Consider the following 144,179-nt stretch of genomic DNA (forward strand, 5'->3'; position numbering starts at 1 on the left):
TTATTTATTTCTTTGTTAATGTCTGCCTCCCCTTCTGGAATACAAGCTTTTAGAAAGCACGGGTTTTTGTGTTGGGTTCCCTATGGTATTCTTGGTGCCTAAAGTGGGATCCGTCGTGTCATGACTGTTCATGGAAGAATGAATGACCACTACCACTCTGGTTTTGTACATGAGGTGATTAAGAATCAGAGAATCTTGCCTAAGGTCACACAGAACTTTAAGAGAAGAAGTTGCCCTTTGAACCAAGTCTGAGGATTGTCTGGTCTTCTTTGCACCGAGCCACATTGCTTTCAAAACAGAGGTTATGTGTTCATTTAAGAACTGACAAATACTGGCTACCAGCTTTAACAGTTTGGGGGCAGATCAAAATCAGGAAAGAAAAACGTGGTGATATTTCCTGGTTTCAGGAAAGTGGCTTTAATATTCTAGGTTTTTTTTTTTTTTTTTTTTTTGTTTTTTAAAGTCACCAAAGGGGTAGGAAGTGAAATTGCTTAGTTTTATCCCAAACAATTATGAAAAACCATGTTGAGGTTTCAGAAATAATTTAATGACCAGTATGATGTGATTGAATACAAATTTTAAATACTGTAGGGGTGGGAGCGAGGTGGGGACTACTTTCTATGATATTAAAAATAAAAATATTAATTCCCTACTTCCCACTCCAACGAGCACCATATCATTTTTCACTTCTTCCTAAACATTGGATGGCAGCTTGTTTAGCTAAAGCAAGGTAGAACTATGTTTATTTAAATCATGAAGTGTTTTGGGTGGAAATTAGTGAGGCATATCTCAAAGTATTTGGACACTTAACATAAGAGTCAAGGATTTGGGCTTTACTTTGGATATATCTGAAAATCATTAACAATTTCATGGACAAAGGAGGTTTTTCCAGGAAGAAAAAAAGGGAGTTTAAAATGTCTGCCAAGGACCTGAAACAGAAAAGAAATAGTGGAAGAGGTCCACCATTTACCACTTTCTATGACTATTAGGAAGTATGCCCAGCTATCCCATGAAGGGATCATCATATCCATTTTACAGATCTTATAACAGCTAAAAACCTTGCCGGGGATCACATAGTTCATAAGACGTAGAGCCAGGACTTAAATCCAGGTATGTTGGTTGCAAATTTAAAGCTGCTAAGAGACAATTATTGGCCAAGGAAGTCTTGAAAAGCTACTTTCTTTAGAGCCCATAGCCTGGGAGACTGCACTAAAATGAGACATGGTATGAAGAGATCCAAATTCTGCAGTTAATTAGCTCTAATAAATATAAAAACCATGATCCTCAGTTTCCTTTTATGCAATGAGGGGATAATACCACTGACCTTATAAGTTTGGCATGAAGATGAAAAGAAACAAGAGGACAGATTTGTACAAACCATACAGGCCCTTGATGCACAACACACTTCAGGACCATCAGAATTCTCTCTTATGCTTTCATCTGTAACAGTCTTTCAACGTCTCTGGTATAAGCTGAGAGGGAGAGGGATAGCACTTGCCAAATATATCTAACCATGAATCTCCAACAAAGATTGATACATATTGACAAGGATTTTAACTGAAAGGTAGAAAGAATTTCCCATTTCCCAACTTTCTAAAGTGAGTAAAACTGGCAGAGAGATCTGCCCTTGATGTCATGGGAAGAGAACACAATGAATTTGGGAAAATGAAACCCCCAAAGGTTGACAAACATGCTCTCTGTCAACTGTTACAGTCTTGGGAAATGTCAGCTTTGATAATACTGGAAAAAAAAAAAAAAGAAAAAGAAAAAGACACCCTAAAGAAGGACCTGAAATCTGGAAGCTTTTCCACATGTAACTGGACTAACCCATTTGTTGAACAATACCTACGTAAGTGACATTGTACTAAGTGTTTACACACATTTTCTCTTCACAACGGCTCTTTGAGTTCTGTGTCACACCCATTTTACAGAGAGGAAAACTGAGCCCTGTGGAAGTTAAGGAATTTGTCCATGTTTGCTCAACAAAAATAGACCCCAAATCTGGACTCTGTCTTTAAAGTTGCTGCATGTAACCACTAAGCCATGAGATGAAACTAAACTCTTCAGGTATAAGATGTGATTTGATTGCTTGCTACCATCGCAGACAAGGAGATTACTATAATTCGTGGAAGGAAACTACGTATCTTACCCTCCCGCCCCCCAGGAACAGGGTGGAACAGGGGCAGAGAGGATGACGAACTATGTTTCTGGAGCAGTCTGGCCCGTGGTGTTCACGGGTGATGCATACAACACAGAGGGGGCGTCTCCTGAGTCCCCCATGTCCATGTCGGAAAGACGAGGGCCAGCCTGAGCTAGGCAATTGCTTATGTAACAAAAGGCCTGGCATACAGAGAAAGGTTAAGGATGTAAACTGGAAAGAGGGCTTACTAAGCAACAATTAATGGGGATGTGTTGACAATTTACAAACACTGGCAATCTGCAAATATCAAGGAGAGAGATTTGCTAAAGCAGAGTACAAAAAGGTGTAACAAAACTAAGGCATGATGGTATAATAATTGCTCTTCAAATTGCATTGAATAAAATTAAGCAAAGAAAAAAATTAGGCCAAATGTCAAGAAAAACTGCCACCCTGACAGAATTAGTATCAGCTGCAGTGTGGAGGGTGTCCGCCCAACGCTAGCTTCACAGCCCCCTGGTAGCAAGGCTGTGGACGCACTACCGCCCTTGGAGACTAACCCCACTAGGTCCCTAAGTGGGGGACACACAGGGTCTTGGGGCACAGTATCAAGTCCCCTGCTGGTGCTCCAAGTCACTCTGTAATGTAGGCCTCTGTTTCTTAAAACTGGCTTTTGGTCTATTTCTAGACCCGGTTTCCTCCTTTTACCCCTGTACTGGTTACTGGTTAACTGTCTTGTTTCCTGAACTTGAACCCCATTTTATGAGGCTATTCAGCTATCCCTAAGCATAGGGATTGTAGTTCTGCTCTTTCTGATAAAATTCCTACATATCGACACCTGCCTGCTCAGGTTAATCAACTGCTACTGGATTTCCTTCATCAAACTTGAAGGAAACCTATTAGGAAACCTATGACTTTCACTGACTCTTTAGATCTGTACTATCTTCAACAGCATATGGATCTATCCCAAGGACTCCATGCTTAATGTACTGGGCCAGACTTCTTCCTGGCCTCTTCAGCTAGGCACGGCCTCACTCCCATATTGTGGGCATTCGACGGCCTGGATCTACTCACAAGCCCTGGTCATGGTGACAATAGTGTGGGTATGTAGCCATGACTATAGAGATTGAATGGAAGAGGCCCCTGGAAGGCCTTCTTGATTGGGTGATATTGAGCCGAGTCTTGAAAAATAAGATACTCATCAGCTTGCCAGTGGAAGGATGAGAGAAAGACATTTCAAATAGAGGGAATAGCAAAGGTATGGAAGCATGACATGGCTTTAAGGTGCAAGCAGTGCAGTGCTGCAGGAGGGTGACGTATGAGATGAGGAATGGCAAAAATGATGTTGAAGAAGAGGACAAGCTGAGAAGGAATTGACACTCCACGTTAAAGAGTTTGGGCTTTGTCTTGACAACAATGGGAAGACACTAAAAGATTTTAATTGGATTAATTAATTTGATATACTTGTATAGATATTTCAGAACCATAATTTAAGTAAATGGAGTGGGAGGTGGAGATTGAGAGTATAGACAGCCAACCGGTGGGAGACTATTACAATGTTCTAGTCAAGCATTGGTGAAATAATGAATTCAAGTCAATGGCGGGGGGCGGGGGGAGAGTGATATAACGGACCAGAAGAAATATTTTTGATGTAGAATTGATTAGACCTGGTGGCTTATCAGCCAGAGGAAGTAATGAGGAAGGAGGAATCTAGAACAAGTCCTGATTTCTAGTTTAGAACAAGGGATGCGTTCCTCTCCTAGAAGAGCAGAAAGCCAGATAGTGGATTTCTCCAGGGATGTGGTCTTGGTGAGACCCAGGGATGACCCGCAGGACCAGAGAGCATAGCCCCAAGGGGAATTGAGAGCCAGGTAGGCCCTACAACAGAATCATCAATCTGAAGTAGCTAAGCAGAGAGAGAAGCTAAATAAAAGACTACAGACCCAGAACCAGAAGATTCTAAGTGGAGGGTACAAGTCAGAGAGATTCTCTGAGCCACTCTGACACCTAAGTTCTGGGCCAGGGAGGAGAGATGATGAATTCAGTGTGGCACATGCGAGTATGAAGTGTCTATCAGCCAGCCCAGGAGAGAGTTCAGTGCAGAGAGTTCAGTGCATAGTTGGATTTAAGTCTGGTGCAAGGAAAGGAATTATCGGCATGAAGGCTGGATCCAGTCCATGGGATGGGTGAGGTTGCCCAGCATGAATGTACTGTTCTGGGGATAGTTAGCCCATACTTGTGTCCTCTTTCTTGTCCCCTAAGACATTCTAATTTTCTCTCATCATTCCTCTGCCATTAGGAGCTCCTTTGACTTATGCTTGTTACACTGATCCACTCGCAGCTTCTTTGGAGCCCCTACAATCCTCCTTGAGCCTCCCTTTGCTGTTCTGATCCCTTCTATGCCTCCCCTGTGAGTCTTCAATTATCTCTCAGCTTTTCTGAGTCCCTCAAATCCCTTAAATCTCAGCTGTGAAAAGCATACTATTCTTAGTAGGCATGCCCCTTTTGAAGTCAATGGGAATTTACAAACAACAACAATAAAAAATAAACACGATCCATCTGCCATAAAACATTGATGCAATTTAAGAGAAAACTAGAAGTGGTAGTTTTTAACTACAGTATCTAATCTTTCCTTCTTTTGAAAGAATAATATCTGGTAACGATTTGAGATCATAGTTTTCCCGATAATTTCTACATTTAAATCTTAATCTAAACTGTTCTCCCTGAAAAAAGAGGTCTCAAGTCAACCACTCAATGTAATGTCCAGATTTGTACATGCCCACATGCCCCAAATCAGATTCTATAACTAGTAACTGGGGGTAAAGGGAGATCCATTTCTGCATGAGTTTTGAGCAACAGAATTTCATCTAATATTACAAACGGTTGTAAAAGTCACACAAAAGCCAGGTTTGGAGTCATGAGGTTGACAGCCCTTTTAATGCACTTTCATTAAAGATACTCATCAAGTCATGTGCCACATTTGAAGACTCAGATATCCATCAATTATCATTTAAACTTGCTTTGTGTGCTGTGAGACAGTGAGTTACTCTAACTTATGTTTACAAAAGACAGAATGGTATATTGGAAAGGTCTCGAGATTTGGAGGCAGGGATATCTGTCTTCCAATTCCACTTTTGAATTCTTTAGAAACAGTGTGTGTGTGTGTGTGTGTGTGTGTGTGTGTGTGTCTTTTTTGAAGAAAGAACTACCATTTCTGATCATTTAATGTCCTCGAGTCATCTCCCAAACTGAATTACAGGTATGATTTCTAATTCGTAACCACTATGAAGTATTATTATCCCATTTGAGAGGTAAGAAAACTGAGGCCAGAAAGTGTTTAAGTGTCTCACATACTTGCAAATAAATAGTAGCTCATGGATCCAGACTCTTGTTTCATGTGCTCAGTGAGACTGCAGTCTTTTCTTTGTACGCACAGCCTTTCCTATGAATGGCCTCTTTTACTAATAAGCTATGTTAAAGCCTTAACGTTGCTAAGCCTCAGTAACTTAAGCTTTAAAATGAGGACAATTATTTGTACGTAGAACTGTTATGGGGATCCAAGGAGGAAATGTATAATTAAGTGTGTGGCACATAGTAAGTGCTCACAAAATTATGCGTTTTTTGTTGTTTTTGTTTTTGTTTTTTTGGTAGCTGAGAATCTTAGAAGCGAATTGTCCTAGTTTTTGTTAGTGAGATATAGCAGAAGCAGATAAATTGCAGAAACCCTCTCATACTTCTCCATGTGAGAAGGGGTCTCTACTTCTTCGAAGAGACACTTTTTGTCTGTCTAGAGTTTTCTAGCTGACCCTAGAAGGATGCCATCAAGTGTTCCTTCACAGTATAGTAAATAATGGTACTAAAGTTCTTTGTGGGCTTTTATTTTACTAGTAGTTCAAGAATATGTTTAGTTAACTTGTGCCCCCGTTTATCGTGATGCTGCATCAGCAAAAAATCAGTAAGGAACATTAATTATCAAATGTGCCAGTTTTGTGACCATTAAGTACCTCATTAGATTCTGTTTTGGAAATTGCATTTATGAGCATCTTTATAGAAAAGAGCACAATATGATTGGCACTGCTTAACCGTAGCACAAGTCCAAAGCAAAATCACTTATTCAATGCACCTCTTTTATTATGATGATGATGCCACAAAACAACAAAATGATCATTTTTTTTTTGCAAGCATAACTAAAAATAATTTACAACCTCAGCCTCCAAACACATACCTTGTTTAAGGATACAATCTTCATATAAAAAAAACCCCAACTTTGTAGATTAAAAAAAATATATATCTCGAAGATCAACCTGTAATTTTTGTTTTGTATTTAAGCTCCTTGTTTGAATGGTGAAGCTTGTCTACACCTATAATCATCCTTCCTCATTGTGCTTGCTGGAATGTGGGCAAAACTGGTCTCTGTTGACAGGTTTTATATCATATTGTCCTTATAGGCACTGATTTTTTTTTTTGTAGTGGTTAGCATTAAAATCTGATATGCTTCAACTGGGAAGGGAAAAAATAGAAAAGAGAAAAAATAAATTAAAACTATGTTTAAAATATATGATATTGCCTAACCTTTTCTCCATTAGGGAAACTATAGCTGCAAAAAAGATTAAATACAAATTTGCTTTGCTTTTAAACCTACTTAAGAAGCACCTATCCTATCTGTCCATATAAATTCCAATGGAAAACATGATGACATGCAATTATTAATCTCAATGTACACAGCTATGCCTCGGGGACTCGGTGGTTCATATTTTACTGTTCTGTAATCAAATACAAAACTAATGAGTAAAAATATGCTTCCCCCAATAAATTTCCAGCACCTGGACAAGTGTCTGACAGGGAAATGGAGGATGCGCACACAAAATTCATTCTGCAAAGCTATTAAAGTGTTATACTTGCCAACAAGTGTTCATTAAACAAGAATGAAGGATCTTTATGCCAGTTTCTTACCAAAGGCTTTTTAATATTTTAATGGAGAGTAAAGACTATTTATCTGAACTCTGATCAGTTAACGTTCAGATCTGTTATGAAGAAACAAGGAGTCCTTTATAATACCTTTCATAAAAATCCACTTTGCAATGCTTCAAATAAAGACTAAGGACTGTAAAAGATTATGCTGCATATAAACAAAATCAGTATCGTTTTGAAATTATACGGTTATCCGTGGAACTCCTTAGTACATTAGAATCATGCTGTATTTTTATTTAAAAAGTGGTTAACAAAATCCAGTATACAGATGGAAAATGGGATTAGAGGTGGCATCTCAGCCATGTGACTTTATCCCGGCCCCAGAAAGCAAGTAGCACAGTTAATGGGGCAGATGATGGGAGTGGAAGGCTCTTTTGCCATCTATGACCTGAGAAAGGAAGGGAAGGGGAAGGAAGAGAAGATAAGGGAGTGGATGGAGGAGGAAGGGAAGGGAAGGGTTGGGGAGGGAGAAGAGAAGCCAAAACATCAATGTGTGGTGATGGAATCTCCTTTTCACAACAGGATTCAAGTAGATAAACTCTCCCACCTAGGAGTCAAAATATATGAACATATGCAAACCAAAGAAGTTGTGAAATAAAAGCAGTATTTTAGGAGTTATAATACAGTACCTCTGAATTAATATTTTATTTTATTTTTATAAAGATTTTATTTATTCCTGAGAGACACACACACACACACACACAGAGAGAGAGAGAGAGAGAGAGAGAGGTAGAGATGCAGGCAGAGGGAGAAGCAAGCTTCATGCAGGGAACCCAATGCGGGACTCGATCCCGGGTCTCCAGGATCACACCCTGGGCTGAAGGCGGCGCTAAACCGCTGAGCCACCCGGGGATCCCTGAAGTAATATTTTAATGTCAGGTTGCTATTCACATGAATTTTTATCACCTAATTCTACCATAATAAATGTATTCATATATCCATTTATGCACACATGTAGGTACACAGACATGTATCTCTCTCACGTACACACACACACACACACACAAATCTGAGTGTTGGAGTAAATGTTGAGTATGGAGGCAGGGATCTAGATCTTGGATATGAGACACAGCGACAATTTTCAGGACTTCATCCCCAACACCTGTGTTTGCTACATGCTAAGCTCACCCTTGGGCACGCCTAGAAGGCAGCCAGACTGACAAGACAGAGCAGGAGCAAGGTCTCATCTAACTTAATTTTTTCCTTATTCCAAAAATAGAGATTAATACTAGTAATAGTAATAATGGTAGTAATAATGCTTTAGCTAACACTTATTAGACACTATGTGCCAAGTGCTCTCCTAAGAACTTTACATTTATTTTCCTACACGATTTCAAAATAACCCAGTGAGAGACATACTATTATTAACCTTTATTTCCAGGGGAGGCAAGCGAGCCTCAGAGAGAGCCTGCCACTGGTTTGTGCAGGAGGCCAGATACAGATCCAGGCAGTTTGCCCTTGGTAACCAGACATTTGACGGAAACATCAAGAACCAGAGTTAGACCAGGTGATACCTACTTTGTATTCCTTGCACCTGGATTACCAAAGAGGGTGAGAGCCCACAGGGAGGGGCATTTGTCATGGAAATGAACCACAAAAAAGGCAGAAGTTGGGGTGGCTGGGGCCACTGATTTCCTTGTGATCTTGCCCAAGTTGTTTAGCTGCTGGGTTTACGCTTGGATAAACTAAGGTAATAATGTATGGCTAGAAAGGGGCTGGGAGAAATAGGGAAGGCTTGTTGGGATGGTTTGAGCTCCTAAGATAAAGTATGAAAGTGCTGGAGAAAGATACAATAGCACCCCTGTTAAATCCTCACCTAGATGCAAAGTGTCTGTAGGAACACTCACGGGAAACCAAAGACACACTCCAGAATGTACCTCTCAGTATGTTCGAATCTGCTCATTATATGACCTCTGCTAATGATATGTAGGCAATAGGAGCCTATTTTTCTAAATGTGAGAACTTCCCATCTCAGGTTTGAGTTTCAAGTCTTTGGAGTGGGGCTATATAAAGTCAGCTTTAGATATAGCTTCTTGATATACCTATGTATACGTACATATAGATACCTACACATTTTTAATGAGAAAAGAGGGAGGGGTCAGGATTTGGATGGATGATGAATTTGACATTCAGGCCAATGACCGATCGAGGTAGCAGGGAAAGCACATTTGCAGGCCAAAGACTTGTTCTCCCAGTCACAAGGGACTGTCCCTCTTCGCCAGGGTCTGTGTTCATGAAATCATTCAGCTATTAATAGTGAGGTACAGTGAGACCCAAACTTCACATCCTCACCAGAACCATCTGAAGCCAATACCATCTCCCATAACTCACAGGCAGACTGCTTTCAGTTTGAAAACCCGGCAGGGATGCTAGCACCGATGACCGTGAATAAATAGAAGGTTCTGATCTTCCACCTCATAAGGAGAGATATCTGAATCTTAAAAACCATGGGGAGAAAAAATGACTAACAATTTAGAAAACCCCACTAGCGAGAAAAAATGCTGGTAAAGAGGGAAAGAGTGGCTAAATGTGATTTTTTTTTTTTTTTTTTTTTTTTGCAAACACATGCATATACACTTCGGGGTGAGAACAAGGATTTCAATTTTATTTATTTAACTTATTTAACACGTGGAGAGTGTGCCTTGTTATGTGCCAGGCACTATTCTAAGTGCTTAACAAATATGAACTCATCGAACTTTCTTTTTTGATGCAGTGTTAAGCCTAAAAGATTGTTTTATTCTGAAACCTGGAACTGCGATTAGGTTGTCTCTGTACATTAAAATGTCTTGCCTTATAAGGAAGCGTTTGACTGCACTAGATTAAACTCATAAAAGCTAATGAAGAGTCCTCCTTAATACACATTTCTTTTTTCCTGTTTGGACTTGAAGTGACAACATTACAGAAACACCCTGCAGGTCTTTATCTAAATAGCATCCTATAAAACAATGTCCTCCTGTCAGTCACCACTAATTCAGCCCAGTCAAGCTATAAATCTGTCCAAAGGCCAGCAAAGTGCTTAACTTGGCACATCACTAATAAAATTAGGAATGCGGGTTTATTACATGAACCTTAAGTAGGTTTGGCCAAGATATTAAGATTTTTGCTTATGGCAACCATAGCTAATGTGGATTGGTATTTTCATTATAACACACCCCACAGCATTTCCCAGTACATCTCAGGTTTCCAAATTAGAGACTAATCTTCCATGCTCTCACACTCACTGGTAGGGGCTGCAGCCGGAGCCCCATCGCTAAAGCCTCATGCACTTTAGGGTACTCAAGAATGGTAAAGACTTTTCAATAATGCTAATTCTGCTGAATAAAATTAGAGCAAATTAATTAATACTTCTATTAACGTAACCTGATTTCACTTTGTTCAAGAACAGAAGCACTTACAGGCTTTTAACATGCGCTCAGAAATATCATTTCAGCTCAGGGCAATTTTGAGAAGTGATTTATAAGCAGTTGCAAATGCTTCTAAAATGGTAAGATTTGAGAAAGCTGAAGGTACGTTAACCAAGTTGTCCTGCGGTCTTGGGTGTTTTATTTTATTCTTTAAATTATGGAGGAACAACAAATATATCCTCGCTCCTGAGCCAACACTTATTGTGATGGCCTATATATGCATAGTGATTTAGTTCGCAGAGTGGGCTCTGGTGCTTCCCGTGAACGACTCGACAAGGTGGATGTTGCAGGCATTCTCCTCATTTTCCAGATGAGGACACATGCAAGGACCAGGGTGGAGAGTGCAAAGTGGCTCTCTACCTCATGTCAAGAATGTCTCTCCAGAGAATGCCTCATATTTGTGAATATTTATAGTCTTACCAGATGTTATTACCTCCAATGGGTCTGTAGAGCACCTAGAAGGGTGGTTGGCACATGGGGCAGTGTGCATCCTCATGCATGCTTCATCTTTTTGGCTCATCTTAGTATATCTACTTTCTCTGACCTATAGGCTCTTTGAATCCTCCCTTCCCAATGACACTAGCTTCCTCACACTTTCCTTTCTTACCCACCCTGTTGAGATTGTCTGTGTTGGCAGCCTGCTTTATGGTGGCTGCATTATGAGGTTGGGAACGCAACCGAGGGATGAGAAGCTCTCCTTTGTGTGCCACAATCTCAAAAACCTGTGGATGGGCAAAGTCGCTAAAGTTCACTTCATGAAAAATACAACACACCACAGAAAGCAGGTGTGATTGATGCTGGCAGAGCAAACTGTTTATCAGACAAACACATTTTGCAAACTTTGACATAAATTGTTAAGTTGCCTTATCACTCAGACAATGTAAGACTAGCATCTTTGCAGGGACTTCCCCCAAACTCTTTAATGACCTCTAAAAAGCTCTATCTTATCATGATCTGATTTGCTACTACAATAAATCATTTACACATAGTTTAAAAGAAAAGCTAGTATTGGAAATATGGAGTCATTTTCCAACTATAAGAAGGCTTTGGCACTCTTCTGGCTCTTGTGAGTTCCAAAGGCATGAGAAAGCACTCAATATGCTCAAGACAAGAATGTTCAACAGGAGTCAGAGGGCTGCAGCCTCTTTGGGTCTAACTGGACGCTGATTACACATTTAGTAAATCTTACAGACCCTTCTGTTTTCTCCCTTCCTGCTTTCTGACTTGTATTACTTATGATAGGGGAGGAAATTTAAAAAAAAAAGGAAATTAAACTATTTTTTTGTTTTTTGTTTTTTTTAATAAGTTTATTTTTTATTGGTGTTCCATTTGCCAACATACAGAATAACACCCAGTGCTCATCCTGTCAAGTGCCCCCCTCAGTGCCCATCACCCAGTCACCCCCACCCCCCGCCCTCCTCCCCTTCCACCACCCCTAGTTCGTTTCCCAGAGTTAGGAGTCTTTATGTTCTGTCTCCCTTTCTGATATTTCCCACACATTTCTTCTCCCTTCCCTTCTATTCCCTTTCACTATTATTTATATTCCCCAAATGAATGAGAACATATAATGTTTGTCCTTCTCCGATTGACTCATTTTACTCAGCATAATACCCTCCAGTTCCATCCACGTTGAAGCAAATGGTGGGTATTTGTCATTTCTAATGGCTGAGTAATATTCCATTGTATAGATAAACCACATGGAAGTTAAACTATTTAATTTCTAGTGTTTCTGATGTTCAAAAATCAAAATGCTATCTGGTGGTGGTATACAATTGACATTTAGGATGTTAGTGTTTAAATTGTGGCTCTGTCTTACATAATCTAATTTAATTCAATCAAATCGGTAAATAAACATTTATTGAGCACCTGCTATGAGCCAGACACTGTGCTAGGCATGAGGGATATGACATGAGCATGATAACACTGATATCAAGTGATCCTAGGTTCTGATAAATCACAACTACCCAACACATGCCCTTCTTCACCTCTAAAATGACTCAGATGATTAAGTAATTTTTAGGTCTAATTTTTGTGTGGATGATGATGATGATGACTGTTGTGCCAAATCTTGTCTATTTGTTTCTTAGATATTTTCCATTCTTTTTTACCCAACTCTGTCCTGGGAGAGTGATAATGGGCTATTTTGCCCTTTGGCTTTAGTTGTGTCTAGTCAATGGAAAGTCCCTGTGGTAGAACAGAAGGAAGGAGAGAGAGGTCAAAATATTTGTTCTTCTGCCTTGTCAATTTGCAAGGATGACTTGAATTGGCTGTACCAGTCTGTGGAAGGTCCCTGTTTTTTTCAAGGTAATGTTTTTTATCTGCCTCTCTCTAACTGGGTCCTGGTAACTGGCCTGCCCCATCCATTTGGACAAGAATATGGCAAGAGTTCACTGTTGCTAGCCCCAGGGCACTGCACGACCCTGGTGGCTTCCTCACACCCTGCCTACTAATTTTTAATTAGTAAATTATCTTCAGGTCTACCTAATTTGAAGGTACCATCTGTTTTCTGCCAGGGCCCTGGTTGATATACTACAGGATTTTTTTGTCAATTGAAATTCATTTTTGAAATCTTGCGAAGTCAATGTAAGACAGAAATTCTGAGGAAGGGTTGGAGGATATACTAATTCCAAGAATAGTTAAGACATTCTCTTTGGCATAGGAAAAGCATTCTAGCATTTAATTTAATAAGACTGACAGGTGGACTATGATGAGAGAATCAGGAGCCACAGTATGAACTGCATTTCCCAGAATTCCCTTCCTGTATGTTATGGACAATGGTGGGCCACAGTTGGAGGATGGAAGTGAAGCAGTGGTCACACTGTTTTATATTTCCAAAAGGTCAGGGCAGGGTTGCCAGGCAATTTTGCAGCTCATGACCTTTGTCTACTTATGATTTGGCTTACTTCATTGATGTGGGATAACAGCTGGGCTTGCAATGTCTCTCTTTTCCTCTGGATTCTCCTTCAGCTCCTGGCACAGGTGTTAAGCTCAATAATGAGGGGAACTAACTTCTGTGAAATGTGATTATCATCCAGGTTGTAGGAGCTAAGAACTGGTAGGGGTTCCTATGCAGAGAACCCATGTGTGGTTTTCAACTTGTGTTGGCAGGTTCCAGCTTGTTCTTGCTCTCCTATATGTTATATCCATCTTCCTTCTCAATTCCCTGCTCCTACGACTTCAAACTCTAGCATAAAATATAAAGAGAGCAGTGTTACACGGACTGTTTAGCTTGCTTCCGTAATTGTATTAGAAGGAAATCCCTGTAATAAATTTCTTTCTTTCTCCGTCTATCCCACTGGTCTATGTGTGTATTATATATATATGATATATATATATATCATATATATATCATATATCATATATATCACATACATATCATATATAACATCATATACATGATATATATATAAAACCTTGCAATATATATACTCATTATATATCTATGTTTGTTATCTATCTATCATCTATCTATCTATCTATCTATCTATCTTGTTGGTTCTACTTCTCTGACTGCATCCTGACTTATACACTGACTAAGGCTTTTTAGTAGCCTAAGCTTCAGGCATGTCCCTCAAAGTTGGATCTGTTCTTTATATTGTCAGCCAGGAACACATTAGCCAAGACTGAACCTTGACTATCATGCCAAAAGCAAAGAAACACTTCTTCCTAAAATAGCTCATTTGGCAAAGGGCCGTAAAAATTGGTAAGATTTTTTAATTGGGAAATTGTATGAAAATAACTAAGTGAGGCGAATGAACATACCTATTGGCTTACCATGAACACTACCCTAGAGTTGCTACAAAAGGAAGATTGACGTTAATGGATCTAAGGAAAGAAAACTGTGTGAAATCCCCGGGGATAAAGAAAATGTTTGGATCAGGGTGTCTGTGTGTAGGGAAGGTAAAGACAAGCAGCCCAGAGTGGACAAATATTTGTAAAATAGTGAAGTAATAGGTTGGGAGTGAAATTCTTAGATGTACTCATTACCCATTCTACAACCACTATGAGGAGAAAAATTTTAGTACCATTCCAGCCTAGTGACAGCCAAAAAGACAGGGTGACATCAAGATGATACAGAGTTCTGGCTGGATTGGGGAGCGGAAGGCCATGGATATAGCCATTATTCTCCTTCTTAAAATACTAAACTGTTTGAGGTATGCAAGCCAAGAAAGATAAAAAAAAAAAAAAGGGATCCCTGGGTGGCGCAGTGGTTTGGCGCCTGCCTTTGGCCCAGGGCGCGATCCTGGAGACCCGGGATCGAATCCCACATCGGGCTCCCGGTGCATGGAGCCTGCTTCTCCCTCTGCCTGTGTCTCTGACTCTCTCTCTCTCTCTCTCTCTCTCTGTGACTATCATAAATAAATACAAAAAAAAAAAAAAAAACTAGGGCAGCCCAGGTGGCTCAGTGGTTTGGCATCGCCTGCAGCCCAGAGCCTGATCCTGGAGACCCCGGATCGAGTCCCACATCGGGCTCCCTGCATGGAGCCTGCTTCTCCCTCTGCCTGTGTCTCTGCTTCTCTCTCTCTCTCTGAATAAATAAATAAATAAATCTTTAAAAAAAACCTACATATTTTTTGCATATGAAGTGGAATTAATGGGTCAAAAACCTACATATTTTTTGCATATGAAGTGGAATTAATGGGTCAAAATGAACATGAATTTAAAATAATCATAATAAACATGGTGAGATAGGTAATTTGGTATATTGATAACATGAAACAATTACAAATTATAAAGAGAAATTAACTCAAGATCTAAATGAAATATGGCAGACCAAAGAACTTCATAGATATGTAAGAGAGCAGATACATCTCAAAGATAAACTAGTCAGTGGAGGATTAGGTCAAGAGGTTCTCTCAGAAGATAAAGAGAAGGCATAAAAAAAAAGTTTCAAGGTATGGAGGATAGAAGAGGTGATACCAAAATATGGCTAATAGAAGACCCAGAAGAAGAGGTACAAGTAAGTGAGAGAGAAAATATTTGATGGAATACCCAAGAGTTTATCAGCCATAGGGATGAAACACATCTGATTAAAAAGACACACATATTGCCAAACAAGAAAGGTAGCAGGGGGAGAAAATCCTACACCAGAACATATGATAGCTAAGTTTAAGAGCATCAAAGTCAAAACCTGAAGTCTAAAAGTTATTAGAAAGAAAGAGCAGACCAGTAGAAAGGAAAGTGCTTGATTAACATCAGACTTCACTGAGTGGAGAAAAAATGGTCAAGAAAATAGAGGACGTAAAAATTTGTGTTCTGTATCTAATGGAGTATTGTCAGGTGTAGAAGAGTCATGAAAGCTACATTTACCCTCTCTGTTGTAGCTCTATCAGAGCGGAGGCCCTGGCTCCAGCTGGAGTGAAGCCTGTAGCCAGCAGGCTTTCCCTCTACACTGCCTTCCTCACTCTGTACCCTTGATGGCCTGGGGTTTGTTCATCGGAGCCTCTTCATCTCCCCATACCTCGAGCTTGCCTAGAGGAGAAAGTGCTAATAGATGCATCTAATAGATGCTTCCTAGATTTGTTGTACTGGTCTCAAAGTCCATGATATTTCTTCTCTGCTGAGAATTGGACTAATTAAGCCAACTCAACAAATGTAACCAGTAAACTATGGAAATGGAATAAACCAAACGTATTCTATCAACAAATATTTATCATATATAACTTAAAGCACTGGATCCTATGAAAATGTCAGAATGGATGAAGCCCAACTCCTGAAAAAAAAAATGTAGGAGCTAATGGCTTACAAAATATCTTAAGTATCCTTCACATGCAGGGGAGGGAGAAGCCTGATTCAGGAATTCAGAGGAATGAGGCATCACTTTCATTCAAAATGATAAGGGAAGACTTCATGGAAAGAATGGCACTTAACTCTGGTTTCTGAAGAAATGATAAGATTTCAAGAGGCAACAAACTGGTACTCGGATTCCAGGTGGAGGAAATAGCAAAAGCACAAGAGAAAGGATTCTGAAACCTTCAAAAAGCCCAGTGTGGCTGGAAGAGGGTTCACAGGGGAATTGGAAGAGATAAGCCTGAAAAGACTGGGTAGGTCCAGAATGCCAGGAACTTCAAAGAAAACCCGGGAGCTGGAGTAAATGTGGTGAGTATGTAGACCACCAAAATTTTATGAGCCAGAGGAGAGCATGGTACAAACCAGATGAACTGAGTGAAGCTTAATTTTGCACCAATAAAACATATATATATCGGTTGGAGAAATCCTAGAGTCAGAAAGAAGACTGAACTAATTTGAGCAGAAATAATTAGATCATAAACTAGGAAGATAGTTATAGCCAAGAAAAGGAGAAACGAGACAGTCCCTACTTGGCTATTGGTCAGGTGTGGGTTCGAAGAAAAAGAAAGATAAGTGGCTGCTACGGGTTCCCGCAAAACATCTGCAGCCCTTGGAGTATAGAGGTGCCAATGTCTACTCTTGGTTTCATCGGATGAGAGGGATGAATATATATGTGTGTGCATTTTTTCTTTTTCCCATTCAAGAACCAAGTCACAGTTTTTCATGAAAACATGTCCTTTGCAACTTTTGGACCAAAAAGTGTTTTATCCAAAGGATCCAGATATTTTGAATTTCTTTCTTTTTTCTTTTTTTTTTTTGATATTTTGAATTTCTACCTCCCTTCTTTAGCTGCCAGACAATGACTAGAAAAGCCAATCCAGTTTGGTTATTTTGAGTTAATTACCTTTATTAAAGTTTAATTTAACATTTTGAAAGCATAAAAGCAGCCAAAACTTGCCTCGAGTTCCCAAATCTTCCCAGGCATTTGGATTCGTGAAAACTGTAAAGACCAAGGCTGGGGTGGAATCTTGTTTTGCCAGAGAAAACTCACAGTGAGCAATATAAAGTAAATTTACTTCAATTTAATATGGATAATCATATGCAGGTCTAGAGTCTTTATATTTTATAGCTCTCCTTAATTCCACATCTTCCTACTGCAGACAGTACAGGCATAAAACATTTCATCATAGTGTTTAGGGATTTTTTTCCTTAAAAAAAAAAAAAGGAAGGGAAAGGGGGAAAAAGTTCTTCCCTAATAGTGTATACTGTCCAAATTCCTGCTATATTATTTACAATGATATTTTCTATGTCAGGGTTACAAAACTTCAGCGACGTGTTTAATTGAGAATAAACAGAAATGCACAATGAAGGGAGCGGTATTAGAAACAGAGCTGCATTTTTTTTTCGTTGCTGTTTTGTTTTTGCTTTCAGGCCCCATTTTAGAGATAAGTGTTACTGATAAACTGAACATTCTTCTACTAAATATTTGCCACGCTGCATTTAAATCAATCAATCAGAGCTCTTTGCTCTGAAGGAACAAGCGTTACTACCTTCTTTAGTATCTACTGTGTGTCTTGCCTTCCTTTAAACATCACCATAGTTAATGCCCATGTGGAGTGGAGCCCGGGTGTGCTCATACACCTGCACACATATACACACAAAGAATCTACTGTAGATCACCAACCACCCTGGTTATCAAAAGTTAATGGACTCTGAAATTGATACAATTCCAATAATGCAGCTCATAAAAATCAGAGTGATATTTTATTTGTGACCTACATCATTCTCATTTAAGGTCCAGAGGGAATTAGGATACCCTTCTGCATTTCACCTAAATAGTTGCTTCATTCTTTTTTTGGACCGTGTTCTTTTTTAAATTGATGGCAATGTACAATCTGCCATCTTAGCCCATTTTTAAGTGGTTAGTGTTAAGAACATTCACATGGTTGTGGAACCAATCCCCAGAACTCTTTCTTCCTCGTGCAAAACTAAAACTCTATGTCCATTAAACAATACCTCACTTATCTCTCCCCTTAACCTGTGGCGACTGCCATTCTGTCTCTGTGAGTCTGACTACCCTAGGTACTGCGTGTAAGTGGAATCATACAACATTGTCTTTTTTGTGACTGGCTTATTTCACTTATCGTAACGTCCTCAAGGTTCATCCATGTTGTAGTATGTGTCAGTGTTTCCTTCATTTTTAAGGCTAAATACCGTTCCATTGTATGTATGTACCATATTTTGTGGATCCATTCATCCACTGATGGATACTTAAGTTCCTTCCACCTGTTGGCTATTGTGAATAGCTTGCTCTGAGTGTGAGTGTACAAACATCTGCTTGAGCTCCTGTTCTCACTTCTTTTGGGTCTATACCTGGAAGTGGAGTTGCTAGATCATATGGTGGTTCTATTTTTAATTTTTTTGAGGAACTGCTATACTGTTTTTCATAGAAATCGCACCACGTTCTATTCCACCAGCAGTTCACCAAGGTTCCAATTTCTCCACAGCCTTTCCAAGAGTTCTTCTCTTGTTTTTCTTTTTTCCTCTTCTTTGATAGTAGCCAGACAAATGGGTATGAAGTGGCATCTCACTGCAGTTTTAATCTGCATTTCCCTAATGACTGGTGATGGTGAGCAGCTTTTCAAGTTCTATTGACCTGACTTACTGACCAGAACAAGAACAAAGGCAAGGATGGGAAACACATTTCCTAAATTTCTCAGGACTTAGAGTGGTAATCAACAGACATTTATTGGGTACATTCTCAAGATGAGGATCTGGGCTAGAGCTAGAGATTTTGAAAACTAAATAAAATAGAGGAATTGGAGAGGCATCTGCCTGCAGGAACCTGGTGGGGAAGGCAACATGTGTATAGTAGTGCAATGACTCTCCTTGAGACCCCACATCACTTGAGGAATTTCTAGCACTGGGACATCATATGTCATGTCTTTTGCATTTTTTTAAGAAATGAATAAACTCATTCTTTATATATGTGATCTTCAAAAGAACACTCCAGAGCAAACTTTATGCTTTTTCCCAGCGATGAACTTCAATATAGATCAACATACACTACAGTCTTGTAAGTCTTCCGAAAACAGTTGCCTTTGAAGAGGTGTGAATTTCCTTTACTTTCCCTAAAAGGGTGTTAACTTCAAAAGGCGACCTGGTGAGTGTTAAAAAATTAACACATTTAAGTCACTAGCCAAAACATCACCCCCGGATCTGTGAACCTGAAATTGAACTGGTAGACTGAGCTGACTCTGATTTGGATGCCAAAAAAGTCATCACTCAGCACTAATCTGGACCAGTGGAAATTTGCTCTTCCCTTTGGTTGAGGAGAGGAAAGGATTTGGAGGAGGGTGATGTTAGCAGGGCATAAAAGTAGAAGGCAGCTAGTTATAAAATCTAGACCCTTCTAACCCCTTAAACTTGCTTTAAAAGCTGCTTTACTGCAGAGAATGTGCACTTTAGCTGGCAATCATAAAAGGAAACCTCTTTTTATTAACAGTGGAATTGTTTATTTGTGGAGAAAATTGACTGGAATATCTTCACTGGACCCCTATTCCTCCCTTCTCTCCCTATTTCTAATCCATTCAAGACACAAACATAGACATTTTTTTTTCTCCCATTCCCTGTCACTTTGTATGGCATCCACCAATATGTTGCTTGGCTCCCCTTTACTCTCTGTAGTTCTTGTTTGGAAGTGATCTTAACTACTGGATTCTGGTCAACAGAAGTATAGCAAATGCAGGAGTATCGCTGTCAGCCGGCACATCGGGGACTTTTCATGCTAAAAGGAACTCTCTGAGGGCACCTGGATCTACCCTTCTGCCTCTGGGCATGACTGCACTTAGCTGATGCCATTACAAAGGCTTTCATGTCCCATACAGGCAAGACATCACAGTATGGTTGTGAAATACTAGGAAACATCAGGAGCAGAAAAAGAAAGCTGGTGTGTAACAGAAGTACTGATTTTTTTTTTTTTTAATAAAGGTTTCTAAAAGAATTGGAGAGCAAGAGGCCATGACCCAGGCTATAGTTTTGCTAAAGCTCTAAAGCAGCAGATAGTGCATGAGTGTTTCTAAAAGGGAAAGAACTGGCTGTGGCGCGGTCTCCTTAGTCATTGCTCAGAACTCTGACAATCACACACACGGATCCAAGCCCGACAGCCCACTGCTTGCTTTACCTGGGAGATGTCCCTACTCATTCACGGGTCTTCATTCCTGCAATCAACAGAGATTTATTAAGTGCTAATGGCACGTCAGGCACTTTGCTAGGTGCTGAGAGTAGGGGGATGAATATGACCTATTAACTCCATGAAGGGCCTCCCGGGTTAGTAGAGGAAGGACCATCCAGATAGGAATCACAATGCAAGGTGGTGAGCACAGCAGCAGCACCTCATCAGGGACAGGAGCTTATGGAGGAAGAGCGACACTATGTCTCTTAGTGAGTCACTGAAGAAGCTTTTTGGAAGTTTTTCTTTGTCATTTTATTATCTGTCTCCTGATGTGTTTCTCCATTAGCATTTTCACTGGCCCATGAGCCTCTTCCCTTCCCCTCCTCCTCTACAGCTTTGGGTTTGGAGCCCAGGACAAGGACAACCTAGGGATATGAGGGATATATGTTTTGTTTTATTTAATTTGTTAGTATGTATTAGTATTTAGTGAGCTCTTACGAGCCAGCCGCTTTTCTAAGCACTGTACGTGAGTTATGCTATTGTAGCCCTTCCAGCCCCCTTATGAGGTAGGTCCGTTTTCCATCATCATTTTACAATTGAGGGATCTGATACATAAAGATGTAACATAACTCCCCAAGGCAGCAAACTAAGTGGTGGGGAGGCTGGGATTGGAAGCCAGGTGTTCGGCTGCAGAGTTCACGTTCTCACGGGTCGTGAACACAGTGGTTGACATAGAAAGAAGAGCTAGAAGAAACATGTGCAGTCCAGAAGAGAAGGAGGCCAAGCCAGGACTCCGAGGAGATGACATATGTAGTGTGTGGACCCAGGTGGAAAGAGCAGCAAAGGATGTTGCCAGAGAAGGTAGTAAGGATGACGGGGACCTAGAGGACGTGCTGTCCTGAAAGCCCAGGGAGAAGAGGGATTCAGGAGGACACAACCCCAGGCAGCTTGTGTTTTGAAGAGTTCTGAAGAGTGGGGATGAGAGGTGAAGACTTCCCCAAGTCCTAGTCTTTCCACTGACATTGTGAGGGCTTGGGAAAGTCACTTAACCCTCCAAGCTCGCTCTTGTTTTCTCATTGTAAAATAGTGATAATTTTTATGTACCACAGAGGCTTCTACGGAGCTCATGCTAGAATAGAGTTTTGGGGAGCCATCTTGAATATAGTATAAGACATTCACTATGTGAACAGTGTGTTTATTATTAGACCATTCTTCCTGAAACCAATTTAGTTCAAACACTAATGAAAATTTTCCTTAAGTTTCCCAATTTTTGCCTTAAGTATATACATAATTGTATGTTTTATCTCCCTTATAACTTTAGTGAAAAAAACTAATATGATATAATTAATCCATATGACTACTAATGGCATAAATTATTAGTTTATGCATGCATTGATTAAAATTTTGAGTGCTTTTATATTGTTTCGAGTAAAGTTTTGAATATTATATTTGAATCAAAAATATGTTCAACCTATGATTTCTTCATAAAGTACCTTACAGTCAAGAAGAGAAATCTACCTGTAAACAAATAAATATAGTGCAATTATTCTAAAATAGGGGTGGCTTTGTCCCTCAGAGGGACACTTGGTAACGGCTAGAGATATTTCTGGTTATTACAACTAGGTGAAGGTGGTGGTCCTAGTGGCATCTTGTCTGTAGAAGTCAGGGATGCTGCTAATCATCTTACAATGCACAAGACAATGTCCCCTCTCCCACCTCAACAAGAAATAATTCAGCCCCAAATGTCAATAAGGCCACAGCTGAGAATGCTGATCTACTAAAATGAAGTAGGGGTTGTAACAGAGGATTGGAATGATGACACAAAGGAAAAAGCACTAATATATTTACTGGGAAAATCAGCAAGTGACTCTTGGCCGTAATAAGTACATTTGGATCTTGTGCAATTCATGCCAGAGATAATTCCCATTTCACCGAAACTCCTTAAATGACACTTGCATGTTTAAGCAGCTACACAAACTATTCAAAGCTTTCAGCACAACTAACTTGAATGGGAAACTTTCATGAAAAGTTTTTGTGCCAGGGCTTAGATTATATTATATATTGGTTCACTAGTATCTAATTGCTTGTATATCATATTAGCTAGGGACTAAGTCAGGAAAATCAAAACCACTGTAGATATTTTGAAAAGAGAGAATTTGTAATTTAGATGATGGAAGAGCTGTGAAGCCAAAGAGGAAATAGCCAGGCAACCCAGAGATTAGTGGGAAGCCATGACCACCCTGAGGGGTGGAGGAAACAAGAAAAGCTGATGTTACTAGACCTTAAAACTGGTGAAAAACAGTTAGGGCTAGAACCACAAGGCACTGCCTAGCAGAAGCTGGAACTGGGGAGGGAGGTCTGTGAGGTAAGAGCTAGAGCAATGGAGAAAATACAAGACAGCCAGAGATGTCACCTTAGAAGGTATCAGAGAAAGAAATACCTCAACTTTTCCCTATTCTCTTCTTCTCACCCTCAGGATTCTTTTAGTCCCTCCCATTGGCTGAAACTACCCCATAACTAGTTGGCAAGGGATTCTGGGAAATGTAGTTCCCTGTGACACAGATCCAAGCAGCAGAAGGGTAGGGAAGGAGCCGTAGGCAAACATCTGGCACTCCCATCATTGCTAAGAAGATAAAGGAATACCTATCCCTTAAGAAGAAAAAAAGTGGCCATTAACCTCAATTATATTTTAAATAAATAATATTTACTCAAATATGGAATCAAAAAGGCTGAGATATTTTTAGGTTGGTGATGAATGGCAAAGAAGCTCTCTGAAGTTTATTTTGTATCATGTGACATCTAAGATTTAGTGTTTGTAGTTCCAATAAAAAGTGAATATATAAGGCATTAACCATTAAATAGAATCATTATTTACTTGGCTAAAGAGAACCCGGCCTTGTGACTATGTGTGAGAATATAGTTAAGTGTTTCAAGTAAAAGCAGATCAATGAGATGTGTGTGTGGAGGAGGACACCTGGGTGGCTCAGTGGTTCAGAGCATGGATGGCTCATCTGCCTTTGGTTCAGAGCATGATCCCGGGGTCCTGGGATCAAGTCCTGCATCAAGCTCCCTGCGGGGAGCCCACTTCTCCCTCTGCCTATGTCTATGCCTCTCTCTCTGTGTCTCTCATGAATAAATAAATAAAGTCTTTAAAAAAAAACTGAGATATGTGTGCCTGTAAATCTAATTAAATATAGTTGTCATAATTACTATATTATACTGGAGATTGTTGATATGGAAGTCATCTTGTTTGAATACTTATTTTATGAGGTTATAGGGAAGCAAAAATTGACATAATATGAAAATATTATTTAATGTAGTGAACATTGGCAATTAATTCTCACACAAACATGCTTACCAAAGTTGGCCCAGGATCTCTCCCTTCCAAAAAGTTAAAGTTTCTATTGGTCATCATTTCACTGACTGTCGAACATTGTACCACAAAAAGAAAGCAAAACAACTACATTATGGAATGAAATAAAATTTTTAAAAGATTAAGTTGATGACAGTGATGCTGGGTAACACTCTGGGGGCCAATGACAATGACCAAACCAATGACAAAGGAGAATCTTATTGAAATAAACCAGTTAACAAATCAAGAAGAGAAACAGACAAGAAGAGTAAATGGAATTTCAAATGAGAATGATTTTAGTATTTAAGGATTAATAGAAGCCTCAAGGAAAACTGAAGTTTCCTGAATATTACAAAAATTTTTATGATCACACAGTAGGTCAAATTTGAAATAAATATTATTCAATCAGGTTCTCATAACCTCATAATCAGGCTTTCAATTTCTTTGAAAAATATCACCCCAAAAGTAAATATATGATCCATTCTTTGCTCATTTTAAGAATTAAGGCTGGTTGGAAATATAATTGAGACAGTGTTATTTTAGATAAAATAGTACACTTATTTTCATAAACGCTAGATTCTATTTCAATATGAAATCACAGTAAAATGCTTTTTCACTCTTGCTTATGAAAATTTGGTCCCCATTTAACGTGGATTCCCTGCAAGTGGCCTCCTCTTGTACAAATCACCTTCAAATAGAAAGGCCGTGCTGGTCCTCTCATGGCACTTAGAGCATCATTTGTTTATGTTTGTCTCCCACTATAAACACTGAGTCCCTGGAAGTAACCAGGGACAGTGACACAGGCAGTCACTTCAATATCACTGCAAAGTACCATCTATAGCTTTTCTGGCGCACAGATTGGTTCAAAAGCCAATTGCTATAACTTTTAAAAAGCGATCGAAATAGGAACAGATAATAGAGGAAGCAGACTCATAAAATGTTATAGCTGAAAGGGACTTTAAAATCATCTAGTGTCCATCCCTCTCATTTTACCACTGAGGAAACTGAAGAGTCGAGAGCCATAACTTGTCCAGTGTCATGCTGCTAGCTTGTGGCAGAGCCGTTACTTGAAACCAGGTCTCTGGACTGCTGTCTAGAACTTCCTCCTAAATGGCACTTCAGCAATCATAGCAGGTGATGAACTCTGTAGAGCTGAAGCAGACACTGCGTATTTCAGGGACCTAGGAGGCCCTAGCTGCTGCATAATCTGCAGGGTGCTCTGTGACTTGAAGGCACAGTATTGCACAGCCATGACAAACCCAGGCTCCAGAGCTAGACTGCCTGGGTTTCAGGAGGCTCAGCCACTTCCTAGCTGAGTGACCTTGGGCAGCTACCTAATCTCTCTGTGCTTCAGTTTCCTCAATATTTTATGAGTGCCTACTATGTGCCCGAGGATAATAATACCCCCTACCACAGTGGGTCTACAGGTAGCTACTATTTGTGTAAGCTACTCAGAATATGGCCTGGCTCATAGCAATCTCTCAGGCCTTCCAGCGTGAAAGATTCGGGAATTAGCAAGTTGGCATCAGAGATCAGAGGCACAGAAGGAGGAGTTGTGTAGGAAAACCATCTACGTCAGCTGTCAGCTGACCACCTGGTAGCCTGAGGCTGCTTAGGTAATGTCAGAAGCACCTAGGTGCCATGGACTTCCTCTTCTATGGGATCTGCTCTATGTATTTACCTGTTTAAGTTGAAGATTCAATAAACCTGTAGTTCATGGTCTTTCTCAACTCTTAACTTTTTATTTCCCCTTCAAAGTCTTGAGTTAAAAATTATTTAAGATAGTGTTAAGACGCCAGAACAGATCACATTCATTAGTCTGGTTTTCTGATGGGGAGCAACTTATTGTTGATAGATCAGATCATCAAAGCCTTGAAGAATTGAAGGTCTGGACAGAAGCAGCCTTGTTTGGTTGACGCAGATAAACTACCACTTAAAATACAAGCTATGCATGCATGCTTGGATGTACACAGACCAACATAGCAGTTTGGATTCAACTTTCCTATCTGTGCGGCAGACAGATTTAAGCTCCTGCATGCTGAATTTCTTCACAAATTTTGCCAGTAAGATACTGGCCACAGAAAATATGTCTCTAAGGCCCGTAGAATTAAGACTTTCTTCTTAATAAAAACATCTGTTGAATAAATCTGGCCTAATTTCTCTGCAGGCCGGATCCCATGCTAATTTACATAACCTATCCATCCTATTCTTAAACTTTCTTGAGAAGTAAATTCCTCAACCTTGCCTAGAACCCCCTTCCAGTTTCTCACAAGAAGTGCTAGGCAACCAGCTAAACTAAAAAATGAGAATCTGAAGGAAACAGACAATCCTACAGGTATGTCTCTAATCCTTCTACCCTAGTTCATCAGACTAGATAGTGCTAATCCAATTTAAGTTTAAAGTTGCAGGGAAAAATACCCGAACTATTATAAGATCAGTCCTCCATGGTGGGACGAGGGGAATTCAGTCCAGCAGCCTCCTTTTAGAGAATCTTGAGACTTGTGAAAGGCTTCTTCTAAAAATTAGAGAAGAAAGGATACAAAAGACTACAAGTGAACATCCAATGCAAATGGAATTAAACTGTGAAAAGCTCAAGGGAACAAAGAAAACTCAGTTAAGCTTTTGTTTTTCTGTAAATATATCAATCATCCTTTCAATATTTATTGAAAGGCAATGAAGGGTGGGGTTAAGAGCTTGGGCTTTGGAGTCAGGTACATATGGAATCAAGTCCTGGTTCTGCCACTTACTAAGTGTGAGATCCTGGGTAAGTTGCAAGCTTCTCTGAACCTCTCTTTCATTGACTGTAAAATGAGGATACTATGGTACCTACCTCATAATGCAGATAATGCATTTAGTGTACCCAGCATTGTTTTGACACCCTAAAAGCATTAATTTTCTGTGTACCTACCGAGTGAGTATTATATGCAGGCAGTTAATGCAACCAAGTTCCTGTATCTTGGAGGTATGTTCTAGTCAAAAAAATAGGAAACTGACAACACACACACACACACACACACACACACACACAAATATCTCTATCTCTATCTACTGTCCAATCTTTTGGCGGATCAATAGAGATAGATGGATAGATGATAGATAGATAGATAGATAGATAGATAGATAGATAGCCCACCCCCCAAATTTAAAGGAGTATAAAGAGACAGAAAGGGATGGAGTTGGGTGATGTTGCTACTTTCTATAAGGAGTTTGAGAAAAGCCTCTATGACCTACAATTATTGACATCTAACCAGAGACCTAAAGGAAGTGGAGGAGTAAGAGCTGCAGATGTGTAGGAATCAGGTGTTTCAGGGAGAGGGAACACTGCAAAAGCCCCAGGGTGGGAGAGTGCAGTGGTATGCTGCAGGAACCACAAGGAGGCCAGCATGGGTGCAGCAGATCCAAAAGCAGCTGAGGCAAGAATAAGGAGGTCATTGTAGGTGGCTCATGAAGAGTTGAAATTTGATATTGAGTGAAGCGGACATCATGGGAGGGTTCTGAGCGAGAAATGACATGAGCTGACTTGGATTTTTAAAGGATCACTTCATCTCTGAGTAGAGAATGATCTCAGGGTGAAGGTAAGGATGAGGGGAGAGCAGTTAGGAGAGTTTTACAATAATGCAAGCAGGAGATGATAGAGACTTGGACTAAGGGGGGATGGAAGAGTGGTGTGTCATGGTCAGAGTCTGGATATATTTCAAAGGTAAATCTAAAAGGGTCTGCTGCTGAATTTGAGGAAGGGAGAATGAGAGGAAAGAGAAGTCAATAATGATGAAAAAGTTTTCGTCCTCATATGAAAAATACAGGGACTTCTGGGGCACCTGGGTGGCTCAGTCGGTTGACATCTGACTCTTGATTTCAGTTCAGGTCAGGATCTCAGGGTCATGAGCTCCGTGCTGGGGTGTAGGTAGATTTGCTTGGCTTAACTTCCTGAAAAAATATGAAATAAAACAGGGCCTAGCCTCATGTGGAGGCTTTTTCCTTCTGTACTTTTGGCCCTTCCACCTTCTTCCTGGAATGCAGAAAGGGGACTGGAGTTGTAGCAGTCATTGGTGATAAGAAGAACCAAATATGTACCATGAAGCTGGTAAAGCTGGGATATAGAAAGAGAGTGGGTTCTTGGTGTCACATAAAGCAGCAATGACTGCCCTAGACCGAGTGACATAAATAAGACTGTCATGTCAATCAAGTTTTCTGTTATTCATAGAAGAACACATTCTTCACTGGTGCAAATATATATTGATCATCTAAGTGGAGATGATGAGGAGGTAGTTTGGTTTATAATCTGGAGATCAGAGGAGAGAAAATATATGCCAGGACATTGGCAGCGTGCAGATGGTACTCAAAGATGTGGGGCCGACTGGATAAGCTATCAGGAAGAGTGAGTGTAGGGAGCGAAGAGCAAAGTGCCTACCCAGGCACTCTGGGTAGTGAGCCTGTGGCACTCTGGGATCAGAGTCAGAAAGAGGAGAATCAGAAAAGGAGATGGAAAAAAGATGGCCAGTGAGTGAGAAGTCAATCCATGTGGTGTCCAAGCAGCCTCTCGAAGAGTATCTTTCAGGGAAGGAGTGGTCAGTTGTGTCAGATGTTAATGAGAGATGATGTAAAATGCATCCATGGACGTGGAAATATGGAGGTCATTGGTGACCTTGACAAGAGCATTTCCAACTCAGTGTGCAGGAGCTAGACTTCTTACTGTGTATTTACTATGCCCAGACTTTGATGGGACCTATGCTTATCAGAAACTGGACGGTACACTATCTGCCTTTTCATTAAAATCAAAAAGCAACCGATCAACCATCTCAACAAACAAAAGGACAATTTTCATTGATTGAACTTCAGCAGACAAGGGAGAGGATGCCTTTCTTTTTCTGCTGATAATAATAACACTTCCACAGTCTTCGTCTCTAGTTATGGACTTCGTGAGAGAGACATAGGCAATGAGCATTTAGAGGAGGATAGGATGGAGCTCTGGCTTTTCCCCACTGCTTCTCACGGTGTCACAGCCTGAATGGATCATTTACCTAAGGTGGGTTCAGTTCCCTTATCCCTATGATAGATCAGACTAAGATTCCCTTCCAATTCTAGCCTGCTGCGTTTCTAGACCAATTAATGGCTATTTTCAGATTTATACTACCCAAAAGAGCACCTGGCATGTTATGGGCACTCAAGAAACATTTTTAAAAAGAAACATTTTAAAAATATACCTGGTAAGAGACTTCAACATGATACTAGGTGACTTGTCTAGTCAGAGCTGGCAAGTAGGGAAGCCCAGCATTTGGTCTTCCAACTCCAAGGTTAGTGATAGATTTTGCCTAGATTGCAAGATTTAAAATATATAATCTTTCTGTCCATAAAAACACCTCTCTCTTCTTGCACATTTACAATGATATGGATACTAGCCAAGTAAAATAGCCAAGTCTCCTTGACTAATCGGTCTGGACGTCAGAGGCCTTCAGGAGATAAATACACCTCACGAATACTAGGATAACTGATTCGGGTACTACAGTTATTGTTTAAAATAGCTCAGTGTTTCTTTAGTTAAAAGGCAGGAACAAAGTCATTCAAAGAGTAGAGAAAATATTTTTATTTTTATTTTTGGAAGGTTTATTTGTTTGATTCCTCAAAGTAAAAATGCCCCAAATTCCCACACAAGCAGAAACATAGTTAAGCTGCATGGTTCTGTCTTGAGTATGCAAATATCACAGCCCAGTCTTATGTCAGCTTGAAAGATAATGTCATGCAGAAAATTAAGACCATCTGATGAAATCATGTTATGAAATGTGGCTTGAGAGAGCAGCTTTTTGTGTGTTAAGATTTGATATATTTTCACACCAAAACTCAAATGAACAGGCAAAGGAGCCTCAATTAATGCAAAATTTGAAAATTTCAGACAAATTTATAAGGTGTTTACTGAGGAGAAAAGGGAGGGGGGGGATGTCTTAAATACTGTCTTCTGGTAACAGCCTTGATTTGATGTTCTGTGTCTAAGGAACCGAATGCCTCAGCTTTTCATTTAGAGTTTTGAATTTAATCTGATGGCAGTTTGGATATAATAATGATGCATTTATTGTTAATTTCCTTAAAGCCTTGCCATCTAACAATGTAGACCATTATCACCCCAAATACTTTCTGTGTTTGTAGGGATTTCCATATTCCACAGTGCACAGAAGCCGACTCCAAAGCAAGGCTGAAGAGGAATATATGAGAAGTAAGAATATATTTCCTTAGTAACTAGCTGGTCTTTTTTTCATCTCTGCAGACCTGTTTTCCAGAAGATGGGAAGGAGACTTGACAGGACTTTATTGGTTCATAAATTAACTTGGTAGATTTACAATCATTACTTGGAATGCCAGGAACTCTTTTTAGGAACTTATTTTTGAGAGAGAGAGAGAGAGAGAGAAGAAAAAAAAAAAAACATGTTTAACTCAGAATATGAAACTGGCACTGCAGTTGGCCTAGAAGAAGATGTGTTCATTTGTTTTAAACCTATGGTTCTGATCTCACCTGCCACTGACATGGTTATTTTTGGCTGAAGGGAATATTTAAACAGATATTCACAATTACGTTTTCTTTCCAGGGTAAATGCATAAACAATGAACCGTCATGAGCCATGTGATCACCGAGATGTAGTCAAATTTGTTGGCTTCTCTAAGAGACTATGATGAAGTAGAGAAAGGTCAAATGGACACCATGCCAGAGTCTAAACGTCCATTGTTTCCTGCTAACAAGAGAGTCCAGGCCAGGAGTGAAGAAAGATAGGTTAATATCTGGGTGACCTTCTCCTCCCAACTCCCTCCCAAAGCCAACTTGTGGAGATAAATGGCCCCATCCTGAGGGGACCTCTGGGCTCAGGGTTCATGGGAGAGTTATTCTCCTAAGTGCATAAATGAAGGAGATTCTACATTGACAAGAGGTGGGCAGAAATTCTGACCCATGTCTATTGGATCAAAACTCTCTCCTTATCTTATTTCATCCATGCCCAGAAGAAAACTACGTGGAGGTCTCCAGCCCTCTCAGAAGAATGGATACAGGAGGGCAACTATTTAAACTCAGTGCCCCACGCTCTGTGGAAAAACGTAGGCTGCTAATGAAGGAATTGTTCATTTGGCCAAAGCAAACTTGAGCCCTATATTTTGCTGTGATCCGGGCAAGCAAATCAAAAAAATAATTTTTTTTTCCAAATAAGATGGGCTAATTATAGAAGGCAGAAAGTAGGTAAAATAGCTCCTTGTTCAGAAGCATCCACATATTTTCCTGAGATGAAGAGCAAATATTTTGTTTAAATAGCAAGCAATTTTCTATAAAAGTGCTACTGCTTGGAAATGCTCTTTATGATTTATTGCTGCCTTTTAACCTGAAAAAAATATTAATAACTGAGGAGCCCTTGTTGGTATCTTTATTATGCTTAAACCCAAATAACCATAATATTATAACTGGTGTGGTCACATTGAATATTTTTCTTTCATGAATGCAGCATGGGCTTATTAAGAGGGACCAGAAAATGAAACCGGAGGCGACCTTCCAGGCCTTGGCTTTGTGGCACTACCGAAGCAGTAAAAAGGCAGCTAACTTTTAGAAGAAGGTGGGCTGAGGCCACGCAGAGACTCTCCCCACGTTTTCCCCATTTTCTACCAGATAGAGCACTTTCTCTGCGTATGGGTTCATGTCATCATTCAGCTGTTTCTTCTGGCAAAGCCAGAATCCAGAACAGAATCTCAGTGAAAGCGAAACCAATAAATTAGATCTCTTTGTGAGCAATTTGCCGTTAGTTCTATTCTCCTTGCCTATTAAGATTCTTTATTTACTTCACCAAGAGATTTCTGCTGACAAGTCCATCCATTTACCACCAGCCTAGATAACATGATAATAAACAAAATGTCAAAAAATGTATTCGGGAGACCTTCCCATTCCCACCCCCCTTTCCCTTCTCCTTTATTGTCAAGCTGGTATATTAAAAAAAAAAAAAAAATCACTGGAGCTGAAAAGTTTAAAACGGACACGGTGGCAAGGGCTTTTGGTTCAGCCGATTAATTGTATTTTACGGTGTTTATGTATTATATATTTATAATTATATATTTATGCACATGCACACATAAATATCACACCCAGAGCTGGGACGCTCAGAAGGGCAAGCATCTTTCAGCTCCTGCTGCTTCTGTTCCTGATCTGATTTGGCCAATAATCACGTCTCCAGAATGGGGAGGTGGAATGGAGGCGTACTGGGGGAAAGGAAATTTTCCATTTGATGCTTATGGATGATTCCCAGAGGAATCCTTTGTTTCCGAGGATCTTTCGAGTCCTTGGGGTGAAAGGCAAACGCTGAGCAGCTCCGTCTTGCACATAACTCCAAGGGAGACACCTATAATACGAACCAGAGATCCCCGAGGGCACCGTTATACATTTATTATAAAGCAAAGATTAAAACAATTTTATGGAAATTAAAGATAATATGGAACATTTGTCTCTCTCTCAGTCAAAGAGAAAGTTCAACAAACAGCTCCAGGCAGCTCCACGCGAGGTGATCGAGTGGCTGGGGCTAAGGGGCGCGCAGGGCAGGGGCAGGTGGGCCACGTGGGTTTCTCAGCAGGGCACCTTGCGGGGCCTTGGCACCTGGGCTGAGGGAGAACCGACTCGCCTGCAGCATCAGCACAACGGGCCAGCCGAGGGGTACTTAGGTGGCTTGCCCTTCTGAAGTCTGTCTCAGCAGGACAGGGTGCACACAGCCGGTGGGGACCAGGAGGGGTGCTCCGAGAGCTTTCTAGGTTTTGTCTGTGTTGGTGTGTGTGTGCGTGCATGCATGCACGTGCGTGTGTCTCTGCACACGCGTGGTTCTGTTCCTACTTGATTCACGTGCTCCCTAGGAAAAGAATGTACAAAAGCTGAAAATTTGCAAAAACTCCAAGCTGGTAGCATTTCCATTTTATATATAATAGAATCCTGTTACCAAAAATGTGGTTGTCAGAGGAGAGTAAAACATCTGTGTTAAGCAAGAGATACTCTACTTCATTTGCACACAGGGGTCTGATTTGACCTCCAGCACACCGAATTTATGGCAAAAGGAGTGCTTTTAAATTGAGTTTGTTTTATTTTGATCCTCTGTCTGGATATTTCTTTCATACCTCCCAGGCAGTAGCTCTCATGGGTAAGCTTATATTTTTGTTAAGAAAAAAAAAATGCAATTGGTGCTAATCTGGACTTCCATCATGGGCGTTCAAGCTTTCCAATGTTAATAACCACTCCCAAAGAAAGGATCATCAAAAGAGTTCAGACTACGTGGTTTTGCGGTCAAGGCAGTGAGCCATGTTCAGAAATGTCTGCTTTCCTCTCCTTGGTCCACTGCTGGATAACTATGTGACATTTATAAGTTAATTGTTTTCTTTCAGCCCGGATTTCTTCAGCTGTAGAAGGCTACTCTTTATTTACTTATTTAACATGGGTCTAGGGATGGCAATGATTTATGGAGTGAACTAGTTAAAGATATTGGGCTCTTGATCCCACTGACCTGGGCAGGAATCTTTCCTCATTACTCACTAGCTCTAAGACTTAGGACAGTTACCAAGTGTAACGTGTGTGTGCGTGTGCGCACGCGTGTGTGTATAATAGACGTAATGTCTATACATATACATTAGTTATTGCGAAGATTAACCGAGATAATGTATGTAAAGTATGTTAAGACAGTGACTGGCACATGGCACTCAATAAACATCCAGATTTTATAAATAATAATAATAGCTAAGTGTACTTAAGCCTCCACACAAATAATTAACTAAGGAGGAAGCATTATCATACAATTATTATTCATAAATAATAACAGCAACATTTATATACAGATTTTTATGAGCTCTCCCCAGCAATGAATTTTAATGCCAGATCACAAGCACCATACTTCACTTTTCATTTTAAACTATACGACTTTTTCATATAGTGGCATAATGTAGTACAGACGCTTGAAACACCTCCAATTTTAATTCTCCTCCTCCCCCACTGCCTCCCGCTTTGTGCTCTCTAATGAAAAGTAAAGGTTAAGGGCAATCTGTTGGAGGCTAAGGCTTACTAGACAGAGCAGGCCAGCTGATGGCGCAGGGCTCAGAGAGTGATGTGAACAGGAAAGGGGACACGGAGAAACTTATGAAACACACAGAAGGTGTCTGCACTTTCGTATTAAAAATACACTAGGGGAAAAAAACTCCGCACCAAAAATAGCAGAAAAAATATTTTCAAGCACTTCTCGTTTGCTTCCTTTCGTCCTTCCAATAGGAACTATTTTCCTCCAAATGGATGGATGTGTTAGTTCAATAAATACAAAAGCCTTCTTGTTAGAATTCATTAAAAAAAAATAAATGTAAAAGAGACCTCCTTTATAATCACAAAAAGACACGGAAGCCAGGGGTTCCTGGCTAATAACACACATCAAGGAGCATTAAAGGGACAAGGCCTTCGTTTTTACCTAATAACGTCCACCCTGGAGTGTCATTGCTTAATTATGGTTTCTCAAACTTTAGGCAATAAAGGAATCTGAATTTATTTTCAAGCACATATTGATGTACAGCCAAACAATATAGTTGTTTCTTATCTATTAATGAGGTTAAGACCTGTGCCTTTAAAGAGGTCACAAATAAATTCTTGGGTGTACTTTGCCTTTTAAATATTTTGAATATATGAATTCATCGGGATTTGAGGATTAGGTAACTGCTGTCTACACAAAAAATCTGCAAAATTTTTCATTACTTTTTTATTAGTTGGCAGCAAATACTCTAACTGAACTTTTATGAAGCTATAAACATAAAGGACCTTCTGATACTGGTATGATGATAATTCTAAATTTCCTCTTTGCAGCTGTGGTTGATCCCCTCTATTTGGTACAATCTATTTTTTTGTGACTTAACAGAAAAAAGTTGGCTCACTACCGTATTGCCTTCGAGCACTTTCTCGGGAAGTTCTTGAATTAAATCCACATGGAAACCCAATTCCCCTCTCCACCTTTCCCTTAAGGTAGTTATAAAATGTCAGTAGAAAGCAAAGCTGTTTATTTTACTTAGGGTTGGATTCTGTTAGTAAATGAGTTTCTGGTGGGGCTTATGTGCAAACCACATCTTTCAATCAGATTCTTTACATTACTAAATGTGTATTAAATTGTGCCATAAATATTAATTTAAAATTCAGAAGTTCAGATTTCACCTAAATCCAAGTGAATAACCAGAGAGACAAACTGTTTAACAAGTTCTAGATTCATATTCTAGCTCTACTAGCAAAACACTGCTTGACTTCGGGATGTAGTGAGACAGAGGGACAACTGTGCAGCCTTCCCAGTGGGCAGATTTCCCACCCGGCAGAGATCTATCTGTGAGCCGACTCCTCCATGGCAGCTTAGAGATCTCCGCAAAGACAGTGTGGCATCCTGGCAGGGGCGACGGCTCTCCTCCTGGCACCCTGGAGACGGTACGCACTAAGGCAGGCCCTGGCTGCCCAGCCATGTCTAATGCTTCACGGGTTGGAACAGTGTTCAAATATGATGGAACAAGCCAGTGGCCTGGGAGGTGCCAGGAAAAGAAGATGCTGGCAGGTTGATTCATCCAAGATAATATATTTTCTCTGCACTGGACGTTAGGGGGTATCTCTTAGGAAACGGAGCTCTGTTTTTCTGGGGCCTGATAGGCAAGAGGCCCTCACTGGACCCTTAGTGGCTCCATCCAGCTCTCCCCAGCTAGTATCTTTGAAAGAGTATTGCACGAAGCTCCATAGACAGCAAGGTGTTGCTAATAGTTCATGTGTAGGTAAAACATGAAGACAAAGACTTCTGTTGCCTTGTCCTCATCATGTGACTTGGCGTAACTCTGGAGGTGTTTGACCATTTCTCCTACTAAATTCAAGGTAGTTTAAGAAAGGAACAGTGACATCAGAAGAAACTGAGGATGGGTGGTAGAGACCACCTACTCCCCTTTCTTTTTTTTCCTCATTTTCCTGCAGGCCTGAGCCTGTTCTCCCTACATGGAGCTGTAAGTGGCTAGCTTTTGTTTCGGGACTTTGAGGCGTCAATGTATAAATTCCCTAATTAAAGAGATACAGGATAGTTTTTGCTACCTGTATTCCTGTCCTGCTTAAATTTAAAAATTCTCAAGGCCACAATATGGTACTCAGTGGTCCTCCATCTTTTCTTTTGGGAAAACCCATTTAATTTTGTTACAGAGTCTCATGATCCTCCATATATGTGCTTTAAAATCTGTATTATTAGTCACATCCACCTCTGTAGATCTTTGAAAATACATTGAAAGATAATAAATGTATCTGTATGAAATATAATACTATTTGAGATAATCCTTGGTTTTAGCCTCTCTGATATTAATTCTGCTGTCTCCCAGGAGCCTGGAGCCCACGTATTGGCAACCACTGAACTCCCTGAATGGAGGTGGCTGCGAGACGGCATTTGCTATGGTCTTAAGTGCAACAATATTAACTGAATGGATCTTTTGGTATTGTCTGGGATCTACTTGCTAGCATCATCCTGGTCCCTCACTACACAAAAAACGAGGCCTGCCTGGATTAGAAGATAAACCTCAGATGACAGCAAACGTGTAACGGATCAACATGCCTCCCGACTACATGGGTAACTCTATCTTCTTTGTGTCATTAGCTTGTAGGTTTGTGGTGTTTTTTACGCTAATTATATGACCACTCAAGGAAAAAAAAAAAAAAAAAAAAGAGGACTAAGAGGAGAAAGGTAAAAAATAGGCCATAGAGAAGTAGAACTCTCTTTAGTTTTCTTCCTATGTAGTGCTCCAAGGCTTAGGTTTGAATGATGCATTTGACTCAAACAGTAAAAATCTATAAAATGTAGCAGAAGAGAAGTAGAAGGTAGTGGTGGGAGAATGGGCTTTGGAGTCATATGTGGGCTTAAATAAATATTTCAATACTTACCCCAGCTATATGAGCTTGGGCAAGTAACTCAGACTCTCTCCAAGTCTAGGTTTTATCATCCCTAAAGGAGCAATAATATTTATACCTATAAGTTAGTGATTATTAAATAATAAAATTATGTAAAGGCTTAGCACAATTGCTGGTGCATAGTAGCACTCAAAAATTATAGGAACAGTTGTAAGTACCTTGTGACAGGCTGGAAGAAAGAGGTTCCAGGGAATAATATTTAGAGTTTAATTTCTTTTGGCCATTTCTCCTTAAAATCAGTTGGCTCTGTCTTCACCGCGCAGGGTTCTCAGTGGCGGTCAGGTTTAAGCGCTCAGGGGTGCTGGTCAGAACACGGGGACAAAGAGGAAGACGGCAGGGCTCTGAGCAGCCTGGCCCATGAGTCTGTAGCTCAGGGAACACAGTGAGTGGTAGGGGACGGTGGCCACACTGCGAGGACAGGGGGAAGCAAAGCAAAACACAAGAGAAGGAAGAAAACAGGTATTGACAAACCAACTGAAGGACATTTAGGAAGCCGACGAAAAGCCTGGAATCACTGTAGCAGGGCATTAAGTTGAAAAGGCCCAGAAGCCTGTGGACCTGCAGCTGAGTTGACATCAGCCAAGTGTCTAGTACCTGAACTGTCCCTGGGAGCTGGGGCAGAGACAGCGTGCCTTCCCGTCAGGCCTTCTGTTTTCATGGAGCTCTGGCATCACCACTGAATGAAAGAGAAACCCCTACTACTGGTAATAATAATGATAACTAATATTAGTTGGGTTCTTGCCATGTGACAGGCTTGCGGACATGCGTTAGTTCATTAAACCTTCATGACACTTCTACGAAACAGGTAATATTTATTATTGCCACCTACACACAAGAGGTCTGCGGCTCACGGAGATTGTATGATTAGTTCATTGTAATGCAGGGAGTAAAGGGCAATGCTTAGACAAGCCCCAATCCTTCTCACCCCTCAACCTGAGTCCCTAATGGGGTTGCTATGTATGGCTGCACAGGTTGTGCACTGCACAGTTCCTGGTGTTGGCTTTCATTCAGAATATCCCGTGAGTAGGGCAGCTCTGGAGCTGCGTCTCTGGACAGAGGTCTCAGTTCTTAATCACTACTCTGTAACTCAAATTGAATGCCTCTAAGCTCTCCCTTGAAATGACCAAGTAAAGCTTTATGTCCTGACTTAATGTCTTCAATTAGAAGGGGGCTCCTTGGCCTTATCTTCTCTTCCGTACTTTTCACAAAAACGGCAATTCATGTCTATAAATGCGTTTCAAATGTAGGCAATAGTTAAAAGAGTCAAGATCGCTACCAACGATCCTGCTCAAGATAAATTCATGTCAATCAAATAAAGAAATTCTAGACTCTGCTAGTCTAAGCCAGAATCACTTCTAAAGTTTGAACTCCTGCATTACCTTAAGGTGGAAGGAAGAGATTTTTTTTTTCACTGAATCCTTTCTGTTGAGGACCACCATCACCAAATTGACAGACAGGCTGCATGATCACCGTCCAAACTGCTGTGATCGGTGAACACGAAGAGTGTCCAATGTTGGCTGTCCATCCAGGTAAATGAAATGTGGCATCAGAGTAAAACAAGATTAGTCTTTTCTAAATCCTGAAGACAGAAGGGTTGGTTGCACGTGGAAGGCCAGGTTCAGATTTCAAGGATCTAGCTGAAGTCTAGAAACATTAAAAAAGTCAAAACTGTATTATACAGCCAAAACTCAAGGCAGGTAGAAGCGAGACGGTGCTGTGGCAGAGTCACGGATGGAAAAATCAAACCAGGGAACAGAAGCACTAGCTATTTCCCTATGAGACAAGAGGAATCTAGAAGAGAACCAATTTCTTAGTTGGCCAGCTCCCCTCTCATCATTGCCATTATTGTGTTTAGGATTACTGCTGCTCCTTGATTCATCGACATTCACTGGCAGAAATGACTCAGGCTTTTTTGGACTTATTAAATATGGGGAGCAGTGAGCTTTCTGCCAGCATCTTTCCTGAATTTTTTTTTCTTTCCCGTAATGGCTTCCTCTTCTATCAGCCTATCCTGCATTTGCTTTGCCCCTTTCCCTGTTACAGCTCACATGGCCTTTCTTTACACATGTGTGTCACCAGCTTCTCAAACTCCACTGTATTCCTTTCCTCCCCAAATTGTAGAGACCATTATTTTCCCATTAGAGCAGAACACCAGGAACTGAGAACGGTTTAGTATTCCAAGATTCCATAAACAGCCCAAGTGATTGCTCAGTTTTACACGACCTCCACACATCATTTTAGCAAATGGAGATGCATTAAGTTGTTCCAACAGGTGTATGATTATAAAAAGAATGTCAAATTTTTGTGGAAATTAATATTGGAGTATGGGTTCTATTATTACTGCTTAGCAGCAAATGGTTTAAGTAGTATAATAATATAGCAGGCTCTGGGAGCCAATTAATCCATTAGAGAAAAATTCCATTTATTTTAAAAAAAAAGTGATTTTAGCTTGAAAGAGGAATTGGAGACAACAATTCTAAGTGGAATTCATCTTAGCAAATCGCACACTGTTTTGTGGATAATGCGAAATCCAGGTGTGGAAGGCAAAGAAAGGGCATCAAGGAGGCACAATTGCTATTTTTAATACAACGTGCTTTTGAGGGGTATACTAAAACTTTTTATCACGGACACAAATTATTTTGGCATCTTATTGGCAGCCACAATTGGACAAAACATGGAAGTATGTACATGCAACACGAGCTCTTGGCTTCGTTTCTTCATCCCTACATATTTCAGGGTTTTATTTATGGCTAACTTGAAGCTGGATGTCAAATCTGGGCCCCTCGGAACAAAATCTTAATAATTAACTGGCAAAACTGAACATGATCACTTCTGACACACCTACACTGGTAATTACTGCTTTGAGGCCATTTACTAATGAAATTAATGTATTCATTGCCCTAACAAATTAGCATAACTCATACATAATACCCCACATTTCAAGACCTCACTAGAAAAACAACACTTAATACTGCAGAATGAGGTGGCAAGGGCATTACATGGAGACAGTATTCACTGAATTACTACATGGAAAAAACCACAATAGCTAAGTGTTCGTCGCAATGCAAAATGTAAACACAATGTGGGTATTAAAGCCATTAATAGTGTAGTCAAGAGTGTACAATTGATGATTATCTTTGCACTTCAAATAAGCAGATATCACAATAGCAGTAACCATGGAATCTAATTAACTGGCTACTTTTAGAGCTACAAAGTAGGAAAAGAATGCTCCGCAGACAGACTCTTCTTCCCCACCGCTCTGAGAAAGAATATTGTTCAGCTGTTGCCACTTCTCTGCATTTCTTACTAAATGAACTCAATCGCACGCTAATTAAATCCTGCCTCCTACCCCAGCAGCAAGAGGGTTAAAAAACAGAATGTAAACATTTTCACTATGTACGTGTTATTCTTAAAGGGTGAAATGTGAAAATGATCCTTGTATAGGCCTAATGCTTTAGTGTAAGAGGTGATTTTGCTTTTATTCTCTACATGCTTTTCACTTTAAATGACAGAGATAATTATAAGTCCAATAGGATAGTAAGAAAACAAACCAAGAAAAAAAAAAAAGGATACAAGTCTCTAAACTATATATATATATATTTTTTTTTTTTTTTTGACAAATTACAACCTGAAGACATCTTCCCCAGCATACAAGTGCCATGAAAGGTGGTGGTGTTTTCATTACCCCTGTCCTAGACCCACTTTAAGAGACTTGTATCCTGAAATAATCATCTGCTCGACTGGGGTGGTGTTTGCAGGTACCCCATACATCCACACACACATTGAGAATCAGCAGTCAGTCCTTGGAAAGTTGAGGTTTGGATTTGACTTCTGTTTGATGAAACAATGATGCTTCTTACAAAAAGACTTGCATCAACAGCGTCCTTCAATTCACAAGAGTTAGCCTTTACTCAGAACATAGAAATACGTATTTCATCACAACTCAGGATGTAATACCTGGGAGCACTCCTGGGACAGATTACAATTGAAGGCTAAAATCTTTACGGATGGAAGGAAACTTGGGGATCCTATCATTCAGGTTCCTCACTTTGTAAATAAGGAAAGAAACAGTTTGAGCCTTTAAGCAACTTGTTCAAGGTATCACAGTTACTAGGTTCTCAGCTGCAGGCTGGGTTTTCTGACTTCAGTTCCAGAGCTCCTTTCACCACACTGATGAGGAAGTGAATGCACGAATTCTAAGGAAAGAAATTGTAGGTGTCCTCTTGCATCACTTAATGGGAAAATTAACTGATAAGTGTATCTCAGAATCAGGGACTTTTGCAGTTTCGTTTGTTTTTGCATTGCAGAGACCAAGCCTTAAGGTTGCTCACAGATTCTTATGAAAATGAAATCAAACAGAAATAGAACAAAGACTAAAGTGGTGAGAGTACTATATTTCTGTTACACCCGCTACATGATTGTCATTTGGTCTGTGGACTGGTTTCTATTATTTCATTGGCGCACAAGAGGTCTTGTGCTTTTGTAATTTGCACAGTTCTCGCTGAGCATGTCTAGGTTCTAGTACGGCGTGTCTATGCCTACTCCTTTCACCCTTGATTCCTTCCTTTTTCCTCCCTCCCTCCCTCCTTCCTTCCCTCCTTCCTTCCTGCCATCCATCCACTGTCCATCGTCCACACCTCACTGAATATCCCACAAAACTGGCCAGATCAGTGACTGCCAGTGATAAAAACTTCAGCTTGTCATCCTGCACCAATGACTCCCCTTATTTGCAGCACACGTTGGCTACATGGAGATTGTCAGAGGTTCAGAGCTGAGCGGAGCCATAGCTAACTCTGTGTTCTCTCTGTTCCCTTCTGAGGCCAAAAGGAAAGATATTAATAAGGCGACATGACAAACACTAAAAGGCATGTTTAGCTATGCATCTAGGTCCTTGAGTGGTAAAGGCAGCATTTACAGGAGACAAGTGAGGAAGGCCTTGAGACAGATAGGAAAACTTGAGCATAACAAATGTGCTTTTTTATGTATAGAATATGGACTTGAACCAAATGAAATGTTGGCTAAAGCTCAGTTCTAAGAATATTTTGATACTCTAAGAATATTTTGGGTTTAGTCAATGTACAAAACATATAGATTTGATACTAGTTGAAGCTTATAGCCAATACTACTATTAATTTCAAAACAACAGTAGTAATAGCTACCAGAGTTTTGAGTAATTATATATGCTGGCAGTATATGCTTAGAATTTTACTATCTCATATAATCCTCAAAGAACACTATGAGGTAGGCTTTAGTTTTAGAATTAGACTCATTTTAACCCTCTGAGGGTCAGAAGGTTTTATTATGATGATGACTACTATTATTATCAGAACAGGAATAAACATTTTCTACGTTTCTTATGTGATAAGCCCTACTCTACAAATTGCCGCTTAATCTTATGTGATCTTCACAACAATCCAAGAAACTAGGTATGATGATCCTCATTTTACAAAAAGAATTAAGGAACAGAGAGGTTAAGTAATTAAAGGGCACACATATGGTAAGTAGTGAAGCCAAGTGAACCCTATAAGCCTGACTCTTTGGTTCACACTTCTAACCATGATATTCACTACCCCCAAAACAACTTGCTCACATAATACAGAGAAAAGCCAAGATTTGGAGGCAAGTCTGTGAGGTATCACATCTCTCTCTTTTCTGTTTGTTTACACACCAAGTCTGTTCTGCTTCAAAGCCTATGGCTTCCCCTCTATCCAGAGTTCTGTGTCCCTGACTCGCCCCGAGTTCATTTTGCGGCCCTGAACGGAGGCAGCTCCTTCTCAGAGAGGCCTTCTTGGAACACCTGATCTAAGTATGTTGCCCAGATATTCCACATTACACTAACTTATCTCCTTGGTGGCAATTATTTATCACTCTAGATATTAGGTCATCATATATTTACTTGTTTGCCGATGGTTTATTACCTGACTCCTTGTCTCTTAGCTCCATGAAGGCAAGCACTTGACCTAGTCTCTTGACCAGTGTACATCGGGACTTCTATTAATGCTTTGCTGAGAGTAGGTGCTCAAAAGTACTTGTTGAGTGAGAAAATAGGTGCATATATTTAGCCTCTGTGTTGTAACTATGACTCTCCCCGGTTTGCCAAATGACTTCTTGAGGGTATTTTATATAGTGGTGGAGGTGTAAACAATAACAAAACCAAAACCACTTTGCTTTAATGATGAGCAGGTTTTATTTTAGCATCATGGTTGGGTTCGCGTTCCTGTTATCAAAAGTTAAGAGAAGAAAGACACTAAGGACACAACCTTATACCCTACCTGTATGGGCATTCGTGCTGATTTTTTGGCCTTAAGTGGCTTTTTTCGGTCTATGGAGGCCTTCAAGAGTTGCACTGTAATTGGAATTTTCATTTTTCTCTAAGCTAATGGCACAATACTGTTTGGACAACAGCTACAGAACTGACCATCAGAAGGAGCACCTGTCACTTGGAAGTTTATTAAAGAAGAATCTGGAAAGTTGATCGCCTTGTCCTTAATTTCCATGACAATCAACTATTCTTTCATTAAAAAGAAAAAAAAATGTGTCCCAGTTTTCTATTTCGAGTCTATGTGTCTATACCACATTGAGAGAACATAACTTCAGCTTGCATGTGGGACTGGGTAGGCGTGAAGATAAAATCAATCGAGAGTTTCTTCAATGTGGTTTGAGTTTGGGGCAGTGCCAGCGGATGGAGGCAGAGAGTGGCAGAGGAGGTGCCTTGACTAAACGTCATTTCTTCAGTCACATCCTAACTGTTTCCGGACTACAGGGATAGGCATAGGCAAGAACAGTTGGTAAGTAGGCTGAGGGGATAGGTTAGCAAGGGGATTTATGTTGTTTAAAAAAATGGTAAAACATAGACACTGCACCATCATTTTACAGTAGTTAAATATCACTGTGCAGGAGTTAAGGTCTGGGGAGATCTTTTATGTCAGGAATGGCCCTCCATTCCCTTATTCTTATTAAGTGCTTACTGCATGCTTAATAAGGTATGCTAGACATACCTTAACTCACTAAATCTTTAGGTCAGGTAATTCTCATTACCTGCATTTTATTGATGAGGAAATTGAAGCATGAAGGATTAAGTAACTTGCCAGGGCCACCTAGCAATTAAATGCCAGATTCAGGATTCAAACTCCAGGCTGACTGCTACCCAAATCCTGGCCTCCTAAGATCCTCTATTCTTTTTAGAAGGAATTTTCCTAGAGGATCTCAGGCAGGGTGAGTTCTTCATTAAAAAAGCCCCACGTTTTGAAGGCGGGGTGGAGGCAGGTAGAGGAATAAGCCATCTCCCTTTCCTCCAAACATGGCTGTCTGCAGCTCAGATAGATTTGGACAGAGGGGTAGAGAGAGTGATTTGTGTGTGTTTAAAAAATGGTCTATAAAATCATGCTGAGAGGGAAAAACAGAATTGAAAGAGAAACATAATTTTATGTGTTTCAAAACAGGGTGCAGAAATGGAAGGCAGGGGGACAAACCGCTCTTAATGCTCCAAAAATAAAAAAGATGGGATGAGGAGGAAATCCAGGACATTTCTGGAAAGTACGAGTCACTTTATGGCCATTTGAATCTACTATGGTTCAAATAATGACCTAGACATATAATGCCAAAGAGTAACGACCTAATGTTAATGTGACACAATAACTCCAAAAGGTGGATGGTGGGTCCCCTCCAGTGGCCCCACACTTGTAAAGGGCTGGGACTGTCTGTCTGTCATGGCACACACACATCCAGACATGCCCACACGTCCACTGAACTTAAATATTTGGTATTTAGGACAACGTCATAACAATGTCAAAGGACTGGGGCCCAGACTGTTGTCTAGGATCTGGAATTTTAACACCAGGGCTCTGGGAGCGATGCTCTCTGAGAATTCTTTGGTGGCCTTTACCTCTCAAGGCCTTAAGATCCTGTGCTTGCATGTGTGTGTAGTGAGGGAGGCCAAGGATGGGGGGCATCTTGCTTCAGGACCCACTTGAGCTTATCTCACCCCCTGCACGGGAGGGAAGGCTGGGCATGGCCAACCTCATGGAAAGGTGAGGGTGGGGACGCCCTCCGTGTCCTGCACCGTGTGCCTGGGGCTGCCCACACTTAGTGGTGTTTGCAGACCCCTGCGTCCCAGATTCACACTGCAGCAGTGCTAAAACCCTGGTTGTCTCAAGAACTGTGGTCTCGTCAGGCCAGAGCCTCAAGGAATGCCACATCGTGGGGGTCAAGTGCTAAGAACCCAGGGACTGCCAAGGCCCCAGTTTGGTGGAACTTACGAGAAACATTACTAAGAGGCCATCAATCTTCCTCTGGAGACATGCTGGCCGCAGTACAGGGCTGCTGAGGGGGGTGAGCGCCGGGACAGCCAGCGCAGGGCCCAGGCCTCCCCCTGCAGCCCAGAGGGGAGCTGTGCCTGGAGAGGGAACTCTGGGTGACCTCAGGGAGCCACGCATGCGGCCTGGCCAGGGCCGCCCATGAGAATGTTCTCTGCTGTGTTTATAAACTTTACAAAGTTATGCTCACAGTTATATAACCCCTCTGTGGTGCCACGGTTAATGAAGTGCTGGGAGTCAGAAGACGAGCCACGCTGCTGTTTGGCCCGCGCTAGGCTTCCTGCAGAAGGGTTGAACTCAGTGCTCATGTGCTGGTGTGACACAGGATGCGACCCCTCTAGCGCCGGCCCCAGGTCAAGTCAGTCTTCTATTTCAGGAAACTCAGTTGAATTAATATGCAACCACCTTAAAGTCATTTCAAAGAAGGAATGCTAATGAGCGAAATTTGAGGCTGACTCCAAAAGCAGAGCAAGATTGCCCGGTAAAAAATAGCTATAATAATAATGTTGACTCAATAGTTTATCCTTGTTTTTATTTTCCGCGCATCAATCTGTAATACCAAATGTCCGTTTTTGAAAAATGCCACCATTCCATCTCCTCCTCCCACAGCTGCTGCATGCTTGCCTATTTAGAAAGAGCTCATCAGCCTTTTTCCGACAGCTTTCTAATTCTTTATCTCTGTAATAATGATCCAAATAAACAAAACTTGGCTGCTTCTCATCTTTACCTTCATCTCCCACCACACGTGCCTCCAGGCATACACATAGCGCCTAAGTGTTGCTTTGCCCCGAGGAAGCACTCAACAGATGTTGGTTGAATAAATGCGAGGAATCGGCACAACCATTTGCTGATAAAGCTCACTTTCACCTGAAGTAGGACCTGGAGGTTCAAGTCAATATTTAATTAAAGAACTAATAGTTGTGTTAAACCTAATGAATTGCTGTATCTACAAATGTCATAACGTTTCTCTCTTAAGAGATCACAAAGGGACTCCTATGGCCAAAGAAGTGCTTGGATCAGTAAACTATTTGGAGAACTATAAAAATCTTAGTGTCAGTTGGATGAATAAAACATTATATAAAGTAATAGATGGCTGTGGCCGTAGCCTTCCACTAAAAATATTCCATTTCATAAGCACATTCAGAGGGAAACAATATGATTGTGATATTCAAATACATTCAAGACGACAATATGTTCTTTTCCTTAGTTTTCTCAGAGGACGAAGTATTCACCAAAATCACTTGTTGGTGTACTTAAAATGCTGAAGTGATAATATTTAAAATATTTATATTATTTATTAAGATTTTTTTCAGAGGTAGTATTTTAAGAGTTTGAACCTCACGATCGTTTTTCTACCTAGATACGATAGCTTGAGGCAGATTCCTCAAAACAGAAAAAGGGAAATAAACCTTTATTTTTTTTTATAAGACATACAAGACTGGTTACAAGATGAATAAAACTCATAAAAGAAAATAAAACAACCAAATATCAAATTGAACAAGATAAGAATTATGATGTTATTTCACCTTTTATCATCTTAGATATGAAAATTTAAAAATCCTCCATTTTCCTTTGAAAGAAAAATAAGCATATAAAATGTCAACAAGGCTTCTCTTAAATTTTTAACAGACTCATAAAAAAGTAAACTGCAAAAAAACTTGAGAAACATTTTGCATATGATTTCCATAAAGTTGTTTCACTTCCGGAAAACTCAGAATAGTACTGCACATGTTCTGTACAGCACAGCGTGGGGAAGAGTGCCAATGAAGAGAATTGCAGATTTCAGAGTTCTTCTATCAAAAATAATGTGTTTTATATCTTTATAATTGAATATATCCTTAGATTTTCAAATCATAAGTCTTATGGAACCCACCACCACATCTTGCAAGAGAATGTGGCATGTTTCATAACATTTCATGTCCAATTTCCTCTAAAGGTATATCTGTGTTAACTTCTCTGGTGTTAAGGACTGTGGCTGGCCCATTAGTTTTCTGTATGAGGAGAAGTAGGGCTCACATCAGGATAAACAACGTTGTTTTCTCCTGGTACAAAACAGTCAATTAATCAAGAGGGAAAGGATCTCTTTAAATCAAATGTAAGAGGCTGGGGGGCATATCACTCTCTTCTAGAAAACTGGAGTAACCGGTTATCCTATTTAACCTATTCCTCAAAGCCTCTTCATGAAAATCTATTTCCATTTTACAGAGGAAAACAAAGAATAAACAAAGGCAAGTTACAAGCTTAAAAGCAAAATCAGGAAAAAAACAAAACAAAAAACACCACGCCAGGAAACACTAAACCTTTCCTCCCATTACCCACCCACCCCCAAATATCCTCACTACTCAGATTTAAATACATATTTCTTAGAAATATTTTGGTTGTCTTATGCCATTTCTATGTAAATGACTGAAATGATGATCATGTATTTTTGTAAATCTCATGTAATTCTCCATGATTTTAATAAGTGTGAAATATAATTAATCTACCTATGAGGAAATTTTTACATTTAGGAATAATTATCATAGTTCTTTCATCTGTGAGCAACTACTTTACTTCTGAGAAGTCCAACACAGGGTTCTTTCCTTGTGCAGAAAATGAGAATTTTGCTTTGGAAAGATGGGCCTCTCTTCTCCTCGCCCTGCCACCCATCCAGGCTCTGTTTATGGCCCATTATAACTGCAAGCTACCACCTCTCACAGATGTATCACCATCTTTTGGATGCCACAAGTGGGTGAGGATGAATCTATTCAGAGTTCTGAGGGGAGCTGGTGAGAGCAATTAAATGACTTATGCCCAGTTATGGGAAATAGTTAATTAGAAAAGTATAATTAGAAGGGCCACTGGGTGGCTCAGTGGTTGAGCTTCTGCTTCTGGCTCAGGGCATGATCCCTGCCTGGGGATCGAGTCCCACATCAGGCTCCCCATGGGGAGCCTGCTTCTCCCTCCGTCTATGTCTCTGTCTCTCTCCTTCTATGTCTCTCATGAATAAATAAAATAAAAAAAATTTTTTTAAAAAAGTAAAGTATAAGAATATAGTAGAGCCAAGAAATAGTGTACTTTGGTGGAAATTATGGCTATAGAAAAAAATGGAGGTCAAGAATAGAAAAACCTTAAAGTATATTCTTTAGTAAAAGAAGTATGGGACAGAAGTGGCTGTGTATGACTTGACTGGCTAACTGCCTAATGATGACCTCGAGTATTAACATTGTATGAACAATACTCACAGATTTAGCACATTAGCTATCCTGGACCAACAGCCAATTACTTACTCAGGGTACAATGTCTTTCATATGTGAACTCATGGGTTATAAATCATTTGTTTCCCATTAACAGAGCTCATCTTTGAACAAATCATGGCAAGACAAACAGCTGTGTTTCTTACCACAGAGGTACAGCTTTCAATCTAGGCCTTTCTTCCTGAACAGAATTCTATTAGAAAAAAATTTGTTTTTAGAGAGAAGACTACTTTAACAATTCCATGTACCAGAAAGATACATATAAAACATATTAGCATTTATCCTATTTTCCCCCTCATGCTAGCAGAAAGTAACAGAGTGAAAAGGACACACTGTAATATTTAAAAATCTGGTTCATATTTGATCATTGGTATCTTCTTTGCATTTATATGTGTCATTATATGGAAGCAGTCTCCAAGAGTCTTCTAGCTAACAAGCATGAAGAAGTAATCCCCTAAAAGTACCTTAGACATTGAGTCCACACTGGCATTCTGACTTGGGATGCTCTTTGAACTTTCAGAAACATTCAAGGCTCATGGTGTTAGACCATTATCCTGGAGAGAACCCACATACCGTGTAGCATGGCTAGGCCTGACAGAAAACAGGCAAATTAGTGTATTCTACAAGCATGACCTCCAAAAATAAAGCCAAGGTATGCTTGGAGGAGGAATGTGCAGAAATTGACACTTCTTTCTAACTCCATAACTACATAATGAGTCGGGCCTTAAGGCAAGTAAGAAAAAGGGGACCCTCACCTGAGATGAAGACATGGTAAGGGCACTTCCAAAGTAAGCTACATACGGGAGGCTTCAATGAAGGCGGGGGAACTACAAACATTCGCTGTAATAGGAGAGTACGATTTTTCTTCTTGGAGAAATGCATTTCCTTTATATCTTAAAGGAGAAGTTTGAATCATCCCACAGTTTTTAAAAGGGGCATACAAAATCTACCTTTTTTTTTTTTTTTTTTTTTCAGAAATTGAACAAGGTACAGAGATGAATGCTGCAAAACATCATGGATCTTGTAAACCACCTGTTTGTTTTGTCGGTATCTTCAAGTCATAATTGCTGTTACAATTTACTTTTCTGCTGATCCTTAGAAATAAAATGTATTTTTTGGACAGTATTTCTATATAAATATCACTACCTATTATTTGATTACAGCTTTTAAATGGGCTAATTAAGAATTTTGAATAAATTATAACTATATTTTGTTTTGACATCTGTAAATCCATCCATCCATCCATAAACGAAGGCCAAACAAGTTACTCCTGAATGTTGTCATTATCTTAGGGCTTTCTGTAAGACCCCAGTAGGAAAGATCTTTCCCTCTAGAAATTCTATAGTATTAATCGTCTAAGTCTTTACCACTTTGAGGCCACAGTCTTCCATCGGTGTTATTTGTGTGCATGACTGGTGGCCACAAAAAACCATAAGCTTTCAGACGGCCTCTTTCTGAAGCTTTCTACAGTTTTCTGAAACCACAGAACAGCGATTAATAACGTGTGATGAGTGAATAAATAAATGTGGATACATTTTTCTTCTAAGGGATACCAGATTAGTCTCATAATTTCCTTTAGTGGAATTTAGTTTCAGGATAGTAAACTGAGGTTTTTAAAATTGATAGTAGCCCATATAACTGAGGCTAAAATAGAAAGATGTGGTATGATCAGGCTCCCTGCATGGAGCCTGCTTCTCCCTCTGCCTGTGTTTCTACCTCTCTCTCTCTCAATCTGTGCCTCTCATGAATAAAAAATAAAATCTTAAAAAAAAAAAGGGGGGTGATATGACCAAAATCATCATTCCAAATATGAGGCACTTCCAAGCTATGTCAAATCTCACTGGTAATTTATTTTTTAGTTACCTTTTTATAACAACAGCAACAACATAAATGGAGCCTAAATATCCAAAAATGAAAGAATTGTCAAGTAGATTAAGATGTGCTCATATAATTAAATATCTCACACCAATCAAAAATGCTCTTTTGAGGAATTTTTAATGATTTGAGGAGAAGTTTATATTATGCTCTGTGGAGGAAATAAAACAGGATATAAAATTGAATGTTGGGGCACCTGGGTGGCTCAGTTGGGCACTGACTCTGGATTTCCCATCAGGTCATGATCTTGGGGTCATGCAATCAAACCCCAAGTTAGGCTCCACACTCCGCATAGAGTCGGCTTGAAGATTCCTTCTCCCTCTTCCTCTGCCCATCCCCTGCCTTTCTCTCTCTTAAATAAATAAATCTTTAAAAAATAAAATAAAATTTAATATATAACTCAGTTTCGTAATAAAGAAAAAGGAGATTAGAAGGAAGAAGGGGGAATGCATAATTGAAATTTCTTTGTAGGACCATTTGGATGAGGTTTATTCTTCTCCATTTCTATAGTTTCTGAAATTTCAATAATAAGCATATGATAGTTTTATTGAAAAGTTATGAATTTGTACAGAAGAGGGTGAATTTGAATGCCAAAAAAGCAAAACAAACAAAAATGACCCCCACCCCAAAATCTGTTTTTATTAGGGAAACTCCAGAGGAGCTAAGATAGCAAATGTCAAAACCATACAGTACAGACATTATATAAAACTTAAGATATTAAAACTTTTTAGTTTTCTCTCTCAAAATTACTACCAAACATCTTCTAGTCTAAGAGGCATATTTTAGCATTCACATGAAAACGTTCTGAAATTAGAATGTTCTAAATTCCTTTTTCTTTTTTGTCACCCTAAAGCTGTTAATAGACCTTACAACACCCTCTTGTAAGAGACGTTTTATAGGATACCTGGGTGCCTCAGTGGTTGAGCGTCTGCCTTCGGCTTAGGTCATGATCCTGGCATCCTGGGATCGAGTCCCACATCGGGCTCCCCTTAGGGAGTCTGCTTCTCCCTCTGCCTATGTCTCTGCCTCTTTCTCTCTCTCTGTCTTCTGATTCTCCCTCTGCCTCTCTCTCTGTGTCTCTCATGAATAAATCTCATAAATAAATTTAAAATCTTTTTTAAAAAAGATAGAGATGTTTTATAAATCTAAATTGCCAAATATAATTCTCAATTCTCTCTGTCCACTTGTCTGACGGTCTTCCTTCCTTCCTTCTTCTCTCCCTCCTGCCCTCCTGCCTTCCTTCTTTCCTTCTGTGTAACATGATTGAAGATGCACTATGCACCATGCTTAGGGAAAGTGCTACAGTATAACCATGACATGGTCCCTTTCCTCAAGTTGCTAACAACCTAGTGAGGACCAGACACCTAGGAAGAGGCTGTTTCAGTGAAGTGTGAGGAACACCGTGGTGGGGTAGATGGACATAGAGTGCTGTGGGGCACCGAGAAGGGCATCACTCCAGAACTAATTTCCCAGGGTGACATTGGAGCAGAGACCTGGCATATCCAGGGGAGAGGCAGTGAGGTGGAGAGTATTCCGAGTAAGCAGAGAGACAAACACACAGAGACAAACACACAGAGAGGGTAAGAGAGTCTGAGAGAGAAAAAGAAAGAGATGAGCAGTGATAGAAGCCCAGCAGAGACACAGAAAGCAAGGGCGGGGTGACCTGAGAGTAGTTGGGCCCGGCTGGGGTGTAGATTTTAAACTGAAGAACATCAGCTTCCTTATGAGGGAAGCAAGCATCAGATTATGCTTGTGGCCTTAGGCCTTGCGTGCCACAGCTCCACAGTCAGAAGCTGACTCCTGAAGGATTGAAGCACAGAGTGAGAATTTTAAGTATGATGTGGTTTAGACACAGAGAGATTGTGATGAATCCTGGGGTGGACTCATTACATCTGTCATTATTATGTCTCTGATTGTACTTATGTCTTTAATTGTCATGCATCTCCTTTGATTTGTCACTTTTTCATCCTATTATTCCAACCCAGGGTGGGAATCCTGACTCAGTTTTCCAGGTCACTCCAACCATCTGTCTTCCAGGTCCAATGAGTCACTTCTTCCTCTGTCTTTCATCACTTCAGCTGTGAATGGAAAATGTGCAGCTTAATTTGCCTATGTCATGGTCATCCCCCTACCCTGGTGGCAGCATAATGCTCTACAGGAAAAAAAGGCGTGGGCTCTGGACTTGGGCAGAATAGGCTGCAACTCTGCTCCACCATCTACTTCCTATGTGGCCTGGAACAAATTTATATCACTCATCAAATCTCAGTTTCCTCATCAGAATCAATACCGATCTCATATGAGGTTTGCCAGGACTGGATGAAAAATCTATATAAAATGCTTGGCCTGTGCTAGATGCTCATAGAGTCCTCTTCCTCCTGTGATTGATTTGTCTCCACAGTGTTTCCACAACTGGCAAAATATTTGCACATAATAAAAACTAAAGGCATGGTTGCTAAATGAATGAAGATAATGTTTAATGGACTAAAATCACCCAAGTCAGATATTTGTCCTTCATTATTTTTTCGGACAAACATTTGTCTGATTTTCTTTAAATTATTTTTAATAGTGGATCCTATGACACACCTCCCAAATCTATCTTCAGGATTGAAGGGCTTATTCCTCCATGCCCTTCCTCAGACAGCCCTCCACTGAAATTGCTTTGCTGCAGAGATCCAGCTTGCCCCAGGTCATGCCCATTGTCAGGGTCAGTCTGCATTCAATGCCTAATCCACCCAGAGGTAAAAGGGCAATGTCCTCCCCCAACTGTGACCATCCACCTAGTTCAGAGCTCTCAGGAGCCTGGCTGAGGCCTGGCTGGAGAGGCCATTACAGCCCAATCTCTCCTTCTACCCTCGTTCTACTTCCTTTCCCTCCCTTCCAAGTGCTGATTCCCTATCAATCCTTGATAGATCCTCATCTCTGAGTGTGCTCGCTCTCCATGCAAACATATCTGTGACACCTCTGAACTTGAAATCAACCATTTTCCTTTCGAAAATGCTTCTCAAAAGCCTTAGAATGCCATGTGTTATTTTTCAGTGACTGGCTATGTTTATTAAGCCTCCTGTACTGCAGGGCTGTGTCTATGAATGTTTCATGGTCGGCTCCTGTGAAGCCGCATTTTTTCAGCGAATCCCCCTACTCCCCAGTTCCCCAGGGACAAATAAAACTTGCCTCGCCAGAGTTGGAGGTAAGCAGACTCCAAGGGAACAGTTTCCTCCCATATTTTAAAATAGTATAATTTATAACATGAAATTAAAAACAACATAAATTAGTAATTCCATCCCAGCATTCCAATTTAATGAACTAGAAGTTTCATTGCATTATTGTTTTGTTCCACTGGACCAATCTTTTGGTGTACAACCAGAAAGTTCTTCTTTATTAATAAATAAGCACATAAAAAAATTAAAGGTGCCCTTTGTGCAATTATGTTGATGTCTCACAGGAGTGTAAATTCAATAATTTAAAATATTATTTTCTTCGCATATTCACAACCACACTAGATAAGAAAGTGAAATTTGTGTCTTTTTAGTTTAAACTCTTCTAAGTGCAGTGCGGCAAGCAATAGCTCCCTAGTGGCACGTGAGAAGCACTTACCGGGAAAATTGTTATTGGATTACAGTTCTGGCAGCATAAAATGTGAGGAAAAAAAAAAAAAGAAGGACATCTCTGACATCCAAAAAGTGACCAAGGATCAGAGATGTGTGACACTTACATAAGATTCAAGGTCAATGCAAGACTTAAAAGGGACACCTGTAGTTTTAGTTGTAGTTCATTCATTACTATTTCACAATACTTCATCGACTGTAATTTGGATATGCAATAGATGCAAAAATCCTATTACAAATATTTTAGAATTCTGCAGACGTGGTAAAGGCATTTCCCTAAATGCTCATCCTTATCTAGACATCATGGTCTCATTAAAAGATCTTATTTGCCCCTGAAGAATGTAGGTCCATACATGGAATGTCGCTGCCATATGCAAGATTGATATTTTCTAGATTATTTTCTTAACCTTCTCTTGCCTGAACAGCTATAGTCTATAGCTTTCCTATTTGCTCTCACCAGCTCTTGTTCATAATTTGGGTTTTCTCCATTCAGACCACTTCAGCTTGTTCTATGCACCTTCAGACTATCTACTTTCACATATGCAGTAAGCTCTGTGAGGACAAAAATTCTATGAGTTTTTATTCTAAACTACACCATGGACACACAGCCTAGTTTCTGATCTACAGGGGTGCAGACTGCTGACTGCTGACTGGATGAATACATGGGTGAATATATGGTTTTTATCTTCATTTTTCAGAAGACTAATGTAATAAACTTACAACAGATTCTTTTAAATCTCAGAATATATGGACCACTCCCCCACCCCAACACATATCTACTACTTTCCTTGGGTAATTCTGTCATGAATTAAAACTAAAATTTTATCCTTTGATGAACTTTATATCTTTTTAATATTCAAAAATAATATAAACGCTTAAGAAAAGGATGCAAATGAACTTCCATATTTAGAATATGAGTGATTAGATATCTTAAACAATTATTCAGCTATAAAAAGTCTATATAAACATATGCTAAGTTTTTTTAAAATTTTTAACTGAGTAAGCAAGAAGGTAGAGGAAATCCTCAGGAAACAAATATAAGTGAATCCAGAACAGTAAGGGCTTTGGAACCCAAAATAAAAACAAGCAAAACCAAAATAACTTGAGAGGCAACTGTTATTCGTTGGGGATCTGAAAATCAGCCTTGATGAATCTGAGACAGGAAGCAAATTTTAGAGACCATCTAACTTGGGGATTCTGATAGGCCAACATCAGATAAAACCAAGATCATAAAGGTCTTCACTCATAGGGAATTGAGTGAAGGAGAATAAAACTTGTCTTAAAAGGGAGCAACAGAGGAACTTATGTCTGGGTGGAAGGAAAATTTTCTATTAACTCATAACCCAGCCTTCACTCAAGGTTGTAGCCTATATATTTACACTACCAAAAAAAAAAAAAAAAAATCAGATCCAAAAATTATGTCAAAAGATATTCTGATTTGGAAGGTCCAAATGGTAGTAAATATCTTCTATAGAGGTAAGCCCCTTGAAACTAAGTCTCAAGACATTTCCCCAGATAAAATTCTATCAAACACAAAAACAGTACAAAATAAAATAAGGAAATTAATCTGAATATACTGGTAGCCACAATACATTGAAGTGAATGAAACACTTCAGTTAGAAGACAAATATTGGGAATAAAAGACAAATATTGGATGATATAAGTTTTAAAAAATCCTCATATATTCTATCTACAAGAAAAATATGTAAAATATAAGACTAAAATGCTTAAAATACGAGGTTAAAAAAGAAAAAAATACAAAATAGAATTAGTATATTGCAGTAATAAAGTAATTAAAATAATTCAAAATATACTTCACTACCAAGGGCATTACTAGATATTAAAAGGATCATTATGTAATTTGAAAAGATTTAATATATCTGGAAGATATCAAGTTCTAAATGTATTTATTACTATGAACACAGGCTAAGAGTATATAAATCAAAAATAGAAAGAACTGCATAAAGAAAATGAAAAAATGTGCTTTTATTGGGGGATATTTTAATACAAGTGTTTCAACTATTGCTAGACTTAGCAGATGAAAATTAATAAGAATATGATTTTGAAAACCACATATAGCAAACTAAAATACTTGTATAAAACAACATCTAACAATTGAATTTGAAAACTGACCACCCACTAGACAGACCATAAATAAAGCAAGACTCAACAAAATTAAAAATATTTCTAAACAAATAATAAGTCAAGAAATAAATCATAATAGATATTAGAAAATACTTAGTACATAATAATAATAAAAGTACTAAATGTAATAGATATCAAAACTTGAGAAATGCAGCCAATGTGATCATTAGAGGAAAAATTATAGCCTTAAAAATGCTAACAATGAGAAAAACAAAAAGTTTCCGAATTAGTGAGCTATATATCTGAGTTTTAGAGTTAGAAAAAAAAGCACAAAATAAACGCTAAGAAAATGGAATAAATGAAAGAAGAAATAGATAAAAGCAGAAAAAAATGAAATAGAGAACAATTTTAGAGAAATTCAACAGGAGCTAAAATTTTTATTCAAAGAGATTAATAAAATTCATAAAACTAAGACAAGATTGACCAGATAATTATAAAACATTTTAATATTTGAAAGTTAAGGGGGTCATTACAACACTTAGCTATAGAGATTTAAAAGATTAATGTGAATCACGTTCTGCTAATATATTTTATTAAGTCATGAAAGGGATATGTTCCTAGGAGATACAATCAAATTTGAATCAAGGAAGAGGGAAAATATATATAGTCCATTAACTATTCAAGAACTTAAAACATTAAAAATTTCCCACCAAGAAAATGTTAAGCCCAAGTAGTCTTACAAAGTAGTATACTAAGCATTCAAAGAATATATTATTTCTGTACATAAAATCTAACAGAGAATAGGAGTCTTTAATGAGATTTTTAGTGTAAACTGAAAACCAACACCATACAAGAACTGCGTGAGAGGCAAATCACTATCCTCATCTATCACATGAGCATAGATGTAAAAATTCCCAAACAAAACTAACAGAATCCCACCAAAAAAGAGAATATATGAAATCTATTGTAGGTTTATTACAGAAATACAAGTATGACTCAACATTAGAAATTCCATCAATGCATACTTTATCATATCTGGCAGATTAAAGGGTAAAAAAAACCCCACAAACTTAAAGATGCAGAAGCATTTGATAATATTCAGATTTTATAGATGAAAAAAGTTCTTAACATAAAAATTAAAGGGCTTTTATTAAACTCATAAAGAGTATCTACAAAAAAATGTTATTAAAATCATGATACTTAATGGTAAAACTTAAAATATTTTCCTTGAGATCAGTTACCTGACAAGATGCCAGCCATCAACATTTCTATTCATCATTATATTTGAGGCCCTTACCAGTGCAATAAGAAAAAAAAAAAAAAGACAAAAGAATTAGAAAGAGGAAAGAAAGGTATCATATACTGAGAATGTAACTGTCTACAAAGCTCTACAAAGAATATTCCTAGGAAACTACTGACAAGTTATTAGAATTAATAAGAAGGTTTACTAAAATATCATATAAAAAAGTTAATTACATTTCTCTACAGCAGTAATATTTAAAAATATAAAAAATTAAAAGGATATTTATTATATGTAATAACAATATAAAATGTAAGGGATCCAGGAATAAATCTAACAGAAGTCATACAAGAGCTTTATGGAAAAAAACTGATATTTATTTTAACTAATGAAGACCAAGAATGATTTACAGGTATACTATATTCAAGGATAGGAGGACTCAATTTTATAAAGATGTCAATCCTCTGCAATTTTATCTATAGGTTCAGTGTTTATGCCAACTAAATTTTCAAGTCTCCCCTCCCCCAGGTATAGTGGTGAATATGGTAATCCTGAAATTTATTTGTTAAATAAGAGAATATTTAACAGAGTCCAAGATATTTAGAGTAGTTGGAGTGGTCAGCACTATCATATATCAAAAATAATTAGAACGAAAATAATAAAGATACTATGGTATTGGTCAGAAATAGAGGAATTGACCAGTGGATTCAATAGAGAGACAAGATATGGACCCGACTGTATGTGAAATTCGATGTATAAAAAACTGGTGATTGAGTCCAGTGGGGAAAGCATGTGCAATTCAATAAATTAAAATGGGACAAGTGGTTAGAGATACGCAGAGATTCAACCTCACAACATATACTATTCTTGGTGGCCTAACAGCTTAAACGTGGAAAGCAAAAAGCTCTTGGAAGGATGTTTAGGAGAATATTTTTATGATTTTGGGATAGGAAAGACTTCTTTAAACTAGATCTTCAAAAGGTCAGATTTTAAAATTAAATGTTGATAGAATTCTGTTCATTAAAATTTATAACCTTTAATCAAAAGTTAGCATAAAGAGAATAAAAAGGCAAGCCACAAAATGGGAGAAGATATTTGCAGTATTTAGAGGTCACAGAAATGATATGCAGAATGTGAAAAGAACAAATCAATAAAGGAAAAAATACTCAATATTAAAATGATCAAAAGAATGCTAGTCAGCATTAAAATAAGAAGCATCCACAGCCCTAAGATGTTCAATTCATTAGCCATCACATAGATGAAAATTAAAGCCCTTATATGATACCATTTGCTATCAAACAGCTATTTAAGTGATATAAAAGCCTGACAATATTAAATGTCTTCAAGTGCATAAACAGTAACTGTATACACTGCTGGTAGGAGTATAAATTGATACAACCACTTTTAACAATAATTTGACATTATTTTGGAAAGCAATTCAATTCCTGGGCAGTGGTTCTCAAAGTGTGATCTAAGAAATTTTTCAGCATATTTGCGATGTCCCCTCATTTCCAACCGCATATTTGTATGAGACAAGATGTTTTTCAAATACTTCAACCAAAACTACAAGTCCAACAGACTGAATGAAGAGCAGAAATGAGAATTTGATTGTTTTCCTTAAGATAGATATTAAACAATTTCCAAAAATGAATATAATACCACTTTTGTCATTGGCTTATTTTCATTAAAAAAAATAGTTAATTTTGTAAAAATGGTAGCGGCATGAACTTATAATGGGAGTTATTGTTATTTTTATTTTATTTTTTATTGAAGCAGAAGTGAGATATAACATTATATTAGTTTCAGACATACAACATAATGATTTGATATTTGTATACATTGCAAAATGATCAACACATTATGTTTATTTACCATCTGTCACCATATGAAGTTACAAATTTTTTTCTTGTGACAAGAGCTTTACTTTATCAGCAACTTTTAAATTTGCAATACACTATTATAGGCCATAGTTCCTATGCTGTACATCACATCCACATGACTTATTTGTTACTAGAAGTTTGTACCTATTGATCTTTTTCACTAGTTTTGCCTAGTCCCTAACTTCGTCTCCTCTGGCAACCACCAATCTGTTCCCTATATCTCTGCATTTTGTTTATTCATTTTTTAGATTCCAGATATAAGTGAAATCATATAGTAGTTGTCTTTCTCTGTCTGACTTATTTTACTTAGAAAAATTCTTTCAAGATTCATCCATGTTATTGCAAATGGCAAAATTTCATTCTTTTTTATAGCTAAGTAGTATTCCATTGTATATGTCTACCACTTCTTCTTTAGCCATCCATCCATTAATGGTCATTTGTTTCCATATCTTGGCTATGTAAATAATGATGCAGTGAGCTTTGTAAAGATGCATATCTTTTCCAATAGTGTTTTCATTTTCTTTGATGAAATACCCCATAGTGGACTTACTAAATTATATGATATTTCTATCTTTAATTTTTTGAGGATACTCCATGCTGTTTTTCATAGTGGTTGCTCCAATTTATATTCCTACCAATAGTGCATGAAGGTTCCCTTCTCTCCACATCTTTGCCAACACTTGTTTGGTTTTTGGTTTTTGATAATAGTCATTCTTTTTTTTTTTTTTTTAAGATTTTATTTATTTATTTGCAGAGAGAAAGAGAGAGAGAGAACACAAGCAAGGGCAGTGGCAGAGGGAGCCGGAGAAGCAGACCCACCACTGAGCAGGGAGCCTGATGTGGGACTCCGTCGCAGGACCCCAGGATCATGACCTGAGCTGAAGGCAGACACTTAACCCACTAAGCCACCCAGGTGCCCCAATAACAGCCAATCTGACAAGTGTGAGGTGATATCTCATTGTGGTTTTGATTTGTATTTCTCTGATGACTAGTGATATTAAGCATCTTTTCATGTGCCCCTTGACCACCTGTATGTCTTCTTCGTCACAACTATTTATTCAAATCCTCTGACCATTTCTTAAATTGGATTTGTTGGTGGTGGTGTTATTGAGTTATATGAGTTCTTATATTTAAAACATTAACCTCTTTTCAGATAAATGATGTGCAAATATCTGCTCCCATTCAACAGGTTGTCTTTTTATTTTGTTGATGGTTTCCTTAGATGTGCAGATGCCTTTAGTTTGATGGAATCCCATTTGTTTATTTTTGCTTTTGTTGCCATTGTTTCTGGAGTCAGGTTCAAAAAGATATCACTAACACCAGTGTCAAGATTACCACCTGTATTTACTTCTATGAGTGTTATGGTTCCTGGTCTTGCAGCCAAGTCTTTTATTCCTCTTGAGTTAGTTTTTGATGGTAAAAGAGAGTGGCTGTTTCATTCTTTTGCATGCAGCTGTCCAGTTTTTCCAGCACCATTTATTAAAGGGACTGTCCTTTCCCCATTGTATATTCTTGCTTCCTTTGTCATGTTAATTGCCCATATGTGGGTAGGTTTGTTTCTGAGCTTTCTATTTGTTCCATTGATTTACGCATCTGTTTTGGTAGGCTAATACAAAACTATTAAGATCACTACCTTTTTTTCCTCTTTTGTAAATGATTTTATTTATTTATTCACGAGAGACACAGAGAGAGAGGCAGAGACACAGGTAGAGGGAGAAGCAGGCTCCTGGTGGGGAGCCCAGTGAGGGACTCGATCCCAGGACCTCAGGATCACAACCTGAGCTGAAGGCAGACACTCAACCACTGAGCCACCCAGGTGCCCCCTAGATTACTGTAGCTTTGTAATGTAGTTTGAAATCAGAAAGCATGTGCCTGAAGCACATAAACAGAAGCTTGTTCCTATAAATTGTCCTCAACAATTTTCAAGGGTGAAAAGAGTCATGAGACCAGAAGGTTTGAAAACTGCTGCATTAAAAACTTCTGCAAGTATAAATTAGGAGACATGCACCAAAATGATCATAGTCACTTGTTTGTAATAGAAGATAAGAAATAAAAACATTAGACAAACTTGTAATATCCATTGACAAATGGATAGAAACATAATATACTTACCCAGAGGAATATTATATATTTTGAAATACATACACAGCATCTAGTGCTATGTTTCTATATTGAGATCTATATCTATCTATCTATGTAGATACAAACAATGGGATCAGCTTCAGAAACATGCTAAAGGAGAAAAGCAAATCTTACACTTAGCATGAATTATTGGATCTAAACAACATGTGTGACAAAGCCGTGAAAAGAATTAGAGAAACACCGAGCGTAAAATGTAGGATACTGATGAACTCTAAGGAAATAGGAGTACACAGGAGCTTCAAAAATGTGTTCTATCCATTCAGCTGTATGGTAGGTTACATGGAAATTTGCTTTGTTTTTAGTTTTTAAACCTTGCCCAAATATTACAAATATTCTTCTATGTGAAATATTTAATTACAACAGTTATTAATTTAAAAAGGCATTTGAATGAATAAGAAAGAAAAAGAGGAGAAAAGAAGGGAGAAAGAAGGACCAGAGCAGTAAGACAGTATTTCCTGACCTTTAATGAGAGCTAAACAAGTCTATTAAATGCACCTTGTCCAAAGTTAACCAACTTTCCTGCTGAGGGGAAATAACCTTTTGGGAAAGATACCACCTGTTCAGCCCTACATTTCCTAATATGCTGTTAAAACACCTATTTTAAAACTCTTTTAGATAAAGAGACACGTCTGTGATCAAAGCGGTACTGAGATCTCTCTGTAGGACTGGCCCAATCCCAAATACAATTTAAAGAGCTGTACCAGTTATCAGGATCAGAGGAGATGGTCTCAAAAAAGGTTGAGAGCATTGGTTTGAAACCATGGAGTTCCTTCCTCAGGACAACCTACAGCTTGCCACCTGCCATTTGCTGAGTTCCTTAGTGAGGCCAACACAACAGCCTTTCCCACTGAGCCCAGTGACCTTGCTGCCACCTCCTGAAAACACAGTGGTGGGTGATGATGCCCCGTAAAGGAGAATGTGGGACAGAGATGCAGGACTTTTCATTATTCCCTAACTGGAACAAGCGTGTTTTTCACCACTCTCCACACGGCTGTTTTGTACTCTCATATAATGAGCAACTTTGGCACCTATTTTGCCACTTTTTAATTGTGTTGCTGAATATAATTGGAAAAAAAATAAAACCCAAAGAGCTACATCTAGGGAAAGGAAAATGGGAAAATACGGGGAAAAAGTTTTGTTTTTGGAACGGCACTACTTAGACTTATGCCTGTACCAGTGACTATTCAAGCAGTAACTCCAGGGACTGGCAGTGCTTCAGACAAGCACTTTCTGGTACAGTGTCATTGTTTTGTATATCAGGAATCAAAAATGTCATGAAATGTGAGGATCTTTCAGAGTTTGTGAATTACCAGCCATGTCAGCTCATTCTCTAATCTACTTTTTTGAATACCCAACATACCGGTAGCACAACGATTTATTGAAAATTTAATGCAGCTGAATAACTACACTGAAAATGAATTGTGCCTTATGGATTGAGCATGAGCTATTGGGGATCTTTTTTCCAATATTTTTTTAAAGAGTGTGGTAAAGCTTTAGATTTTGGTGGTTTTAGCCCTGCTTTCCTCAGGGGAGTATTAATGGGTCTGTGCTTTGCAAAAGTTCCACTCTCTGAGGGTCTATTTGAAAAGAGGAAAAGGGGAAGAGTAGCCCAACCACAGAGATCCCAAAACGCTCAAGATCCGAAGATTGAAGATGGGACAGGGACACTAAGTACATAGGCAGAAATCTCCAGGGACAGAGTCTGAGAAAAGAAAAGGTGGATGCAATGAGCAATGGGTTTGCTAGGTTGGACTAGCAGATAGTATGGCATAAGCTCCAGGGTTTTTAGATAATTCAAGAACAACATGGAAGGACCCCAGAAAATGAACTGAGGTCAAATTTCTCACTAATTCTAATAAGTGAGCAAGGTAGGCAAGGTAGGCAAGGAAGAGGGGCAAGAGTCAGACTTAATCTGATTTTAGAAATCATATTTCACAGGCCAAATATGTCTCCTGGAGTCCAAGGAGGCTGGGAGTCCAGTGGGTTAAGTGTGTTCCTTATGGGAAAGCCTAGGGCATTAGAGCCAAATTGGTAAGATTATTGTCTTGGAGGCAGACAGCTTGGCCCTGGTTTTGCCTCTTATCTATTCAATCTCAACAAATCAAAGTTTCTTCGCCTGTAAAAAGGGGAGTCTACCAATATGGGCTTCTACTAATGGGGTTATTGGGAATATTCCATGTAATAAATAGATAAAATGCTCATCTTAATGCTTCACATATGAATGAATATTTGAATGTTCAATACATATTAGCTATCATTTTAATTATGATATTCTTATTGTTCTGAAATTTAGTTTCTCTAACCTGTGAAAGGAGGACTATATAAATGGCCATATTCCTGCCTGGGTTTCTGGAAAGCCTTGTACATTTGAAGAATCAAGTTGCAAAAACAGAAATATATAAAAGAAAACTTCCAAAAATAATTTCCATGGCTACTATTTACTAAGCATCTAGAGTGGACCAGATCTCTGCTGATTTCTTTCACCCATATGATCCCACCCAATCCTTCTAGGAGCCTTGAAAGATAAATTATACAGATTGGGAAATCAAAGGCTTAAGCAAGTTCAGTTTCTGGCATGTCCACAGTGAGAAAATGTTTAAACCTGGTCCGAAACATGGTTACTTTGTTCTCTCATAATTTTAGTAGAATTATCTTAAATTCTTCTTTCTTGATTGTTTCACTAATAGTAGTTACCAAATACTGAGTAACTTCCATGTGCCTGGATCTAGACTGAGTATTGAATTTCTATTTTATCTGCTTTATGTCTCTAGAGGAGAGATTTTATCACATCTCATGATAATCCCACGTGATAGATACTGGATCTCTTTTGTACGGTTGAAAAAAAAATAAGACTCATGGAGATACAAGTGTCATGCAAGAGTGTAGCTAAAACTGAGATCCGCCTTAATTCAAAGACTTTGTTCTCTCCCTACCCCCATTATAATTCACTGTCCCATAGGACCCGAATATTCCACTCCTAGGTATCTATCTAAAACAAATGAGAATATACAGCCACCCAGACTTTGGCGTTACTCACATTCTTAACAGCAACATTCCTCACAATAGTCAAAAACTGGAAACAATCTAAATGTTCATCAGCTGGTGAATGAATACCCAAAAAAATGGTGTATCCGTACCATGGATTGCTGCTCAGTTATAAAAAGGAACAAATTACTGATGCATACTCTGACAGGGACAAACCTCAAAAGCATTATGCTAAGTGAAAGAAGCCAACACTGGAAGCCACATACTATATGATTCCATTTATATCAAATGTCCAGGAAAGGCAAATAGACAGAGATAGAAAGTACATTACAGTTGCTGGGGGGAGGGGTTGGGAATGGGGATTAATAGTAAATGGGCATGACAGATCTCATTGGGGTGTTGAAAATGTTCCACAGCTGATTTATGGAGATGATTATACAACTTGGTTAACTGAACACAAATGTTAATTTAATACTTGAAATAGGTGAATTATATGATATGTAAAATATGCCTCACTAAAGTTGTTATAAAAAAAAGAATTGTGAAAAATGCAGTATTTAGTAACTCTTAAAATACTTGGCACTTTGGCTCACTGTGTGTTTTTTTTCTCGTTATTCTAGATTGTTAAGGTCTTAAATATGGTGCAGTATTATTTTTAATGCCCTATGAGTCATTTCAATTAATAAATTAAAATGCTTTTGGAAGTTATATGTGTTCCTGCTATAATAATTATTGTCTATTTTATTAAAAATAACTTTATTAACAATACCTTGTGTTATAGTAATCCTAAACTACTTCAATTCATTGTCCCTTATAGAAAATATCAATTTAAAAAAGGAGAACAATATTCTAAAGATGGGTGGATCTAAAGCAAATATTGAGGACCTTCTCAGTATTTATAGTCTATTCACTATCAGCTTGTTGATAGTTTTCAAAGGGATCACCAACAGTGAAGGGCAAAACTACAACTTTTGGTCCCCTCCACACTTCTGCTTTTTCTAGAATTCCTTCTTAGTATCTTGATCCACATTTTATTAATGAGGAGAGGAGGGATAAGACAGTGGAGGGGAGAGAGGGGTTGAGAAAAGAATAAACAAATATTTAGAAAGAAGATTCTGTATGTCTCTGTTGGGGGAGTGTTTCTTCTAGTCCTCATATTGCCTTTGATATTGAGAAAAAAAATCTATTGACAAATTTTCAGTTTATTTGCTTAACTGTACCAGAATTCTGTAAAATCTACTGGTGATAGCTTAGGAAGGCCCTTCAAGACAGATGACCAGTCTTTGTCAGGAAGAGAAGAGAGCCCATAGTAAACGGTGTGGAGGAGGAAAGGAGGGAACAACATTGCACGTAAGTTGCATTTTTTCTCTATTATCACAAGATTTTGGAAATTCTTTCAAGATAATAGAATAGAACATTTTCCTTTTTTTTTTTTTTTTTTTCACACCCCCTATTTGGGAAGTAGGACCAAGGCTGGTAATTCAGCCTGTAAGTACCAATATTGTTAGTATTTGTTCTGACCAGGCAGGGCCTCTATTGTTGCTAATATTTTGAACATAATCTCTAGTATAAGCACATATATATGTATATATATAAGAGATACTGGTCCTGAAGCTTTATGAGGACAGGTGACACTGTCTTCATTCTTTCTCTCTAGCAAATGCCTAGTGCACATAGTACGCACTCCACAAATTAGTGTAAAAAATTGAATGAATAACCTGGGGAAACTAAATGCTGCATGAGAAAGTGGGTGCACAATTAAAGGTTACAGTGATGCTTTGCTACAGAAGCCCATTCTAATTATGCCATAAATAGTCATGAAGTATTTTAACTTATGGATATAGAAATTTCGCTACACTTCTGAAGCTAAGGTCACAGATTGAGACAGATCTTTCTTATTCCACCTGAAAGTGATAGTGAGCTATGGGCACTCTGTGGTCAACCTATTCAGTTCGAAAGCTTGAAAACTCCATCTTGGTTTCTGTTTGCTGAAATATGTTATTTAGTCACTAATCAACTGGGGTCAAAGTTCAGGGAACAAGAGGATAAAGTTTGACTTACATTTGAACAAAATATTATAGTTACAGTTCAAATTCTTTATCTGTAGAAAACATAAAAGGAGATAAAAGAATCCTATTTCAATAGCTGTTTAGAATAAAGTCATGTTTCCTTTCGCTTCTTCTGGCAAGTTCCCTCCATTCTTTCTGTTCCAGGAATAATATAGAAAATAAAGTGTAGCAAGAAAAGGTACAAATTTGTGTGTGTCTGTGAGGTGTACATACCTGTGTGTCTTTGTGTACGTGTGTATGTGTGTTGGGATGGGTAAGAAACTACCCAATTTGGAAAGATATTCTTGATATTAGTCCAAAAAGAAGCCTAAATTAAATTCCACACCAACTAAGACATTTACATCCTTAGGACCAACTGGGTAAAATTAAAGCTAGAACTCAATAGATATTAAATAACAATAATAAAATAATTGGAGGCTTTAGATTTTAATGAGGGGTCATTAGTTGCTCTTTCTATCAATATAATGGGCTATAAAGATGAGCTCTTGCTCAGTTATAGTTATTAAAGACCACTCTTTTTTTTTTTTTTCTAAAAATACAATGCCTGAAGACACTCAATTGAGATTCCAATTTGGTTCATGACATCCTGACACCTTGGTTGAGAAAGCCAACAGGGAGGTTCTGCATTTTGTCTTTTAAGACCTGACCCTGACCTGGCCTCACCAGGTCACATCTCAAAGATTTGTCTCTATATCACTTTTATATAAACCTCAAAGAAAATGTACCTGGATGGATGCCACTTTTTTTTGCCTTGACATTTAACATGTAGGAAGTGGACGAAAGATTCTGGTTGGGGAAGCAGGGGAAATACAAGCAGAAGTTTAAGTCACAAACTAGCATTTTATGGCAAAGACACATGCCTTCTGAGCTGGTTGAAACACATCTGGAGAAGCACAAGAACAGACTAAAGTGTTTTTGAGAGGGTAAGAACAACGGTTAGAGGTTTGGCAAACACATTTTACAAAGGGAAAAAAGAAAGAAATTAAAGCCCAGGTCATGAACTCAGAAGCCTTCTAAGTGCCAAGCAAATAATAAATGTGAGTGAGCAAAGCAGGCCAGGTAGAAAGAATAATTTTAATCTTCTTTTTTTTTTTTTTAAAGATTTTATTTATTTATTCATGATAGTCACACAGAGAGAGAGAGAGAGAGAGAGAGGCAGAGCGAGAAGCAGGCTCCATGCACCGGGAGCCCGACGTGGGATTCGATCCCGGGTCTCCAGGATCGCGCCCTGGGCCAAAGGCAGGCGCCAAACCGCTGTGCCACCCAGGGATCCCAATTTGAATCTTCTTAAATAATTATTCCTACTCCTATTTTTCTGAAAATGCAGACTTCTCGGTCCTTCTTTTTTCTATCCATCCTTTGAGAGAGAAATGGGTCCAAGGAATATTTTTTTGTCTCAAGCAAAACAAAAGTGTAAGCAGGATGATAAATCATGGAGAGGGCCCCGAGCAGAGCAGAGGGGACTCCCCATATAATGCAACAGTGGCTACTTGGCTGATTGATGCTATGCAGGATCGTGGGTAAAGGACTTTAGAGAGCATCATTATCAAGAAAAGATGGGGATTCAACTTCCCAACTTTAAATATTAGCTATACTTTAATTAAAAAGAAAAGTACTTCTGTGAAGGCCAATATTGTGCAAGTGGAGTAAATCACATCTGTGGGACAAATTTTGCCATAGGCATCCTTGACATCTTTGAAAAATGGACTATAAAAGAGAAAATTCAGAGCTGGAGACAAGAAAGAAGGCCTAGCAAAATACAGTAGACTTACTCTGGATCACTCTAGAAGAGGGGAGTAGCCCCAGTGAGTTAAAGTTACCAAAAGGAGTATTTCAGTGCCTCAGGAAGAAAAAGGGTCTACAAAGTCAATTCCATGAGTGATACAGGTTGGCTCAGGAAATGACAAGCATCCTGTGATAGTTAATTTTATGTATTAACTTAACTGGGTGAAGAGATACCCAGAGAGCCAATATATCATTATTTCTGGGTTTGTCTGTGAGGTTGTCTCTGGAAGAGATTAGCATTTCAATCAGTAGATAAATAAAGAAGATCACCCTCTTCAATGTGGGTAGGCAGCATTCAATCCTTTCAGGGCCTGAATGAATGAAAAACAAAAAATGTAAAACAAAAAAAGGGGGAGGAAAGGCAAACTGTTCTCTCTGGTTGAGCTGAGACATCCATCTTATCGGGTCCTCCAATATCAACTTGCTGGTTCTTGGGTTTTCTGACTCAGGGCAGGACTTACACCACTGGCCCCAGATTGTCAAACCTTTGGAATTTGAACATAATTAAATCACAGGGGGTTTTCTGGTTCTCCAGTTTGCAGACAGTACATGATAGGATTTCTTGACCTCTGTAATTGTGTAAACAAATTCCTATAACAAATCTCTCTCTCTCTCTCTCTCTCTCTCTCTCTCTGAACACACACACACACACACACACACACACACACACACACAGAGTCATATATATATTGTATTGGTTCTGTTTCTCCAACGAGCCCTGAACAATACATACCCTATCATTGGCCTCAAGTGGAATGACCCTCATGGATATTGCTGAAGAAACTTGTTCTAGGTTCTCCTCTGAGAGCTCCAAGTTCCCTTTTAACCGGGAAAGTTAGTGGCTCTAGCCCTGACTCTCTGCAGTAAGAGGACAGAAACTACATAGTATACACTAAATTCTGCTCCTGAAAATTTATTTATTCAACATTGACTCATTTTGGGCAATAATTGTATCTTTACCAGCTCTGGAGTAAGACTGCCTGAATTTGAAATGAGGTTTTATCATCATTGATTTTATAATCTTGAACAAGTTACTTAAGTTCTGTGGAACTAAATTTACTAATCTAAAAAATGGGTTTGGTGATGGTACCTGTTTCACAGTGTCATTGGGTAGATGAAATGATACATATAAAATGCTTAACATAATGTCTATAACAGTAATTGCTTGATAAATCTGGGGAAGCACACAAATAGAGTGCTTTTGAGAGCATGAGGACAATAATAAGGAGTTTGGCAAACATGAATCCTGAGGGACGTCAAGTGCCAGCAATGGTAGTCGTGTGCCATTTTGTGGGGGTGAGGGAGGCATGTTATAGATTTACGTAAGAGGAACCATGTCTACCTTCTTCATGGTATTTCCAGAGCTAACCAAGTAGGGGCTGAAACCACAGCTTTTCAATAAAGGGAGGACCAACAGAGTCTCTCTCTAAACCCAAGTTTGGTGAGGAGTACAATGAAGATAATCATGGTATGCTCAGGCTTCAAAATACGTAAACAGCTTGTGTTGCCTGATTTGGATGGCAATTTAGTAGATTCTTCACGTTCCTAATAAATATACCTCAAAGTGTTGAAAACCCTTATTTTTGTGGACGTCAATAAAGCATATTGTTCTGTCATGTTTAGCTGAAAAATGTAAGCATCTCCTTCAGACCTGATGAGTGTGATCCAGCTGAGCCCATTCACTCAGAATAAGTGGGACTCAAGAGTACATCTTCATAAAATCACAAATCACAGGGATGACACCAAAAATTTGTAAAGCCCAGAAAGGCCCAGCAACTGATCAAAATGGGCACCCAGCCAATCAGAAGAGATGTGAGCCATGAAAACCAGCAGAGATAAACCGATGGGTACTAGTTGAATATCAGCCCTGCACATCAGACGCCTTGCCCTTTGGGTCATCCAGCCATAAAAAGCTATAATCTTAACTGTTAGGCTCTCAAATGTCAAAGCTCTCTTGTTGAATCATACATACTTATGTGATTATAGAGTTCTATAGTAATACTTAATTACTAATAAATACAGTAATATTGTATTTATACAATATCCCAGGAATACACCACTACCATTATATTTGTATCTGAGCAGGTTATGGGGTCGAACTGATCCTCTGACCAATAGCTGTTCCAAGATCTGAAACCATAGACTGTGTTTGGCTTAGGGCACACTCAGAGTCTTATCCTGGGGTTCTCCATGTTCAGTCCAAAAGACACACATTTCGAAGAGCAGTGTCTTCTATTTTGCCTCAACAAGTCCAGAGTGTCCTGTACCTTTTTAAGTACTTGGTTAAGACTTCAATCAATGCTCTAATTATAGGCAAGAGGAAAGAACATTAGAAACCAATGCCAAGACGGAGCCGAGAAAGCTGCTTCTTTTCATGAGAGAAGAGTTCTGTAAACTGCTCAGATCCGCTGCCCTCACTAATGTTGAAGTACTTATGGCAAATGCAAGCATCATCCCTCCTTCTGCCCCCAACGTCTGGGTTATTGCCATTTTAAAAAATTTGCAAAACCAATAGGATATTTATGGGTAACATATACAGAAAGAGCTCTGTAGTACCAGGAGAGCTAAGCTGGGCAATCCTTGCTAGCAGATGATTCATTTGGGGTCATTAGTAAAAATGAGATGTTGTCAACATATGGTCTTTGTTTACCAAAACCTTCACCAACTGGGCTCAAGATCCCTGCTGCAGACAGGACTAGACATCAGAATTAAAGGGCATTTAACATTCTCTACTTTCATCAATTTTGAAAATAAATCTAGGTGTTAGAAATTTGAATCATTGCTAATCAGAGTGTTTTAACATTTGATTCTCAGACCACCTTTGTCAGAATCCCCGATTGTTAAAAATGCAGATTCAGAATTCTCAATCAATACCTATTGATCTACCAGGGACCATGTCTTAACAATTTTGGTAGCCCTAACTCCTAGCATATTACTTAACCTATAGAAAGTGCTCAATAAGTTTGTTGAATAACATGGCTTATTAATTAACATGATCCTGGAATTGATGAGTTGGATGATATTAAATTAACCAGAGATTTGCTTTAATCTTCCTTCCCACTGATCTTCAGTTGGCAGAACTAAAATAGTTGGAAAAATACAAGTCAAAACACTTTCCACGGTTTCCTTTAGGCTTCCAAATTTCCATCAAGTCAGTAATCTTTAAGAGATGAAGTTAGTCTTGGAGCAGTTCTATGCTGGCTAAAACTCAAAAGAACCTAAATGGTCTAGAGTTAAAGCTTAGATCTCAGACAAATATGAAACTGAGCAGTATCTGATGAAGAGTGGGGGTGGGGGAGTAAGTCTGTGGAAGAAATGCAGAAGTAAAAGAGTGAGATGAAGAGGAAGGCAATTGGCAAGTGTGTCTGTCATAGGCATGCACTCAGCTGTCCTGGGTAATAACCTAGGGTTGGTCTAACCTAGAATGAATAGATGGCATCCTACATGGTGTGGTTCAGGTGTTAAAAACCCCTCAGAAACTCCAAAGCTTCTCTGCTACCAGCCCTTCTTACTTAAGCATGAAGAATCAGAATATCATCAGACTATCTAACCAGTGATTCCTATCCTTGGCCCCACAGCACTGGAGCTTACTCGATGTAACACAAAATGCGGGGTTAAATCCAAGTTTTGATTGCACGCTATCCTCAGAATCTTTACTACTTCAATGGCCAGGTTAACACACTCCCAAGAGCCAGCAAGTGATGCTTGTGTATGAGTGGACAAGCAGAAGTTGGTTTGCACAATGAAGAAGCACAAGAGGAATATTCAACAAAAGTTAAGGGAGAAGCGTGAGGGTGTCTCGAGCACCCTAAAACACAAGTGAGCCTGCAGTTGCTATCGTGAAGGTCACTTACTTTATAATTTCATATGTTTTATATGAGCACCTCTTATAAATGGCGGTCCCTCACTGTATGCCTCTTAATTTAAGGGAAACAATAGCTGTTTTTTGAAGGAAGGAAAGAAGGAAGGAAGGAAGGAAGGAAGGAAGGAAGGAAGGAAGGAAGGAAGGAAGGAAGAGGAGGCAGAGGAGAAAGGAGAATTGCCAGCTCTTTGAGGTGTGTTGACAACAAATCCCACCAAAGACAACAGCAGACTAAGAAGAATCCAATCTTGTGTTATCTGGAAAAAGATTATTTAATAATAGGTCCCTTTTGCTATGGAACGGCCTGTGCTGGTTTTTCTCTTCCTGTATTTTCTTTCTCTTGCAGAGCTCCACAGTTTGACTCCTACAGGTCATTATATACATGAAGAGAGCCAAGAAATTTTGACATTTGCCGTGGGTGATAATGTATTTGAAGAGATTGGAACACACCCTTAGTGGGTCCTCTCCCCCACACATGCACAGAACAGCATGCCAAATACAAAAAGACCCAAGGCAGGTCATGTTCAGGAGCACTGACTTAAAAGCTCTTTAATTTTTTGAAAAAGGAAAGCCAAAATTTCTGTTTTAGCCCTGTGTCCCATCTGATCAAAGTCCAAGAACATGAACTTTCAGATCATAAAACAAGTAACACACATCAGCACTGGGTGATGAGAGGACAGGAGAAAAGAGTATCAGGAAACATGTGCACTGGTACGGCCGCAGATCCATCTTCTAGGCCCTAGCTCTGGCCCTGCCCTCCACAAACTGAGGGCCCCAGGTAGGAGGGTGGTCTCTGCACCCCGGAAGTCTTCCACATGGCACTGGAGCATTTTTACTCCCTTCTCAGCATTCCTCTGGTCTGGCCTGGACTTGCTTTCAGTCTCAGCAAACCCACTGTGCCCTGCTTTTCATACTACCTTCCCCTTGGACTATATACATCTCTTGTGTAAAGAAAGGCTTTTCTAGATGCTTTCAGATTTCTAGGTTTGAAGCAAAAGAAGTAGGAGCTTGCTTATTTGAATAGATGTTATCATCTGAAATCTTTTTTTTTTTTTTCAAGATCTATTTATTTTAGAGAGAGAATGAGAGAGCGGATGCGAGTGAGAGGAGGGGCAGAGGGAGATAATCTTTAAGCAGACTTCCTGCTGACCGTGGAGTAGGACACAGGGCTCAATTCCACGACCCTCCGATCATTACCTGAGCCGAAACCACGAGTTGGACACTCAATGGACTGAGCCACCAGGGTGCCCCCTCCTCTGAAGTCTTTTATGAAGACTTTTCTTTTAGTGTGGCTCCTAACAATTCACTCTGCTCCCAAAGCCTTCATTTTCCTTTTAAGTATTTACTGTACTGACCTATTTTGACTGCAGTACATGTAATAAATGGGCTATAAAAGATTTAGCTGTTTGGGAACCACTTAAGTTCATTAGAAAATCTGGAATTGAACTTCTATTTTTCCCTTAAAACTCTTGCTGGATGGGGCTAGCACCATGACTTATGAGAAAATAACGTGCATTTTAAAAATTGAAGTTCTCAGGAGCTAATTTCTGTTGAACCAGGAGTTACGTAAGCAACTGAATTTATTGAGAACCTACTATATGCCAGGTACTTCCATTGTCTTCACTCAAACTCTGGAGGAGTGTTATTCCCTCCTTATGGATGAGGACAGTGAGATTTGCTGTGAGTGGTAAGTGGGATTATGATTATTCAGACACAGGCCTGTGTCATTCATGCTGCCACAATTTGGACACCTGGTGAAGGGTGAATCTATTAGGCAGAGTTTTTCTGACTCTACAGCTTGTGATCTTAACCCCCACATCCCAATGACATCTTATTTAAGCTCCCTTGGTGGATTCCCATCACACACATAATAAAGTCCCTTTTTGATTTGGCCTCCTGCCTCTCAAGCCTCGCTGTGTACCATTCACCCAATCAAGGCTCACGCCAAACTCCACAGAGTTTTCTGGACAGGAAATGCTGCTTCATAGCCCCATAGCTTTGAGCAGCTATTCTTTCTACCAAAACAACTTTTTTCTATGTATACCCGGGAAAATTCCTCTTTTTCAGGAGTCCGCTCAGGTGCTACTCACCCTGTCAAGATCCACCCTGCCCTCTTCTCTACCTGGCAATTCAAGAATTCTTTTCCTGGATCTTTATATGCACATATGCACCTGTATCATTCTTGACATTCTTCTTCTTCCAGGTCCTCTTCCCAATAATAGCACCCCCAGGGTCTGGCACAGTATGATACATAGTTAAGACCTCAATAAACTTTTTTTTAAAGATTTTATTTATTTATTCATGAGAGACAGAGAGAGTGAGAGAGAGAGAGAGAGGCAGAGACACAGGCAGAGGGAGAAGCAGGCTCCATGCAGGGAGCCCAACGTGGGGCTCAATCCCAGGTCTCCAGGATCACGCCCTGGGCTGAAGGCGGTGCTAAACCGCTGAGCCACCTGGGCTGCCCAATAAAGTTTTTTGAATGAATATATGACTCGCTATCACAGAGAACTGACTTCTATCAACCTTTGTCATTCAAGGGGGGGATTATATCATCCTTCGTAACTGTTGATGTCTTACTCTGTATTTTTTATTCTTTCCACCCCCTAAGTTTTCAAAGTTTGTCGGTTCTGTCATTAGCCAGCAATCCCAGTTAATGCTGACCTCATTACTTTTGTTTTTGTGGCCTAAGTACACTTTCTGCCACGAGTCTAGCATACCCTGGGCTCCCTTTCCAACTTCCCTGACATCTGCCATTTCAGTTCTTCCTCCTTACTTCCATGGCAGATGTGAACTCCCAACACTGGTGTGGCAACAATTTAAATTCTCTCCCTAACTCCCTAGTTTAGCAGTGCCAGCAAGAACCAATCCAACAGAAAGAAGGAATGAAAAAAAAAAAGAAAAAGCGTTGCTCATGCATATGATTTGTAGCAATAGATAGAGGCAGAGCCATTCCCAGCTGGAAACAAGTGTTCCCAGCTTTGGGTCCGTCACCTTCTGGCCCCAGGTTAACAGGGACTCATGGTGAGCAATCAGGTTCTCCAGCCCCTGAGTGCAGCAGAGCATCAGGCTCATCTCATCTCCTTCCCGGCAGATAAAACATTCTTTGCCTCTAATTAAAAAGATTAATAAAGGAATAGGACACATCGGGTTCACATCAATCATTGCCCATGTGGTTCTTATTACTGTAATTAAAAGTTATCTTCCCCAAATTTCGGGACGAAAGTGCCATGATCTTCAATTGAAAACACATTGGAAGTTTTACATTCTCTAACTTCATTCATTTTCCTTCTTAACAAAAAAGTGACAGAGCAATATTCTTATGGCTGATAGGTTTAGAAGTGTCCTTCCTAGCAATCTATCAGCAAAAAATACACTTTAAAAAAAAATTCCTTGAAACACACCATAAAAGGCACATTTCCCTTTTGTATTCAAAATGAAGGATTGCTTATTTCTAGAATTCCTATGCCTGCCTTTTCTTTTTGTTCAGCCATCAGAGAGAGCCCTTGAAAATTCTGATATGAAATCATTTTTAATGACAAGTTAAAAATTCACTAATGTCTCCACTATCAGGCTTGGGCTAGAACAAGACAAACTTAATGCTTGAAAACCTATCTCTCTCAGAAGGCATCGGCTCTCCCAAACTGACACAAAACACCAACACGCTTTGCTGGCCCCTGGGTTCACCTGGAAATGTGTGTAATTCTGGAGACACTGAATCCTTTTATATAATCTGAAGGAGTGGAGTCAACCCTGGGGCAATATATCTGGGGAATTAGAAATTCAGTTTCAATGAGATCAGATTTTACTGGTCGACCAGATACTGTGGGCTTAGAGTCGGTGAGGCTGCAGCCCAGGGGGGAAATGGCCAGAGACATGGAAGGTGGTTCCAGGAGTTCGTCCTCTGGGTGGGTATGAGGTCTCCAGGCAAAAATGCTTCATCTGGAAGGCCAGTAGGATCTCCAGATGCTTGGCTTTTCCTTTTCAGTATATTTCCCTCCCGCCACAGTGCTTCCCGACGTTCCTCCTTTCCCGGACTCTCCCGTATCCTGGTTGCTAGAAGCCTTCGCTGGTTGAAATGCATGAGCGTTGCCTTTTCTCCAGGCTCTCAGCCTTCCGACCCAGGGCTCTAACTTCTCTCTGTTTCTCTTATCTGTGTCAAAGCAGGGGGCTTGTAACATTCTTTGCACATCTCACATCTGCACAGTTCAAAGCAGGAGCCTGCAGCCTCAGTGTTTTTTTCTTATCTATCAAGGCTTTCCTGTGCAAACAAGGGCCTCGGCAGCTTCATCTACATGGCTCCCTAGCAGCTCCACCTAACACACTTTGAGACAGGGGCTGACCACCTCTAGATTCGGGTTTCTTACTCCCATGAAAAGTGCACGCAACTTTAACTTGCAGGCGACCTCTTATTTAAAAACCTATCGTTTCTAGCTTATGGATATCTAATCCCACCAGAGTCCGTTGCTTTGTACCAAAGTCCTTGTCCACAAGAACTTAATGGCCTTCTCCAAGCCATTCAGATCTGTGTGGAGCCACACTCCAGACTGAAGTAATTCCCTTCCCTAAAATCTCGTGGTCTGTATTATTTCCATCATTCACGTGGCACTAAACACAGTGCCCCTTGTACCTCAGCCTTTTTTTTTTGTTGTTCAATTCTTTCTCACCTAGACTATGAGTCTCCAGAGGGTGGGAGATCTGTCTTTTCTCTTTTTGGTTCCCAGAACCTCTCATAATGTTCTCACATTGCAAGTGCTCAAAGAATGTTCATAAGGATGATACCTTTTAAAGATTTCCACAGTGGGTAAAGTCAGACTGTCACAGAGTCAGACCCAGCAGGTGGAAAGTGTGCACATGGAAATGCTTGTAGTTATGGATAATTAATGCCCTTCTGCCAAGGCCTGCCTGTGTCAGAGGCTGTCATCTGGGCCCCCCCTGGATTTCTCAGAAGCCGTCATCTGTGCTCTGAGCCTCTCTTGCATGTGCCAATGTACTCAGGCGATGGGGCAAAGAGTGGGGTCAGAATTTCTTTGCCAGAGAAAGGACCTCCATTTACCTAAACAGTGCTTAGGAAAGTGCAATGCAGACAACATGACAAGCTGCACTTCTAGGATGTGATCTGAAAGGGCCAAATTCAAGTGTTCACTAGGGCAGTCAACCTCCTCTAAATTCTAAATCAATGTCTGAGGGTGGAGCCTGTCCTGGATTCTGGTCCCTCTGCCAAACACATAAGATATGGCCAAAGCCTCAGGAGGGAGAGCCAAACATTGGGATGGAAAATAATATCTTTTTAGCTCAGAATTGGGGGTTGCTAGTTGGGGCCCAGGGCTACAGGAAAGCACCGATCTATACATTGAATGCAGAGGCAGAAGCAAAATATGCAGAAAGAAAGAAAAAAAAAACATACAAGAGAGTCTATATTACCAAAGAACATAGAAGAGACTCAATAGTGGCGAATATTGGAAATGTTCAAAGTATGTTCTCAAAAACAGTCAGTTCGTGTTAACTTGTCACCCACTGACACCCCTATAGTTTTTTTTTTTTACTGAGGAACTTGCCTATATTGGAAGTTAAATTATCCAAGAGAGAGCCATACATTTCAAATATTGTAGATCTGCAAACATTTTCAATGAAATCAAATGAAAACATATCATTTGAGACCACAGCTGTTTTCCACATTTTCCTTTGTTCCTCTTGGATACTTTTCTAACTTATGTTTGGTTTCATCACTTTTTAAGACCAGAAAACATTATCAGTGGGACCGCTAGAGCACCAGCCCAACAGAACACTCAGAAACAAGCAACAGAAGCACATTGTTTGGGCTGCAGATCGTTTTTTTTTTTACTTTTCCATATGTTGGTCTACATGGAGCTAGTGATAAGGCAGAGAGTCTGTCACCCCGACAGCGAGTCTGGAGGTTCTTGTAGGGAAAAAAAAAATACGGCACAACACATTGGTTGGATATGGAAATGGACGGTTGGATGAAATGCTTTGTAGGTAAGGGGCTTGCTTTCCAACTAGTCTGCAAAATCCTTGAGACAGAGCCATGTACCTATCATCCATAATGCATGGTTTATTTTTAGTATGCATTTACATACAAAGTTGATGCTAAGTCCTCGATGAGCACTTCTTTCCAAAAAAAAAAGTTTACTGGCTGTTGCAGAGATACGATCTCCTTTTAAACGGCACCCGCCGTGCTTTGCCTTGGTGGCTGGCCATGCATTTTAAAGACAGCTTCTTCTACACTGTTTGAAAAAGGAGTCCCACCCTCAAAAACCAAGAGCAACCTAACGATGCTTCATCCTGTCATGTCTGGCCAAAGCTACACTTCTTTTTATCCCTTTCACTCTTTGATCCTCAGATAAGTGACATCTACAGCTCTGTGTAACTTTCAATGTTATATATTAAAAGCAGATACACACTGAAGACAGATACATGCTGAAGACATGCCATAATTCAAGCTTCATAGACGGTAACACAGACAGAAGAAGCAAGAGACGGGAACTTCAAATGAAACCTGCGCAAAATCCTTCCTCCCGAAGTGATAATGATAATAAATGGGGAGATGAGTAATCATTGGTCTAGTGCCATAACCTGCCACGTTACGAAATGAGTTCAGTTCTAAAGTAGGCTTAGAATAGGCAGTAGTCCTATGAAGCCTAGGCTTCCTAGGGACCGAAGCTAAAGATACTTAGTGGATCCTGGACCACATCAGAAATCTGACCCCAAGCCAAAACTACTCATAGAGAGAGAGGTCAGGGAACGCTGAGCCCGCTTCAGCTCACGCTGTCCCTGTGGGGGCGAGAACATTACCTGGAGGACTTCCCACACCTGCTCTCATCTCCTTGAGGCTGCTTCTCCAGATCAGGGCCAGAAGAGACCGGCCTCCAGAGTTTGAGACAAATAGGGAGAAATGTTTCATATGATCATACTTTGTCTCAGCTATCGAAAACACCCCGTGAATCGTGGAGCCAATGTTTAGGGAAAGGGATGGGACAGGCTGCCTACGGTCTAGTACTTGACGAAATGTTAAAAAAAAAAAAATCTATGTGGTGAGTAAGCTAAGTATTCAGATGTTTGAGGTAGCTTTTCTAAACTTTACAATCGCCAGAATTTGGTCTTCAGTTAGAACAAGAAAGCCACACAGGAACAATATTTCTCTTAAATTACTCCATACTATGAGATTACATGGGAAGCAGATGAGGGTGGAATAATAGAGTTCAAAATATTGTATTTCAAGAACAAGAAATAGTGTTTAGCAGGCCGTTTGAACATTTCGAGAATGTCTAAAAGCCAAAAACAAGAGACTAGCCTAAGGATTAAACACGAGGGGAAGATTATTTGTTCAGACCCCCGTTTCATGTTGCACAAAGAAATAATAAACAAGGGTGCTGGGTTAGCTACATAGAATGCATTCTGCTTTATGAATATAGATGCAAATGTGGGTGGTAATCATCAGTGTTTATCATCTTACCAACATGATAGAGTCTGTAGCTTGGAGGCAAAGCGCCTTAGAAAAATGGGCCTCTCCAGCTTCTCCATTCTCCCTGAGAGGAACCACAGGACCAAAGCTGGCCTTTTCCTTGAGCTTTCTAGTCAGAGCATCAATCACCAAGCGTCCAATAGTGAAGGGCCCCCAAAGCAAACTCATCATGGCCTGGGCAATGTGAGCCTCATCATTTTGGTGATGCCGTTCTGAGAGAATCACTGGGTACCCATGTTTCATTTCCAGCTGATCTGCTGAGACTCATTTGCACTGGCCAGGGACAATAGTCAGCTCCTGGAATGCAAGCGTTTCATCTCATTCACTGAAACGAGGCCTTCAGGAGCTAAAAATTCTTCTGGTTTCATTGCCTCCTGGCTGGTAGTGGTGGTTGGGTAGTGTGAAAGGTAGAGGCTGGTTTAGTTACTACTGCTTCTCCCCTCTTGCTCTCCTCTCTTCTTCTGCAATTCCTGAGCAAAGGCTTTTCTTATGGTTCAAACAAACCATAACTGTCACAACTGCTATTTACTGAGCACTTGATCACGCATCAACCAACCTGAACAGTACAGAGACCCTGTATGGCAAGTACTTTACAAATAAACAGCAGCACAGAGGGGTTAAGTAATTTGCCTGAGGTCACACAGCTAATGAATGAAACCCAGGCCTTCATAAATCAAAAACTGTTAATCACCATGCTATAATTGATTTTCACGAGCCATGTGGTTATTAGCTCCCCAATTCTTGAGTCTCAAATTTAATGTCTCATTCCTACTTTTATCTACCATCACAACTCCTTTTACTGGTATACCACTTTTATCTCCTTATTCTGTTCAATGATTCTTTAAATTAAATTTGTTTTGCTTTCAGAATTATTCTCAGTGTCTTGGTTACACAATATCATCTGCCGCTTCTAAGAGAAAACGACAGAAAAGTGTTCAGTGGGCAGAGGCTGACTTTCCAACTCAGACGCCCATCTATAATTTTGCATTATAATTTAGAATTACTGCTCTCAAAGTGGCACCCCTAATTCTATTCTAGGCCCCCAAAGACCTGGAAATGGTAGACAATGGCGGGAGGGAAACATAATGATTCCTCCTAAATTGAAAGTCAATAAAAAATAAAAAAGAACATAAAAGATAAGGCAAGCTTGAAGTGGAGGCCAGAAACTGCTACAACTCTAAGAATAAAGAGAAGAGAAAAGGAGCCAAAACAAAAGAAATGAAAAACAGAAAATGTCCATATTGGAGATCAGTGACAATGAGAAGAATGAGGTGAGTTTCATTCATTATTCCTTCGACAAACATGCACTGAGCACTTACTATCTTCTAGAACAGGGATACAATGGTCAAGAAGCACATAAACTCCTTGTCCTCCTGTGGAGTCCACAGTGTTGCAGAGGGGTGGAAGAAAGATAGTTTCTATAGACAGAAACTATAGAGTTTGAAGAGTGCTTTTGAAGCTCTGCAAAGCACTTTAGAACCTGAAAATGGAAGGGCTCGCAGAAGTGGTTTAGGCAAAAATTGGGGGATAAATGCTATAAGCATTGCATGAGAAATGTCCCAGAAGATCTTAAGAAGGCCCTTTATCTCCTTATGTTCAGGCTAGTCTAGTTCCTCGAGCAGATCATTGAATCTCTACTGCATTTGATTGTTCTATTTAATAACTATCTTCTGCAGAGTACTTTGGAGTCTGTTTAGGGATCACAACCTATGATAATTTAGAAAAGAAGATGATGGTATGTCTGTGTATTCTTTTTTTCCTTTTGCCATTAAAATGTCTGACATATTTGGGTGCACAATAAGCAAACACAGATGTGAATGAAGCAAAATAATGGAAGGAAGTACTGATGGAAAACTGAAAGTGAAAAGGCCACGTAGCAGATTTCACAAATGATTTGAACACCAAAGGTCAGAGCATAGCAACCCTACGGTTAGGCTCCCGTACAAATATCATATTACAGGAAATATACACTGGAGAAGAATAGAAAAGGTGCCCGAGAGGGTAAGCCAGATCAAAAAGTTTTGGTAAGCAGCCGGGTTAGGGACTGAGCTCTGTGGAAGGAAGAGCCCCATGCAGGGCAACGAGTGGTGTTCCTCATCCGCCACCTCAGAAGACCTGCAGTTACATGGCTGGGGGGAGAAAAGATAAATGCAAGACCAAAAATCCAACGAATTGCAGAGGCACTGGAACCCATGTCGTTACACGTGGAGTAATTTGAGAAGAGGTTAGGAGAGTCCGCGGAAGATGCTGTGCTTGTGCACATGCTGAGCAAGAGAGGAGGCTGACGGGAAGAACTTCTGGAAGCACCATGACCGCAATGACTACCACCGATGAGGGAGGAGAGAGAGCATCTGCCTTGCTCCCCATGGAATGCCTTTTGCTGTTTTGGAGAGTGCGGTAGAGGATGTATTGGGGACTGGTAGTGACATCACCGACTCTTCAGGGCTGATGAAAAATGGCACCAGTTGACAAAGAGGTGTGGAAGGTGGAGAGTGAGATGGGAGCACAGAAAGTGATCCAGGGCAGTTAACCCTATAAGCTCAACAAGAAGTCTGTCATGAAACCAACTGAAATATCTGCTGACTTAGCAAAGACTCAATTTTTCGAGGTCACAAAAAGAAGGATTTTACTATGGGAACTAAGAACACTGTGAAAGTTCCAGAGGCTCCTGCTTATTTACCTGACCCCACTACCTCCCCTCTGCTTCTGTTCTCTATATAAACTGTCCTGCTTCTTAGCTAATGGTTGGGTAGCTCTTTCCAGTGACTGTCTAGTAGGGAATCCTCCAAATGCTCTCTCCGGACCACAGGAACAGGTGCTTTGGCATCGCTGCTCTGGATGATACTCTTTCATATAAAACATTGCCTTGTCATTCATCCTTTCAGTCATTCACCAGCTACGGTTTATGTGCTGTCTTCATGCCATGTACGGTGTTTGGGGCTGGTCATTAAATAATAAGCGACATTAAGGAGAAACTATTCAGGTTAATATTAATTCAGGAGTGATGTAGTTCTGAAAAAGATGACAACCCTCCCCCATCTCAGCATCGCAGGGTTTTCTGATTATCAAAAGGACCATTGAATGACTCTCTAAACAAAAGCTTTTTTGGTTTTATACATGTGCTCAAACCTGACTGGCCCTTAATCGAGGCACTAGGCGAGGTCATAAATGAATGGTGTAGGCCCTTCTAAATCTGCAAATGGCCTAACTGGAGGCCAATTCCTACACCAGTTTTTGTTTTCAACTATACCAAGCTGGTTGATTACTATAATTTCGGTCCTGATAGATAGATACAGGATAAATCCCAGGGCTGGAAGTCTGATGGGAGTATGCAGCTAAAAATATGTGGGGTGCCTGGCTGGCTCCGTCTGTAGAGCATTCTGCTCTTGATCTCAGGGTTGTGAGTTTGAGCCTCACCTAAGGCATAGGGATTACTTAAAAATAAAATCTTAAAAAAAAAAGTGTGGAGAAAAAAGCATCATTAATGTACGTCATGCAATTAATAAAAAATATAATGTGACCTTTTTGTCATTCTAAAGAAATATTTACCTTATAATTTTGTATTTAAATGCTGTCTTTCTTTTTTGATGATGTTCCCCCACCCAAACTGTATCAGGCCCTACAACACGTGGACCTGCCCCTGGTGGAACCTTCTCTCTCTGTTCTGCTGCTATTTAGCTATGAAAATTGGGCTGGTCACTTAACTTACCTATTTATTGTTGTTGGTGTTGTTATCTTACCTCGTGTTTCCTTAAAGTATGTGTAGCAATACTCTCAGTGTGTAGTAGTGATAGGTTTTAGAAGAGGTTATCTATGGAAAAGTATATGGCAAATTAAAAATACTGTACTCTTGAAGGCATTATTTAGAGCCCCACAAGCCCTTCTTACTTCAGTTTGGATTGCATTTGTTGCTTTAGCCTCAAAAGCCCCTGTGGGGCTTGCATTGTTGTTTGGCTCTGGAATTCCTGTTAATTAATTAATTAATTAATTTTTATGTAGTAAAGCTCAGACTCACTATCTAATCCCAAATTTCTTCAAGTAGACCTCGAATTATTTACTTCTTTATAGATTTCACTGGACCTAACACTGCATACATGTGCTTAATAAATGTGGATTTTTCAAAAGGAACTGTATTCTAAGATTTTGCAGCATATTTATCCATCCATCCATCCATCCATCCATCCATCCATCCATCCATCCATTTGTCTATCCATCCATTTAATAAATATCTAATAAATGCTTAACATGTGCTACAATTGAAGCCCAGAATGAGCACCGATGAAAACCAGGCTGCCCCAGTTGAAGTGGGTTGGGGGACCCTGAGCCCAGCCTGATTGGCTTCCTCCTGGCAGCATTCGAGGCTTACAGCTGTGGAGAGGATATGTGCAGATCACCAACCCTAGCGCAACACACTGGCCGATACCATGCAATATGCTACAGATATAACAATTGATGCTAGACAGTGCTTCCCCTCCCCAAAAGCTTACACTGTCACAGGGAAGACCAAAAGGTAAAGAAATAGATCATAATAAACTTGCCTGAAGGAGTTAAGGGAAGCTACACAGAGAAGATATCCTTTGAGGTAGGCCTTGAATGGCAGAAAAATTCAGCAGGCAATAAAACAGGAGAGTATTCCTTAAATAGACATCAGCATCCACAGAGATGCAGAGATATGCCAGCATAAGCCAGTGAAGAATAGGTGGGGTTTCTGTGGCTCTGATGGCAGCAAAGACATTGACACCAATGACATCCTGAAGGGCTTGGTTGACTGTTTTTTGTTTTGTTTTGTTTTGTTTTTGTTTTTGTTTTTGTTTTTGTTTTTGTTTTAGAGAGAAGGGGGTGGCGACAGAGGGATAGGGAGAGAGAGAATCTTAAGCAGGCTCCATGCCCAGTGTGTGAGCCTGATGCAGGGCTCCATCTCACAATCCTGAGATCATGACCTGAATTGAAATCAAGGGTCAGACACTTAACCGACTGAGTCACCCAGGAGCCCCTGAGCTTGGTGGATTTTTTAATCCTGTATTTTGTTCCTTTTTCTGGGTGTAGTGAGCAGCCACTGAAGGTTTTAAATGGGGTTGCAGGTTCAGCCTTGCATTTCAAAAACAATACAAAAACCTCCCATTAATCCTGAGCTTCCAAAACTAGAATCTTCCATCCAGATTCCAAAATGTTTCACCATTTGGTATGTGATGATTGTGGATTTCTTCTGGATGATTCATGGAAGCCACTATCACAGATTCATCCCCTCTAATATTAATTGAATTTAATCTGAAATGGGAAGCTTCAACAGTGTTGAAGAAAAAGAAAATATATTTGAAATCTAACTCCCTTATTTTAAAAGTCTTCAAAAAGCGAGAAATATGGGACTATAACATTTGCTCTCTTTCTCTAACTGTGCATTTCTTCTAAACAATTTTCTGAGATTTCTCCATTGATTAAAGTTAGGACTTCACTGTGGGAACCCTTGAGTTTTAGCCAAACAGAGATTACTCTTTGGATAATACCGTGCACAGTAAAATGGAATATGCCTACTTTTGTGTATCTAAAAATGATTAAGAAGTCTGTCCTGAATGTGAAAACCAGAATAAAATGATACGCATTAGGTGCAAAGCAAAGAAGTAAAATACCACCCGGAAGGCAAAAAATATGGGTTTCAACACGGGCATATCTGTAGGTCTATCAAAAATATGATAAGGCAGAAAAAAAAAAACCGCTTGCATTAAGATCCACATCGCTGAATTCTCCAGAAGGCAGGCACCAGTCAAGTATGGAGAGAGGGAGCACTTCCCCGGGCAGGTCCTCCCGGGTAGAATGAGGTCCCCAAAGAGCAGAAATGTTAATTATTAACCTCAATATGAGGCCCTGCATTAAGAGTTCATATTTGTAAATGCTTTTGATCCTCAGATAAGCTGTTTTCTGTTCCAGCACTCCCTCGGCAACTCCAAACTCTCTATTTATTATTTTTTTATTTTCTTAATTTTTTAATCAAGACCTGGGGTGAGGATGGTGGGGTTTGTATTTGGGGAGGAAGAGAATCAAGAGCCCCCTCCATACCTGGGAAAATGCTAATTCCTGTTTTTAAGAAAATAGGCTAAGAAAAAGCTCAAGGGAGTCTAGGACATCAAAGAACTCTTCTAAAACAACTTTTTGACGATTTAAATGAAAATGAGGCAGACGTATATGGATTACATTTTCCCCTTAAAGCAGCCTGAGGTTTGAAGATTAAGGGGGAGAGAGATGGACGTAGAACATACCAGGGGTGCATCATCAGAGTTTCAAGGGTCCCCCCGCCCAGGGCATCACCCCGCGCCCCGAAGTAGGCCACGCCAGCCCTGAGAGCACTCTGTGGTAGCTCTTTCTGCTCACGAAGGACATGTTGTCCTGTAATTACTCTGTCATTTCCTAAAAGGTGAAATCCGTAACAGGTTCATGCTTTTTGGCCGAGTCGGAGTCCCGGTCCCCCCACATCCTTTCAGGAGGAACAAAGAGGAACTGGACATTTAAGAACTGTGCTCCAGAATCTAGAAGAAAGAATATTTGGCAGGGAGGACGCAGATAAGACTCAGAAAAATGGCAAACAACATTTCTGTTTCCTCTCTGGCCTCTCAAAACACCTCCAAAATGCTTTCTGTCATTAACTTTTTTTTTTCCTCCCTCTCTCTCTCTCTCTCTCTCTGTCAACAAACAAGTATAATTTTGTAACTGAATGTGATAACAGAATAGGGTAGGGTAAAAATAGCTAATGTTTAACTCGCAGACAAAATGAAAAACCTACCACCCCAACAATGTAAATGTTAAAGCGATGTTTTAATTCTTAGGAGAATCTAAAGGAGACGTGAGCATTGATCAAGGGTGGTTATTTGTTGTCCGCGCTCCTGATAAAAATTTAAGGTTGGGGAATTAAAAAAAAGAGAAGTTTTAGAGCCTAGAATAATTGGGAATTTTACCGTCTCAAAGATCAAATGCAATAGGAATGTAACCTGGGTGGTTTTTTTTTTTCATATCAAAATTAATCTTTCAGTTTGAAAGGTCTAGCGTTGTGAAATGTTATAGGGCATTTCTGGGCCAACTCAGAATGAACAGTTAGCAGGCTTATCATCAACTTAGGAATGATGTTCTAATTTCATGAATTGTAAAAAGCCTAGTCTTCTCTAACTCCACAGGGAAGTCAGATCAATAGGTGAAATGTCTGTGTATGACATGGTTTTGTATGAGTTGGAAAACTCTGTATATTATATAAGCAGTTACTTGCTAGTCAATTCTCAAGGGTAGGCCTCCTCTGGAGGTTCTTAAGATATGGTCGTTAAACACAGCTTCATTTAGACCCAGTTCATAGCGACACAACCTCTGATCATTCTATCAGCTACCTACCCTCTGCCAGTACATTTTAATAATCACACTTTTCTTTTGTCCTCTAACCTCCACCCTATCACTCAGAAATTTCTGTTAACCTGAATCTTTGAAAACATGACCCAAAATAATCATGGAAGTTAAAGTGGAGATTCGGTGGCTCACAGCTACAATGTCGTTTATGTCTGGAGTCTTTTCTGATTGTTCGTGGCATCAACTTTACTGGTCAGTGTTCTTCCCAAACTGGTTGTTACATGTTTTGAATATTATCGTTGAATGGATGCACAGTGTCCTAAATTCCTCAAGATAATGTTACTAGGTCTCAATTAACACTGCCATTGACTTGTTTCCGTAGCTTGTCGTATCTTGCCAAGAATATTGCCAAAGGCCCTGATAACCGCATGAGATCACTTGTGTTCACTACAGGATACAAGCATGTTGAGATAGGTCTAGGTAGGCAAGGCTTCGTATAGGCCTTGATTATTATGATAGATTTAGTATCTCCAAAAAATAAAAGATAAAGAAACAAAGATTCAAGGAAGGTGGAAATGAAGAAAGTAGGTTTTTTTTTCTTTTTTTAAAGATTTTATTTATTTATTCATGAGAGACAGAGAGAGAAAGAGGCAGAGACACGGGCAGAGGGAGAAGCAGGCTCCACGCAGGAGCCGGATGTGGGACTCGATCCGGGACTCTGAGATCACGCCCTGAGTCAAAGGCAGACGTTCAACCACTGAACCACTGAGGCATCCCAAAGAAGGTAGTTGTGGTTCAAGAAAAATGAGCTAATGTCAGAAGAAGGAGATGATTTTGAAGATGACAGCGTATCTACAGTCCATGTCCTATAGCCAGCCTCACAGACTTCTGAGTGTCAGGTGGCTGCGGATGAAACCAACCACTTAATTTCACCTCAATCAAGAGAACACTGGAAGGGGAGCCCTCAACAACCCTGATTTCAGCATCGTCTGCAGCCAGGGGAAGATGTGTCCTCAGCAGAGAACTGAGTTCCGTCTGTGACGTTGGTGTAGATGCCAGGGGGCAGCCATAGAAACAGCAGCCTTTGCCCCTGGACTGTGCATTAGCAACAGAATAGCCCCTTTGGACACTGACAACCACCAGAGACATGACCACAGAACACCAGCATTCTCATGCATCCATTCACTGATCCCAACCAATATTTATGAGTTCCTGCTATGTTCCAAGAACTAGGGGTTACGGATAAAGCAGCAAAAATAACACATCTGCCTTTCTGATCATTAAGTACAGTGAGAAATCTATTTTCTATCCCAGTTGAGCACACGTACATGCATAGGTGCACACATACCCATGAGCACCGAAACATAGTTTCAGGAAACAATGCTGACCCTTGTCATATGATGCACTCTGATCTTTTCTACACTCAGTTGATATTTTCTATTATATTGTATCCTATATTCTTTTGTGTTAAAAACATGCTGCTTAGTCTTACTAAATCGATTTATGGACCAATGGATTCTGACTCACAGAATGAAAAGCACTTTTCTAATTGGAATTACAACTGTCGTATTTAATATTTATTAAGCATTTACGATGTGCTAGGCACTGTTCTAAGTACTCTACGTATACTAACTTATTCATTCCTTATAACTTGACTGCATTCACTTGGATAATGAGAGGACTTAGTCCCAAGAGTCTTGCTCCAGATCCTACACACTTAAACAGGGAAGAAGGAAATAATGAATATCACCAAATAACCAAAGGGACTTGACCTTGTAAGGAGACACCTCTGAGGACTCTCAGATCTATTTAGGAAAAAAAAAAAATTAGTAGGAGTGGTCTGTGAATAGCCAGGAAAATAATGCCTTGCAACTGTTCCTGCAAACCTATTTTTACCCTCAGGCTGTTAGGGCCTGGAAAACACAAATGATACCTCACTACATCTCTGCTTCTCCTAGAGTTAAATGTTTTCAATACAAGTCTGATGTTTTCACCCTCTGACTTCAGAACTTTCAGTGCAACTCCAGGGGCCACTTGGTAATATCCACTTAGTGTGGAGTGTATGTTTCTTCTGCCCCACCCCAGCTACCAAATTGGAGGTCAGTTGCAGTTTCCTCACCCTCCCAACCAGCAGTTGTGTGGAATACCATGACAGTGGGTAAATACCACGGATGGTAGTTTTGAAAGAAGCATTGTGTACAGGGAAAGCAAATCCATACTCAGGATAAGTGTACATTCCAGTAAGAATAAAGCATTGCCTCTCCCATGACAAAATCAGTCCAATGCAATCAACCAGGTAGCCGGTTTGATCACCCTAGAGAATGGTGCCATGTCGGGGACTCCGTGTTGGTCTTTGATGCTGGCATAGCGGGCATTCAGCAATAGCTGACGCCAGGTTGGTACTGGTAAATAGAAGTCTATATCGCTGAGCCCATGTAAAACTTCCATCCTTTCCACCATGGCCACACAGTTCATGACCCTTTGGGCAATAATGGGGTGGCTGGGGAAAGAAGCTGATTGAAATCCAGCAGATGGCTCATTCTATCTACTTGATTGCTAAAATTCTCCTCTGCTAAAGTTACCCTTTGGTGATCATTGAAATGTTACACAGATATCTTCACTTTTTTTTTTTTTTTCTCATTCAGAGAGGTCTATCCACATACCTCTTTTCTAAATTTCTTTGTTGCCAATGTTCCATTCATGTTCCTTCCAAATCTCTAACCATGCAGCCAAGCCATTGGCCACTGCCAATGGATCTATACACTCTTCCTACCCCTTGCCATTTACCATTCAGTGTATCTAGGTGTCTTGCTTGAAGTTTCATCCACTGGTGGGATTTCCCATTACCATTGTCTTTCAAGGATGTCCCAGAAAGGGCAGTGTTGTATTGCAGCTGCTCACTTTTGGGTGGTGCCTGAATATCATGCAGAAGAAGCATCTGCATGATGGGTTAAGCTTTCTCTTCCTCAGTCAACTGGTCATACAAAGTCTACACGTATACATGTGTATGTATTTGTGTGTTATATTCAATCTGATTTGCAAATAAATTAATGCAACATAAAACCCAAAAAATCCATTTTGGGTCAAGCTGGATATCATGAGGTAGCCAAAGCTAGCATGCAAATTAAAAATTGTGTATCATCAAAACCCTTAAATTTCAAAAAGTACAGTACATATACTATAGCTTATCAGTAAGTTCCACGTAGCCAATTTTCCTATACCACTGGACTAGACAGTTTCTTTGGTTCAGCATCAGATAATATGGTTAGCTTGCCACACAAGTAGCTAGAGACCATGCTACAAGACTTACATACTATAATTTTAAACACCAGAGAAACAATGGCAGAGCAAGATGCTTCCCACATGAGAGGCATGTGAGAATTGAGACCTTAGGACAGAATAGAAAATTCACACCTCTCATCTCATACTTAAATAAATATAGAAATAGGAAGCCAACCAGCCAGTCAACCCAGGGTAGGTTTTATTTTCAAAGTCAATGTTAAACTCTACTACAATAAAAACAACTGTTTATTGGACATCTTTTCTAAAAACACATGAAGTTCTGAGGATCTACATAGCTCCACATATTCTATCATTGTTGATACTCTGCATTAAAGACAAAACACATATCTTTGCCCTAAAGGGGCTTACTTTCTGAAAGACAGGATAATTACCAACAGAGTTAACTGAAATTCATAGAAACATAACTCTCTTGAGCAGCCCGGGTGGCTCAGCGGTTTAGTGCTGCCTTCAGCCCAGGGCGTGATCCTGGAGTCCTGGGATCGAGTCCCACATTGGGCTCCCTGCATGGAGCCTGCTTCTCCCTCTGCCTGTGTCTCTGCCTCTCTCTCTGTCTCTCATAAATAAATAAAATCTTTTTTTAAAAAAGCCACTTAATAGTCATAGAAAACCTATGGCTATTACTATCATCTTTAAACAGACAATTGTGACTTAAAGAAATCACTTAACTAATGTCTCCAAACTAGTATAAGGTAAAAATGGGATTTCTATTTGGGTCTAAATCTCATGCTTTTAGCCACCAAGTGAAGCTCTTACAGAAAGATAGCAAATGAATACTGGTTTAATTCCTCCTCCTCAATGAGAACCTTATGAGTTACCCCCTTTACCTTAGTTATCCATCCACAGTTTTTGTGTTATGCACAATAAAAAGTATTGGGTTCAAATTCTAACTTCTTTATTGCCTGACTGTGTGACCTTGGCAAAGTCATTTAGCCTTGCTCAACCTTATTTGGTTAAATAGTAAGTGGCTTCTATTATTGGCAAGTCTGAGATATTCAAGTGTTTTGTAAATCAGAAAGCGGAATCCAAATGTAAAATGCCATCTGCATCTCTTTGTAATGTCACAAGAAGCTATATGAAAGTTAAAAAGTAACAATTTTGAAAAATTTGTATATTGGTATTTTATCTAAGAATTATCAGTCTCACTACAAAATGTAAAAGCAAAAGGAATCAAAATAAAATTCAAGAAAATCATTAATTCCTGAAAGAATAGGATGGGAGAGTTAGAAGATCTCTACAGGAAAGGCAAGACAGTGAGCACCTATACAGACAAGTGGAGTGGTCTTAGTCGTGTCACTTAATCTCTTCAAGCCTCACTTTCCTCCTTTATAAAACTATGGGGTTGTGCTAAATAATCTTCAGGTTCCCTTACAGGCTTCACATTTTATCAGTCAAGACCTTCAGGATCCTCTAGCTGTGACCACCTCCGTCTACTTCATTCTGACCAGACTGGAGAATCTAACAAAATCTCTCACCCAATTGATCTGAGTGCATTTTAACCACAGAAACACTGAAGATCGTGTGTGTTTGGTCTGCTTTTCTGAACTGAATGACCTCTCAGCTTTGTAAAACGTATCTTTCATTGACTTCAATACCAACCACCTAATCCCTGGAAATTAATCGAGGGAATTTGAGTTTGAATTTCCTTGGTGTATGGAAAATCTTGTTACTTAAATCTCACTGTTGTGTGTTGTAATTTTTAAGAGATCATCATAGCAATCTCCTAGTTCTATTTAAACTCTCTCTGAAAATCCAAATGGGTTTATTTCTTAAATTGCTAATAACCTTACCCAGTCAGACAAATTATCAAGTACATGGACTATAGTTGAACACAAACTCATTTCATTTGATCAAGGCAAGAAAAAATATAAAGATTTCCATTTCGAGAGTAAAACTGCCAGGGTGAATTACTTGGAATGCAGTTCAACGTGATGAAATGCCATAAATTATACTGAAAATTTCTTTGTGTAGGTATTCAGCTCGGTATGCTTTTATTGATAAAACAGCAATCCCCCTCCTTTTTTTTTTTTTCTTTTTTTCCTTTTTTTTTTCCCCCTACAAGGAGTAACGATTACATTTCCCTGGAAAAGGATTTGACTTTTATTAGCTGACTACGGCACTGGTACAAAAACTCTTAATGCTCTTATGCTAATTTTGGCAGGAAAAAAAAATATATCTCCCTAATAAGGTCGGCCTGGGGTCTTGGGCCTCATGTCACCTGGCTTGTGTTCTTTTGGTCTCTCCTGTAAGGGCAGCTCAAGCGAGCAAGTCAGTTCACTCAAGTTAAAAGCAGGAACCAAGGTGAAAGAAAAGTATTCTCAGATACAACATAACAAATGTACTGCCTCATAAAGATGCTTTTTTCAAACAAAAGTCTGGCAGAGCTGGGGAATCAGAACAGAAGGAAATACAGAGTTCTAGCAGGCTGCACTTGTAGCTCCTGAAGGAGGCTGGATGATTCCCACACACTTCTCCCCCCACTGGGCGTGCATTCGGCACTCAGTCTTCTGCTTCGGTTCTGCTGTTTGATTTGCAAGAACCTGCTAGAGTATACAAAAGTCAAAAAGTATATATATATACATATATCAAGGTTTTTACGTCCGTATCTTTGAGCCGAGTCTTCAAGAGCGACCAGCTGCCTTCTGAAGAGACCTGTTGGAAAACTTGGACGGAATCTCCCCGAGTTGGAGAGGAAGGGGCCCCATTCCCTGCGCATTAGTCACTCTGTAAAAGATTAATCCTAACGAGCTACGTTCTCCAGGCGGGCACACCCAGGCTTTGCATCACATACCTACGATTGCTCAATATTTAGGCCAAAACGTGTATACTCAGATGCTGATGGATATCGTCTTTCCAGAAACCATTAACCACAGCATTAACTGTACTAACTTAGGGAGGTTAAGGAATGAGGCCCAGCAGGGGGGTGCTTCGAGTGGCTGGGGAAGCACCTGCTCAAAGCCGGTGTAGAAGGACTTGTTGAGGGGACTCCACTTTCTAAAAAACACAGCCCGAAGAAAATCCAGTGCCCCGGCTTTCTGTTCCGAGTTTTTGGCCCCTTCCCACGTCTTTGCAGGCCAGTTGCAGCGGGGAGTGCTGCCCGCTTCATTGGCTTCATCAGCTAATGGCAGCCACCACCGTGATGGAGTTGGGAGCGTCATGCTCAAGAAATCAGCAAGGGGACAGAAGTTCCTGCTACCCTTGCCAGAGCCCCGGGGGACAACCACACACAGGGCGGCCACGCGGAGTTGGCTAGCTGTGCGCCGGGAGCTGGGCCCGGCCTGCTGCTGTGGCCCGGAGGTCACGGCCCATGCTCAAGGCCCCTGTCCCAATGCAGGTCCGCAATCGAATGCCATTTAGATTCTATGCCTGCTTTGCCTGATGAAAAAGGTTGTTTTTGTTTTGTTTTGTTTTGTTTTGTTTTGTTTTTTTAAATCATTCTTCTGGCCTATCTCTTGGGACTTTGATGACTGTTGAGATTGAGAAGACGAAAAGGTAAAGAAACAGAAGCAGATTTTAAAAATCGAGCTAAAACAAAGAGGGATGTGAAGCAGAGAGAAGCATGAATCTCATGGTTGGATTAAACATGAATTTGTACTTAATGAATTTGAGAATAAATGTTAATTTATTAACAGAGAGAGAAAGAGAGTCCTCTCTATATATGACTATGCATATCACAGGGCTAGGTGATGCTGAGCCATCGAGCAGATTGTGACTCAGTCTCTCACCTTCAAAAGCTTACATTTCAGTGGAGGAAACAGGTCGATGATATTTGCTGACATTACTTTTGTCATTTGTGCCAAGCTTTGAGCAAAACACATGGTAGGCTGTATCGCTTTTAATCCTTAGTACACTATATGATTGATTAAGTACTATTAGTATCATGCAGGTTAAGACTCTAAGGCTTGGGAAAATTCAGTAACCTTGCCTAAAATCACACAACTGATAAAGAGGCAATCCAGCAATCAAGCACAAATCTTCCAAAGTCAGGAATCGTATGCGTTAGAATCATGATATGGTGGCTCACCAAGAATACAGTGAACAATAATAGAAGCAGATTGGAACAAAGGGTAAAGAAGAGGTAGGAAAAAGTTGGTTGGGAGAACAAAGAAAGGGATACTTCATTTTAAATAGCTTTATTAGGGGGACACCTGGGTGGCTCAGTGGTTGAGCATCTGCCTTTGGCTCAGGGATCGAGTCCCACATCAGGCTCCCATCAGGGAGCCTGCTTCTCCTTCTGCCTGTATCTCTGCCTCTCTCTGTGTGTCTCTCATGAATAAATAAAAATCTTAGAAAAAAAAAAGCTTTATTAGGAAGTTACTGTTGATCTATGGCTGTATAAGCAGCTCCAAGATGTTATAAGGAGTCTCAAGTGTCAGTGTAAGGTACTTGGGTATTGTTTCAGTAACTGACGTGCCCTCTCCCCTTTCTGATTTAGGGTAAATGCCCGAAGCTCTGTGCACATAAGACTCAATATCCTTTGTTTTGTCGGAAGTAGAAGAGCAATCGTGTACTTGCACCTGAGGTGAACAGCTGTCAAATCAAAGAACAGGAACAACAGAATGTGAAGTTGGACCACAAGAATTTGCAGAAGCAGCAGGGACAGCAGGGGCAGCCAGTTTGTGTGCACACAGCCTTCTTTTCTCCATGAGAATGTAGATTCCAGGAGGTCTGGGACATTCCTTACCTTGCATGTTGCCACATTGTCAGTAACCAACTTGGTGCTCTGTGAATGTAACCAGGTAAGCTGATGAGTCTCTCAGCAGACTCTGAGAGAACTGGGCCTCATCATGGGTTTTCCCAGGTCACATTACCCATAACTTTGCTCCCCATTTCATCTTACATCTTAGACTTTCCTTCTGGCTTTGTGTTTCTTTGACTGGAAGTATATTCTTCAGTCCTCATTCCTTCACTGAGATTCTACTTATGATAAATTCAGTTTTTAAAAGAACATTTGATTTTATCCCCATTCTTGAATAATAGTTAATTAATCATATATGTAATAGTCTGGTTCCACATTTGATGTTTGACTGCTGGTCCTTTTTGACTCTCACTGCTTCCCCATCACCTTCTGCCACTTATCTGGGAAAACTGATAAGAAAGCCTGGGTGCTTTTTTAGAGTCAACAGGTAGTTCAAACCATGCAAACATGGTCCACACGAGAGAACTCTTAACCCAATACAGCTCCAACCCCCAACATAAACCCCAAGCTATTTGTCCCTCTCTGGTCTCACATCATATATTGGATCTGCTGGAGAACCTGCCCTGTTCTCCTCAAAAAGCTCCATTGTGTATGTAATAAACCTTTCCGCATCCTCTTGGTGTAAGTGTGGCATCATTAGTTTCAACATCTGAACCATATTTTGGGTGAGGGTGGATCCATTCTGTCTTTGAGGAGTGACCATGACAATTGGAACAGTGAGCAAGGAATCTGAGCAATGACGTCTTCTCTTACTTTGACTTGCTAAATGACATTGCTGCCTGATGACTAGTATGTCCTTTAGTTGTGTTGCTGCCTCCTGGAAAGTTTGTGCCTTGAACTGTGCTTCTTCACACTGTGTTTGCTGAGTCCTACTAAACCTAAATTGGAAGCTTTGCTGATTGGCATTTAAAGACAGGCATGTGGGATTGGGGCCCTCTTTAAAGGGACCCTGAGCTGTGTGCATACAGACCTATCTGTAATTCTCAGATTGGATTGTTTTTTTCTTGACTCTAGCATAAGCCAGGACTAATGCTAGTATAATGAGAACAACTCAAAAACCATGTAACTGTTGGTTTTGACTCTCAAGCAGCATTAGTTCCCATCCTATAGAGCTCTCAGGAAAAAGACAGATATCCAGGACACTATACTGGCCCATTCAGTGGTCACTCACATGGAGGAAGAGCACTCTCCATGTGACATGCTGATGTCTATGCTCCTACAAGCAGATTTCTCACTGGGACCCAACAAAATGCCTTTGCTGCTGCTGCTGACTATGCCTCTGTCACCAAAAAGGATCCTGATAGGATTATAAGGATAACAACTACGACACCTGTGTGGCACAGCCAAGTCGTTAATTCAACTATTGCCATGGGGAAGGACCCTAACCCTGGTGATACTAACATGAAACTCAAAGAAGGAAGAAATATAAATATAATCAAGGTGGAGAAGACCTCCCCAAAGTATATCCACTGTTTGCAAAACCAAACAAATAAACAAACAAACAAGCAAGCAAACAAACAAACAAAAAAACCCTGAATTTAAAAAAAAAATCCCGAATACACGTGAAGGAAACAAAAAATGAACACACACACACACACACACACACACACAAAAAGTCCATCTATCGACCCAGTTGGAAATCCAAATTTACTACAAGAAATTATACTACAAAAAGACAAAACTAATTGGTTTTTGTGCCTCTGTAACATAGGTTCTGAATCAACTTTAACATCTACTGAGCTCTATCAGTGGGTAAACTTCATGACCTTAATCAATACAGGGGCTCAAATTACAGTTATACTTGGAGATTCCACTAAGTTCAAATGAGATACCACTTATAATCTTAGGGGAGTTGTTGAACATAATGTTGAACATATGATACATCTTAACTATTGGAACTATTGCCTTGCTTCAATTTCCCATAGCCATATTACCCAATGCCCCAAAATACCCTATAATGAGCACAAATACTCATCCTCAATAATAAATAAATTAAAAGGAAATTCTTTGGGACTCACAGTTGGCTTGGTAAAAAAGATCTGATGGACATTTTCACTTCCCTGTCCCCTATTAAAACAGTCCATATGGCCACTATAAATTAAAATAAGGCTTCTAAGGATTGAAACCTATTACATAAGACTTATTTCAAATAAGAGCAATCATCTCCACTGTGTTTCTATTTAAAAGCCCAATTTGGTCTTTTTTTTTTAACCTGGAAAGAATGAATAGCATCCCATGATGGATTACTACAACGATAGTACTGTGGTCTTCATCTGCAAAAAGTTTAAGCCATGTAAACCCTGGATTATGCAAGGAAATCCTCACTTCAGCTCCTAAACAGGTAACCATCATAAGACAGTCTCCATACCACACTCTCTCAGGCTCTTTTCAGAATTGCCTGGGAATCTGTTTTCTCCATAAAGCCTCCTTCTGGGATCCATAATCTTTTCATACTTTATTGGTGTTCATGTGGCATCATCAGGTATGATATTTGACCTGAACTTTGGGTGAAGATGCATCTCTGCGGGGTGATCACAACTGCATAGTTTCAGTTGATGACTATTTGAATTCAACACTCTCTTTAATTGCTAGTATTGCTATTGATAATTCTGCTTTCAGTATATTTTTATTCTTTCAAAAATGTTCTTTCTTTTCTTCTGATGCTCTGAGAAGCTTTTTAAAAATATGGTGCTCTGTAGCATCTGGGTGGCTCAGTCAACTAAGTGTCTCCCTTTGGTTCAAGCATGATCTCAGGGTCCTTGGATTGAGCACTGAGCCCATGTCAGGCTCCTTGTTCAGTAGAGTCTTCTTCTTCTTCTCCCTTTGCTTGTGCTCTCTCTCTCTCTCTCTAATAAATAAATAAAATCTTTAAAAAAATTTCATTCTAAAGTTTTAGTATGATGTGTCTAGGTGCAGATTCAATTGTATTTATCATGTTTGAGATTGCTTGTACTGCCTGAATCTGATAATTCACATTCATATAAATTTGGAACAATTTCTCAATTATCATTTCAATATTGTTTTTTCTCCATTCTCCTTGTTCTCTTCTTCTGGACTCCTTCAGAATATATGTTTGACTTTTTTGTTTGACCCTTTATGTCTCTTAGACTCTCTTCCATTGTATCCTTCTCTTTACCTTTCTCCACAACATCATAAGAATGTTTTCCAGAGATCTATCTTCCGTTTCCCAATTCTCTCTTTAGCTAGATCTAATCTTGTGTTTAAATAGATCATTAGGTTTATATTTTTAGGGACTATATTTAGCATTTTTATATGTTCTATTTCTACTGTTTCAATAGCTGACTGGTCTTTTTTATAGTATCCTATTCCTGTATCTTGTTCTCACTGCTTTTAAAGTATTTAGTTATTTTAAACATAATTATTTTATAGTATTTAAACTTCTTGAGTGAGAATAGAGTGTATATATACATAATTCTCTGATTCTTGTGCGTGATCACTCTTGTCCATGGTGAATTGTTTTCTAGTGTGTTTTGTAAATTCTAAGTTGTGAGAGTTGGTTTTAAATAAAGATTTATCTGTGACAATCATATTAAGCCTGGTGAAAGTCTACCCCTTCATCATTTTGTGTGTGATTGTATACGTCATCCCAGCTTGGGCCCATGAGATGTAAATTTCTTGGTTTGAGGGGGTTCACACTGTTAGTATAAATTTGAGAGCATACCTGCCTAATGGAAACAAGATTATAAATTCTCAAGTGTGTAATTTCCTACCCCCTGTCACTTATACCTTATGTTTATACAGAAAAGCATCCTTAGTTTTCTGTATAGGTGGGCTGTCTGGTTTCAGATTTATAAATAGAGTCTCAAGTATTACTCTCTCTCTCTTACTATGGCTTTTACATCTTGCTTCTTATTCCTTGGTTTCTGAATCTGGTAACCTTCTTCCTCCTAGCACTGAAGTATCAGCTCCCTGGTAACCTTCTTCCTCCTAGCACTGAAGTATCAGCTCCAGCTCACTACACTGCTTGTCAATCAATTTTCTATCTGCTTTTGGACCATGGGATTTTTGCTGACATTCTTGTGATCTGGCCTATGCATTTAAAAGGATGTATGTTATATATTTGTTTTGCTAAAATTTCTAGATGTTTTATTGCTGGGAGAGTTTTCAAGCTATCTGATTTGTCACTGCCTAGAAATGGAAGTTCTCAAAAAACCATTTCTTTTCTTTGTTCTTTAGTATGTACCTAATATGCTTAGAAACTGGAAAGCACTAGAATGTGGAACATGTCAAATTTCATAGGTGTCTGGATACATTTGGAGTATATAAAGGGGTGGTATTTCTACACATCAGCCTAGACTCTTTATAGCACAAATTTCTCTGATCCAAGATGGAAAGTAGCTGTGTTGTGTTGGTATATGTGCATACTTATCATAAATGCATATTTATTTGTGTACTTAAATGGATACATATATAGCCATAGATATTTTACTTTAGAAATCACTGCTTGTCAGCCTCTGATTGTGTCTTACCCAGCTGTGTTTCTTAATTACTTCTCCTGAGGGGTGACACTCACCATAGTTTCCAAAGCCATCAATATATTTTTTTTCCTCTCAAGCCTAGTGCAGTGGCATCTGATCACCTCAGCCCTAACTACTGTGCTCTTATGTTTTGCACACTACTCATTAGTTCAAGGGCCCAGTATTCCTACAATGACCATTGAACTCCTCAGTGAATGTCTTTTCTCACGTACCCAAAGTTCCCTGACTGAAGTTTGTTTGGTTGTGTCTTAGTTTCTGCCCACTTGTCTTGGAAATTACTATTCTGAGAAACCCTAACCCTGAATCTGATTCTGCTCCACTTTACTCTGGCCAGTGTCTTTTTCCTTTTTCTTTCTTTTTTTATTTTTTAAGATTTTATTTATTTGAGAGAGAGAGAGAGCAAGCAAGAGAGAGAACACAAGTGGGGAGGGGCAGAGGGAGTAATACACTCCCTGCTGAGTAAGGAGCCTGACTTAGGGCTCTATCCTGGGACTTCAGGATCAGGACCTCAGCCAAGGGCAAAAGCTTAACAGACTGAGCCACCTGGAGGGCCCCTACTCTGGCCAGTGTCTTGCCCTAAGAACAAATTATTTTCCTTCAGCTGCTGATATGATGATGGAGATACTACAATCATCTTCAAGCCTCTTGAAGCATTCTCCAAAGTATAGTTCAACTTGTGTTCTCTACCTACATGAGCTTCCTATTGACCTGAGGCCCCAGGGCCTCCTCTTGGGAAGCCTACTATGTTATATTTTCTAAGTTGTGTGTATTAGCCATGTTCTTTAGACACACATGTTCTTTTGCATATCTTTTTCCCTATTCATGAGAAGTATCATTAGTCTTATAACCAAGTTTTCAGAGAAGCTATCAATTATTTGCATAAAACAAATACAAATTTTAAACCCTATGAGTGACTACATATATATTTTTACATATTTTCTTCATTTTATAAACAAAACACAGAAATAAACATGAGCTATACTGCCAAAATATTCATCTGGACTAATAATTTGTGTATTTATTTGCAATTTGCCTTTGTTATCAATCTTTAAATTAGAGATAAGACCGCTTTATCTTTGAATTTTTATTTTATAATATGATTAAGCTTTCCATGAGTGTTCTTATGAGCATTCAATTCCTATTCTCTCAACAATTAGCTGAAAGTCATAATACAAACTGTGCCATAAAAATCGGCCACTTAAAATGTACAACCTCAAAATACAGATATTCTCAATTTTTTAGTAATGGGACAAAACTCTTATTTTAGTCCTCAATGAATGTGGGGAGAGAAAGAGAACTCATAAAATTAGTGGGTGAGGGAATAGAACCAATTAGAACAGGAACATGGTGCCAACAAGGGTTTTAAGAGAATGAGGGATGAGCTATGAGAGAACACAGGGATGAGGACAAAATGGCCAGGAAATGAAGAAGGAGCTATTCAAAAAAGAGAAGAAATGGTCTGCAGAGAAGGCCAGAAAGGATTGGGAAACATTTTCAATTACCAAGACAAAGGAACTGGGCAAACACTTCGAAAATGGTAGGAAAGAACAAAGATCCTGCTGCAGAGAAAAAGGGCCTTTTTTTTTTTTTTTTCCAGGGGGGATGGTGTTTGGAGGTAGAATTTGGTGGAGTCTTCTGGCAGACATTTATTCAACTGAATCTTGTAAAATTTATTTCTGGAATTTAGAATTGGAAAGTTGGATGTAACAGAATATTTATGTAAAAAAACTATGTAAAATATACCAATAGCAAAAATATGAAGTCTTATATAACTTTTAAAACATTAATCTTATTTTTCCCCAGGAAATGATTATAATTCCATCCATAACCATAAGAAAGATTAATTTGAAATTTAAAAAACCTTCACATGCTCAAATTATTCTTAATAATCTGGAGATAGAATGTGTTTTGTGGGAGTCAGAAATAAAAATAAAGTATATAAAAAGCATACCATCAAGTAAAAAACCGGCTGAGGCCTATTTTTTTTTTAAGTTTTAATATCTCCTAAGCGGCCTACATAAAAGAACCATGTATCTCAACATGTTCGTCGTATTCAAACATTTTAGTCATATTCAATGCATTTTAAAATACCACCATATATACTTCATAAATGTAATTCAGAAAAACTTTGCTAATTTTCACTTCCCTAATCTGCAAACCCCAATTCTCACAAAGAACCCCGCAGTTTCACTTCACTTCTCAGCAAAGATTTAATAGCTGAGAGCTCTATCATGTTCTCATATTACTGAGACTTCATTATTTTTACATGCCACACTACAGGACACTTACTAATATACTATTAAGTATTATCATAAATAATTAAAATGCAACCACACTTGACAAAATGAAAGAACAAAGTGTATTTTGTGTTGCAGTCAACTGATGTGTATGTTGGCCCGAGTGAGCTAAGCACATATTTTAAAAATAGAAAATCAATTACTAAGAGCAACCTCCGTTGGACTGCAATGGGCCTACCTCTCATTAGTGTGAGTTAGTGAGGTCTTTTCCTGGCTCCTACCTGCCAATTAAATCATAGAGTCGTTATATCATTATCACTGTTAAACTGAAAAAAATTAAAAGTACCAATAAAGCTTTGTCTTTGTACCAGCCTTTTCCACGGGGCCACTGTGTTTCATTCCTCGTCTATTTGGTATATCCAGCTCTTTTAGCACTCTTCCCTTGCCTTTCACACTCTGAGGCAAGAATTTACTGTCCTATTAATTGGTCAACATATATTTAGAAACACATACCATGTGGTCAGTACTATACGGAAAATGCTCAGGATGTATTAGTGTAAGTAACAGTCTTTGCCTTCAAGGCGTTTACAGTGTAATTTGGGAAACAAGATTAGCATAGAAAAAGACAAAAAAAGAGTGGCCTGTATCAGAACACATATAATTAAATTTTAATTTGTGTGGTCTTCATCCTTGGAGCCACATAGTAGAGGACACTGAACCCAGAAAAAAATCCCCAGATTCGATGAGCCTAGATTAAGTGTTGGTCATTTGTGCTCTGTTGGCATCCTGCATTTACTGTGTCAAAAGTTGCCCATTTACACAACGGTAATGGAATCCATGTAATGTAACATCTCTCACCAGACCACATGCGTCTTGAGGACAGAGGCTGGATCTCGTTCACAGTACTGTTTCCCCACCCATGGAGTGCCAGGCACTGAAAGTGGTGGGGAGCCCAGGGCCGGACGAAATTAAAGATATAGGTGAGGCTGCACAAGGGGCCTCCTCATGGCCTTGCTGTCATTTGGCCATCAGCCCTCCGAAAATGGGGGAAACCAGCATTGCAGTTGGCAAAATGGCACAAGCAAATTCACGTTTCGAAAAGAGTCCTCCATCCACAGCGTATTGAAGAGGGGATGAAAATGAATGCAGGGAGCTCAGATAATTTGAAATAAACATTTAGTTAAGTAAGGAGGGGCAGCCAAAATTAACATGTGTTTGTGGTGTGATTTCCCCAAATTTGGGTAATAGCCAGGTTTTCTTGGCCAGTAACGTGGAAGTGTGGTTATTGCTCTGTTATTATGAATCAGCTCATTATTTCTGAAGGTAAACAACTTACATTACATTACTATCACTTTTGATAATCTTCGATAGTCTGGAATATGTACCGTTGTAGAGACTGAAGGAAATTAAAGGTGATACAGAAATATTTTCAACAAGTTTTACTTGCTCTCCTAGCAGGTGGCTCTGCTGAGATACTCCAAATGGAATACTCTGTCTTCTAAATCTACTATTAGTTGCTAATCTTGCTAGGTGTGCAGTCCAAATTGCTGCATCTTGAATAATATAGTTCATTGCCCCCTTTGTTGGGGAATATGAAACTGTTCAATGAATGTGCAAGAAAATCAAATCATTTGAGCCTTTAGGACTGCGATGATGCTGAGTTTCCAGGAGATGTGGCTCTGGGCTGGGAGTGGAGTCAGGGGGTAGCATGAAGTTTTTGTGAGTTGCAGCTAATCCTAGCAGGCGATGGTTTTCTCCTCATGTTACTCTCCCTCCTTGAAGCCTTTCAATAGCTCTCCATTGCTCTTTGGATCACTTCCAAAGCCCTGCCAACAGGTCTGCCAAGCCCTGCATGGACTGGCTGCCTCCTACTACACTCCAGCCTCATTTCACACCTTTCCCGCCAGGTGTTCAGGTACACGGGTCTGCAAGGTCCTGAAATGTGCCCTTCTTCCTTCCACAAAGGATGCGTGACCTCTTTCCGTACTCTGCCTGGAATGTTCTCTGCCCCATTCCAATCCCCACCTCCAACTTTGGCTGTTTAATTGATTCCTACAGTTTCTCTAAGTCTTCGTTCACTGATTCTTTTTTCAGGCAAGGCTCCTCTGAGCCCCCCTTACCCTGACCTCCACCCCAGACTAGGTAAAACTGGCTCATTTTATACCCACGTAACACTATATAATTACCGTTCACAGCACTTAAACTTGCACTTTTAAGTAATTAATTTCTATCATTATTTGATGGAGGCCTTCCTCTCATCAGACCGTAAGCTCCGTGAGGATAGTAAGCACATCTCCTTTTGTGCAACATCATATCCCTAGATGTTAGCCCAGTACCCAGCACATACTAAGTGCCCAATAAAGATTTTTGAAGAAATAAACGACTGAGTGACTGAGTACCTAACTCTAATAATAATAATAATAATATGTTACTTAACTTTTTCCCCTCTCTCTGTCATCTCATAACCATGTGCTGGAACTTGGATTTTTCCCTGTATTTCACTTTGGGTCACCCACTCTTTAGGTGCAATTTACATGCTCCCATTGTCTTACACAGAGTGGCAAATGAGAATATGGTACCCACCGTGGGTGAGGCTTAATTTCAGGAAGTTCAATATAAATCCACAGGGGGATACATTTTGGTTGCCCATTGTGCTCTCTTGCAGCTGAAAAGAGACAATAAAACAAGAACACAAAAGGGCCAACAAGGCTTAAAGAGATCGCCTACGTACTAGACCTTTTGGCTTACCCTCCATGATTTAAAAGGAATACCCTGGATGTTATGAGCCTATATTTTTTTTATTTTTCTAGATAAAAAGGTAAGATTTAAACAGAATTGGCTTCAAGTAAAAAATAGTAACTGCACTAAAATCCATGGATAATTAGACCCTCATAAGTTCACTTAAAAGTTCATCATGCATGCTATCCTGGCGGGATTTCTAGAAACACAAATAGTATATAGATGTTTCTCACGACTCGGGAGAAGCATGGTCCTCTCCTTTCATTTTCTGTCGTGTGTATGTGGGAATCCTTCCATCCTCATAAAGAGAAACGACTGAATGGTGATCATAACCTTTGCCTGATTGTGTATTCCTTTAGTACCATTCTTACTGTTTGCATGAGAGCGCTGTTGTGGCAGTGGTTGCTGGGACGGTCCCTGGGAGATGGAGAAAGGCAATGGGTCATGATGAAGTAGGGACAACTGAAGTCATGATTTGTCTCACTGTGGGTTCTGTGGGCCAGAGTTCCCGCAGTTTGCTCTGGCTTCTGGTTGTCACAGGCACAGCCCTGGAAGGCGCAAGTGAGCGCTGTCCCGGTGGGAAGGGACAGGGACAGACTCCAACAGCATCAGCTGTAGGAATGCAAACAAGCTCTCAGGGGTGCAGACAGCAAAGCCGGCCAGGGGTCTTCTGGGAGACTTGTTTTTAGACCTCTTTAAAGTTGCAGTAAAATGGCAGAAAGTAGCTTTGAAGCCTCTTTTGAACAATTTTATTGTCTGTTCCCTTTGCCACAGAGGATGGGAGCAGGGAGCAATGTTGATAAACTGCTAAATAATCAACTTTTGTATATTTCATTTGAAAACTTTAAAATTTTAAATACTCACTTTATGGCTCTGATAAACATGACAGGGACTCAGTGCTGGCCTCCATGCGCTCCTCTGGTGGGTGGATTTAAGATGCTTGGCTTAATAGCATGCTAAGGGATTGTCACTGGCCCGAATCCCACCCCCAGCCCATGACTCACTGATTGGAGAGGGTTACTATGTCTGGGAGGCAAGCTTCACATATTTCCAGGGAAGAGGCTAGACCCAAGATAGAAGTGGAATCTAGTCTTCCAGTGTTGATTAGGGGAATACATCATATTTATTGGGAAAGAACCACACAGATGGAAGTGGATCCCAGATCGGGGTGGGAGGAACCCAACATCATTATTTAATGCTTTCGTATATTTGTGTATTTTTTGAGGAGAGGGATTTGGTCTCATTCATCTTTGTATCTCCACTTGTTTGTGCAGTGCTTGGCACATAGTAGGTGCTCAATAAATACATGTTTGATGAATGAAAAGCAAACTGAGCAAGCCTACAATACAATTGGCTTCTATTTTGGTTTCCTAGGATTATTGTAAGGAAATGCTAGAAAGTATATGACTTGAATAATCGAAATTTATTGTCTCACCATGCTGGAGGCTAGAAGCCTGAGATCAAGGTGTCTGCAGGTCCTTGCGCTCTCCAAAGGCACGAAGGCACCAGAGAAGATCTGTTCCAAGCCTCTCTCCTAGCTTCCTGGTAGTTCCTTGGTTTGTGACAGTGGAATATCAGTTTTTACATGGTATTTTCCTGGTGAACACGTCAGTGTCCAAATTTCTCCTTTTGACAAGGATGCCAGCCATATTTGAGGACTGGTCCACCCTATGCCAATAGGACTTCACCATAATTTAGCTAATGACATCTGAAATGACTCTGTTGCCCAATAAGATCACATTACAATATACTGGACTTCAACATATGAATTTTGCGGGATGGAGGACACGATTCAACCCAAGACAGTTTCCTGTGCAATGAATATGCTTGAATTTGAATTTATCATACAGATATTCAAAGAGCACTGATTGGTTAGGTACTTTCCTGGATGTCAAGAGATGTGTATTATAGACTCAAGTCAGCCATCAACCGCTATGTTAACATAAACAAGAAATTCATTCTTCCAATAAGGAGGCTGGGATATAAGATCTTCAAGGTCCTTTTTAGCTCAAATGCTCTATGATTTTCTTAGCCATCCATATGAAACACACCTCTTATATGGCCTTTCCTTAGTGCTCTTTGATTATTGCTGCACACTTAAATTAGACTTCTAGAATTCTATAGCAATGGAGTCCTGCAATGTCTCTCTAAAGAATTCAAGAGTTTGGTGCTCCTGTTTCAATGAAGGCAATGTTCAGAATTCATGAAGTCAAGGACCATGTCTGTTTCTCTTACTCGTGAATTACAATAGCTAACATAGGGCCTGGCACTCAATAATAGTAAACACTCAATAAATATGTGTTGGATAAACGTTGAGTGAATGAATGTACTTATTGCAATAGTATTTCCATAAATTTGCTAGTTATATTCATATATGTTGAAACCTTTCTTCCTCACTGTTCACATTTACCTATAATTACCAGTGCGTATCTTGGAACTCAAAAATCTCACGTTGAATGTCCACAAATCAGTGGCTCTCTAAAGATAAAATCATTTCAAGGTATCTAAGGGATTATATGAAATACTTGGGGCATTGTGGAGATATCAAGATATAAGAAACAGTCATCGTATGAAAAGCGGCAGGAAATGGCATTTGTAAAAAATCCTCCAGTGCAATCTGGCAGAGTAAATCAGCATCTCTCCATGGACTTTTCTCCATAAATCTTACAGTCTATATTTCTGTATATATTTTAGATTATTTTATGTGATGGGAGACCCATGTATGCCTGAAAGAAAGAGCATAGTTGAAAGCTGAGAATATAGGAAGCATTAGTTTCTGTTACCTCGATGTTTGGGTACAATAGATCACATGTGGTTCTCTGCAGGAGGTCCATGTAAAGAGTCAGGAATAGTTGACTCTGTGAATAGTAAAAACTATAAAATTTTTTTTGAATTATTATTATTTAAAGCCCCCAAAGAGTTGGTGTCTTATACCATTTTCAGGGCTTTGACATTATTTCTTTATGTTCAAGGCCCCAGATTTAAACTTGTCCTAGCAAAACGGAAGAAGCACGATTTCTGAAGCTGCTGTGTCACTGTCACATCTGGCTCAGCCAAGAGGCCTCGGTACTGTCCGATCCATCCCACCAACATTAGGACTTTCAGAGGAGGATATAATCCGCTAAGAGCAATAAATAGCCAAACTTATGATGTAACTTAGTTCTAAAAACATTTTAATAACTGGAGGGAGAATTTTAAGTTACAGGAATAGAATCTAAGGAGTGTTTCATTCCTCCTGCTACTACTACCTAACCCAAGTAACCCCTTGCTAGTCAAACTGCAACAAGCCATTAACCTGGAACGGGGAAACTGTTTGAAAAATCTTACAGGGTACAGAGGTGCCTTCGTCTTCCTGAACAGTAAATGGAACAGGACTCTTCCAACGACGATGTTAGAAAATTATATCTAGTTTAATTTTTCTCCTACATCCTGGTTTCATTTATGAGACTGTTCAGTTCTCTAGGGCTGCAGTCAAAATCAGGAAAGCTTTTCTGCCAAAGAAGAAAAGGTTTCCATTTGACAGAAATACTGTTCAGAGTGATTGATTTAAAAGTGCTGAACTCATATTCAGAGTCTGAAATCCAGGAACCGCCAGCTGGGCTGGGATTCAGAATTACAAGGATGGAGTGAGTTTCGGAGTTGTGATGCATTAAGCAGTGGGGGCAATTGCTTTTCTCACCTATCTCACAAGGGATGGAGGAAGGGAAACATTTAAGAATTAAGAAAGAAATCTCAGAACTGTTGAGTTACTGCGTCTTGCTCTGCTAGAGGCAGAATCACAGTTTGCATTTAGTGGACAAACTTCGGTGGTGAGGAATTTAATACATCTTTGGGTAACTAAGAATTGTTTGAAGGGAGAGTCGGAGAAGACAAAATAAATAGTAGAGGAGGAAAACCATATAGCTAGTTTTACTAAAGCTGGACGTTAGTAAATATGTGGGTGCTTGAGGGCATAATGGACCTATTTAGAACAAGCAAAGCATTTCCAGGGTGTGAACTCAAAGGAGTTGGTCTACTGGAAAAATATCTTTTGAATATTCTGTAAGAAACAGTAAGCACGAACAATGGTACTAGGGGATTAAGACATATAATGTTAACTTACTCTTTTAATTTGTGTACCGTGGTTTTTAACAGATGGATTTATCAGTGGTTTGTTGTTTCTTCTTCTTTTTTTCCCCTAATGCATGCTGAGCTATTTCCTTGCATGTCGTTTTAAATAAAAATATTTTTAAAGGGGACACAATGTTAAACGAGATGTATAAATAAGACAAGTGCTAATTACAGTGTCTAAAAAGAATGTCTTTACCCTGTAAATCGCGGCACAACTGCTTACACAGGGAATGAGGGAGCTCCATGCTGGGGCTGCACTTTCTTTCCATCAAGTCACGGAGCATAAATCTGGGCAATAAATGATCAGAAGGTACTGTACTGTGTAACTTGTACAATGTTCATAAAAGAAATTAATGAACAAATAAATATTCTCTGATGGACGAGCTGGCAAAAAAAATATATCTCACAAAAATGCCTTCCTCTTTCGATGGGGGATAATGGCTCGGAAGTGACATCTCTTTGAACAGTGTGCTTGGTCTCAAAGAGATTAATGCTCAGAAAGTAATCTTGGTGTCTGATCTGAAAGCCCGGACATAGGCCAAACCCCTGTGGCTGTCAGTGGGGGATCTGCCTGTGGCGACGAGTCAGGATCAAACTATTCTCTCACTTCTGGTCACCGAGCCACTAACCCACTTGAAATTCTCAGGCACCTAAGTATTTATTTGTATCCACCAAGAGAAGTCCGTAGGTCTTCATTCTGAATAGAAGTAACCCTACAAGCTTGAAAATATGTTAAAAACAACAACAAAAAAGACTTTTCTTGGAGAAATACTCAAAGAATGATAATGTCAGTTGCTGTCCTCTGAGTTTTGGTTGGATAGGACAGAGGTTTGAGTCGGTTTTGTTGAGCTGACTTCACAAGGAATACCACCAGCACTGCCACTCTCACGATGCCCATTTATTGGACAGGCATGTACGATGGCTCTATGAAGCCTGTGACAGTGAGCTTGAATTCCGTGGTGCGGCCTTGGCGGTCCTGATCAATATGACTGTTTCCTGTTCATGATCATGTGCCATGATTTCCAAACAGAAGTATTTCTACTTTTTCCTTGCGTTCTGTGTGTCACCACTGGCTTCTCCTATCCTCATTCTTGTTTGATGTTGTTTGTCCAAAATTTTATGCACACTGCCTCTTCCTTGGCCTTATATCCACTCTACTCTCCAGGTATGCATTCCCAACCCACCCGACATGGCACACATTAAGCCCCCATTTCTCTGAGAAGCTTTCCCAATGACTCCATCCCATGATTTCTCTATTCTTTAAATTTTTGGTTTTAGAACTTGATAGCACACTGAATCCATTTTCTAGTAATCGTTTCACTTCTGTTCATATTACCCTTCCAAAGTAAGCCTAAGCCTTCTGAGGTCAGAACCCATTTTGTAACAAGGCCGTTGCATTTCACGTGAATACTGAAAGGAGGTTTTTAGAAACAGAACAACTGAAAATATTTACAACTCCTCACTTTTTGCATAAAACTTGAAATAGATTAAAAATGAATTGATAATTTAATAAATTGTCAAGAATTTTATAATTCCAAAGTTCTGTGCTTTTAGCCCTTACAACAGCATCTCTTCAGCTGTTAGACAGAAATATTCTTCTTCTGTTAGTATCATTTGAACCATGCTTCTATTGATCTGGATTAAAATTTTAGTAAGTTGTTTGGTAACTATCTTGTGGTTTATTTTAATCTAATTAAATTATCATTTTTAAATTATGGTCTATTAAAAGTGAATCTCATTATTTTTCTGCATTAATACTAATATTTAATACTAAAGAATAGGCCCCAAATAACTGAATTGGAAGTTAGATTTGATAAGAAAATACTAAGAAAGCCAAAGACTCGGCACAATATACTATGAATCATTTAGGACAGAGTCCCCTGTAAAATTCTGCAGACAGTATGGTGCCCCACCTCCCAAAATCAACATTAAAACAAACACATTTTAGAATTCTCAAAAACTGTAAACAAATTTTTTTTAAGTGAAAAGATAAAGAGAAAACAATAAACCCTTCATCTGGTGGTATGGCTGTAAGATCAATCCCCTCAGATCTGCCCCAAAATTATAATATCCATAGATATTTGAATAAATTACAGTATGCCATCCCCCTGTGTTTATTTTTATCACATTAATCACGGAAATTCTGAATTCTGAAGACTCACACACCTTTGTTTTGTTATGTTGTTCCCTAAAGCACAAAGCTGCCAGATAAAATACAGGATGTCCAGTTAAATTTGAATTTCAGATGAACAACAAAGGAATTATTGATAAAAGTTTCCTCTAAATATTGCATAAGACCTACTTATAATAAGAAAATACTATTCATTGTTTATCTGACTTCAATTTCAACTGGATGTCCTCTATTTCAGAAACTAGCTAGGAGATTTGTAGTTAAAACCCAACAAGTATGTGCATGTGTGTGTGCACATGCGCAAAAACCAAGTTTGGAAGATACTCAATGACGAGTCATCAGGTATAATGTCTTACCTAAAACAGTAGTCTTGCTTAAAATGGTCTTCTCAGATTATTTCTGATTTAACACAGTGATGGAGTTAATTCTGCTTTGGGACCGCTCTAATGATTAGAATTTTAGAAAAAAATTACCAGATCTTCCTAAAACTTTCTGTCCTAACAAAAGAAAATAAATCTACTCATTATTTCAGAGGATATCTCTGGAATATTTAAAGGCAGCTATATTGTCCATCCTCTGACCCTTACTCCTATCTCCTCCATGCTTTGTTTTCTTTTCTTTAGGCTGAGAAAATTATAATTTCCTTAAGTTATCTCTCATAATGATTTAGTTTCCAAAGCCTTTTTAGTTCTAATAATTATTCTCAGATATCGTTATGATTTGACATAGTATAGCCTTTGAAGAATGCTGTTGGATAAGAATCTCATTCTGTTTCTCTCGTTCCCTCCACTACCACTACTGACCTGGGCACAAAGTAGATACACATCAATCGTATTTCCTAAGACCTTCACGAACTTTCAACGAGAATCACTCTATCTTTTGTCTGTGTCTGAGTGCATTTTGTGCTTTCCTTTGGATATAAATTCCTATGTTCAACAAATATTTATTCAACACCTACTATGAGCCAGCCACTGTTGTAAGTTTGGGAAACTAGTAAGAAATAAAAGAGACAAAGGCCCTGCTTTCATGGAGTTCTCATGTGAGTGGTGGAAGGCAAGAAATAACCCCCAAATTATATAGTTTATCTGCTGGTGACAAATAATCTGAAGACAAATCAAGCAGGATAAAGGGGATGGAGGTAGTCGTGGGTAAGCGGATCTAGTCTGCAGAAGGTGGTCAGGGAAGCCACTTTGATAAAGTCACATTTTAGCAAGTACCTGCAGAAGTAAGAGTGAAAGCCATGCAGATATCTAGGGTGATAATATGCAGGTAAAAGGAATCACGAAGAGAACAACCTGAGGTAGGAACATGTGTAGTGTGAGTGGCAAGAGAGCCAGTATATCTAGGATGGAGAGAGCAAGGTGGGGAGGATGGAAGAGGAGAAGAAGGAGGTAACTTGGGGCTGCATTCAGGTTATTTCTGAGCAAGTCATACCTGGAATGCAAAACGATATGCTCTTAGGGCAAGGGCTGTCGGGAGAATGTCAGCAATACTGTTTGGATGTGACAGTGACCTGCCTGGGACATCTCTCTCTCCATGGATTACAGCTCTGATTTGGCAAGACAAAGAGCTAGGGACAAAGACTGCCCTACTCCCTGTCCCCCTAAAGATGAAAGCTTGAATGATTACAGTGGGCTTCTGAAGTCTAAGGGAGATGTCCTTTGGCTGAAGCCACATCGGCAGGTGCATTTTCTGGCTAGAGCAGCCAAGGAAATTCTTGCTCCAGTGTCAGTCTTTGTTTCTTCAAGAGTACTCAGAATTCTAACACGTGGGAAGTCAGAGATAAATGTCTACTAAACTGAGCTGTTGGACCTCTCGATCTATGGTTCTTGACCTCTGTTCACTAGGTTGATGCTATTGGTAACTTCAAAAGTCTCATCATTTCGGAAAGGATGGGAGTTTGCTAACTTGCCCTATTTCACATGATTCATTTGTTGACCTGTCCTCCTCTCGGATGTAACTCTTTCTCAAAGATTCTTCCAATTTCTTAATTCAAATTGCATCAAGTGGCCATCATGAATGGCCACTAGTGATGCTTTCTTTAATGACACTGCTATTAATAGATACCCCTGCTATTTTCATTTGTTCTGCTATCTCCTGCCCATCACCATTGCGTACATCTTGACTGAAGAAACAAATAATATTTTGGCCCCATCTGGTATTTATTTTCTGCATGGTTGCAAAATCCCAAGTTCTGAATGCCTGTAGCAAGCATTGGTGAACTTCCTTTTCTCTCCTCAAGACACCTATCACTTCCTGTAAATTCCAATCTCCTTATGCTCTGACCTGGAAGCCTCTAGAATATCCCATAACTTTCCTCTGCTGCCCCATCCACTCTTATCTAGTGAAACTTCTTTGAATTTCTCCCTTCTACAGGATTCCATTTCTTTTCTGTATGTTGTTGGAATGCAGTAAATAAGGACTGAATGACTAGCTTGTATGTGTCACACTGTCTTATTTTCTTTATTTAAAATTTTCTCAAGCACCACTTCTTGGCAGACACCTATTGTGATGAGCTATCTCTCCCAAACTATCATCATTAACACACTTAGTCTTTTTTGGCAAATATGCTTAAAGTTATAAACAGAGAGATGAGGTGGGGTTAGACCAATGAGAGAGTTAGTTATCAGAAAATGCGCCATTAAGTGAGGCCAATGAACATCCCATTTAAATTTAAATTCACATTGTGAGTCACAAAAATCTCTACTTCCTTTAAGGTTCCTGGTCTGTCCCACATGACAGATGTTCAGCAGATACATTTTAAAAAGCTACCAAGTCTATAATCCACAAAGCTCTTTCTCTTTTGGTAACATTAGTAAAAGAAAAACACATTTATTCTCCTTGCTAAGCTTAAAACAACAACAGGCAAAGCGAGCTAAGGTTTCTTCCTGCCCTGCCCTGTCTTTCTCTTTCAGCCGAATTATAGTCTTACTCATGCTCTGAATCAAAATTAGGATGAACAGTTACCTTCAAGTACAAATGAAGAGGACCAGGGTGGGACTTGAGGGGGCTCCCAATTGTTCCCCAGTGGCCAGTCCTTTCATTTCTGGAAACATAGTCTTCATATGTATTTATTCTTCTGCCCCACGTGGATGTTCACGAAAACCATTCTGTGGTTCTCCTCCTTTCTATGTCTCTCCCTGAATTCTACTATGGCAGTCTGGGCACACATCCAACATCAGTAAATGAAAACCTCTTCATGCAGCCCAGCTTCAGCACTGCATACCAGCAGTTCAGTGCTGTCTTTCCTGTCCCACATCCAAACGTTAGCATATACAATATCAATAAGCTATTCCTTTCATCTTCCCAACACTGTAGAGGTGTTTATATTTGTGTGGGACATTTAAGCAATCCCAGCCAATGGGCTTGTACATCAGGCTAGGCCCCAGGCAGGGAGCAGGCTCAATTGGAAACAGGAACTAAAAGTGTTCTTGGTAAAACCCTGCCTCTGCCCAAATGTAGTTGTCTCACTCAATGCCTGACCTTCTTTAAAGAGGTCACCCTCAGAATTATGGGGCAGTTTGATAAGCTGGAATATACTAATTTATTGGCCATTAAAAAAAAAGAGGAAACTTTATTTGGATTACTCTGCTTTCTTGAAAACTTTTTTTTTCATAATTAAAAACATCTGGAAGGCATTTTAATATATCATAAACAAGAGGAAATCCAAAGCACGTGACTTCTAAGAAAATGATGCAAATAGAACTCCTTGCCAAAATTTACTGTAATCTGTTTTTCTTTTTTTTCCGGGGTGGGAGTTTGGAGGTGGGGGATTCAAGAAAGGAGGGCAAATGAGAATAACATTGAGAATTCTACAGAGAAAACAGTTATTTCAAAATTAGTCTACTGCTATTTTTGGCCAGCGTTAGAAGACATTACACATTGGCAGAGCCTCTGAAATATATTTGGTTTCTTTTTAAAAATTAGTCATTTTACTGGTAAATTTCTTTCTGAAATGGATAAATAATTAAATAAACACAAACTAAATTAGAAGATTAAAATAAAAAGTTGAACCAGAAAAGAGACATCTTCCAGGGTGAACTTGGGTAAAGAACAAGCTATTTGCTTAGTATTTTATTCTTCCTTTCTATAGCCATCTTTTCTTTGGATAATAGTATAATAAGGTTACATGTAGCTCTACTAGATATCACCCAAAATTGCTGCCTGCAAACAATATTTCAAATGTTTTTCAATTTGTCTTTCATCAGGTAGGGCATAAGCTACCTAACGTTATAAATGATGTGTTTTGAGGACTTTCTTCCTTTGTTAACCCTGGAGAAATGAGATGTAATCACCAATCTCAAGAATTGAGTTCTCTTAGTATTGTGGGTAACATACTACACACACACACACACACACGCGCGCGTGCGCGCACACGCGCACACACATACATCCACTCCCCTATAAAACAGACCTAAAAATATCAGCATGGCCAATGGTTGCCTTATTTAGCTTCCAATTCTTGGATGTACACTTAATAATTTCATGAAAATAACAATGTACCTGGTGCAAGCTATATTTTTAAGTATATAAATAGTTTATAAAAACTCATTGAACTGCTGTTAAGTCTGTAATTACACAAAGCATGTGAAAGAATCGGTGGTATTTTACAAGATGCAGGAACCTCTTATTTTCCTGGATAAATTCCAGGTTAGGTATTATGGAAAAGCTGGTGAACTAAAGGAAGACAAATCTATATTCAAATTGTAGTTTGGTACTCCATAGCCGTGACTTCTCTGACTTTCAAGTTCTTCACCTCTAAAACAGAAAATTATTATCTATTTTTTTCTAAGAATTAAATGAGATAATATAAATGAAGAATCGGGCACAGTGTCTGAGATATAATAGGATATTGAGTGAGAGCTATTATTCTCCTTCTTGGTATTAGTTTATTATATCCAAAATATTCCATTAAAGAAACAGTTGCTGGCAAGATTTTTTGCCAGTTTGTTTACTGTTCTCCTTGTAGTTTTAGGGGGGCTCCTATTCTGCTTTGCCTCTTTCTGCCCAAGAAGTTAATCGTTTGATTGAGTGATTAACTCATCCCTTCCTTACATCCTACCATGTGGGTGTGGGCCCTGGCTCTATCCTTCTAGGCCCTGAGGCAGACATATTAGAACCCTTAGATGTGGTCCTGACATTTGAGGAGCTCTAGGTCTATGAAGGGAAACAATTAGCTACAAGACATCCATTCATTTAGCGCTAGACATTGTGAGAGATGCTGCAGATAAGAAATGAGTGAGACAAGCTTCCCACTTGGCCAGAGGACCTGGAGGCTATGTCTGTCTCTCCAAACACAGGTAGAGATATAAACAACTGGCCAGCTGAGAAAAAGGTCATCAGTGTTCACTGTGGGAATTGACGGGTGGGTCAGAGGTCAAGGTATATTTTAATGCAATGTGGAAGATTAAAATAAGATTTAAAAAATGAGAATTTAGGATCCTGTTTATAAATATCTGTAAAAAAAAGATTTGTTTCTGAAAAAGACTTATTTATAAGTGAGCTAGGGAGCATATAAACTCCATTAGGAAATTTACATTGTCCAAATTGTGAGAGCTGGCTGTACGAATAGGGTTTAGGGGTGGCGGGACAAGATATTCAAAGAGGATGGGCACTGAAACCAGAGAGACATATTCCACCTCAATAACTTTCCAATATGAAGCATTGAACGAGTTATATAACCTTTCTCCTTTTTTTCTTTTTAAAGATTTTATTTATTTATTCAGGAGAGGCATACAGAGAGAGACAGAGACATAGACAGTGGGAGAAGGAGGCTCCCACTGGGAGCCTGGAGTAGAACTCGATCCCAGTACCCCAGGATAACAACCTGAGCCAAGGCAGACACTCAACCACTGAGCCATCTAGAGCCACCTAGAGGCCCCTTATATAACCTTTCTTTTCTTTTGATTTCCTCATCTGCAAAATAGGAATAATATATATTCAGAGTTATTGTGAAGATTGGTGTTAATTTATATTAAGCATCTGGCAGACAGGTAGCACAATAAATAAATGGTCTATTATTATTGGCCATAACTATTACTCATCATTAAGAAGGCCAAAGGACTTATTTAATTTGTAATTGCTTTCCTTACAATGAAAATATAATTCATATCATTAGACTTACGTGTTTTTCCTGTATTGGTAGTATGAACATTAGCTATTGTTTGGTCATTGGTCATAGATACAAATTTCTACTATATTTTAAAAAATACCTTATCTACCGTGATATGTGTTGGAAGTTTTGATTATTTACCATTTTCCAAGAGATTTATTAAAATAAACATACAGTGTAACTCTTTCAAAGATGACAGCCAACATTTTATAAAATTTATGTTAAACTAGAAAAAAATCATTTAAAATCCATATCTGAAGTAGATGATAATGGATTATATTCACCATTTTTCTTACTCCTCTGTCTTTAATAGAAACACAAAGCAATAGCTTGAGTAACACTCAACTACAGATTAGGTGAACAAGAGCAGACTTTTATTACCAAGGAAATCACAAGGCTAATTTGCATTGACTGGTTAAACAACAGCCTACCAACCATACTAACCAGAGAAAATAATACGCAGAGACAGAAATGGAAGGGACTAGGCTAAGATAATGGTCTTGCTTTTTTACATTCATATTTTAGAGTCATGATATCTTGAAATAGGTTGTCAGATGGGTTAATGGGCCTTACTATTTCTTTTTAACACTAAATACAAAAAAAAAGTTTATGGAATCTACACTTTGAAACAAGCTTCCATAAGCCATAATCCAATAATTGTTAGCTACACAAGAGGCATTGAGAACATTAAAATCTTCTATGAGGGAGGTGAGTTTAGTAGACTAGAGCTTTCAACATAAATATTTCTATGGGGATATAATATAACAAAAGTTAAAACAGTCAATTGCAGGTACAATATTAATAGTATAAAAACATATGCTGTAATAAGAGATGGTTATGAATAGGCAAAATAACATACTAGTCTATATATATATATATAGATAGAACATTAATAGCTGGTTTACCAATTCTGGTTTGGCCTGGCATGTTATCTATTACTTTCATGAGTTTCAGAAATTCCTTTTTCTCATTTTGGATCTTGGCCCATGGTGATATTCTTTAGATTGCAATATCTACTCATATGGTTTATCAATTTGTATTGTCAACCAGTCTGTGTACACACATTTTGAAGGGATATTTAGCTTTTGCTAGTGGAGCCATTTCCAGATCAGAGAGGAAAACAAAGGGGGAAACCTCTCAGTCTAATGTTAAGAAATAAACAAACAAAACAAAAGCAAGCAAACAAACCCCAAACTCCAGATTTAGAGCAAGGTAAATGTATTTAGAACAAGATAAATATGCCCAATGATCATTAACTATAACCTTATGTACTTAAGGATGTCAACCATCATCTAATAGATAAGTAAGGGTAAAAAATATTTAGAGATGTTATTCACACTGCCTATGTTAAAGTGTTACTGCTGTAGGAGGTCATCAGTAAATTTTAAAACAGTGCCCGATTACTCTTCCTCTGTGCTCAGTTACTGATGCTATCTGCCAAGCTATAGTCAAACTCTGTAAATAAATAAACCAATAAAGCCCTTGGGGAAAAGTCCTTAATCTACAACACAGTGATTTTGTAGCTTGAAAAAAAAACTTTGGAAAAATAAACTTTTGCAAGATAATGCTAGGAATGGTATTCATCCTTCCACTTATAGTGTTGAAAAAAACACAGGCTGTGTAGTTTATTAATTTAGTCAAATAATGTTGAGCCAAACTGGGTGCTGGTGTTATTCTAAAGAATAAAACAGACTTGGTCTCTGTCCTCATAGAGTTTATAGTCCAGTATAATATTTCCTTAAAATCCTTAATATCCTTCCTTTCACATCCAAGGAAGAAGGATATTCAAGCCATCATTCAAACATATCAACACTGCCTAGAATGTAAAGGGTGTGCATGGTGGGAAATGAGGATGGAGGGGTAGGAAATCTCAAGTCTTGGGCATAACCCATCTGAGTGATAGTCCTCAATTTCCCAATGAGTAATATTACAAATGAGATAAGTTTCTAATTTCTCCCTGCATCACAATGTTGTAAAAAATGAGAAAGTATGCGATAATTTTTGAGATGAAATGTTCCATAAGTCCTAGATGTTTTTATTCATATCAATTTATTTGACACATTTTGGTTGTGTGCTCTTTAGATTCAAGAAGAAACTCACCATGGTCCTGCCCACTTAAAAAAAATAGAATGTAGTATATTCACTTACAAAAAGGCAGAGAATATTAATGATCATGTGGTTATAAAGGTAAAATACTCAGAGATTGGGTCTTCAGATGATGGAAAAAGATACTTTCCACTTGAAAAGTGAGCATTGGGCTGAACTTTAACATATAAGTAAGATTTAGGTGTACAGAAATGGCAAAGGGGGAATTCAGGAGGAACAAAATAGGCACAGAGTCAACAAGGCTCCCTCATTTGGTCAGTGAGGTAATGTCATCCTCTGGGGTTTCCTAAGTACTTATGATCTAGGCACAAACTAGGAGCTCTGCATCCTGAAGTATGTGATGCGCTGGAGAAGGCCTAGGGCCCAGATTATGACTGATCTTGACTGAAAATTAATGACTCAATTTGGTAAGCAAGGAACATCACTGGTAACTTTTGACTAGGATCACAGCTGTTCTTTGGAAAACTAACTTTGCAGAATTTTGCTAAATTGGTTAGAGATAAGGGAAGGCCTGGGAGAAAATTCTAGCAAGAAATTGGCCAGGAGCCATGAAAATAGTAAAGTTTGGAGTGATCCAAACATTAGAAGACTTGACAGTTGAATGGATTTAGGGTCTGAGGAAAAGAATTGCACCCACGTGTCAAGCTTAGGTGATTGGGAGAATGGTATGGCAATAATCACTAGTGTGCTAGACAATGTTCTCAGAAAGAGAAAAAAGGAAGGAAAGAAGGAAGGAAGGAAGGAAGGAAGGAAGGAAGGAAGGAAGGAAGGAAAAAGGAAGAAAGAAAGAGAGAGAGGGAGGGAGGGAGGAAGGGAAAGCAAGTAAGCAAGCAAGCAAGAGGGAAAGAAAGAGGGGTGTCTGGGTAGGTTAAGTGTCCAACTCTTGATTTGGGCTCAGGTCATGATCTCAGGGTCATAAGACTGAGGCCCCAAGTCAGGGTCCATGCTCAGCAGGGAGTCTGCTTAAGAGATTCTCTCTCTCTCTCCCTCTCCCTCTGCCTCTCACACTCATACACCCACTCTCTCTCTCTCTCAAATAAATAAATAAATCTTAAAAAAAATAAAAATAAAAGAAAGAGAGAAAGGAGAGGAAAAGAAGACAATGCTGAAATCTGTAGCATTTGCCTTTATCTGTGGTGTACATGTTCACACCATGGCCAACCTGGAGTTGGGAACAGCAGCATACAGTGAGCCCTCATAAGCTGGTAAAAGCCAGCTCCAGCATGTGACTGCCAATGATGGATATAGAGGAGCAAAGAGGAGACCTGAGACGAGAGGTGGGAGTTTCAGCTTTGGACACACTGAATTTGAAGTGAATAGCACAAGTACCGAATATTTGGAATGCTAGATTATAGTCCAGTTGGAGGAGTCAGTGGGAGATCTATTATCTATCTATCTATCTATCTATCTATCTATCTATCTATAAAATATATAATGTATAAAATATATTTATAAATATACCATACCATATAAATATATAAATATAATGTAACTATATTTAATATAAAATACGTATTAAATTATATATTATATATAAACATATTTAAGGGTTGTCTGCATAGAAGTTATATTAAAGGTGAATAAGATTACATAGGTAGAGAATCAACAGGAGAAAAAGCAGAGATAAGGACAGAATCTTAGAAAATAGTTGAATTTGGGAAGCAAGGGGCGGTAGAAAAGATACAGTCTGGAGAGGTAGGAGGCAAATCAGAAGAGGGCTCCATTCGAGAAACCAGGAAAAAAACATTTTAACAGAGCTTGATTAAAGTGCCAAGGGTGGTGGCCAGGGCAAGGATAATGAAATGGAAGTAAAGTCTTTGACATGGGTCTCTTTAGGCCCCCAGGACTGCGGAGGAGATAGTTTCAGCAGAGCCGTGGGTGGGGAGAGAATTTTAGCAGTGCATGACTTCTCATTTTCCCAACATATTTGCCAGTGAAAGGAATGAGAAAAGATGAAAGGGTAGGATCCTTTCTTTTTTTGTTTTTTGAGCTATTATTATTTCAATGGAAATTTAGCTGCAACATAAGGAGAAAAACAAACTCTCATAAGTCTCACTAGTAGCAAAAATGGCTTTCCTCCAAAGCTAAAAGCTTGCAAGCCCCATCGGGGCTGACCCTTGGGCTGCCCATTATTTGCTGTGAGCCTCGTTTAGACAGCCCACTTGGGAGAAGGAAGATTCTCGTGGACAGCTGTGACCAAGCAAACAGAAGCAATGGAATGAGCGACATCAATCCCACGAAGAGGAAGAATATGTATGACAAAGCATTTGCTTTATGAAAAATATGGAGGTGGGGAAAACAAGGGAGGCAATGCCAAGAACAAATATCTGTAAAAGTACATTCTTGTAGAATGACTTGTGTTGTTCAGCCAATTTAAAGCTTAACGTAACAGAACTGTCCTCTGAACCCACACTTCTTTGCCAAGTTGTTCCCCGAGTTGTTTTTTTCTTGCCTGGAACAGAGGATTTGCTCATTTCCACATTTCCAGGTTCTACCAAAAATGTGAGGTCTAGCCCATCTCACTTCCTCCTTAATGTCCTCTCTAACTGCCATTATTTCAAGGTGTCCAGGTCACCCCCACTGTGTTGTCTATACAATGCATAAGAAGGACAGTATCTATTAATCACCTTTGCTAAACAGTGGATGTGTGTTGACATAATTCTTTCTACTCTTGCACTATATTCAGATTATTTCCCATAGGCCACTGGTTCCTTACATTTGAGGAGCTATAAACCTCATCTTTTCCTTTTGTAAGCCTCTCTTTCCTATATAATGCATAATTATAGCCTGGTTAAAAAAATATTAACTGATGCTTGTTGAATTGGATTGAAATTTTAAAAACAAAAACAGAGAAATTTTCGTTGAAATCTTCCCGGGTAGTACTACATGGGAGCTATTGTGTAGCTGAAGATAAACTATAGTATATCTTTGTTTAAAAACACTTTGTTTTTAAAAGTAGGTTCTGGAGAAAAGGAATGGTTCCTCTAAAATGAATTTGGAAACAACTGGAAGATAAAAGTAATTTATCAATATCATCAGTTTCAACTATAACAGGGATAAGACTTTTTGAAATAAATTAATTGACCCTCCCCCTCTTCAGCCAGAGGCATCCATTACCTCAGGCAGGATTTGGATTATTAAAGCAGGAATACAAAGAGGAAAAAAAGGCATTGTTCAAGGAAAGTTGTTGTTTTTTATTTGTTATCAGTGTGTTGTGAGACAAAGGTTTTGTGAATCACGATTTGTGGCAAAAGAAAGGGAGTTTCTAAATTCGAAGAGCTACTTACGTATACAAATTAAACCACAGAGGTATGAAAAATACACTGTGGTGTAGAGAGGAAAAAGAATTCGATGTAGGGAAAGCTCAATTTCAACTAAAAGAAAGCAAAAGGTGTAGCCCTGGCAGTGACTCTGAAGGAATTTGAGGGAAGGAGGCAGGAATCAAAAATTAAATGTCCTGGCTTTCCCTTCAGGAAGGTGTTAGAGGGAAGGTTTAAAAAACTTCTCAGTACTTGATGTTTCAGGTAGATGTAGTTTAGGAAAATCACAGATGTCTGAAGAAAATACCTCTGGTCAGCATGATGAAAGCCACAGGATGCCACCTAAGATGTTTCTAGGATGTCATTTAGAAATTGCTGACCTAGAAGTATTCAATGAGAGGGAAGTCCTGAGAAGAACCTTCACAGGAGGGCTCGCGTCAACATCAGGCTAACCTCCACAGAGGAGAAAGGGCCGTCTGACATTTTGAAGTAGAAGATGGGAATGTGGAAGAGACCTAGAAGTTGCCTTGTGAAGCTAAGAGGCGCAACAAGATAGTTGAATTGAGAAACACTGGATGTCCAGAGAGACCACCAGAGTGAGATGGGGAGCAGATGAAAGGAAATCTCTGGTCAGAGATTCTGCAGAATCAGCAAGAGTGGAGGTAGGACTAATAAAGTGGTGAAAACTGAGCTGGACATTTCCTTGAGATTCACCAGCCTTAGGTTAATGGCATCATGCCAACACCTCCTCAGCAAAAAGCAACATTAACAACAATTCAGGGGGCACTAGTACTACATGTTTGGAGACTAAGAAGACCAGATTGGCTTTGTCAGAGCAAAGACCAGTAAAGATGTAAAGGACAGCATGCAGACTTCCTTCCTCTCTGAAAGGAGGATACAGAAGCTTTTCCATGAATCCAGGCACCATTTTGAGAAATAGAAAAGGAATGAGAAAAATATCACTAAGAAGCAGCTAGACTTTGAATTAACTGAATTATTTATCCAAAAGACTGTTTAAATGTACATATCCGGGATTCCTTTAATTGCCAAAGTCTGTATTCCCTAATATGCAATGGGATGGAATGCTTGAGCGTTTAGATTAGTCATGGCAGATGAATAGCAGCATTTCTTTCTTGCACATTTTGAATCACAGACTATACATTTTGATATACAAACTAATAGGAGAGAACCAAAAATATTGGAAAACATGGTTTTTTTGGAAACCACTTTTAAATTGGCATGATATTTTTTGGCCATTTCTGGTCTTCAGTGAAAAGTAGAGAAAAAAATAATTGAAGAGAAGGCATTTTTTTTTTCCTTTGTACAAGAGTGTAGAGGGACTAATAAGTAAGATCTGAATACCAAGAGTAAAGCAAGGCATAATCTCAATACAGGGTTGAGGTTACTAAGCTAACGCTACTGCTAGGAGACTGAGCACAATCCACATTTTCAACGTCTGTAGCATCAAAAATAAAAGGAAAAGTTTGTTTTCTAAAACAAAGTAGGATTAAGTTAGTAAATTAAGGTGAAGTTTATTGACAAAGGTATAGTATCTAGAAAGTTGTGTTTATTTAAATCATGTTCTTTTTTTTTTTTTAAAGATTTTATTTATTTATCCATGAGAGACACAGAGAGAGACGCACACACACAAGCAGAGGGAGAAGCAGGCTCCATGCAGGGAGCCCAATGTGAGACTCCATCCCAGGACTCTGGGGTCACGCCCTGAGCTGAAGGCAGGCGCTAAACTACTGAGCCACCCAGGCGTCCCCATTTAAATCATGTTCTAAAAGTGTATCCTGTTAATAGACTATAAAAATGTTAAAATGGAGCAATGTATTTATATTATTTAACAAATGTTCTATTTTATAGGAAAAAGTTTGAGAAAAAAACATAGACCATATTAATTTCAGAAGTTTATGGCTGCACACTACCTTGTAGAATGGGTTTATGTTCATACATAAGACATCACCAATAACCTGTGGGCAGTTACCCAGATAGGAGATGTGGATAATCTTGATTATCATACAAGTTGAAGAAACTTTGTCAAGTTAAGGGTTTTTTTTTTAATATAAAAATAAATCTACCTGAAACTAGCTCTTTCTGATTGAAACTTTCATTTTATTAAAAACAAAATTTTGGTACAGTTATTGGAAAATATATATTTATTATTAACACAGCATCTTCCAATGCTGATGAAAAAGTATTCATATTTATTGTCTTATTAGTCTCCTTAATAAAAGTTTCCATTTCATAGCTCTGAGGATACCACATGCCACAAATTAAAAAAAAAAAAATTTAATAGGGATGCCTGGGTGGCTCACTTGGTTAAGCGTCTGCCTTCATCTCTGGTCATGATCCCAGGGTCCTGGAATACAGTTCCCTGCTCAGTGCGGAGACTGTTTCTCCCTCTCCCTCTGCCCCTCCCCACTGCTTGTATAAGTGCAATCACTCTCTTGAATATATAAATAAAATATTTACAAATAAATAATTTAATAATATAAATTTAATATGTTAAATATTAAAATAACTTGGGAGCTGCATCTTCTTTTTTATAATATCCTCCCTCCCATCCACATCCTGCCTCTTCCAAAAAATATCACTATGAAGAATTTTGAAGATTAAACTTCCCCACAGTTGGGCCTTAGGTGAAGCAATGTTATAAAAGCAAACTGGAACATGAAAAGAAGATACAGTGAGTTATATGGATTGGCAAACATATTCAACTTAACTGGTAATCAAAGGACAATAAGTAAAAACAAGATTCAAATTTATTCCTATTAAATTCGGTGGAAAAGTTTTCTGTTTTGTTTATATTGTTAATATTCATGCTTGCCGCTGTACAGTGAGAGAGGCACTCTCATTCACGGCTGGTGGAAGCATAATTTGGTGCAATCTTTCTGTAAATCACTTTAAAAGTATGCATGGAATGTCTACAAATGTTGATAGGATTTGAACTATAATCTCCACAGTTGAGGATCTAGCTAAAGATAGAGAGGTAAGTCAGTGAGCCATGTGTAAGCATTTTTAGCATATACTTGTTGTGTATTTGAGAAATACATGGAAATAATCTAAATGCCCAGAGATAAGAAACAAATTAAATAAAAACAAAATTCCTTTTGCTTGCCTCAGTTTGGAGACAGCCATATGGGCTTTTGAGTTCAGTTCTCCACTAGTCAAATTCACACTTGACCCAAGGGCATTTAATTCTGGCATTAATCCATTTGCTAATGGTATACTAGGCTGTTGATTAAGAATATGTTTTCAAAGGTTATGTAAAACAACAGTAAAATTCTCACCATTAAATTTTTTGCTGGTGTGTGTATATTTGGAAGGGTGGGGAAGAAAAACAGTCCAAAATGCTAATAGAGGTTCTCTCTCAGTGGTAAATTACTGTGTGGTTTTATCTTATTTTCTTCTTTAACTTTTTAAATTTTACACATTTTCTACTGTGAAAGTTCATTAGTTTCAAAATCAGAAAGAAAGGAAAATTATTACAGCTTAAGAGAAAATTAATCCTGAAAACATCCCACCTGTTTGTTATATTTTACAAATAAAATTTGTTTCCCAAATTCATTTATTTGTATACAATGTTCTGTTGAATATTGTCTTAAAAATAGAAATGAAGGTCAGAAACTTTCAAAAAATGTTGTTGGAATTCTGCCTCCAAATAATGAATATTAAGAATAACATTTAACATTTTTACAGTTAATCCACATTTTTCAAAGCAGTTACATATATATGAATCATCTGCCTCTACTCCTCCCTCATTCATAATGTGCAACCATCACCTCTGTTTAGTTCCAAAACATTTTCATAATCCCAAAAGGAATCCCCATCCCTATTAAGCAATCACTCCCCATCCACCCTCCACTCTGTGAATATTTTTGATGATTTCTTTTCTGTTTAATTTTTTATACTTCTTCATTTTTTGCCTGTTAAGTCTTTTTAATACTGAGAGATTGTTTCTGGCTCTATCAGCATTTATTCTGCGCAATGTTCTATATTGTGGGCGGCTGATATCATCTCATCTTTTTATTTCTATAATGAACCCTTAAATTTCAGAATGTCTGATGTGAAAAATCATTTTTGTGAAAGCTATAGCATAGATTATTTTAATTATAAAAGTAATATGTATTTATTGTGAATGGCTAAATAATACATAGATAAAATAAAAAGTAAGAGCCTTTTATATGTCCCTACATTTACTGGAGGAACTATGAGTAATGATTTACTTGTGTAGCATTCCATATTATTTCTTGATTCAGTTACATGCATATGCTCCTCCCTAAATTATAGAATATTATTTATATTATTATATCAATAATCAGAGTTTTTACCACATGTTCATTAATTTTATGTTTCATTTATTTATCAATTCTTTCAACCACTATCTACTGGAAGCTATTAGATGACAAGAATTCTAGGAGATGAAGATACGAGAGTGAATAAATATCCATGTCAGCCTCTATCAGATCATTATTTGAAATAAGTGTACATCATTCCATCATCTCGATGTCCCATAATTTAACACAAATTAATATAACCATTCTTCTACAAATGGTCAGCAACAATTCTTTTAACCAACATGTATTGGCTACCAGCTACCACAGACTAGTGCAGACTGAGATAAAGAGTATATTTGTTTCTTGTTTTTATAAGTATATCCAAAGTAAGTGCTATTCAGCTCCACTTTTACAATATTAAGATAATCTTTCTTTTGTATTTGAAGTGAAGTTAGGTTTTTGAGGGAGTTATGGGTAAAGCAGATTCAGTGATCACAACTATTGTGTTCAAGAGTATAGGGAATATATTTATCCCGTCTCAAAAGACTGTAAAGCAGAAGAAATAATCAAAATAATTAAAACCTTTCTGACAAGGGTATGAACCTTTCAAATGGACAACTGACCAGTAAGAATAGATAAACCGTAAAAAATGGATGCCTGCCAGCTTTGGCAATGTATACTTTGGTATACACTATAACAAATATCCAATCCTCAATTTGATTGAGTCCTTCTGCACCTCTTTTATGTAGTTTGCTTGTTTGTTTTGTTTTGTGGGAAATGGGCAATATTTGTGCTTTTTCATTTACATATTTGGCTATGTGGAAACCCGAGGGAATGAATCATTCTGGATAGCTGAAAATTTTAATCATTTTTGATGGAAATCTTTCTAAAATGGATTTCACACTTCCCTGCCTTCTTAAACAGAGTGGATGGAATGTAATTAATCTTTTTTTGATGACTTGGTTTTATCATTATGAACATTAATGACTGTGCTGTGCTATCCAGAGATGACGTCCTCAACACTGATTGTGGTATGTGGGATGGCCTATGGTCCTAGCAGTCTCTTTGAGTATTTGTGTCTAGGTTAAATTCTTCCTTTATTGTGAAGCAGCACAGTGGAGGTACAAAAAGGTGGGCTTAGGAGCAAAAAATGCTGTGTTCAAATTCCAGATCTTGATTTGAGAACCAGTTACTCTTTTGACCTCTGTTTCTTTATCTGTAAAATGACCACAGTAACTCACCTAACAGGGATGTAATAAGCATTAAATAATGGGTCCTATGTGTAGTGGAAAATAAACTGATGCTAGTTTCTGTCTCCTATCAGGGTGTTTAATAATTAAAAAGCATTTTTACTGATTATTTTGCAGTTTCTAGTCTGCTGTGGGACTGGAAGCTGGATGGTGGAGTTGAAAGTTGTGACATCAATGTTGAGTGCTTAGATATACAAGTCAATTTTTAATTCCTAACTGTGTAAGAATACTTCTGCCTCCATAAAATAGAGTTTAGGAGGAGAAAATGCAACTTGAAGATTTTGAACTCCATACGTAATGGGAAAGTGTTTTAATATTTTTTTTTTTTTTGGGAAAGTGTTTTAAATCAGTCTGCATATTCTCTTCCAGGATATGAAGTTGGTAATTTCCAGAAAAATGATAATATAAAAAATTAATCAGCTATATTTACCAAGAACCTAACATACACTAGTTACATGTCTAGGTTCTGAAGATTAAGCAGAGAAAGAAAAAAAGAAAGAAAGAAAGAAAGAAAGAAAGAAAGAAAGACCAACCTCTGTTCACATGTAACTCTCATTTTAGTGAGAAAATAAAACACATAAATAAAATAATATATAGTACATCATTTTATAAGTCCTCTTGAGAAAAACGATGTGGAAAGAGGATATATAAAGCCAAAGAGGAGAGATTCAGTTTTAAATATAATAGTTAATGAAGACCCCCTAGAGAAGATGACATTTGAAGAAAGGCTTAGATGAGACAACTATAGACATATTTTGCTGGCAGATTTGTTCAAGAAAAGACAACAGTAATACAAAAGGAGGTCAGAAGGTACCTGTTGTGCTCATGGAATAGAAAGGAATCCCAGAGACTAGAACAGAGTAATTACATCAGACAGTGATGAGAGCTAAGGAGAAAAATCAAGCACAAAAGGCTATCAGGAATGTCTGGATTGAGGTGGTAGGTGGTGTTAAGATGCAACTTCATGTAGGTAAGATGACACATGTGAGAAAAGACTGGAGTTGGCAAGGGAGCAAGCCATACAAGGTTTTGAGGTAATAGCCTTCTAGGCAAAAGTGGAAAGGCCCCAAGGCACTGTGTGTCTGAGTGGCTCAAAGAACAGCAAGGTGACCCGTTAACTAAAAAGGAGTAACTCACAGGGAAAGTAGCTGGAGATGCTATTAAAGGGATAGCAAAAGCAAGATTATATAGTGTCTTAGGCCATTATATATATTAACTTTCACTATGGGTAAAATGGGGAGACATTGCAGAGTTCTTAGCAGAGGGGTGGCTTTCCTTTCTTGTTTTTGTTTTTGTTTTTCCAAAGCTATTAAGAGGATCATTCTGGTTACTGGATTGAGAATAGACTGTAGATGGATAAGGAAAATATCAGGGGGAATGGTTAAAAAGCTACTGCAATAACCAGAAAAGACATGATGATGGCTTTCATGAGGCTACTTAAGAAATAATGCAAAGATGTGTTTGTACTCTGAATATACTGAAAGAACAACCCATTGCCCACTGCCCATGGAATATCATAGAGAGAAAGAACATAAGACTGTGCAACAGAGAGTATTAAGTTGAGGAAATAAAAATAAATAAAAAAAATATGCTTTTAGAAAGGCTGTTACTTCAGTTTAGAATAAGTAACACGAACCAGTTACCCTTCTATGTGAAACAATTGAAATATTGGATGGAATACATAAAATAAAAGCTTTCAAGATATTTCACATCAATAATGAGAGACAATGATTCATGATAGGGAAAAAATAAAATGAATCATACACTTGCTGTGACTTACCATCTTGAGAGAATTTCCAGGTTGTACCACAGATGTGGGAAACCTAGAAAAAGCCTGATAGTTTCCATGAGTTGAGGAAACAAAACTGGGGTTCTAGAGAAGCCAAGGAACCAGGATTTTCCAGAGAAGACTAAGAGAGGAGAGATCTGCATAGAGAGGAAGTTCCAGAGATCTCTAGAGGATCATCTGCTATGGTCAGTAATGATTGGTTCAATATGTGAGGAAATTATCTGTAGCCAGTAAAAGGAACTGCCAGAAGAAATTAAAGGCAAGAGAGACTAACGCTCACACAGAAAAGAATAGTTTCTGTTCCCACCAAGCAAAGTAGAAAAATCTCATTATTCATGGGGCATTATAGAGAACACTCACAAGGATTTTGCCCCAGTATTAGGACTGAGGCAAAATTGATTCTACACTGAACATTTCTCTGGTTCCACCTAAGAAAGCTTAAAATCAAGACCCCCAAAGGTCAAACTTTCTAAATAACTTTACTGCATTGTAGGTCATAGCTCAAGAATATTTTTAGGGATATAAGAAAATTTAGCACCCAGCATGGCAAGTTTTGCATTGTCTAGCATACGATCAAGCATTACGAGGCATGCTAGGAAGCAAGAGAACACAATTCCTAATGAGGAGAAAAATAAATTAATCAAGAAATGACACAGATAATGCAGTTAACAGAAAAAAGGCATTACAACAGTTTTTTGTAATCATATTCTATTTGTTCAAGAAGCTTAGGGGGAAATTGAGCATATTAAGTAGAAAAAAGATAAAAGAAAGACCCCAAAAGAACTTCTCAGGCAGAAAGTACAATGCTGGGATGAAAAACAATAAAACTGAATTGAGTTAATAGCATATTAGACATTTTAGAGGACATAAATAGCAAACTTGAAAATATAGAAACAAAAAACTGAGAGAAAAGTTACTAAAAATTATTATTTTTTAAAGATTTTATTTATTCATGAGAGACCCAGAGAAAAGCAGAGACATAGGCAGAGGGAGAATTAGGTTCCCTGCAGAGAGCCCAATGTGAGAATCGATCCCCAGACTCCAGGACCACACCCTGAGCTGATGGCAGATGTTCAACTGCTGAGCCACCCAGGCATTCCAAGTTACTAAAAATTAAAATAAAACATAGCTAAGCATTAGGGATCTATAGGACTACTTTAAATAATATAACATACATACAGTCGGAGTCCCAAAAGAAGAGGAGGAGGGAAAGCAGAGGGAATAAGAAAAAGAAAATTAAATAAATACTGGCTGAAATATTTTAAACTTTAGTTAAATCTCTAAAACTACAAATCCAATAAACTCAATGAACTTCAAGCTTAGAAAACTTGAAGGAAACTATTCCAACATTTATAAGAAAATGGCTTAAAACTGGTGATATATAGAAAATCTTTTATGTATATATATATATAGAAAATCTTAAATGCAGTCAGAGAAAAAAATGACATAATTTAGGAAGAGGAACAAAGATAAGAGGATTTATTCAGACTTCTTTCTATGGAATAAAAAATGCAAACATGAAGACAATGGAGCATCTTTAAAGCACTACAAGAAAAAAAATCAAACCAGAATTTTATACCCAGGTGAAATATCTTCCCAAAAAACAAATACATGTAAGACTTTTAAGACATACAAAAGTAGAAAAAAATTATCATTGGCTCACCTGCATTATAAGAAATGCTAAAGAAAAGTCTCCAAGCAAAAGGAAAATTATACCAGAAGGAAATCCACATCCAAAGCTGAAGATCTCCTAAAATTTTGATTATAGAGGTAAATAAAAATATGTTTTCTTGCTAATTAAATTCATTTAAAAGATAGTTAATTAAAGAAAAAATTAAAAAGTATATTATGGGGTCCATAACACATGTAGAAATAAAATGTATGAAAATAATAGCACATAGGCTGAGTAGGGATAAATTGAAGTATACTGTTATAAATTTCTTATGCAAGAAGCAGCAAAATAGCACTTGAAAATAGACTGTTAAGTAAATACACATACTATAAACTACTGAAATAACATCAAAAAAAGTTATAAATGATAAGCAAAAATACTCAATTTCTAGAAAAGAAGGCAGATTTTTTTTTACAAGGATAACAAAGAACATGGAATAAATTAGAAGTTGCTAGAAAGATGGAAGATTTTAATCCAACTATACCAACAATTACATTAAAGGTAAATAGTCTAACTGCCCCAACTAAAAAGCAAACAACAAAAAAAATAAAAAAATAAATAAATAAATAAATAAAAAGCAAACATTATCAGACTGTATAAAAGAACAAGACCTTCTCATGCCTGCAAAAACTCTTATTTTAAATATACAGATACAAACAAATTAGAAGTAAACGATGGAAAGAGATATATGTACTATGCCAGTTGCAATAAAAAAAATTGGAGTGGCCATATTAATATAAGACAAAGTAGATTTTAGAGCAAAAAATATTACCACGGATAAAGACATACATTTCACAAAGAGATATGGGTGAAATCATCAAAAGGATATAATAATATTTTTAAAAATTTTTATTTAAATTCCAGTTAGTTAACATACTGTGTAATATTAGTTTCAGATGTTCTATTTAGTGACTCAATACTTACATACAACACCTGGTGCTCATCAAAACAAGTGCACTCCTTAATCCCTGTCACCTATTTAACCCATCCCCCTACCTATCTTCCCTCTGGTAACCATCAGTTTGTTCTCTATATTTAAGTCTCTTTCTTGGTTGCCTCTCTCTTTTTCCTCCCATGATGATTTGTTTCTTAAATTCTAGATATGATTAAGATCATATGGTATTTATTTTTCTCTGACTTATTTCATATAATACTCTCTAGCTCCATCCATGTTGTTGCAAATGGCCAGATTCCATTCTCTTTTATGACTAATATTTCATTGTGTGTGTGCGTGTGTAAACACATCTTCCTTATCCATTCATCATATAATAATGGTCATCATATAATCACATAATAATTTTAAATGTTCATGATTTAACAACAGAACTTCAAAATACATAACAAAATCCACAGAACTGCAAGAAGAAATGGACCAATATACAATTATAATTTGAGATTTTAACACTCCTCTCTCATTGACTGATAAATAAAAAAGGAAAAATCAGTGAAGATATATATTTGATCAACAACACATTGGCCATCTAAACTTACCTGATATTTAAAAAACACTTTCTCCAAACAGCCAAATACATTTTTTTCCTAGTCTGCACAAGGCACATACCAAGACAAGTTATGTCATAGGCAATGAAACAAGACGCAATAAACCTGAAAAATTCAAGGCATACAAAGAGTATTTTCTAACTACAATGTAATTTCAGTGTAATATAAGTTGAAGTCAATAGCAGAAAGATATCTGGAAAATCTCCAAATATTTGGAACTAATTAACAGAATTCTAAATAATCAATGGGTGAAGCAAGAAATCAAAATGAAAATTAGAAAGTGTTTTAAGATCAATGAACGTGAGAATAAAACATCCAAATTTGTGGAATACAGTGAAAGTCATGTTTGAAGGGAAACTTACATAACTAAATACCCAGACTAGAAATAACTAGATCTCTAAATTAGTAGCCTGCCTCAGCTTAATAAATTAAAAGAAAAAGTTAATTAAACGAAAGTAAGTAGAATAAAGGAAATAATATAAAAATCGGAGCAAAAATCAATAAGAGGTTGTTTTGTTTTGTTTGTTTGTTTGTTTTTAGAGAGAGAAAATCAATGAACCCAAAATCTGGTTGCTTGAGCAGATCACTAAAATTTGTAGATCTTTAGGTAATCAGAGAAAAAGATGGAGGGAGGAATACAAATTAGTAAAATGATGAATGAGAGAGGTGACATCACTACAGATTCCACAGATACTAAAAGATCATAAGAGACTTAGTATCAACAAATCTGACAACTTAGAGGGACTAGATAAATTTCTTCCAAGAAATCACAAAATACTGAAAGTTCACCCAGAAACAAATATATAACCTGAATAGTCTTATATATATATATATAGTAAAGAAATTGTAATGAGGTTAAAAACCTTCCCACAAAGAAAACTATAAGCCCAGAGAGCTTCACTAGCACATTTAAGGAAGAAATAACACCAATTCCACATAATCTTCCAGAAAGAAAGAATTGACTACTTCCTCATTTTGTGAAGACAGAACTAACATGAGATCCAAGGAAACAAGCAAACAAACAAAAACAACTATAGATCAGTACCCCTAATGAACGTAGACACAAAAATTCTTTACAAATTTTAGTTCTTCAATCCAACAATATGTAAAAAGCAAATGCATCATAACCAAGTGAGGTTTATGCCAACAATACAAGATTGGCTTAATATTTGAAAATCAACATAATTCACCATATTAGCAAACTAAAAACAACCAAAAAATCGTATAGTCAACTCAGTAAAGGAAAGAAAGCACTGGACAAAATCCAACATCCATTTTCAATTAAAAAACACCTGCCAACTAGGAATACATGGGAACTTACTTAAATTGCTAAATGGCTTCTATAAAAACCTACATCATTACAATCATTGATAATGGTGAAAGACTGAATGCTTTCTCCATAAGATGAGGAACAAGGAAAGAGTATAGTCTACATTAACTTCCATTCAAAATTGTACTGGAGGCTTTTGATAGCAAAATAAGACAAGAAAAATGAAGCATCTAGATTGAATAGGAAACAGTAAAACTTTATTTACACATGACACAAATGTCTATTATAAAATCTTAGGGAACCATGAGTTAATTTAGCAAAGTTGAAAGCTAGAAGATCAATATACAAATCAGTGTATTTTTATATTCTAACACTAAACAATTGAAATTGAAATTAGAAAATCGGTATTGTTTATAAAAGCATAACAAAATGAAATATATATATAAAACTCACATATTGAAAACTTGAAAACATTGCTGTAGAAGACTATATAAATAAATGGAGAAATATAAATTCATAGATTGGAATACTGAATATTGTTAAAATATCCATTATCCTTCAAATTGATCTAGAGATAGAATATAATCCTTATCAGAATTATAAGGTGATTTTTAATGGTGAAATTAAAAAGTTGATTCTAAAATTCATGTGGAAGTTCAATGAACCCAGAAAAGATAGAATAACTTTAAAGAATGAAGTTGGAGGATTTATACCACATAATTTCAGGATTTTTAATCAAGACTATAAAAATCAAGAAATAGACAAATACATCAATGCAATGGTATAGAATTCAGAAACAGAGCCACACATATGTGGTCAATTGATTTTTGACAAAGGTGCAAGATAATTCAGTGGTGAAAAGATAGTCTTTTCAACAAACAGAACTGAAATAATTGGCATCTATATGTCAAAAAATAAACTTCAGTGCAGCCTTGGTGGCCCAGCGGTTTAGCGCCACCTTCAGCCCAGGGCCTGATCCTGGAGACTCAGGATCAAGTCCCATGTCAGGTTCCCTGCATGGAGCCTGCTTCTCCCTCTGCCTGTGTCTCTGCTTCTCTCTCTTTCTCTGTGTCTCTCATGAATAAATAAATAAAATCTTAAAAAAAAAAAAAAAACTTCAATATATACCTCACATTATGGAAACTAACTGAAAATGGGTCACAGACTTAAAACATGAAATCTCAAACTATGAAAGGTCTAAAAAAATAGGAGAAAATTTTTGTGCTCCTGGGTTTTGTAAAAATTTCTTAGATATATTAAATGTACAATCCATAAAAGAAAAAAAATGATAAATTTGACTTAATCCAATTAAAAACTCTTGTTTGAAAGAGAACGAAAAATAAGACCCAGACTGAGAGAAAATGAAACCCAATAATAAGAAAATAATACAGTAAAATAGGAGTAAAATAGGAGCAGTAGATCGAGACAGACATTTCATCCAAGAAATTATATGGATGGCAAATAGGTACATGAAGCTATGTTCAACATTATTAATCAATAGGGTAAAGAAAATCAGAATTAAAATGATATATTTTTAAAGACCTTTTAGAATATCTAAAATTAAAACATTAATCTACCCAGAGCTGGTGAGCACATGAGAGAATCAAAAATTGCTGGTGGGAACATAAAACCTACATCTTTGGAAAATAGTTTGGTGGTTTCTTAACAAGTTAAACATAGTAATATGTGAGCCAGCCACTCTACCTGTTTGTATTCACCCAAGAAAAGTGAAAGTACATGCGGCCATATGAAACATATATAAATATTCATAGCAGTTTTATTCGTAATCGCTAAAAACTGGAAATAACTCAAGTGTCCATCAACAGGTGAATGGATATACAAATTGTGGTATATCCTAACACGTTGTATTGCTGAATACTACTCAACAATAAAAATGACTGAGCCAGTAATGCATGCAGAAACATGGATTAGTATCAACATAATTATGCTGCATTGATGAATCTGGACCCCTCCCCTGACAGAAAGAGTAGAAATCATATGATTCCATTCATGTACAATTGTAGAAAATGCAAAGTAATGTACAATGAGGAAAGCATTTAAGTGTTTGCCTGGGGACAGAAAGGTGGAAAACAGAAATGGATATGAGGGATTGGGGCAGGGAGAAAATTTTGAGGGTGTTAGATATGTTCATTATTTTGACTGTGGAGATAGTTTCAGAATTATGTGTGTGTGCGTATGATAATTGGTCACATTTTACAATTTAAATATATGTAGTTTATTATCAGTTGTATGTCATTTATACCTCAATACAGCTAATAAAAAAATAAATTAATGTAAAAAATGCTAAAAGGAAGTTAATTCTTAAATTTACTTGATGAGAGACATTGTAGAGCATTAAGAAATTAAGCAAATAATTTTTAAAAGTTAAAATTTAAACTTAATCACCACTGGTAAAATGCTTACCTTGTGCCAGGTACTATTTTATGTGCTTTACAAATATTACCTTATTTAGTCCCTGTGATAATTCCTTTCATTAGGTATGGCATTTATCCATATCCGTCTTACATATGAAGAGATTGAGGCACTCAGAGTGATGTAATTTGTAAACGTGAAGCTTGGATCTCAATCCAGGTGGTCCGGCTTCAGGGATACAGCTCTGTTGAATCTTGCTTTAAAAGGAGAGAGTTTATTCTGACTACTTTACAGATTCAGTAACTGTATCAGATTTTACTTTCATTTTCTTACTGTCCACATTTCTTGAATAGTTTTTCTGCATATAGGTTGGATTCTTTACTGCCTTTTTATAAGATAAATACTTTAACATATACTAAGCACTGCTTTCATTAGCATGCACTGTTCTGCCCACCAGACCTCTGCTTTAAAAGCTTCCTGTCTCCCTATTCCTCACTTCTTTTCCAAATTGTTTCCATTCTACAAAGCACAGTCCTTCAGATTTTGAAATAAATATAGCAATGCATCGCCTTTCCTCATCCCCACCCAAATCTATATGCCCCATTATAAAATTTCTATGACATTTATTATCCATATGAAACCATAGAACACTTATTTGCATATGGCTTCTAATGATTCTTGTTTTAAGAATGTAAATTTTTTGACAATTTGATTGTATGTCTTTCAGATCAGAAGCTGAGTCCTTATCTTGTGTTATGCATATGCAGAAATACATATATTTGACACAGAATTGCCAACCCCTCTGGACTCACAGAAACATACATGCTCCATTTGGAAAATAATATCACATTGTCTTTTTAAAGCCCTCATATAGAATAAGCAGCTCAGAATCTGAGATTTGGCAATATCTCTCTCTCCCCACCACTATCTCCAAGTTTTGTCTTGGATATGTAACGAGAGACATCCACTCTCGCATGAAGAATAGAGGCTAAATGAATTGCATTTGGATTGTGAAAATGGTGCACTTTACGTGGTTAGGGCACATTCCACATTTTTTTCTTCCCTAACGAACGTGACATTTGTGTCAACGGGTGAAGAGTGGGGGGTCCTCTTGGTATGGATAAAAATTCATTAAGCCAGTTCAGCAGGGAACACCAGGATCCACTTCTTACTCAGTCCTTCCTTCTCAAATAGTTTTCATTAACTCTCTGAGTTCTAAAACAAGTCACTCTCATTTTTTCATTACATGTTTCATATAATTTATTGTACATAATAAATAGTTTGCAAGAGTTGGGTTTATGAATAGCTTGAAACAGGTTTTCCGTGTCCAAATCAAGCTGCCATAGTAACCATTTTTCATTTCTGCCAAACGTATGGTCTTTTCCTTTTTTTTTTCTGCCTTGAAATATGTTGTTTAAAAAAATCCCAAATTATTCAGGAAAGTTGATCAGGTTTCATTAAAATAATGACTTCATTGTTAGCAAATGCTTATTTCAATCTCTTATTAAATGACTCCTGCTTGCATTATGAGCATCAAACTGAAAATAAAAATATATAGCTTTAAATTTTGACTTAATGATATTTATCATAAAAGTAAATTAAAATACATTTCTGTTCTCCTCCTATTTCCCCATAAAAGAATCTCTGCCCTGTTCAAACAATAGAACAGGAGCAAGGCTCAGGTTAAATTTCTGCCAGATAATTCTAGGTAGAAAGTCTAGGAGGACACTAGTCCACTGGGTGTTTTTACCTAAAACCTCTCACAAAACTTCTAATTTCTTTGGCAAAAAGAATTTTAGAAGGGTTGTTTCCACAGGTGTTTTTCCAACTTCTCATCATTATAATATTTTGACTTTAAAGTAACTAGCATCCAAAGTCAGAACCTTCCTCAAGTAACCAGTACCTCATAGCTAAATCTATAAATTCTAAAAGCCAACTCAACTCAAAAGCTTGCAAAAGTTGTACTCAACAGCCATTTACCCAAAATCATAAACAAAAGACTACCTTCAGGAGTCACTGTGAGATACTACCCTTATAGTGGCTAACGCTATAGAGGTTGAAGGAAGTAGCTGGGTTATAGCAAATAGAGAAAGATCTGTTTTCATGAAGATTCTTTTTACATTAAGGCTTGTGTACTTTTAGGGGTTTTTTGTTAAGTATAATTTTTTTTAAATTATCATTTCTAATAACTAGCATTTAGCTTGAGAAAGAAAATTATTAATTAGTCTACGTTCGATCCGTAGCTCAATGGCATCATGAAATGTTTTTCCTACTGACCATTAGGATGCCTTGCTTTAAAGCACTGTCCAAAAAAACTCATTTTTCACTACATACACTAGATTCTTATCTATTGAATCTACCTTTATGTCCTTCAGAAGTTCTTCCATTTATTCAACATATGTTTAATGAATAACTTCTCTCTGGTATACCATATAGGTTCTAGGCTCCATGAGCCATGTATTCAAGAGTAAAATCTGGAGCCTAACACCAAGGATATAAATAAAACATAAAGGTGAAATAAATATAAAGGTTGGAGACAGACTGTGTAACATATTGAATGAGAAGCCAAAGAGCTGGGATTCCAGGATCCCTCTTACTCCTAGTAATGGTGTCACCTTTATCATTACAATGACTACTATCAACTACAGTTAGAAAATAATTGTTGGAATCTTCAGAAACCAATTGAATCTGTGTTAACTTAGGAGACAAGTGGTTATGGGGATCTACTGGAAGTATCTAGAGTATATTATAAAATTCAAGGAGGATATCAACAATCAGCTTTCAAAACTATAGGAAGTAGGGAACCTGGATTTTGGAAACTGAACTGCAAAAGTTTTGAACCTTGTCTCTTGACTGTCAGTGAGGTGAAATCACTTTCAGCTCCCATTCTAAGGCTTTTGATTCATGACCCAAAATCCTCAGAGAGCAAATCTAATTAGCTTGAGTCACTCACTGTCTATTCCAACTAGCTATGGTTAAGTGGATAGAGTCAAATAGTACTGGCATCGCTATTGAGGCCCACTCTTGGTTACTGGGGGTAAGGAGCAATTCCTAGAGAAGGGGAGATCACAATGGAGTAGATAGAAAAGGTGCCTTCTGGAACCCCAACTAGCATTCTCTGGGTTAGGCATTGTACAAAGTACTTCTCATGCATCATCTCAAATAATTTCCAAGAAGCCTATTGCGATAGGTACTACCATGATTCTCATTTTACTCATAAAAGTTTGAGATTTAAAAAAGGGTAAAACCAATATGTAGTAGAGCCAAGATCTATAGTCTGCTTTTTCCAGATGCAACACCTATACTCTATCCTTAACCTTGATGTTGTCAATCTAACAGGTTGATGTGTAGATTGAGTTTGGTGCTTCTGTCCCCATAAACTTCCTGTCCTCCATTCTTTATTTTGAGTAAGTGAAGAGTTGATTAAAAGAATCATTTAAGGAGCTAATAAATGTCTTATTAACTAGTATCCCCAAACCCCTTGTTATGTTCTAACATGAAAAGAAAGGGGAGTATGTTCCAGATAAACATATGTGTTTTCTCATGGATTCTGTGTGATATATGGTACTTAGACATAGGTGAACTCATACCGCTAGTACTACAGTCCACAGTAAATATAGTCTATAGTAAAATATCTGTGTATGTGTTGGAGGGGGTGGGGAACAAACCACCAGTTGTCATGGTATTTCTACGAGAAATTCTAAACATTTAACTTAGAAATAAAGTGTGAGCACATATTAGAACTACTGACTAGTCAGATACTCTCTGTAGACTATTTCTTTTGGACACAGTCACCATGGTGGAAATAAATTATGCATTTCTCTAATGAATGTACTTTAACTGCAAAAAAGGGAAATAGTCTATATCTCCATTCCAATCGGAGAAGAAGAAATTCCCTGGGATCTCTCGGAGGTGGAAGGGGAACTCTGAAGTTGGGTGAGATAAATTCAGACCCAATAATAACTTATCTGTATGTGTTTGTTTCAAAAGTCACAGTGCCAGGCCTAAAGCATTACTTCTCTTATGCAAGTCCAGTCCATTATCCCCACAGGGGTGAAGTAGATGGTGGGTGGCAGGGGGTGGGTGAGTGGGAAGGTAAAGGGAGAGCAAAGTTTTGGCCACCACTGCTTATTCATATTCTCAGGTTATTACTAAGTCCTAACTTTGCAAGTTTGGGACTTCTTTTGTGGAAAGTCACATGACACTTAAATACCACAATAAAATGGGTGGAAATCACCATCAGAGTTAGTATATAAAAACTTTAATAAGGAATCAAGGTTTCCACGTGCAGTAGACCTGTTCTTGATAATAAACCCTTCACAAAAGTGCTGCAGTTTATTGACTCTCTTTTGGGCTGACTAGAGGAAATTAGCTCTTGGACAAAATGAGAAAATTCAGTTCTAGAGGGGTGTCAAGTCCCCATTTTGCAGTGGAGTTCTGAGCAATGGGAAGATGAACTGGACCCCTGGGGTGGATGAATTAGGGAGACCCTAACAAACCCGATCGCCTCTGGTAGTCGTGATGTCTTTATAAACACTGCAAAAAAAGTTAAGGAAGAGCCAAGAATGCGAAAGTATCCAAATTTACATTGATGAATGAGTGAATTAGGACACGACTAATTCAAAAATTCTGATAACAGAGATAGGAGCCAGTGGGAAAATAAATCACCTCTCTTCTATCAGAGCGGGAAACACTGCAGACCTTATCATTTTAAATTCAGTTTAAATATAGCTCAAACACAGTCCAGATTACTTTTTATGATCATAGAGAATATGCTTTTGACTAACTCATCTGGCTTAGGTTTCCAAGAAGATTCTGGCACAATAAGGAAGACGTTGTCTGAGGGGCTGCACAGAATGTACCTAAATGGCTCGGTGATACATGGCTTGGGCAGAAGTTACCGCCAACTTGCCAGAGCAGAGCTGGAAGGAACAGTGTGCAACTGCTGACATTCTCTCACTTTCTGCCCTGACACAGGCATCCTGCGAAGGGCGGCAGAGGAGAGGGAAGGCACAGGGAGAGACGAAGGGAAAAATCAGGGAAGAGAGCAAGGAAACAGAGGAATGGCAACCAAGACAAACTTTGCTGTGGACACTGGATATTAAATCAAGGTGACGTGATACGAGAATATTCCTCCCCACTCTCCTCAAGGATGTTTAGAAAATCATTTCCATTTAAGAGAGAGAGAGAGAAGCTTTCTGAAGAGCTAAAAACATCTCCAAAAAATTGGCTACAACCTCCTTCACACAAAGACAAGTTTGAGAGATACGAATAGTCATGGGAGGAATATTTTATGGGAACAAAATATTTATTCTTGTTTCGCTTATGAGGATATCAAGACAGAAAATAGTCTCTGGAGGAAATCATGCCTGTGAAAGATATTTTTAAGATCAAAGTTTACCTGACACATAAACCAACTCACTAACAATGAAAACCATGAAATTCTGTTTTGAAAGGCACTGATTTTTCTTTTTTCCTTTATCAAATCGGCCCTTTTGTCTTTTACAAAATATATATGCAACTATAACAATGTGATCTTTTTTACCTGTTAAAACTTGAAACTTGTAATATGATCAGAGAATTCAAGCCCCACATAGAAGGAGAGGTACTTAGTTTCCTTGACAGACTTGTGATAATTTTTTGAAACAATGAAATTTATCTCATAGTAAATGCCATCAATCTTCCCATTTATATATACAATGCATTCTAAATTTTTGAAAAAATTGTTCAATAGTATAATACCTTTTTTTGTGGCTCAATTTCTCTTCAGTTGATGATGAGAAAATCAGAAATACATTATTCTTACTAACTTGAGCTGAATGAAAGTCTTCATTTAAAGTAACTTAATTATATACAGACAGTATGTAATAAAATAATGACCTCTATTATAAATCATAAGTAGCAATCAAAATAATGATCAAATCAGATAATAAGTTTGATTATGTGTAGAATTTCACTTTCCTTAGGTATGTTATTACTCCCAGAACAGGATGGAAACAAAAGGACTTGGCTGGAAATAGGCTCTCTCTTGATCACATGCCTAGTACAGTTCTCTGTGCCCAGTGGGTTCTCAATAAATATTCAGTGATGATTATAATGAGTCTTCTGGAAACATTGCAATTCGCAGGTATGCACAGATCTAAGATTAGAAAAAATTTGTCAGTGTAATTGATTGTGTCAAAAGAGAAAGAATTCTACATCCAGTATCAATCACATAAACTGTGGACCCAGACAAACACAACTGCTGGATGGCTTTTTTCTTTCAATTTCATTTTTTCCTGGCCATTCCACATACTAAATGGAGACCCACTGGACACATTTGTCACTTGACTAAATTATCCAGGGGCAAGGCAGCACAGCCATACTGTTGCCAAATGTTTCTGGAAGCTTTACCTTGCTTCCTGAATCAGGTCCTTGACTTCTGACTGTCATCTTCAAGGGAATAGCTCTATGGAGCACAGCACTTTGGAAGGTCCTGGGATTACTGTTGTTGTGGCAGACTTTAAGTCATTCTGAAGTCAGAGAACAGAAGTTGCAAGTGCCATAAGTATTTATGTTATGGAAAAAAATGCTGAATTAAAACAAAAAATCAGACGTGAAACATGGCTCTGGTTATTTGCAGGTTGTGATGGTGTCTGGGACAAGTTAATAGTAGACCAGTGGAAAAGTGGGCCATTTATTTTGTTCCATTGCCACAGCCTAACCACTTCACCTTTAAAAAATGTAAGCCTTTCGTCCCCAAGGAGAAAAGGGAAAAACAGATGGTAAGATTGCTCGGGCCAGGAAGCCGGAAGTCAATCTTGACTCTTTAGTCTTCTTTACCTCTATTCCTCTCTCTGTAATGTATGGCCAAATTTTCTCTACCCTCTAAAAATACTTGAAATCTTTCTAATTCTCTCTAGGCTGCTATCACCTTCATTTTGTACATGGGATATGCAATAAACATGTAATTTGCTGCCTACACATCTTTAATCTTTTCAATCCATTTGCCTCTCTGTGGTCTGAGTCATTTTGTAAGTATCTGGACATGGTGTACTTACTTTACATAAGGCTCTATGCGAGGCACTGTGGTAAGCACTTTATACATATACATTTATATATATATTTTTTCCTCATTCGATCCTCTTAAAAACTGAATTTGAGAAATATAATTATGTTAATTTCCTATTGTTTCTGTAAAAATATGATGAATTTAGTGGTTTAAAACAATAGTGTTAGGGAAGCAGCCATAGTGCTACCTATTGCCAGTCCCTGGGATTGCCCTAATCAGTGCCCTGGGTCTGGAACATTCCCTTATATACAGGCCAGTGCTGAGCAATAGTTCAGATTCTCTTGCCTTATTAGGAGAAATCTTTCCCTAGTCTGAGTACACAGTGGACTTCTTGTACTGTTTAAGTGTTGTTATCACATGCACCTGGCCAGTGCTGTAGTCTATCTGCCTTCCGAGGGGAGGAGTCGGAGTTTTCACCCACAGGACAAGAGAAGTCTGTGCAGTCCATCACCCTGTGTGGGCTCTCAGGAAAGTCCTGCTGACTATGGGAGACACGCACACAATGCAGACCTTTATCTTGCTGTGCCTTTTCTCTTTCCTGTGATTAAAGTATTCTTCCAACCACACCTGTGAGTTGAATTCTTGGTGACTCTGAGCTCATTGGGGATTCAGTGGCCAATATCTGTGGGTTCCAACTTCTGGTGGTTGGAGTGTAATTTTCTTTGCCATCTTCCAAAAGGTAGGTATTTTCACCTGGGATTGGAGGCTGAACAGAAATTTGTTCTCTTTCAGTTCTGGAGGCCAGAAGTCTGAAATGAGTCTATGGAGCTACATGAGGCATCATAGGGCTATTTCCTTCTAAAGGTTCCGAGAGTGATCTGTTCCTTACCTTTTCCAGTTTTGATGGATGTCAGCATTTCTTGGTTTGTAGTTGTATATGTTTATCCTCTGCAGCAGCATCATTGCTTTCTCTGTTTCTGTAAATAAGTCTCTTCCTTTCCTTCACTGTTATAAGGACACTTGTGATTACCATTAGGGTCTGACCAGATAGTCTAAAACAATCTCTTCATCTTAAGACCCTGAATTTAATTGTATCCTTTTCCATACGAAGCAATTTTCACAGGTTCTAGGAACTAGGACCTGATGAATATCCTTAAGGCTACTATTCAGCATAGCACCATAGTTCTCCCTTCTCATTTATGACAA

General features: G+C 38.6%; 2 long non-coding RNA genes across 2 annotated transcripts; one reads left to right on the top strand and one right to left on the bottom strand.

Moving 5' to 3' along the window:
* Positions 1-29,394: 29,394 nt before the first annotated feature.
* LOC144318394 (uncharacterized) lies at positions 29,395-113,795 on the bottom strand. Its single transcript, XR_013384270.1, has 3 exons — positions 113,335-113,795; positions 38,150-38,414; positions 29,395-32,187 (listed from the first exon to the last, which is right to left on the bottom strand). It is a non-coding gene; the product is annotated as an uncharacterized LOC144318394 (long non-coding RNA).
* On the top strand, positions 92,501-95,264 carry LOC144318395 (uncharacterized). The gene is made up of 2 exons (XR_013384271.1): positions 92,501-93,444; positions 94,388-95,264. It is a non-coding gene; the product is annotated as an uncharacterized LOC144318395 (long non-coding RNA).
* Positions 113,796-144,179: the final 30,384 nt, after the last annotated feature.

This window comes from Canis aureus, chromosome 8 (genome assembly GCF_053574225.1).
Source record: "Canis aureus isolate CA01 chromosome 8, VMU_Caureus_v.1.0, whole genome shotgun sequence".
In the NCBI taxonomy this organism is placed as follows: domain Eukaryota; kingdom Metazoa; phylum Chordata; class Mammalia; order Carnivora; family Canidae; genus Canis; species Canis aureus.